General features: G+C 34.2%; 1 long non-coding RNA gene and 1 pseudogene across 3 annotated transcripts; both read right to left on the bottom strand.

Annotated features, from left to right (window-relative positions):
- Positions 1 to 1,517, bottom strand: part of LOC132680548 (E3 ubiquitin-protein ligase RNF167 pseudogene) — a 7,138-nt pseudogene extending 5,621 nt beyond the window's left edge.
- Positions 1,518 to 34,552: 33,035 nt separating this feature from the next.
- On the bottom strand, positions 34,553 to 119,977 carry LOC132681945 (uncharacterized). Of its 3 annotated transcripts, none has more exons than XR_009611344.2 (4): positions 119,652 to 119,977; positions 110,041 to 110,132; positions 93,689 to 93,773; positions 34,553 to 34,615 (listed from the first exon to the last, which is right to left on the bottom strand). It is a non-coding gene; the product is annotated as an uncharacterized LOC132681945 (long non-coding RNA). The 3 variants fall into 3 exon arrangements; XR_009611343.2 differs by lacking the exon at positions 34,553 to 34,615 and adding an exon at positions 91,536 to 93,579; XR_009611345.2 differs by lacking the exon at positions 34,553 to 34,615 and adding an exon at positions 91,536 to 93,579 and having other exon boundaries at positions 93,689 to 93,800.
- Between the last annotated feature and the right edge of the window lie 24,202 nt (positions 119,978 to 144,179).

Raw genomic sequence — 144,179 nt, forward strand, 5'->3', positions numbered from 1 at the left:
TAAAACTTGACCAATTATATCACATAAGGGAATATATAAATAGCCAATAAACTACTCAACACCATTAGTCATCAAGGGTATGCAAGTAAAAAGCAACAATATAACATCACACACCCACCAAAATGGCTAAAATGACAAAAATAAAAAATGCCAAGGTTTGAGCAACAGTTATTCTCATACACCACTATTTGTAGAGAATTTAAATTAGTAAAATCATTTTTGAATTTTGTCAAGCAGAGTGCATGTTCTAAGACACAATGATTTTACTACTTAGTGTATACTCAAAAAGAATGTATAAATATGTTCATCAAAAGCCATGCACTAGAATGATCATGTCAGTACTACTCATAACAGCCTCCAGCTGAAAACAATCTAAATGTACAACAGATGGATGGATGGATATCATCACTATAAAATTCCAGCAAATGAAGTCAAAAACACATGAGAATATGCTAGTCAATTCTTTTTATCTGAATGCACAAATATAATTAACCTTTTTGAAGTCAGGATATTGGAAACTTTTAGGATATAAGTACTAACTGGAAGGAAGCAGCACAAGGACAGTTTCTGGGTTCTGAAGAAGTTTTGTTGCTTAATTTGGGTACTTTGGGTACTAGTTATACAGTGTTTGGAGGTGGTCATCTATAGGCCTCTTTTATTTGTATACATCTTGCAGAGTATTTGAAGATTACAAGGCCTTGATCTCCCCTCACTCAAGACCATTTTTTTAGGATTGTTTATGCAACTGGCATTTCTGAGAGGTCATATTATGCCTGTCTCCACACAAAGAATACTTTTGCTCAATACTTGCCAGAAAAAACAACAGCAGTTAAGCTCGTAGCACTGTTGTGATGCAACACACTGCTCAAGCAGACTATATCTCTGGCTTTCCAGGTTAATGTGAAACTATGCTGGTACTCAGACTGTTACTTTTTCAGGAGTAATGAAGTTATTTGTCTCTGACCCAGAGGGCTTGGATCTTCTGTCAGCATCCATGTGACCACAGCAGGCTGTCTTAACTTGTGAGTAGGGTAAAGTCAATCCCCCACAGTTTTGGTGGAGAGGATGGGACACTTAATAGAGACATGGATTTCTGGGAAAATGTCAATTAAGGATTTGAGGAAATCCTTGAGAACCAGTGATAGATAATCTTGACAAAATGATATGATTATTTGGCCAAGACATAGTTCTCCAATTTGGTGCCTGTTTTAAGGAGGAAAAAATACCAGGGGATAGGCTCAAAAGCAGCTCTCCTATAGCATGAGCACTAACTGGTCTACCAACCATATTGAAAAAACTAGCAATGAGACCCTTTCGGAGCTGAAGGAAGGCTCTACAACCTGCAACTATATTTACAGAGATACACATTTACAAGCTACATGACCAGTACATTGACTAGTTCACCTGCAACATGCAAATATAAGGCATATAATGCTCAGTAAGAAGGAATGACAAGCAGGTAGTCTGCCTTTCTGGTCAGCCTCTCTTGTAGTTTCTCATGCCAACCTTAGATCCATGCTGCAATGAGAGTAAAACCTCTCAAAGTTGTCAACATGAGTCCTGACTGCTATCAGGGAGCTTTGGCTGGTTCAGAAGATTTTACTGAGAAAAGCAAACTACTATAGAAAACAAAATATTAAGCATTGACTAGTATTAGCCTCTTACTGTCTCATTTTTTTTTTTCTAATGCTGATGAGAATGACCTCTGTGTGTGAATTTTTGTCTGTGTGTATAATATATTTGTGTCTCCCAATCCTGGTGCCTCTCTTTACCTCTGAACTCTTCTCTAAGGAAAAATATGTATGCACTCTCCCTGTTTCCAATGGGGAGAGTGAAAGCCATGCATCACCACCATCAAGCATTCAGGGACTCCCAGGAAATGGATAAGGGACATAAATTTTTATGACCCTGGTGGCACCAAGTGCCCAAATTACTATCTTACCAGGTTTTTTAGGAGGAAAGGGCACCCAAATTCAACAGATGTAGCTCAGAAGGAACCCATAGTGAGGAAGGAAGGTTAAATTGTTGCTGTTTTGACCCCCTTAGCTAAGGGAATAAAACAGTTGATGTGCTACAGGCACATCCTATATATTCTCATCCTATATATTCAAAGGAGAATCTCCCATTCTCTCAGGGATGACTTACGTAGTGATAATGAGACATAAATTACACTACAACCTTCCTTCCTATCCTCTCCCAGGTAGCCTGGGAGAAATGATAATCACAGGAGGAAAAAGACAATACTTTAGAAAATTAATTGCATCCTAAATACTCAAAAAAACCATTTCCCAAAACAAAGGTGTCACCTTTCTGATGTAACCACCAAGTATACTGCTTTTGAAACAGCTGAATGCATCCCACAGGCAGGTCTGTGAATCTCCAGCCTGATATCCACATTTGGCAGTGGTCACTTCAGACTCAACAAATGACAGTGCAAGAAGGGCCCTACAAGTCTTGATTGGCAAATGGAAATTGTGTTTTCAAGAGAGCAGCTGACTTGGTCTTGGCAGCATCTCAGATTTGCATTAAAAAGTGAAAGCAACCCCTTTGGGGGGAATCCTTATCTTTCACTTCACTGCCTTAAGCAAAACTTCTGGCTCAATGAGGCTTTCCACTCACAGAGATTTCCTTAAATGCCTGGGCCTGGTTCACTGGTTGTTCATCTATGTTAAAATATGATGGTGTGCATTGTACTGCTGTGGAAAACCATCTGTGCACAATCAGCACCCGCTATGTATAACCAAGGGCCAATATGGTCTCTTTTCTGAGTTGGCAGAACTCAGAAAATTGTTCATAGCCAGGCCATTAGAAACCTTGATGAACTTTGGGACATTGTTATTATCTCCTAGGCAGTTGCCTATGGTCTAATTGTTTGGTCTGCCATTTGGGAGACTATAGACTGGCGTATGAAAGACATTTCTCTTTGAAGCCATGAACTGTAGGGAAAGAAACTTCCCTGCCACTAATAAGAAATTCTGGGTCGCAAATGTAGATGCCCATGGTAAAGATATGTTCTCTGATAGGACCATTTGGAATCAAGCCTCCCCCCATCTCCACCAAACTGATGAAATTCCTATTGGGAAAACCCCAGTAATCAAAATTACGTTTTCGTTTGGGGGCTACCATGTTTGCTACCAGAACTATACTTCTTGTGTAGAAGCCTGGCAAAAACTTTCCTGCTTCAAAGCCATAATAGATTACACACTATTGTGATCATAAGACACCTGCGCATATTTAAGGAATTCCCATCAGTATTCTTCAACAACTCCACACATCTCTCCAATATGAGGTGACCCAATATGAGGTGACTCCATATTGGGGAAGCTCCTCAGAGTGATAACCGGCTCATTACTTATGCACATTCTCTGGGAGTTTATTGCTATGATAGGGATCTTCCAATTAGAAAATGTAGTAAGAATTTTTTTCCCTGATGTTAGCTTACATCAGTGACACCACCTTGACCTTGGAAAGCATTCAGCTCAGCCTAATTCATTGCCCAGAGTGGTTATGAATGATAGAATTACCCTAGACTTCACCCTTGCAGGCCAAGGCAGAGTCAGTGCAATCAATAATAAATCCTGATGCATCTGAATTATTGCCTTGGGACAAATAGAAAGTAAAAACAAATATAAGGAGAAAGCCTCCTACTTTTCTAAGGTAGACACAATGACTTACTTGATATTTTCCCCTTCTGGTTGGGCATGGATCCCGGAGGGCTTGATTGAGGAAAATACTGTATGTTGTTGATATAGGCTGAACATTTGTGTCTTCCACAAATCCATACATGTTGAAATCCTGTCTTACATGTGATAGCATGACAAAGGGGGCCTCATAAATGAGATTAATAACCTTATGAAAGAGGTCTCAGAGATTCCCCATGCCTCTTGCCCCATATGAGGACACAAAGAGAAGATTGCAACCCAGAAGAGGGCCTTTACCTGACCGTGCCGGCACCCTGCTCTTGGAATTCCAGCCTCCAGGACTGTGAGATACAAATTCTATTGTTTCTGAGCTACAGAGTCTATGGTATTTTGTTATAGCAGCCAGAATGGGCTAAGACAGTTGCCCAATCTTAGTTATTAGAATCTTACTGATAGGAATCCTAGTTAAATGAGACAGATTGAAAGGATTTGATTTCAGCCTCAGTTTGTCACCTAAGATTGGTCAGATGTGAAAATATTTTAGAGGTTAAGACAGTGCATGACCCAGGGCGAATTGTGGGAAGCCCATCATTAATTCATTGTGCTCATATAGATCTTTCTATATAGATTTTGGGATTATAAGGCCCTAAAAGCTATTTAACCTGGGCTATTTTTTAGGATTGTTCATAGAGCTCAGATTTTGGAAAGGTGTAATACTGTCTCTTTTTTCACAAAGGTCTGGCTTTCTTCCTGCTTGTCACAACATAAATGGGTCTCTTATGTTCAGAGTTCCTTTCCTGTGGTGCAGTAGACGTATACCAGCTTCAGTTGACTCTCTATATTGCCCTATGGGACTTAGGGTTTAGGGATCCAGAACAACCATGATGGTATGATTACCTTGTTTTTGATCCAGGAATTTGATATTTTCTGTCAGCATCCATGAAACTATGGCTGACTCACTTATTAGCTATTAAATAAGGCCAATCAATTCCATTGTACCAGGTGTTTTCATAAATCATCAATCTCTATATTACAGTATCTACACATTTCTATGTATTCATATATAATAAATAATTTTAAAGATTTAAACCTATATCAATTATTTAGATAGATGACCTAGGATAAGATGAGAGAAAATTAAATATATGATATAGATTACATTTATTATAGCTTAATTAAAAAATTTTTTTTAAGATTTTCATCCTCCCAGAAAGAAGAAAAGCATTGGCAGTTATGAGATTTTATGACAGATTCTATCTCAGAAGTTTATTTTCTATCTGAATTAAATTTTACATATAGAGATAATATTTTTTTTCACAAAGTGAAGCTTTACGTTTTCACTGCTGCTTTATTAAATATATTAATTTGCCAGAAGAAAAAATATGATGAGAACAAAATAGCCTCAAATACCATTACATAGATAATACTTGTAGATAAAAACAGCAAACATACATAAACAAAACACACATGTGTGCAGACTATTCACATCAGCTATTTTCACTTAATAACTTGGAGGTATTTTCATTTCAACAGATACATTCATTATAATGGCCAACAGGCAAATTATTGTATATATAATTAATAATGTGTTACCCACTGATGGGGATATACATTAGTTCTGGGATTTACTAATACACAATGAACAAAAACATATTAAAATTTTCAGGCCTAATACTTCAGCTAAAATACTTCCTTGATAATTGAATAAGAGGTTAAATTGAAATTAGGACTCCTAAATCTTGAGGGCCGAATATAATAATTCTTTAGTGCTCTAGAAACTGTTTGAAGATCCTTTCTTCAAAGAAGAATAAAATTATTTCACTCCTTTCAAAAACACTTATTACACCTAAATATTGCCTCTTATAACAATGACAGTTTGCTATCTGTTCACATTAAAATATATCCCTCATTTATATATTTTATTTATTGCCTTATTTATTCTATTTTCCTTTCTATTATTTATTTATTACTTTTAAGCTAAATCTTCTCAAGGTGCAAATTAAAAGTGAAAAAAATATTAAGATAGCAATGAAAAAAACAAAAATAAAATTAAGAAAACAGTTTTATCAAAAAGAATAAAATATTTAGGAATGAAATTAAGAAAAAATGCACAAAACATACTCTGAAAACTAAAAACACAACTGAAAGAAATTTTTTAAAAAGCAAAATAAATGGAAAGACATCCATGTTCATACATCTGAAGACTTAATGTTGTTAAGACAGCAATACTCTCCAAATTAATCCATAGATTCAGTGTGGTCCTATCAGAATCCTGGCTAGCTTTCTGGAAGAAATTAGCAAACTGATTCAGAAATTAATATTGAAACTTAAGGAACAAAAAACAGCCAAAACAATCTTGATATAGAAGAATAAAGTTGGAGAACTCACTCTTACTGATTTTAAAACTTACTACAAAGCAACTGTAAGCAAGACAATTTGGTGCTGGAGTACAATAGATAAATAAATAAACAGAAGAGAATTGAGAGTCCAGAAATAAACATATGTACCTATGTCATTTGATTCTCAGCAAGGGTGACAAGACATTTAATTAGGAAAGAACAGCCTTTTCACAAATGATACTGAGACAGCTGGGTATCTACATGCATAGGAATGAAGATAAACTCCTACCAAACTCCATACAAAGATTAATTAAAGAATACGTTAAACATATAAATGTTAAGAGCAGTAGCTATAAAATTCATATAATAAAACATAGGCCCAAGTCTTTGCAACCTTCAATTTAGCAGTTTTTTCTAGATATGACCCCAAAAACACAAACAACAAATGAAAAAAAAATAGATATTTTGGAGTTAATCCAAAATAAAATGTCTGTGTTTCAGGAGACACTATCAAGAAACTTAAAAGAAAGCTCACAGGATAGGAAAAAATATTTGCAAATCATGTATCTGATGGGAATTGTAGCTAGATTATCAAAGAACTCAAATTTCAATAATAAAAAGACAACACAAAACATGGGAAAGAATGGCTAAAATTCAAAACACTGACAACACCAAATGCTCACAAGGATATGGAGCAATAGGAGCTCTCATTCACCGTTGATGAGAATGCACATTGAGACACCCACTTTGCAGGGCCTCTTGGCATTTTCTTAAAGTTAAACATAGTCTTACCATACAATCTGAAATGCACTCCTAGGTATGTTTCCAATGAGTTGAAAACATGTTTGCACAAAAATATATGAACAAATATTCATAATTTCAAAAATTAGAAACAGCCAAAATGCCCTTCAGTTGATTAACAGATAAATAAACTATAGTATGTCCATAAATTGGCATAAAATGACTTATCAAACCATGAATAGACATGGGGAAATACTAAATGTGTATTGGTAAGGGAAAGAAACCATTCTGAAAAGGCCACATACTGTATGATTCCAACTCTATGACACTTTGGAAAAGGCAAAACTATAGACAGTAAAAAGATAGATGGTTGCCAGAGGTCCAAAGGGAGAGAGTAAGGGATAAAGAAGTGGAGCACAGAGCACTTTTAGGGCAGTGAAACTATTCTGTAATGCTGGATACATGAAATTATGCTTTTGCCAAACTGTGTGAAGTCTAAACTACTGACTTTTAGTTAATGACCAGGAATTTTGTTTCCTTAATTATAACAAATATACGACATTAATGTAAGATATTAATAGGGAAAATTATCTGCAGGGCTAGAGGATATGTATGTGAACTTTCCGTGCTTTTTTTTCCATTTTTCTGTAAACCTAAACTGCTCTAAAAATAGTCTATTAACTTTTTTTTTAATGGGCAAAAGATATAAATAGACTTTTCTCAGAAGATGTACAAATAGTCAATAAGCATTATAAAGATGCTTGGCATCATTAGTCAATGGAGAAATAGAAGTCAAAACTACAGTGAGATTCCACTAGGTGTCCATTAGGATGGGAGAATAAAAAAGTCAAAGATCAAGTGTTACAGAGGTATGGAGAAGTCAGTACACTTATCCACTGCTGGTGGATACGTAAAATACTGCAGCCACTTTGTAAACACTCTAGCAGTTTCTCCAACGGTCAAACACCAAAGGGCACCTGGGTGGCTCAGTCAGTTGAGTATTTGACTCTTGATTTTGGTTCAGGTCATAGTCCCAGGGTTGTGGGATTGAGCCCTGCGTTGGGCTCTCCACTGAGCACAGAGCCTGCTTGAGATTCTCTTTCTTTCCCTCTGCCCCTCTCCCCTGCTTTCTCTCTCAAATAAAAAATTTTCAAAAAATTTAAAAAATCCTGAGTTACCATATTTCCCAACAATTCCACTTCTAGATATAAACCCAAGGCTCATTTAACATATCTGCATATAAAAACTTGTATATGAATGTAGCAACATTATTCATAATAGTCAAAAGGTGAAAACAACCCAAATGTCAATCAACTGACAAACAAAATGTGGTATACCCATATAGTGGAATATCATGTAGTCATAAAAAAAGGAGTGAAGTGTTGATATATAACACCATACAGATTAACCTTAAAAACATCATTACGTGAAAGATGCCAGTCGTAAAAGACCATGTGTGTTGTGATTCCATTTACAGGAAACCCACAAAATGGAACTCTATAGAGACAAAAGCAGATTAGCAGTTGCCTAAGGGGTATTTAGAGGGAGATAACAAAAGTGGGAAAGGTATCTTTCTGGGCTGATAAAAATGTTCTAAATTTGGTTGTGATGATGGTTGCACAACTCTGTGAATATAATTTAAAAAAACTGCATTGTACACTTTAAATGAGTGAATTGTATAGTGTCTCAATTATAGCTCAGGAAAGCTGTTGCAAAAAATATCTCCATACAAGATAACAGAAGATTATATTAACAATGATTAATAGCATAGATTATAGAACATGATGGTGTATGTTCATAAACCAGCTCTGCTTACTAACTCTAATCTTCCAGTATCTTAATTTTATTTGGAAAATCATGGTAGTACCAATGATTTTCTCAAGGGATTTATTTGTGCGTGTCGGGGGGGGGGGTGGGGAGACACACATGCATAAAATAATCCATTCAAAATACATAAGACAATGTCTATACATAGTTAGGTTGCATATATTTGCTTTAATGATGATACTAATCATTCAGCACAGGAGTTTCTGAGTTTTAGAAACTAAATAACTTTTATGGGGTCTCTTTTGAGAAGGTAGAAAGTGATATTAATAAATATCAAGCAAATTTTTATATTATTGTAAAAGAGGACAATGTATATTGAGCAAGAGTTTTGAAAAGCACTGGAGAAACTTGGAATTATTATTTTTTTAATTGTCTCAGTATCCTACCTTTGTTGTAAAGACATCCAAGTAAGGAAGGTATTTCTCCTGGTTTCTCTAATTGTCATTGAAAATAATTTTAGTAATATAATGCCAGCTTGCACCAGTTTTAAATTCACCAGTAAACCTTCCCTTTTCATATATGTCTCCTTTAAATCTGTTCTCCTTTGTCAGGATATGTATGTAGCACACTTGTACAACCAATAAACAATTTCAAAGAGTGTAAAGGTTGATCATAAGAAACCTAATAAAAGAGAATGAAAAAAATCACAGCAAGTTGAGCTGCTCTGTCTGGACCCAGCAGGGTATCTCAGCAAGCCCCACCTTAATTCACCATGCTGTCACCAGAAAACAATGAAACCCCAACCCCTTACTATATTCTCTTCAGCCTTGGTATCTTTGAATGCATTTTATTGCTTAGAAAAGAAAATATATCATGTCTGATATTATTGTCTTTGAATTGCCAAATTACTTATGATTAAACCATGAAAGCTATAGTCAGTCAAAAAGGTCAGGCACAAACCTCAAAAGAAGGAAAATTAGAAGTGAAGTGGAGATTTAATTCTTCAATTACTCTTTTATGCCTCTCTATTGCATTACATGTTGAATAAATGGCAAATCAATATTTGAAGGCCCCTTCTTATAAACAATGGAGACCTCATTTAAAATCATACTAGCTAACTCTTCCTGCTCACAAAATACTGATTCAATTTTTAAAATATATTTCAAAAAAAGCAAAACTAAGGTTTTTGTGTTTGTTATTTTTTTACAAATATTTAGTGAATTAGAAATTATCCTGTGAATTACAAGTATGAAAGTTAAAACACATTAACCAATTTAAAAATATTTTTATATCTCAATAAGCAATATATTTGGAGAGCTATGCAAATAAATAAAATAAAGATCATACGCATACCCCCCCAACTGTGATATGAAGCAATATGTGTCTGCTGTCTCTTCCTTTATTGCCTTACAGCTCCATGTGTCTCTCTAGCAAAGCTGCCTGCTGGGTGGTAAACAAAGTATTGCAGAGCAAGAAGATCTTCCTCAAGTAGTGGAGAGTTGTTGTTTGATAGAATTTTTTTATAATAGAAGCTGAGCCCTCCATATTTTAATAAAAAATAGCATTTGCTCTGTTATTACTAGTAGCATGTTAAACTGTTAATATGTCATTCTCTATTTAAATATTTTAATTTTATAGTGTGCATTAGTGCTGTGATGAGTTTGTGTTTTAAACAATCTGTGGATAAAAATTCATGATATATTAAAAACTATTTGCAACACACACATCGTCCATTGCTAAAGGCAATATTTTCAAGAGGTAGTGGTATATCAGGAAAACAGATAGCGAAAAATATGAACTGGTTTGAATCATTTACCATTTATTACCCAACTAAACATAATAGGATCTTTTCTTCCAGATCCAAAGTCTTGTCTCTAGATGTCATTTGTTTTTATTGTTCTTATTTGAGAAGGTAGAGACAGATAGTCACCTCAGACATTAAATCAGGAATTTCTGAATCCTTTTCTCTTGCCAACATTTCTGTACCCTCCTCTTAGAAAATCCACAAGGTACACATATAGATAGAAGGGGCTTTACTACTACTGAACTTTTATTTTGCTTCTTTCCCCTCTTTCTGTAACCCAATTTCAATGGACTATTCCAATGACAGAGAAAAACTTGAATAAGAAAATTCATTCCAGGGCTTAGGCATTGGATGGAGCAACTTCTGGGTGAAATCATCCTAGGCTCCTTTGATGCAAGCAGCATGAACAAATAAAAGAGAAAAAAATCTCAAAGAGACCACACGTCAAGTTTGAATAAAAAAGAGAAGCTGTGCCTATATTACAGTCTAATAAATATCCTTAATATTTGGTAGTTTTATTTGTCCATGTATTTGGAGATGAAATCAAAGGAAGTGAGTCACTGAGATCAACCTAGAGTTCCCCCTAGAGGTCAAGTAAGTATACTTTATCTCTTAAAAGCTATTAATAATTAGCTGGAGAATGTTAACTTGAATTATTATACCCTTCAAGAACAAAGAACTACAGAGTTTCAGACACCTCTATCCAGGCCTTTGTATTAATTTGACAAGAATGATATCAACACATTGGTCAATGAAGGCTCATATGATATCTCTTCTCTGTTATAACCAGAAGTTTCTTAAATGGAACATGACAAGACATTAATCTGATCTCAAGAGCTCATATTTCAGTAGAGAAGTCAGTTGATAAGTTTTTTTTCTGATCTGAATTTTATACTGCTATATTGTCCAATAAAATTCAAATGAAAGTTATATAATACCACAACTTGGATCCAATGAAAGTAATGTAAACCCTCACCATCAAATCAATTATTTTTACAGAAAAAATAATATCCCCAGAAAATAGTTTTCCAAACAATTCCTTGGCTCCTCCTAAACTCTTTTACTATCCAGTAGCCTCAACAAATACAGGTTTTCATGTGTCCCCTTTAGATGGCTGAATCACAATTCCTCAATCCCATTGTTAAACAGTAAGCTACTGAGACTGCATCTAACTGCTGGCCTAGATTCTAAAGGAAAATATATGCAGAGGACGTAAGCACAGACAATAAAAGTCATTACTTGTAAGGATGCTAGTAATGGTTGATGATTCCCAAGCCACTATATATTTCCCAGATTAGCTTAAATTGTGCAGAATCTTTTTCTTTATGTTAGTGGTAAGCCTAAGTGAGAGTTTTCTTTAACCTTTTCCTCCAAACTCACACTTTTACAGTTCTAATACACTCTCTCCCAAATAGATAAATACAAAAAAGAAAACTAGATAAAAGTTCTACATAAGTCTTAGCGCAAAGCTATTTTTGTTGTTATTGGCTTGTGGTGGTGATTGTTATCTTTCCCTCTGGCAAACAATTTCATTGTAAGGAAGGTTAGCTATGAAGGAACTGTGAGCTCTCTCATATAGTACTAACTTTGCAAGGAGATGTTGAGAGAGAGAGAGGGAGAGGGAGGGAGGGAGAGAGAGAGAGAGAGAAAGAGAGAGACAGAGAGACAGAGAGATTAGAAACCATATGCCAAGAAAAGGAAAATGCTTCCAGCATCAGAACCTAATAAATACCCATTTGTTGACTGATTTACATCAACCTTTCTCATCTGTGGTTAAGAGATGAACAGCGACTTGCATGGAGCTTGCTTGCAGTTAACTGGTCTTTCTCCAGTAGAGACCTAACAGTGTCGTTATCAAGTGAGCATTTGGTTGTGGATGTCTGAGGCCTTTGTAAAAGTTACTGAAAAATTATTTTTTTCCACTTCAAAAGTCTATTCATTAATTGTTAACGAATATTACTTCATACCCACTGGGTAATGAGATGGACAGTGCATCCCTCCCATGCCTGTTTAAAATTATGTTGCCCTAGAAATTTCTGAAATAAGCTTCAGTTAAACCGTAGCTGAAATTAATTCCAAATCTATAAATGCCCTTTAAAAGTACTATGTATCTGTGATTATCAGGCTAATTTCTTTAATTGAAGAAATATATAGAACTACAAGACAATTTATTCACTCTGCCTATTTATTCCTATGAGAAAATTAAAATTTTAAAATCTGTTTAAAATATATCTACCTTCAATTTTTTTTCTCATTCTGCTTGTTTTAAGCAAGATAATTACATTGGATTACATTATGGGGGCCCTCTTCAGCAGCTTGAAACATTTTCTAATATAATCAATTTTGGTGTAGCTACCTAGGGTTTTAACATTAAAAAAAAAATGTTGCTTGATGGACTTTTTGCATTTATTTGTATTTTTCTTGTAGAGAAATTCTGACTTTCAAAGTTTTTCTTTTAAAATGGACACTTCATGGGGTGCCTGGGTGGCTCACTCGATTAAGTGTCCAACTTCAGCTCAGGTCATGATCTCACACTTCATGAGTTTGAGCCCCACGTCAGGCTCTGTGCTAACAGTTCAGAGCCTGGAGCCTACTTTGGTTTCTGTGTCTCCCTCTCTCTCACTCACACTCTGTCATTCTCTCTAAAAAAATAAACACAAGAAAAATTTTTTTAGTGGACACTTCATGATGTCACCCAGAGGCAATAATGCTAACATAGCAGAGCTAGATTCTTCTTTCACTTTCGGTAGAAGGGAGAACAGAGTCATCCATACCCAAATTTCTTTTTTTTCTAGAACATCACAAGATAACAAAACAAATAAACTAAACGCTGAAATTACTTGTATACAGTTCTTATTTATGCCTTATTTATTGTGATTTGAATCTTAGCAATATGACTTCTTTTATGAACGCATTAAAATAAATGACTCCTCTAATTAAAACAAAAATACGATTCCTATAGCCAATGTACAAAGCATGCTCTTAATTTCATTTATAGCCACACTAATGTTATTACTTACCTTGCTTTTTTGAGGATTTAATCTACAAAGCAGTGATCTTAATGCTTTTCTAATGCTCTCTTTCTATAGGTACACTAGCTCCATTAGGAGGCCATCTGAACACTGTATGTGTATATATGTATATTATATACGTATGTATATTGTATATGTATATGTACGTATATTGTATATGTATATGTATGTATATGTATATTGTATATGTATATATGTATACGAATATATGTATATCTAGATTTACTTTTTTTCAAATGTATTTCAATCATCCTCTATTAACACAGCTAAGAATCAGTGTTAATCAACTCTCTAACATAACTGCATAGAACGTCTATATACTATGTACTTAGAGTTCTTAGAGACTCAAAATCTCTATCATACTTTATTTGAAAAGCACTTAAATCTCATTTTCTTTGTTTTGGGAAAAACACAGAAAATCACATGCAATTTGCTCCCTAGTTAATGTTTTTTTCCAACTTCCTCTAGAACAAACTTCTTCCTCTCTTTATATTGCTTTTCCCAATATAGCTTGGCTTATCTCAAGACTCCTACACTTCATTGTGTCTTTCTTCAAGGCTTTCAGTGCACTTAGAATCACCTTCATAAAATTGCTTTGGTATGTGTTCCTTATATTCTATTGAACTACCTCATCTGTGTACTTTACCTCTTTACTAACTTATAATCTCTTTGTGAAAAGAGAATTTGTTCTTCTTCTTATTCCCCAATATGTCCCCATGAAGGACATCAGAATGATGGAGTTACATGAGGGATTGCTTTTAATATTCCCTTAAAATTATGTATACCTTCACCCTAAGTTATGCTGCTGTAAAGTTATTCATTTCTCAAAACTTTAATATGCAACTTTCATTTAGATAATACTGTTGGGATTGATCTGGTCTCTCCTTATCAAAATTTTAAGTAAAAAAAAAGTTTAAAGCAATTATGGGTATTTTTCTAATAAGTGATAGAGTAGATGAGATTTTTAGGATAACTTATCACATGAATTCTAATTTATAAGTATTAAGAAATAATGAAATAGTATCTATAATTTTGCTAAATGAATCTATAGAAATTATGACATAATAATACATACTGTTCATTAATATTTATTAATGGTACTTAAGGGATTCTTTTAACATTTTGGAATTTTGTTTCAATAATCAAATATGTCAGATTTTCAGCTTATATTTTAAAAAATAATCAAAGCAATTAAAATATAAAGAAAACATTAAATATAGACATTTCAGATATTTGAATACTTATTTAAGTTCACATTTTTCATAAGGATAAATTATAATCCCAAGTTTACAAGAATTATCTTTCTGTTAAACATCTCCTAGAACATACATAACAAACACTACTAGGTATCCTACAAAATATGTTGCAACCAATTGAATAATGTGGAATTTTATTTTAGTAGAAAATTCACAAAAGAGAGATTCCATTTTCAACTTTGGTGTGTTTTGTTCACAAAATGTCTTCCTGTGCAAAGACATCCATCATTATCAGTAATATATTTGCCTTAATTTTTAGCATCCTCCTTAATAAACCCATCTGGATGAGGAAGTACTAAGGAAGGCACCCCTTTGCCTGCGTTACTTGATAAATTGTCTCTAAAATGTCATTGATATGTTTTCCTGTACTACTTTTAAAATGTCGATTGTCTTCTGCCTGATGTGTGTTGAATTTCATTTCAAATTAAAATGAGTTGCTTTTTAATCAGGTCCTTGAATCTATCATAGTAAACTAATGCAGAACTGTTTTCCTTACTCATATTCTCATGTTCCTTCCTGCAATTAGATAATAAATATGACCTATTCTCATGCAGTACTTTCTTGTGCTTTTAATCAAACTATTAGTTGATAATTTATAAACTCTTTTTTAAAGAATTTTTTGTTTCTGATTTTTAGATGCTAGACAGGGAATCAAACGATAAATTTAAAGTTAAGATGGAGAGTTTAATATAACAAGTAAAAAATAGCTCGCAAAGTAAAGTTAGGAGGAAATCTCTAAGAATAAACCTCTCCTAATTAAGGGTAAAACTTCACAGTAACAAAATACGTTCTCCTATGATAGCAACAGTTGCTGTGTGCTTTAATCAAGGTGAAATTGGAAGGGGATTCAGAAATGTGGAAATGATTGAGGAGTTTTCTCTATCTTCTATACAGACCTTACTTTTCAATCCTTTGGCTTTTGAAGAAAGTGTCTCTTTTTTACCATCTGGCACTAAAAGCATTAACACAATAACAGGTATCTACATCTCTACCTTATTTTGTGCTATATTTGGAAGCTAAAAAACCTTGGCTACTTAAAGGGTGATCATGGAAAAAACAGATGTATGCTCTCTGTTTCACAAAACAGAAATAAAAAGTAAGTTGACAGATAACAGTTAGCCCAAATGACTCAAAACTAGTAGTAAGGTTTGGGGAAAAAATGCTATAGGCACCCCTTTAAAATCTGCAGATGTTGTAGAAAAGTCTAAAGTTCATACTTATTTATAGAGTGAATATTTGTTGTTGTTGTGGGGTGCCTGGGTGACTCAGTCAGTTAAGTGCCTGCCTTCAGCTCAGGTCATGATCTCGAAGTTCATGGGTTTGGTTTAGAGCTCAGAGCCTAGAGACTGCTTTGGATCCTGTGTCTCCCTCTTCTCTGCCCCTCCCCACTCATGCTCTGTCTCTCTGTTTCTTTGTCAAAAATGAATAAACATTAAAAAAATTAAAAATAGATTTTTTGTTGTTATCAAAGTTCTTGATTGCAAGACATAAAAGGTCACTATGGCTATCTTAAGGAGACAAAGAATTTATTAGAACACTCAAAATAAGTCAGAGAATCAGGATAGTGAATTGGGCAGAAGCCACAGAAACAAGGTAGGATAAAGAAACAGGCAGCAGACACAACCTGGCCAACACAATACCACCCTAACTTCAGGACATCATTACTACCCGTTTGCACAAATGAAAACCTAAGACTTCCCTTTGACTTCACTTGCTCTGGGAAAATATTGCCTGGCCCTGTCTAGGTCACTTTTCTACCCTCTAGGTAAGACAGTAAAATTATTTACAAATTCCCTTGGCCTCTGTGGTGGGAAGTATAAAGCATGCACTGTGAAATAGCACAGATCAATGATGGAGTATTAGAGTAAAATGAAAATTAGAGTAAAATGTATATTTAGAAAATGTCTAGAAATTATTTTCTTACTGATGATTATATTTTAGGATGTTTACATAAAAATTAAGTTTTTGAAAATTCCTTTGACTAATCACTCTTTTAAAATCACTCCTGGAGACAGACTATGGAGGTGAGTGTCATTTATCCCAAGTGAATATACTTGGGATAACAAAGTGGATTTAGAAAACACACTTGAAGGATGAATGTAGTCAGTATTTATCATAGTGACTACAACACAATCTATCCTCGTTTTGTTCTCACTTCCAGGCCAGCAAATGGTCTCTTCTCTGTGATTCTGAAAATCCATTCATCTCAGCTCATTTCCAGAAACCAGATTTTTATTTTAGTTTTAAATTTTTTTAACGTTTTATTTATTTTTGAGACAGGGAGAGACAGAGCATGAACAGGGGAGGGTCAGAGAGAGGGAGACACAGAATCTGAAACAGGCTCCAGGCTCTGAGCTGTCAGCACAGAGCCCGACGCGGGGCTCGAACTCACAGACCGAGAGATCATGACCTGAGCCGAAGTCGGCCGCTTAACCGACTGAGCCACCCAGGTGCCCCCCAGATTTTTAATTTAAATTTACCTTGTTAGAATGAATGAATGAATGAATAAATGAATGAACAAATAAATAAAAAGACTCTAAGAATAATGTGCTAGCTGATCTTAACTGTCTCTAGTGCTAGAGAATATTGAGCTTGGCTTCTTGACCAAATTTTCAGACTCTTTCAACTCAGGGCTTAATCTGCTGTGGTTGTCAAATAATTGTTTCTCAGACATCCACCTGGATAAACACTTACTGTCCAGAATCCATTTTATTTGATTACTGCAAAAGAACTGTATCATTTTGGAAGATTGAAATAAGACAGCAGAATTGAATTGATGCAAATTTTAATTTGAGTCACTCCCTTGCTTATTTTCCCCGTACTTTTAAAGCAAAATCTCTGATTTAGAAACTAACATTGAAGAATAGATTAAAATAAGCTCCTTATGTTAGCCAGATACTGCTCTTAGTACCGTCATTTATCTTTCCTGTGACCAAGGTCAAATCACTTAACCTTGCAGTACTCCAAGGTTGCTGCAATCTGTTTTCCTAACCAATCTCTTGAGCACACTGCTTAGTACCGGTAAAAGCTATTGAGCTAGAAATGCAGTAACATTATTGCAAAGAACATGGAAGGAAAATAAGAAGCCTTAACTCCACATAGATGTTTATGTTTATGAGAGAAGAAAGAAAAGAACTGAATAACTAAAATATGGCCTTTACAACTGCAAAGACATTTGTAAAATAAAATAGTAATGATCCCCACAATAAAATGTATACAACTCTTAGATGTAAAACTTGAGTAAATAGAAAATGATAAATGGTCAAACAAACATTGCCAGTATATTCATCAGTGTTTCTGTAAAATGAAGTTTTATTATATAATTACTATGTAAACATCAATCATTAGGTGGTTAATTAACAAATAAGAATTCTAAAATATGTCAAAGTGTATTACTATATTGTTTTCCAAGTGATCTGAATAACTTTAAAATTCCATTTTATCTATTGGCTTTTATGTTACAGCTATTTGGGTTTTGTGTGTGTGTGTGTGTGTGTGCGTGCGTGTGTGTCTGTGCATGTGTGTGTAGTTGATCTAGAGATGACAAAAATTATCTTTAATTGTTCATAGACTACTTAGAGTTAATATTGTCCACAGTACATAAAATATATAAACCATGTAACTCTCTGGGTCCATTAACTAAGCCCCCTGCTATAATTCATGCTGCAGTTATCTTATGTAATATATCTACATACATGAGAAACCCCACAAGAAACTATTATACTTTTTATTTTAAATAATCCATTTTATTCTAAATAAATAAAATAAAATTGTTGTATTTTATATTTTTCCAGATACTTCTCATTTCTGATGAACTCAATTTCTTTCCACAGACCTAATACCTTGCTAGAAATCTGTTAACCACTCTCAACTTTAGTTTATCTAGAAATGTATGTATTTCTCTTTATGCTTAAAAAATGTTTTTGCTGGATATAGACTTATAGGTTGACAGCTTTTTCTCTCAGCACTTTAAGGAGTTCAGTTCAATATCTTCTTGCCTCCATAGTTTTAGATGAAAATGCATTGATGATATGAATTTGTGTTCCCCTCTATGATCTATGGTATTTTCTCTTTGCGTTTTCAAGATTTTCTTTCTTTGTTTTCAATTAAAAATTGGTTTAATTTTTGTGCCAAGGCATAGTTGATATTTTATTCATACTGCTTTGGGTTTGCTGAACTTGTTGATTCTGAAAGTTTATATCCTTCATCAAATTTTGGATGTTTTGGTTTAGATATTTTTCCTCTCCCTTTATTACTCTCCTCTTGTCTGGGACTTGGAATACACGTATATATGCTTTACCAAAGATTAGCTTCATTTCAATCATTGTTTTCTCTTTCTCTTCTTCAGCTTAGATGATTTTAGTTCATTTATTTTCAATTTCACTGGATTTATTACGTTCACTGGATCACTACTCTGAATAAATTTATTTAAGTGAGTGTTTTTTTTATTATTATTCTATGTGTATTCTTTAAGTTTTGGTATTTGTTTTATCATTTACCTTTCTATCTTCTCTATCACTGGAAGTATGTTTCTCTTATGTTATTGACCATAGCAGTGGTATCTATCTTAAAATTCATATTTGCTAATTTTAACATCTGGTCATCTTGGGGTTATTCTCTGTTAATTATTTTTCTTTTGAGGAACTTTAATACTTTTCTTTCTTTTGCTAATTTTAACATCTGGTTATCTTGGCTATTCTCTGTTAATTATTTTTATTTTGAGAAACTATAATATTTTTCTTTCTTTTTGTTATATTGAATAATTTTTATTTTATCCTGGATATTGTAAATGTTATACTGTGAAACTCCAGTTCAGCATTACTCTTCTGAAAATTATTGATTCCATTATTAAGCAGTCAACCCAGTTGAAATCAACTGCCAACCCGGTCTCTTGTGTGGCAGCTCAACCTTTATTCAGCTCCTATATGTTTAGCTACATTGATGAAAGTGTGTATGATTCAGGACATAGCCCAAAGATTTGGGCAGATTTTGCACACAGATTTTAGCATTCCCACTGACTTGGAAGATTTTCCACTAATGCTCCAATGACTGTGATTGCTCCGAATTTTGATTTTTAGTTCTTCATCAGAGGAAGATAGATTTCTCTCCGTCTGTCAGTCTCTATCTCTGTCTCTCTCCCCCCTCCCACCTATGTGCCCGTGTGTGTGTGTGTGTGTGTGTGTGTGTTTCAAAGTTTAGGCCATCCCTCATGTTGGTATCTTGGGCCTAACTTCAGGGTAAAATCTAAGAAAATAGAGATATCCAAACCTTGACAAATTTGTACCAAACGTTGTCACCAGAGTCTGCCCATTTCTGTTTACTTTTTAGTGCCTTCAGAACATCATTTATTTGTATTTTGTCCAGAGTTCATAGTTCCAATCTGGAGTAGGGTTGGGTTTGGCAGAATCTGATAAGCCTGTCTGTTTCAATTTTTCAATTAATCTGTATTAATGTTCACTGTTAAAACACACTTTGAAACCATTGACAGCATTTTGAATCATTTTTTTGAAACTTCATAATTTTGATGGTGTAAGTGCTGTTTAATGTGTACTTTCTACTTTCTAAGTTACAAATGTTTCAATGTATTTATTTGCTGCCTAAATGTACTCTTCTGAACACCGTTAGCTTTCTTTACTATTGATTTCAGTCACTAATAATATTCTATTTAAAAGTTTTTTTCAATAGCTCTTTAATGATTTTATTATAATTATTAAATTATAAGATGTATATATACATATGCATGTAAATACTTTTTTTTTTAAGTTTATTTATTTTGAGGGGGAGAGGGGCAAAGAGTGAGGAGGAGAGACTCCCAAGCAGGCTCCAGGCTCAACATTGAGCCAAATGTGAGCTCAATCCCACGACCACGAGATCATGACCTGAGTTGAAATCAAGAGTCAGACACAACCGACTAAGCTGCCCAAACACCCCAATACTTTTTATTTGAGAGTCACTTGTTTGATTTAATTTATTTATACATAAATGCATAATTTGTATTTTAAATATTAGTCTTAAATACAGTTTATTACTTAAACCCAAAATGTCCTCTTTCATTATGTTTCCAAAAAATTTAAACTTTATTTTAAATTACTTACTCTTCTAGATAAAACTCACAATTAGTTTTTTTTCTGTTCTCAAAACAAATTCCGTCATAATAATGATTGAAAAATACTATATGTATAAAAATAACTTGAAAGAATAGGCAACCTTACTGCCCACTACTTCTGATTAGAACAATTTATATCTCCTCAGTTATTTTACTCTTGCTTGGTTTAAATCATTAAATTTTAAAAGAAACCAAATACCATTTTTTCTTGTTTTGCATAAAGACAAGAATTGTGTTTTTAACTATAGCGAATAATATTTATTTTTAAATATTATTTTGAAAGCACTTATTGACATTTTGCAAGAAGTTTAATATATTTTATGTTAAAAGATTTTAATTTATTATTATAAAATGTTTGATACCCACTTTATATGTGGTACAGCAAATAATTATGAAATATTTTATTTCTAGTCTCTTTCCGTTAACTATATTAACTAATAGTGGTATCCTATTCATATGCCTGTTTTTTTAAATAATAAATTGTGGGTAACAGAAATAACTGTTCAGGAGGGATATATGATCTGATCCTAACCAGGCAGATAGTCTTAAGGGAATGTAAAGCTCTGATCAGTTGCTTGTGATGAGTCTTAAAGCAGAAAGTACATGAAGCATCACATATGGCATGGTTTTTGAAAAGCAGAATGACCTAGGCAGAAAAAAAACAGAATATATCTGCATGGTTTTTATCACTATTGTTCTATCAATTGTTGATTTTTGGTGAATACTTCAATGAGAAGTTGGGGTTAAGAAAAATCTAATAGGGGTGCCTGTGTGGCTCAGTCAGTTGAGCGTCAGACTCTTAATCTCAGCTCAGGTCATGATCCCATTGAGCCCTGCATTGGGTTTTACGCTGAGTTTAGAGCCTGCTCACAATTCTCTCTCTCCTTCTGCCCCTCTCCCTGCTTGTGTGTTCTCTCTCTCTCTCTAAAATAAAAAATAATAATAAGTTTAAAAATCCAATATAAATGACTTCTTATTCATGTAATTTTACCTACTTCAATTTAATTAACAGTGAAAATTACAAACATATATTTGCATTGGAAATATCGGTAACATATAAAAGCTTACTTATATACAGAATAAAGAAATTCATGTGGGTTTTTTTTTTTTGACAAATATAAAAAATCAAGAGCCAAAATCTGATTCTGTCCCCAAGGCTTAGTCATGAAATGTGTTGTATCTTACCATGTTACCATCAACAGTGACATCCACCTCAAAAACTCAAAAGCATCATCTTTACTGAAGGAGTCTGAGCTCTCTATAATGGACACTAGTATCCTGTTGTGGCAAGTAGAATTGTAGCAATTTCCTTTGGTGTAATGTGTCCTAGAACAAATTGCAGACCTTGTGAACATAAGGGAGGCACCCCTACTAGGCCCCTGTGAACCATCTAGCATCAGAAATATCCTGCTCTTGGGGCGCCTGGGTGCCTCAGTCGGTTGGGTATCTGACTTCAGCTCAGGTCATGATCTCACGGTTTGTGGGTCAGGTCATGATCTCACAGTTTGTGGGTTTGAGCCCCGCGTCGGGCTCTGTGCTGACAGCTCAGAGCTTGGAGCCTGCTTCAGATTTTGTGTCTCCTCTCTCTGCCCCTCCCCCACTTGTGCTCTGTCTCTTTCTGTCTCTCAAAAATAAATAAATGTAAAAAAAAATTAAAAAAACAATTTTAGAAATATCCTGCTCTTTTGCTCTGAGGCTCCAGGAGAGGTATGATCAGCTTCTGAATTGTTAGGACTAAACTCAAAAAATGTCATTGCCAGAATATATTTCATGGAAGTTGCACATAGTTTTTAAACATTTAAAAGGAGAGCAGTGCTTGCTTTTTCTCCAGCTGTGCTAGTGAGTGATTCCTTCATTCTAATTTTCATAACCACATTTGCAGACACTTAAATTTCACTGCTGAAAAAATTCTCTCGAGTATTTTTAGGGCTTTTAAATCTAAGTATTGTTATGTCTTGAGCAAACGGTCTTCAGGTGGAATAATATTCACTTTTCAAATTGTTGGTCTTTTCTTCCCCTCTAGTCTTTCCTCCCCAGAATAAAGGAATTTTATCTGATTCCAGAATCTTCCCCAATGTTGAAGTGATGGTGTGCTTCCATAGAGAGTTGTGGGGTGAATGTGTTACCAGTGTTTGACCTTCCACCATTGCTGGCACAGTCTTTGAAGTTAAAAACCATTATTGAAAATCAGAAGTTTTCCGGGCACCTGGGTGGCTCAGACGGTTAAGCATCCCACTTTGGCTCTGGTCATGATCTCATGGTTCATGGGTTTGAGCCCTGCATTGGGCTCTCTGCTGTCAGCACACAGCCTGCTTCAGATCCTCTGTCCCTGCCCCCTCTCTGCTCCTTCTCCTTCCCACTCATGTTCTCTCTCTCTCTCTCTCTCTCTCTCTCTCTCTCTCTCAAAAATAAATAAACAAAAAAGTCAGAAATTGTCATCAGCCCTGTGACCAGTTATCAGCTTTGACTCTCCCCCGCCCTACAGTTTATGTGATGCTCTGAGATTCGTCACAATTTCCTTTTCCTAGTTGATGCAACATCTCACAACGTTCATGCCATCTGTAGGGTGGGAGTTAATACCTAGGCATTCCCCTCAATTTGCAATCAGTGGTCATATATCTGAAAAATTTACATATATGAATTTTGAACAATTTGCTTTATCTTAATTCTTTTTTACAGACTTAAAAATTATTTTCGTTTTTTCTAATATAAAAATATATGCTCACTTATAAAAGAAAACAAAAGAATGAAGAAGGAAAGAAAGGTTTTCTGGATTCAGGCAAGGGCCAGGTGTGCCTATGGAGTTTACAACTTCTTCCTAAGAGTCAGTTAATGAAACATTGAGATGCTGCAGGAACAGTCCTCTTGAATCGCTTCCTACTGGGAGTGGGAGGGTGTGTGTGTGGGGGTGATGGTCATCCAAGTTTCATATTTCCGAAGTCCTCCAAAGTTGTCGGTTTTTGCTGTTATTATATTGCTCCAGGTTATCATCCCAGGGCTGAAAAGGCCTGTCCTGGTTGTCCACAAACTTCCTCCAGCTGGTTGTCCCCTAACTCCAGGCAGCTCATGACAGCAATTGGGATCCTAGATGTTTGCAGATGTCTCAGCGCCTGATGATACTTCCAGCGCAAGTGGAAGTACAGGCGGAAGGCGCCTGTGTGGCTCAGTTGGTTGAGTCCACTCCTGACCACTCAAAGATCTGAAGGCTGAGGTTCGATGGTCTTTGACAAATGCAGCCAGTTCCCAGGCACAGGTGGGGCAGGGGCTCTGTGATCTCTGGGATTGGTACAGTTGCAGTGTTTTGATCTTGTCAAAAAACAAATTTCTTCATGGTGCTTTTCCTTGTTTTGTAGGCAGTCTTTCGCAATTACGGGGCCTTCTCGGGGCTTCACTGATAACACAAGTAGATCTTCCTCCAGTTGTAGGGCAATTGTTACCCAGTGCAGGTTGCCAAACTGATGGCAGAATATTTCTTCTGTTAGTGGATTTATTGTGGTTCTGACCTTGGCAGTCCCTGTGTAGCTGCCTCGCCTCAGCTGGCTAGTCCCAGTCCTGCACTCTGTCTGGGACACCAGGGATCCTTTCTTCTTACTGGTCTTGACATAGGAAAGCCCCATCTGAGAGGCTGCCTCCACGTACAGCCCTAATTCTTTTGTTTTTGACACTGATTAAGACCCCTCTTCCATATTTTATTTTTATTTTTATTCTCCCTTGAACACTTCTGTCAGATTGTAAAGAGGAAAGAGGGGTGGGAATTAAAGCTTGTTGTTTCTTATGTTGACATCTTGCTTAAAATCCTTCAAATTCATACATTTAATAATAAATGCCCAAATAGAAAATACATATCACCTTTAACTTTAGACTATTAAAGGTACACATTTGAGACTTAATTATTCTTTGAAATATGAGGCCTAAGATAATTTTCCTTCGAATACATAAAGCGAACCTTTTATTTGGAAGGGAATCACACTCAACTGAGTTGCTGAAATAAATATGACTCTTATGGTAATTAGGTTATACTTTTGTTGTTTGTATAAATACATAAATAGTATGATAATTACGTTGCTTGGCCTTCCTTATGAGTGTTTGAGTGAACCAAGTGCTAAGTGGTTTCCCTGACGTCCTTTATCCCAGGAGAGTAGGAACTAAGCTTTTGATGGAGGAGCTGATGAAGATGTCAGCTAGTTATTATATGAATTTACAAGGTGTGTAGGTAAAATTTTCAGTGCTTAATTGGAAGAGAAAAATAAGACTTGTAGTTCTCTGCTTCTTGACATGAGCTGCCCTATCCACTTCTGTATCTCAAGAGACTCTCTGGAAGGAGGGATCTCATGGACCAGCCCCTCTAATCACTTCTGTGAGATCTTCCAGGAGATTTGGGCATAGGGCTGTGGGGGTGGTGGGGTGGTGAAGCTGTTAGGGGAGAAGGGGTAGGAGGAAGTAGCATCTTGGCTAGGAGTAGAGGTGGGTTGCTCATGCACTACCCTCTTTGAGGAAAATAGGAATATTGGGTGCCAGTATTAATTTCCAGTACTGGGATAAGCCAGCAGACTGGGAGATGGATGAGCCAACCAAGTCAACTGAGGACCATAGTACCTTCCTAGGTATCTGGACATCAGGCAGAACACAGCATATGTGCTAATCTCCTCCACAAAATCAAGGAGGCCTGGTTGGAATAAGGGAAGTAAACTTCTGCTCTGGGATGCTGTAGGGGGAGGGCCACAAAGAAAAAGTGATCCAGAGAATGGAAACTTCAAAAGTATGGAGATGGGAAAGTCCAGGAAATGAGCCATAGTCTTGAAGGTGCTGGAACAAACAGAGGGAGAGGATAAGAGGGAACCAGGGCCAGCTGACTGATGGTTGAAGCAAGAGTTTGGTTTTCTCAATCTCCAGGTGATGGGGAGTCATGGATGGGTTAAAAGCTGGAGAAGGAGGGATGGATGAGTTTAGACAAGGAGGGATGGATGAGTTTAGACAAGGATCTGAAGATTGTTTAGGAATGCCAGGCAAGTTCAGATGAAACATGGAGGCTAACAAAAGGCAGAGTGGTGGTCTGAAAGGGTAGCTCTGCTGTCAGTTTACAAGGTACTCTGGGCAAAGTGAGAATGCACAGGCCAGAGTGTCTAGTGAGCCAACCAGCTCAGTCCAGAGAGAGGAAGGGTGCAGGGGAACTCTAACACTCCCAGCTTAAGGATTTCAAATTTAACAGTCTTCTGGGTACACACCAAGGTTAACATTTTCATGTTTTTCTATCAGTTTGTTTAATAAAATATGAATGTGGGTCTTCTATGTGACTCAGTTGGTTAAGAGTCCACTCTTGATTTTGGATCAGGTCTTGATCAAGCATGGTTCATGAGATCAGGCCCTTCGTAGGGCTCTGCACTGACAGTGTAGAGCCTACTTGGGATTCTCTCCCTCCCCCTCTCTCTCTGCCTCTCCCCCATGCACACACATGCTCTCTAGCTCTCTCTCAAAATAAATAAATAAATAAATAATTTTTTTAAACTAAAATAAAAAAATAAAATCAGAATGTATTGATTATCTAAAATATGCTATATTTTACATAATACCTTTAGTAATGATTGTGTGCTAATACTTGAATTTTCCTATACTTTACATTTATTTGATGTTTCAATGATCTTATTGCTATTTTAGCATATAGGCCTTTGCTCTGCTGTTCTCTCACATGCCCGGATTTTAATTTTTATAGTTTACTTAAATAATGCCAGTTCCCTAAAACTGGGTGTAATTTAAAATTAATTGGGTATATCAACTGTGAGTAATTACATAAAGCAAAACATGCTGCTAGCTCCTCCATCCACAAATCATTACATAAATAATAGACGCACATCATGATCAGTGACCAATCACATGACTTGTTTAAGAGTCTGCCAGAAATTGGTCACTGCACATCTGTTATTCAATTCACATAAAAATAACAAAGCATGTAGTTGTATTGCCACCTTATCACCCAGGGATAAATCCAAGTGGTATTGTAAAAAAATGGATAATCGAAAGAGAGAATAGGCTGAGAATAATGGTGCAGCAAAGAAACAGAAATGATACCCCTGGGAATAAATCTGTGGGTGATTGGAAGATAAGTGGGGATTTGGGAGACTTGAGATATGGAGCCAGAGGAAATTAGTGAAGGTAAACTTTGCATAAATGAGGAAAAGTGGTTGTGATGAACACCACAGAGGAAGTAATACTAGAGAATAAATTTCATGTTAATGGAACTCTTGGAGGTGTTTTACAACATTGAAAGCACAAAAGATAAAACATGGAAAGCTGACCCAAACTTAGACGGAAGAATGGCAATTCAACATGGCATAAGAAGAAATGATTGTTTGTATCATAAAGACAATGTAATTGCACTTAATGTCCACCATGATAATAAAGCGGGATAATGTCTCCATTTTATGTTCCTTAATTTAATCACAAATGCTTATGAATTCATCACATTTGCCATGTAAGGTAACATTTATAGGTTCCAGGGACTAGGATGTGGCTATCTTTTGGAGGGGCCATTATTCAGCCTACCACAATACTAAATATACTTTTTTTTCACACTATTCAAAGAATTGTTCTACTACTTTGCCTTGAAACAATGTGAATCGATATGGAAAAAAATTGTTTTGATACTCTGTGAAGGAGCAGATGAATTCTTTTGAAGAATTATAATTGATTATTCATTAATGTCTAGAGATAGCCTATGACTTTTTTATTCTGGTTAGAACACCAACTAAAAAATCTTTATCAAAGCCCTATTATCTCTATAACCTCCATTGTCATTGAATGAAATGAATTGACTCAATCATCATTACAAAATACATTGCATCTAAAATATAAGTGAATATTGAAAGGCCAAGAGATTATTTTAAAATGTTAATAGTTACATTTTGAGGAGCATGAAACTAATATAGATGTATAGTATTAATTTTAGGTTCTTTGAAATAATATTAAATTTTCCTCCTACTATAAGAAATGCAGCCACTTCTTCATTCTGTTTTTGTGACAGACTCAAATACCTTGCATGTTTCTTTCTTTCCTAGCACTTCTTTTGTTATTTTGAAATTGTCGTCTACAGTAACATGTCTCAGTTTTCTGATTTGGAAATCCATACACCTAACCAAAGAATTGTTTCATAAACACTGTTTATATTGACATTATTAGTTTTTGCTCATTTCTGAACCGATGATGCTTGTTGTCTAAGTTCTTTTGGCAGCAACAGAGAACAAACCCAGATGCCCCATGGTTCAGACCATCACATAACCCTACTCTTACCTCTCCATGCTTCTTCTGCAAGAGTGCCAATCTCTGTTTGCATCATTGTCCCCAGGTGTGAAGCCTCTCAGGCAACATTATTCTGAGAATAACTTTTAGTCCCTTAGAAGAGTGGTGCCCTGACTCTGCAAGTTGAAGGGAAAGTATCCAAAGATACAAATGCTCCATATACATACTTTCAATCCATCTTCACGAATTTTGTTCTAAATCTAATTATCACCTTTCTTGGTACTGGTGCTTCTAAATCTTGAGACTTTAAAAGACTCAAGGGAGAAGTCATTTCCCCCTAACATTATATCCCAGTGTAAGCATTTAGTTTATAGTTTACTTCTAGTAAGCAAGTGACCCTCCCCTCCATCCATATTTTTCTTCAAATTTTATTGAATTCTTTGGGAAAATGTGGATCTGTTATCTTATTCTCTTTGTCTTGATGAGCTTAGACCAGTTTAATTTCTTTACTCTTTATCATCAACCAACTGGTGCTTTCAGGGGACAAGATTCCCACCACTATATTTAACCAGAAATTTAACTACTTTTTTTCATGTTGCAAATATTTTATTTGATTTTTAAGTGTGTCTCCATGTCTTATTCAGGTGTTTGGGGGAAAAGTTATTACTCTCAACTCAGGAAAAGCCAAGAGGGATATAGAATAAAGGTCAGAGAAATTTCAAGGAATTCAAACACAAGTACAGCTGACCTTCAAATAAACTGTAAGTCGTCACATTAATTCAGTAGTGAGGAGAGGCATCAACTAGCCCAGGGGGATTCATGGACTTTGTGAATAACTCTTGAAGTTTTTCAGTTATGGGCAACAGCACATATTGTGTAAGGAAAATTATGTGTTTGTGTGGGTGTGTGTGTGCAGGGGTATGTGAGTTTACCTATTTTGATGAAGAGATAAGAGAGGGCTTTCAGGCCACCAGACTTTAATCAGATTGTCTTTTTCATGTAATTGCTTTGAGGAATTGAAGGACTATACACTATCAACTTCTGTGATCATTTGACCTTGTGATGCCACCATCACTGTGTTTAATCTCATATTATTAAGGACAAGAATATGTTGTTTTTAACTGTATTTTCATTTAATGAATTCTCCCTGGTTTTAAAGCCATTTTATCACTAAAAATGTTTATTTGAAATGATTTTTAAGCCACATATTTAAACAATTCAGTGTTTTCTCACATAATTTTATAAATACTTTTAACATCATGTTAATAAGAATTTGCAGGGTCAACATATTCAACATAATTTTTAGGATACATTTTGAGCAATATTTCTTTTACCAATATCTGGCCCTTAATTTTATTTTTAATTATTATTTTATATTTTATTTTTTGCATTTATTTTAATTTTTTTCATTATGAATAAGTATAGAGGACAGAGTGTATCATTCTTTTTGAAACTTAAGCATCATTTACAGTTGTGTTTCAAGGTCTACTTCTCCAAATAATAAGTTTTATGGAAAAAATCATTAGCAAATAATTGTATAATCTATCCTTTCTTTTAATATTCCAAAGCATATTGCATGCTGTAGACTCTGGCAAGTCTTGCAAGAATCTTATTAGAATCTAATTGTTGAACTTATTAGAACATGATAAGAGTACTGCCTTAAATACTTATCTTTTTGTTCATGTTCATATTTTCCTTCCCTCATCCCCTTCCCTCTTCTTTTTAAAACAATCTTTTATAATCTTCAGTTTGGGGAATGCTCAACTATAGAAATTACTTCTTCTATTAATATGTTTTTATATTCCATTTTTCTAAAGAAACATTTTTTTGAATGTTTATTCAATTTTGAGAGACAGAGACATAGAGCATGAGTGGGAAGGGGCAGAAAGGGAAGGAGACACAGAATCCAAAACAGGCTCCAGGCTCTGAGCCATCAGCACAGAGCCCAACCTGGGGTTCAGGCCTATGAGCCATGAGCCATGAGATCGTGACCTGAGCTAAAATCGGATGCTTAACCACTGAGCCACCCAGGCGCCCCTTCATATTCCATTTTTCAAAAGCTCTTTACCAGATGATTTTTATTAACACTGAGATTTGTTATGGTATCACTGTACTAGACAAATGGACATGAGCTAATCCTAAGGTAACAACATGTTTTCTCTATTTTGTCATTGAGGTTATAAAGTGAATTGAAATGTGAGTCACTTATTCTGGAATGTCTTTTATGTGCTTAAATCATTATAATTATTAATAAATAAATTAGTTTCCAAAACTAAAAAAAAAAACAAAACAAAACTGTACAATATTGGCATTAAGAAGAAACTAGAGATGATATGTTTCACTCTCATTGTTCACATTCAGAACAACTCAATCATTATTGTTAATATGTACTATTTTTCTAAGTTTATTTATTCATTTTTGATAGAGAACAGGGGAGGAGCAGAGAGAGAAGGAGAGAGACAGAGGGACAGAGAGACAGAGAGAGAATCCCAAGCAGGCTCCATGCTGCCAGCACAGAGCCTGATGTGGGGCTTGAAACACAAACCATGAGATCATGATCTAAGCCAGATCAAGAGTCAGATGCTTAACTCACTAACTGATCCACCCAGGAGTCCTGTTAATGTATAATTTAAAAAATATATACTTTTAATTTATTGATTCATTTAAATCCATCCAGAGATTAGTAAGTTGAATTATTCAAATTTTTAAAAATTACAAAGTGAATGTAATATTGACCTTTCTATTTCTAGGGTATTTAAAGATTAAACATTTGAACCACTGGCTTTAAGTACCAAATTGCCAAGATAAGATACATGTTTGTTTTAGAAGATAGTTCAAGAGTGTCATATAAACTATATTACAGTTGTAGGGTATGGCAGAAATCTATTTGCCTGTACATGGGACAAGAGTTTTATAGTGGAAACACCCCTTTTATAAATATTACTGAAACTTTAGAAGCAATCATTTTCAAAAACATTAACTAGCTAAATAAATCTATGTCATATGTAGTTTGTGAAATTCTATATAACAAGAGGTAAAATATCATTCTCTTCTAAAGAAAATCTTCTATGCAATTATAAATATTCCATAAAATAAATCTCTCCCCTTAGAAGTAATCTTATTACATTTTAGTTTCATATTTTATACTAAAAACAGCAATTTTATGCTGTTAAAAATAGACCCATTTATGTTTTGTTTTTCATCTTATATTTTGGGTGTTATGGTTTTTAATAGTCTTTTTTAGCAGCCAAAATTTAACTTTTATTTTTAAATAATATATAATTCAAATCCATATCTTTGGGTACAAAAATTGCAATAAAATAAATTTTAATATATGAGGATAAATTGACTTTAAAGGAAATAGAGAATCAAAAATAGTAAGATTATATTTTTCTCTTATATATCACTAGGAATTTCACACTTACAGAAAAGAAAGCCACTTCTAAAATGTCATAGACATGTATTTACCTCCAGGCATCCAGTGTAACAAAATGAATCTATTTCCATTTGTTCTGTGACAGAAGGAAAATAGTCAACCAACTATGGAGAACATGTTTTGGAAGAATATGATGTGTGGGCTCTTTCACTTTGATAATGAATATGAGGTTTTACTCAACTTTATCTCAACTTTATATGGAAAATAATACCCAAAAATTGTATGTTGTGATTGGAATACTAAAGTAGGTTTTTTGTCATTAGATGTGTAATAGTCTAACAAGTTGTTTTATAGATGCACAAAAGCCTTAAATGTCATATCTTTTTTTAAGATTTATAAGCTATTAAATTACTACACTGTGAATTATTTACAATAGTAATTTGATTAAGATGGAGTATTGATAGAGCACATTAATATGAGGTTGATGTTTGACATAATTCATTTTAGCCTTAATTATTTTTTTCTACCTATTGCCATAATGCACATTTCTCATCTCCCCAAATGAATCAAGAATAATGAAGTCACTGCTTATGAAAACATTGTATATAAATAGCTTCAATTACTTGTGAAGAAATTTATTACAAGGGAACACAAAGTACCATTTGAAAATTTGCAGAATGTGAACAATTGAAATTGTCATTAAAAACTTGTTTGCATGTATTACACACAGATTTACTTAGAAAAAAACAATCTGTTATAATCTTTCTAAGGTATATAAAACATTAACGTTTTGTGATATCATATTATAGTTGATATATTTAATATGAACTCTTAAAAACATAATGCAATGCTATTTTAAATTTCAAGCTATGAATAATTTTACAATTATTTATTAATAGCTATATTGTGTGAGTCTATATGTGAGGGAGGGTAGGGAGGGACAGGAGAGCATAAGATTTGATTAAATTGCTTATCACTCTGCATGTTCTTATTTCATTTTAAGCTAAATCTGAAAACCCACTTAGGTTTCATGACTTCTGGTTTTTAAGTTCTATATGATCTTTATAAACTGGGAAGAAACTATTCCAACTATCTAACCTCTTCAATCTTTCTTCATTTTGGTTACTGACAAAGAATCCAAGACAAATGAGCAGTGTGGCAAGAAAGGGTATGATGCATTCTAAGACACATGCCCAGAATAATTAAATCATTATTAGTAGTTCTATGAATAAGAATAATTCTGAAAATGGTGCAAGTGAATGTTACTGGTTTAAACAAAATGCTTCATATCATTGGCAATAGGAAGTAAGAACTGGCAGTAGGAAGTAAGAATGGGTTCCTATGAGTGGGGGCTTCCCATGTAATGTCATTGTGAATAAGTGTCCCCCAGAAAAGCAAATGTTAGAGTAATGCTGAATGAACAGTGTTTGCTTTTAGGTATTGATTTTTCATAAGAAATAGAATGTATTAAATTACTAGCAGGAAAAATAGAATTAAAGGAAAATGCAAATAACAGCTGTTAAAGGTACAAAACCAATAAAGAAATAGATAGATGATAAATGATAGATAGATAGATAGATAGATAGATAGATAAATGTACATTTGCAGAAATCCAAAAGTAAAGTTTAGCATAAGTATTTCCAAATTTGAAAGATAAACTAGATGACAGAATAAAGATAATGACCTAAATATAATTAACTCTATATATAAGCTTTGTACCATAAAACAATAAAAACAATTATTTTCAAGCAGTAAGAAAATTTATCCAAAAGCCACAAAATATTAAGCCATTATAAAAATACCTTTAAGTTTTAGAAACTTAAATATTAAATACCACATTCTCATAAAAAAGGACACCAAAAGCAGAAATACAAAATAAAATTTTGAATAAAATAGACCTATTACTTGGAAATGAATAGATATAGATATGTTAGAATATGTATTTATTATATATTCAGTAATAGATATGTTTCATCATCATTTTGGGATAAGATGAAATCAAAACTTCTTTGGTATCAATTTTGGGATTGAAACAATAAAATGAAGATTACACAATGCAATTATTAGGCTTTAAACTAGTAAGATAACATTTTAATTAATGACAGTTTTGCTTCAGCACATTTTGGAGGTACTGGTGCTGGGCTTAACTCTAACACAGTAAACAACCATAAAACTTGACCAAATATGTAAGGCAAATCTTTTTTTTAAGCGTAGGAAAACAGGTAGTGTATAACTCTGAAGCTTGATAGGAGGGAGACAAATCAGGAGGGCCTTACCTTCAGTCTGGATTTCAACATTAATGCACTCAAAACTATGGCCAAAAATGTAAGTCAAGCAGAAATAGAGGTAGTTTTTCTGAGCTGAGGGCACAACCATTGGAATTCAGTTTTCAAAAGCAGCTGACATTTGCAGAATATATTACTGGAAAATAGTAGGCTATCCCAAAGTTTGGTCCCAGAAGTCTTCATGAGGATTTCCTTTATGTTTTTGACCAAGAGTTGGTCTGGCAGGTGAAGGATGAGAAGTTTGAAGTCTTGAAGAGTGTAACCACTGTGATATTGAAAGCAAAATGGCTGTATCAGTAGTTACGCATTCCTTGAACATGTTGGGAGTTCTGTCTACCCTGAGTGGAAACACCATTGAGCACCTTAGGCATTCATTTGTGACTCCAGAAATCTTATGTTTTAGTATTAAGTGTTATGCTGTAAAGTCAGGAAATATCCTAACATTAAGAGAAAATTCTAAACAGACCCAATCTAATCAACTAGGGCTAAGCAAGAAGATAGTGTCTGCTTTTATCATGCTGAGCACACTAATCATCCTCTGTTCAGTTCAATACAGATTAAACCATCTCCATAGAAACCAGCAGGAAGATATTTTGAAAGGAAGACATAATATAATCAACACAGTAAAAATGTGGATACTATCCAATGACCTGTATTTCAGTTGAGAGCACATTTTTTGGTCTTCTTAAAAAAAAAAAAAAAAAACTTAATCAGAAAAAAAATATTAATTTTAAAATTATTCAAAAAGGTAGGATATTTGACCTTATTTAATCCTTGAAACAGTTCAGTCTCATAAATTTGAATCTAACAATAGACTGCCACACTTAATATAATCGAAACAGTTGAATACATTTTGATTTCCACGTTTCTAATATGACAAGAAGTTATTTAGGTTTATTTATTTAATCAGTCATGCATTATTCTGAATTATAGATGAGTTCTAAATTATTAAAATAAAATAAGAAATCTAACCTTGTAAGCAGAATGTGGAAATTACTATGATCAAGGTCTTTTGGAATGAAGAATATTAAAAACCTGGAGATACAATCAGGGATTACACATAAGCTACTGGATATTGGAAATTGAAGTAGTTAAAATTCTGCTGCTAGTCACAGACTAAAATTTGGATTCACTACTCTCCATCATTAAATGTTCGTATAGAAAAACTATCATACATGAAACCTCCACAGTATAAAAATGATTATAGAAACACTGAACCAGAAAATTAAAATAATTTGTTTATTTAAATTGATAATAAAAAATATGTAAGTCCAGTATTTTGATAAGTGCAGTATTTTGGAATTAAATTGAAAGTGTTCCTAATGCGTTGGGTTTTTTTAATTCAAGCTTAGTTAACATACAGTGTTACATTAGTTTCAGATGTACAATATAGTCATTCAACAATTCTATACATTACTCAGTGCTCATCATGGTTAAGTGTACTTTTAATCCCCTTAATTTACTTTACCCATCTCTCCATCTGCCTCCCCTCCAGGAACCTCTGTATTTAAGAAACTTTAAGAGTTTTAAGACTTTATTCCTCATCTCTTTTTTCTATTTGTTTATTCCTTTGGTTTGTTTCTTAAATTCCAGGTAAGAGTGAAATAATATGGTTTTTTCTTTCTCTGATTAACTTATTTCACTTAGCACTGTACCATAATATTTAAGTTGTTTTTTGCTTATATATTTTAGAATATTCAATAATTCAAATGAGTGATTAATTCTCAATCTTCAGGAAAATAAAATCTAGCCTGAAATGACAAAACTTAAGGAAAATGCAAAAATTTATAATGAAAAAGGATTAAGTTATATTTTGTTTGTCAAATAGATTCCATTATTGGTATAAACATGAATTTGCAAGACAAATAGTAAATAATATGTTTGCAACACCACACACACACACACACACACACACACACACACACATACGCGTGTGCACACACACACATGCCCACAGGCAATATCCTTCCTTGCAATATTCCCTTTATCGCCTCAGAATTTACATATTGCTTATGTATCTTTCTTTGTTTTAATGAACCTGGATTCTTTAATAATTCCCTGACTTTTTCATCATAGAGTCATTTTTTATTTACCACACTTTTCATCTACCTCATATAAGGATAGTCTTCATTGATACGAGTTTTTTAAATCCCAGAAATTACCCAGGTTCTTCACTGCTTCCTGATGGTGAAATTGATACCACTGGTATCAGGCAGAAAATTAGACATGTCCTTGATGGCTATTTCTGAGCATGGCAGAATATTCCAGTGTTTATTAAAATTTTATTAATAAATAGTATAGCTGTGTTCCAGTAAACATTTATGGACATTGAAATTTGAATTTCGAAAAATGTTCACTTTGCACAAAAATAATTATTCTTCTTTGGACTTTTTCATCCATTTAAAAATTTAAAAGAAATATTTTTAGCTCAGGGATTGTACAAATAGGCAGCAAGGTAGGTATTGCAGTCTGTATGTTGTCAATCCCTGGTATAGACAGACTACCATCTTATCTTTGGAACATCAGGGAATGCTTTTGAATTTAAGAAATTCCTGCCTGGTAAGACTAACTAAGACATGCCTGGTGAGAGAGAATTACATTTTCTAGCACAGAATAGGGACTTAAAAATTAATTATTGACTAAAGGAGGACTTAGTCCAGTGAAAGAGGTAGGAGAAATAGGAAATGATTGCTCTGGAATGCAGGATCTGCTATTTAAAAAATCTACAACAAAGATGAACCATGAAGTTTTGGAGAGATCAAACCACATTTAGTGAGGCTGACCTGAAGGCCATGAAATGTAGGACAGAAAGTATGTGTATTGAGAGACTCATTTCAAAGCTTTCACCTGAGGTATCTTCCTTTGCAAAAATGCATAATAATATTCTTCTTTCAGCATTGTTTAGGTAGTTAAATGAGATAATTGATGCAGAACTGCTACATGGAAAGAAAACTTACTTTTTTATTCCTTATATATTAGCTTCTTTACCAAGACTGTACTTACTTAAATATTTCATTTTGACTTTATTAAATTTAATTGTTTATCTTGACAATCAGTGTTTTCATATTAATGTGGTTAAACTCCAAAAGTACTCTTTATCAAATTGGCCAGTTTGATTTCATCATGAAGTTTATTTTATAATTTTTACAAATCTGTGAAAGTTGTTGATAATATTGTTATAGCTCAGATAAACTAAATTAAAACTGTGTTATTTTGTTTTGTTTTGTTTTGGCTGGTAAGGACAGGAAGAGATTAAATATTGTGTTGCTATTTATAATTTATTTATAATCTATTTCTAAATTAGTTTTTTTGTTCTGTTAATTTACTCAATAAATATTTACTGAGGGCACAATCAAAAGCAGCAATTATCTCTATATTATAATTTCAAAAGACAGAAACTACTTTTCCCATAAAAAACAAATCCAAAGTATAATTAATCACCTTAACAAGAAAGGCACAATTCTCCACTGCCCTTCAAATAATCATGAATGGATTATTTATTCCATAGATGCTAAATAGATGGCCAATTGAGCACATATCACCTCCTCCCCTTTCCTGTTATGTGTATTTCGTGCTGAGCACACAGCTCAGTGAGCTCTCAGCTATTATTATAATGCTATTTTCGTCTTTAATGTTACACTTGACCTCTACATATGTGCTACTAAATAGGATGCTCTCATTAGGATGCTCTCCTCAATTTGTCACTTGGACAGTGAACTTAAATGAAAAATCTGTCCACTCTGTATAAGGAGAAATGCTTTAACAAAAGTTTCACTTTTTAAATGACGTTTAATTCATTAGATCTGAGGCAATGTTGTTAATGGATTGAGTTAGAGGATACTGCCCTATGCATTTTGATTGTCATCAAAATTGTCTACCATTCCCTCTTGGCTCCATTCCATTGACATTTGTGGTCTTTGGAATGTCATGGAAGGAAGCTCCAGGTTACTCATTTATGAAATAGCAGCATAAAGATCTATAGACCTCACAGAAAGTCAACTTTAATAATTATTAAATTTTTGTAAAATGTTAGGTAATACAATTTTAGCCTTCAGATTAGTGTTCTATACCTCCCAGCAATACACAAATTATCTTTGTGACCTTAAATCATTACTAGAAACCAGTGACAGGGTTTATGAGTCAGAGAAAAAGATTTTAAAACTTTTCTTTGGTCTATTTTCTCTTATATAGCAAGAAAAAGAATTATTAAATAAAAATCATTAGAAAGCAAATCAAAGGTAATAAAATTTTGAAACTTATCCAACATAATCAGCAACCCAACAAATATGGATTGCACACTAATTATAAAGTTCTATACTAGTTCAGCAAGAAAATATGATATTTTCTGTACTAAAACAAGTTATCTATAATTGTCAAATTATTTTTAGTGTTACAAATAACCAAGGTGAACAGATTGTTTCAAAGTTATCTGAAAAAAATGTGACGATAATCTGTTGATAATCTGTTGTAGTTTGTATCTTTGTTGTGACTCTTGATAAAGCTTTTTAAAAAATAACATTTCTAACATCTTTTTCAATGGGGAGAAAATACTCTCAGGAGTAATGACTTCTATCATGCGGATTAGGAGACATTTATAAATGGCTTGGGTGCTCTAACTATTTTTCCTGGCACTACTCAAACCCCTCCAAATCTTCCACAGGGCTCCTAGCACTTTATGAACATCTTTTAAAACCTCTGTATCTGGGGGCTTCTGGGTGGCTCAGTCGGTTAAGCATTTGACTTCAGCTCAGGTCAAGATCTCACAGTTCATGGGTTCGAGCACAGTTTGTAGGTTTGAGCACAGATTATGGGTTCAAGCCTCGCATTGGGCTCTATGCTGACAGCTCAGAACCTAAGCCTGTTTCGGATTCTGTGTCTCCCTCTCTCTGCCCCTTCCCCCCTCTTGCTCTGTCTCTCTTTGTCTCTCAAAAATAAACTTAAAATAAAAAGAACCTCTGTATCTGTGTCAAAAATAGAATACAAAAAATATTATATTAGCATAAAATGAACCCCCAACATTATCATCTGCTTACCTAGTCAGTCTTAACCTTTCACTTGTCCATCTTTTTTATCTTAAATTTTGGTATCCACAAAACTATATTCACCTTTATCAAAGTTCTACACCATTCACTCTCTTTTTCTGTTCAAACCATTCATTCTAAGCTTATTTTCGATGCTTGGATGCACCAGTGAGTTTGTAACCTTTCTTATGTTTTTTTTTTTCTTTCTAAAATACTTTATTCCACTACCTTCCTTCAATGTCCGTATATTCTTAGCATGTTAGTACCTACCAGAGACAGTTAGTGCCCTAATAATTTAGGGGGAGCTCTTTGGAAGAAGACTCATTTAAGCTGATGTGCGAAGAAGAAGCAGTAGTTAAGCGGATGAAAGAAGAGAAGGCAATGGACAGGAGGAGCACAGAGGGACAGACATGTAAAAGTCATATGGTGAGAGATGTTACTTGAGCAAAACAGGGACAGAATTGACCAGGGTGCCATATTAAGGAGTTCTATTTAACTTCGAGGATAATGCAAAACCCATGTGAAGTTGTTAAGCAGAGCAATATGTGTAATCAGATGCATGTCTGTAAATGATCGTCATTGATAATTGAAAAGAATTACTCAGAGGAAGAGGATGGCCCAAGGATGGAGAGACACCAATTTAAAAGGTCTGGTAGTAATTGAGGGTTGGAAGATAATGGCCTGTACTACTTTGCAGGAGGAAGATAACAGTAAATATTTTGATGATAAAATCAATTACCCCTAATGATTAATTAAATGTGAGACATGGAAAACAGAAGTGAGAAAGAAAGACCGTGCTTGTGGGTTAGGCCAACGTTTAGACATTTGAATAAAAGAAGGGCTTTTATGTGGTGTAGGGACAAATTCAAGAAAATATATGCAGTAGGCTTTTTTTTTAATGTTAATTTTTTTTGAGAGGAGAGAGAGTGTCTACAAGTGGCAGAGTGTCATAGGTCTGTGTCTGGAGTTGTCTCTTGTCCAGCAAAAGAGAGGACACAGGATTCAGATGCGAGAGAGGCTAATGTCCGGGGAGACAAGAGCCCCGAGTAAGGGTCTTGCTCCATTTTAATTAAGATCAGAAGGCTTATAAGCATGATGGACGTGCACAAAGAGACAATGAAACTGTGAACATTAACTCATGGGTGTGAGGGAAAGGGGCTTTTGAAGATATGCAGTGTTAGGGATTTGGGTCAATACAAAACAAAATCCTGGCTCCTGGTGGAAGGTTGTGTGCAGCAGACATGAGGCACTACTTCAGTTTACCTAAACTTGCTTAGGGGACAAGAAAGATAGAGCTTGTTACCTCAGGGTCAACAAGGCACCTTTCTTTTGCTAACTAGCTCTGCTCTGGGCAACTTCACCCTGCTGTGGTTTATAGACCAGTTTACCTGTTTACCTATTTTGGTCCTTCCTGTGAATGGAGCTTTCTGCTATTGTACTAAATTGGGGGGCATTTCCACCCTGAATACCTAATCTTGTTTACCTAATTTTGGATATTTTCATCCTGAGATTTCCTATTTCTATACCTTTGTGCTATACTGAGGATCTTTGTCCTGTTTACCTAATTTGTTTACTTAATCTTGGATGCACATCCTGTGGCTTTCTATTTCTTTATGCCTTGTTAACCCATCAGTGCAAGCTTGGGGAATTCCTAAGCTTATTCTCCACAGCACAGATAGAGGGAGAGACAGAATTCGAAGCAGGCTCCAGGCTCAGAGCTGTCAGCACAGAGCCCAACACGGGTCTCGAACCCACGAATTGTTAGATCATGACCTGAGCCAAAGTCAGACGCTTAACCAACTGAGCCACCCACGTGCCCCTACGCAATAAGCCTTTAATAAACTACAGTGTGATTCTGGTATTTATATCTAATTCTTCCTTAGCAGAAAGTCGGTGGAAAAACTTAACCAAAATATTAAGGAGAATGTTCTGATAAAACTTAGATGTTTTATCTAAGTTTTTATCTATCCATGTTCTGATAAAAGTTAGATATTATTTTTTGCTAATACCAAGTATACTTTTTCTCTGGTTTCTTTATCATCCTGTCTACCAAACTTTGAATATAGAAGTTTAATAAATTATTTTCATATATTTAATATTTTCTTTATATTTCAGAGGTGAGGGAGGTGCTTTTCTCTGTAAAGTATTTTCTAAAATGGCTATCAAAGAAGTGATGAGCTGATATCTGCATAAATGTGCAGGGTTTTTTTTTCTGTATAAGCATGTCTGAGTTCATATCTATATACTAAAGCAAACAAACACTATGAAGGTCAGGGAGGCTTATAGTCTTATGCACTAGAAATGTCCAAATGAAAAAATTTCTAGTTAAAATTCATGAGGAATACAAATCACCTTTATAATTGCTAAATAAGAAAAGCACCCCCCCTTTTTAAAGTTTATTTATTTATTTTTGAGAGACAGAGAAAGAGAGCACGTGAGGGAGGGGCAGAGAGAGAAACAGAGAATCCCAAGCAGGCTCCGCAATAGCAGTTTGAACTCATGAACTGTGAGATCACAACCTGAGCTGAAACCAAGTTGGATGCTTAACTTACTGAGCCACCCCGGTGCCCTGAAAAGGCCCTTCTTTAACATACTTAATGCATAGTTTTATACAATGAGTGACTCAGTACACTTTATTACAGCTGAGCATCATTAAAGACTGATTTTTATAGTACTTTAAATTTGCTTTTTATTAAGGTAGAGCAGAACTGTCAAATAACAATAATAGCAATGACAGTAACAATGGAAGAAGAAACAAAGGACCTTATTTTTAGTAAGGAAGGATCATTTTACCCAAAGCTATATTTGTATCACTAATGCACATTTAAAAAGAATATTGTGGGGGGCACATGGGTGGCTCAGTTGGTTAAGCGTCCGACTTCGGCTTAGGTCATGATCTCATGGTTTGTGAGTTTGAACCCCGCTTCGGGCTCTGTGCTAATAGCTCAGAGCCTGGAGCCTGCTTTGGATTCTGTGTCTCGCTCTCTCTCTGCCCCTCCCCTGCTCATGCTCTGTCTCTCTCTCTCTCTGTCTCAAAAATAAATAAAACATTTTTTAAAAATTTTAAAAAAAGAATATTGTGGTACACATTGTGTTCTCTGACTCATTAGGGTAGGAGGAAATTTAGGAATCTTGGTAAAAGGCATTACAATTCAGAACATTTATAAACAATACTATAACTTACCTTTTCTAGTTTTCCTCTTAGCTATTTTATGAAGCAAATAATCAGGACATATTAATCCTCATATATCCATTATATTCTTTTTATTTAAAAAAACCCCTCTCATTCTTAACCAATGAGACATGCAATGCTCTTTCAGTCACAACTTCTAATGCAGTTACATTTTATAGGTTTGGCCATATTTTTAAATTTAATTTTTAATTTAGATATGGCCAAGGTTCTCACCTTTGCTCTGATCCCAGCTCATTCTCTCTTTAAATCAGCAGAGGCAGGACTGACAGGAAGGGAATTAAGATGAGAAAGCAATCACCCTTGTGCTTCTCTATAATTCATTTCCCCTTCTTCACCCTGTGGCAATCACAGCAGTGGGTGAACAGAGATGCAAACAGGGAGCATAGAGTCTCCCTGGATTTTGTGTTGAGTGTGTCAAATATTTGCAGAGGAGCGGAGCAATCTCTTAATAGCTACCAGGATCCACATATAAGAAATAATAATTAACCACACTTTTAACTTCTACAAAGGTAACTCAAAATGTAATAAAACTGTGTTGAGAGATCATCTGTTTTTATCAAGAAATCCTCTCACTTTCAAAAATATCGTACAAAATGTATCATGCACAAATATTATAGTTAGAATATATTTATCACATGAAATATTATATTAAAATAAATATTGATGGGGCGCCTGGGTGGCGCAGTCGGTTAAGCGTCCGACTTCAGCCAGGTCACGATCTCGCGGTCTGTGAGTTCGAGCCCCGCGTCAGGCTCTGGGCTGATGGCTCGGAGCCTGGAGCCTGTTTCAGATTCTGTGTCTCCCTCTCTCTCTGCCCCTCCCCCATTCATGCTCTGTCTCTCTCTGTCCCAAAAATAAATAAAAAACGTTGAAAAAATAAATAAATAAATAAATAAATATTGATGGCCACACTGCCAACCTTGACAATTTGAACATAAGTAGTACTTTGGAAGTCCTCTAACCAGACATGCCTTTTTTTTTTATTACCCATCCATTTGATTTCCTTTACAATTTAAACATTTGTCTGTTGCAGTAATATATATATATATATATATATATATATATATATATATATATACATGTATTTTATATATATGACATTTTCTTGGCTTGAACAATTCATATAAAACTATGTGCTCTATTCAGTGCAATTCGTTTATTTGGCTCAATATTACATATTTATGACCTATCCAAATTGATATATGTAGTCATGGTACATTTGTTTTCAGTGATGTCTTTTACAATTTTATAAGGATATACATGATTTATTTCTCCTTTGTTCTATTGATGGACAGTTCCTGGGAAAATATTCAAAATATTTAATAATAAGTGGTACATAAAAATTGAACAGTTAAAATAGAACTGTAACTACTCTGAACAATTTACAACTTAAAAGAAACAGCCATATAAGTGCATCCCAGCAAATTCCAACTTTTGGGATAGCTTCCTTTTTCTTCTTACTAAAATAATTTCAATATGAATATATCCAAACATTTACCTTGGTGCAAGTGCACTGACTTTTTTTTGTTTTTTAAGAAACTCACCTATCAGTAAAATTGCCAAATTTTTGAATACGTGCATGTCTATTTTTATTAAATGATACCAACTTGTTCATGGTGTTGTGCCAATTTCATGTTATCAGCTGTGTATGCGAGTTCCCCATTAATCCACTAGCACTGGTTTTTGTATGCTGCTTAAGTTTTCTAGCCTGGTGGAGGTAAGATGGAAAAGAAAAAAAAAAAACCTGCCACATCAAACCTGGTGAACTGTACATAACCCAGATATCAATAAAGCTGGATCTAATAATATAATAGGATTAGTGATGAGATAGGTTTTGTTCTTCATGGAGAAAAGGGGAGCACTTAAATACCTGAAAGGCTAGTGAAGCAAAATGTAACAGGAAGTACCAGTTGTTCCCCACATCCATTCACCCCTTATTTTTAGGTGCCAAATTTTGTATGCACACGTTAACGTCCAGCTAAAGATAATAATTCTTCGTCCTCTAACAGTTGAGTGAAGCCAAGTAATTAACTTTGGGCAATGAAATGTAAATGGTAATGATGTGGATTATTTCTGGGTCATCACCTTACAGATAAAGCCACTTGTTCTTGATTCTCCATTTTTCTTTCATACTCTCTGGGAAATGGTGATAATTAGAGCAAATTTGGGAGTTTGGTTTTGATGACAGAAGTACCACCATCATCCCCTCAAAGCTGAAAATCTTGTTCTAGTATTTTACCTAGTAAAAATAAACTTGTATTTAGGTCAATATATTTGATATTGTCATAGCAGCTTAGCCTGTAGCCTGCCTAATGCACTTGAAAAAATATTTTCTCTATACATTCCTGTATTTTCAAAATAAAATCTATAATGAGGAAGAAATCTCTGTATCTTTCTAACTATGTACATAAAAACTAAAAACAAATAATTACAGCAGTTGTGTATAGTACATAAATGAATCTCTTTAACAATACAAAGTAAACAGGAATCACTAACCATGTCACAAGTCATTTCTAGCTATACACTCTAGCTAGAATATTAAAAAATATATAATGAATCAGGACTCAATGAATATTTTTATTTATTTTTGGCTAGATTGCAGTAAAATATTTTAGGTTTATATTTCTACTTATATGACCTGACTTTTGTTCATTTTCTAACATTTTTCTTTACCCATAAATTACAGATGGAGTTTACATTGAGAATTCTTTTAAATCAAAAATACTGTAATTTGCGATACATAAAGATTTGGTTAAATGAGTTACTAAGTAGCTCATGGTGAAACAAAATTTATTTGACTATTACTACTTTGAAATAAGAAAGGAAATACCAGTGACTTTTCATTAAATTAGCATGACATTTTAGTGGCCATGGAAAACATAATTCCTTAAACTGTGTTATATTGCCAATGCAGTTACCAGTAATTTGAAAATATAAAGTTCTATTTTATAACACCCTTCTCACAAACATTCAAGGTCAGGAAGAAATAAATATAATTTAATAATATCTTAATATTAAATCAATCACCGAGTTTCAAGATTCTAGTCTAAAAGCTTTGTGGATATTTCTTCCTATAGACCTGCAAGTTCCTACTTGTAGGTAGGAAGAATGCATAGTTTTATTTTTTTTAATTTTAGGTGTGGAAGAAGCACTGGACTTCAGTCCTCAATTTATAGGGATACAAATGGAATTTTTTATAAGTTATAAACACCTCATCTCCTGAAAGCTATACTTCCACATAATGGTGGGGTCAGAAGTAGGTCCAGAAACCACGCATTTGAGTTTCAACTAAAGATAATATTCTTTCATTAAATCCTTATTTCTTATTTTTGCATATGCATATCCTTATCTACTTTTGCATATGTTCTTTACATTGTTTTTTTCAGTAAGAAAATTGTTTTTTTATTAATTTCAATATCAGTGCTAACAATGTTGACTTGTAATGCGTGAAATTAAAGTTTTTTGTAATTATCATTAGCATGTGAGAAAGTTCCTAGATCTTGACGATTATATCAGTAAATGCATTGAAATGTTAGGTAAAATAGCTGACCCTGCTTTCTAGTACACAAACCTTCAAAGTACAAATTGAAATTTGGTTATGGTACATCTATGCATTTCAATAATGACACTTTGCCATGATTTTTCAATGCATTACTTAACTTTAATTTTTACATGCTGTGGTTAAAAATCATGGTAGAATAATTCATTAATTTTTCCCATTTAGATATTGCCACTGACACATTTTAAAGACAGTATTTAGCCGCTAGGCCTGGGAAAAACTCAAAGCAAGAGAAACTAAATTTCCTTTTCTCTTTGGACTAAAATTTGTATTCAGAAGGAAAATCCAACTTCTTTGAACATGCAGGTGAGGTCTAATGCAGGTTTTCTATTAACTATGGTCTCCTGGGTTTTGTATGCATTATATGTGAAGTGAACAAACTCACTGTTACGATTACCTCAGCCACCAAGGAATAAAGCTAGTGAACATGCTTTCCTTTTTTTTCTTACCTTTATAGGTATATCTCATTTCATTTTTTACTGGTTAGTGGTCTATGTGTCACTGATTGAAAAGCAATTCAGAATAAACCTAAAAGTGTAAGACTTCAAAAGAACCAGAATTAAATTCTTCTGGTGCTACAGAGAATTAACAGTAGAATTGGGGGAAAAAAGTGCTTTATTCACATTTAGAAGTATTTTAGAAGTATCATATAAATTTAGAAGTATCATATAAATAGTGTGTTTATGTAGATATTCAAATAACAACTTTTTTTTCCCCTGGGGGCTCCTGGGTGGCTCAGTTGGTTAAGCTTTGAACTCAATTTCAGCTCAGGTCATGACCTCATGGTTCATGAGTTCGAGCCCCGAGGAGGGCTGTATGCTGATATTGTGGAGCCTGCTTGGGATTTGTTCTCTCCCTCTCTCTGCCCCTCCCCAGATCTCTCTCTCAAAATCAATAAATAAACTTTAAAAAAGAAACAAACAACTTTTACCCCCTGAAGATTATCAGGAAATGCAGTTTATTGCAAATGGAACCAGAGAAATATTCTTAATGTGAAAGAGACCCTAAAAATCTATGAAATAAATGGCTGAAAGGTATGTGCAAGATGTGGGGACGGGAGAAGGGGAAGACAGATATAAGGTTTATAGATGGAGTGATGAGAAGAATCTCTTACGACGCAAATGATGACTCCACCTCTTTATAAAGATAGGCTAATTACATGAACATAAATTTTTGGAAACACTATGCATAGCATCAATATACTTGAACATTATATAAAATTACTTGCATATCTATAAATGCAGTAATGAATGAATTTCAGGATTCTAGAAGAATGTTTTGATAAAGTAATAACATACATTTCTTTATGATTACCTTAAAAAATAATAATAAAAAATAAAAAGGAGATCATGCATCCTAAATCTAATTCAAGGTAATTATGCTCTGAGCATTTGGTAGGTTTTTTTTGTCATAGTGGTAATATTTTTATTCATATTAATTATAAAATCTATACTTGACTCAGAAATCAAAGCACTCGAGCATTTGGTAGGCCTCCCTCAATAACAGGAAAGATGTGGTCTTACAGACAATGACAAAAACCTTCCAAAGTGGAGTTTGCCTTTTGTATGATCATATTGATATAGTACATTAACTATTACTAAAAGTCAGCGTAGCTGCATGGTAAAATAGTGCTTTTTTAGTTAATCAACTTTATTTTAGTAAACAGTTGTAGATTGACAGCAAATAGAGCAGAAAATCCAGAGAGCTCCCACATACACTACTCCCTCTTTACCCACTCCCATAAAACCCCCACTATTGACATTTCACATCATAATGGTACATTTGTTATAATTGAATGAAGGTTGAAAAATGATTATCACCCAAAGGCCGTAGTTTACATCAGGGTTCACTTTTGGTGCTATATATTCTATGTGCTTGAACAAATGTATAGTTACATATGCCCACCATTGTAGTATCATACAGAATATTTTCACCGCCCTAAACCTGTTCATCCCACCTTCTCCATAACCTCTGGCCACCACTGATCATTTTATTTTTTCCATAGTTTTGCCTTTCCCAGAATGCCATATTGGTGGCATTAAACAGGATATAGCCTTTTCAGATTGGCTTCTTTCTGTTAGTAATATGCATATAAGGTTTCTCCATGTCTTGATGGCTTGATAGCTCATTTATTTTTATCTTTGAATAATATTCCTCTGTCTAGATCCAACAAAATTTATTTATCCATTAACCTAGGACATCTTGGCGTTCCCAAGATTTGGCATACAAATAAAGCCTCCACTCTAAGTAAGATATTTTCTTCGCCTGGTTTCTTTCAAGACTTTTTCCTTATATTTTATGAAATGTTAATATGATGTAATTAGGTAGTGTTTATATGAAATGCGAATATAACTAGGTAGTGTTTTAGCGTCCATCTCCCTTCGTGTTCTCTGAGTTTCCCAGATCTATGGCTTGGTGTTTGACATTAATTGGGGACATTCTCAGTCATTACTGCTTCAGATACTGCTTCTTTTCTTTTCTTTCTTTCTTCTCCTTTTGGCATCCCCATTACACCACTGTAGTACCACAGTTTGAGAGTGTTCTATTCTGTTGTTTATTTTTACAGTCTTTTCTCTTTGCTTTTCAGTTTTGGAAGTTTCTCCTGTCATATCCTCAAGCTCACAGATTCCTTCCTCAGTTGTGTCCAGCCCATCAAAAGCATTTTTCTTTTCTGTTACTTTGTTTTATATCTCTAGCATTTATTTTTGTCTTGTTTTTCTTAGAATTTCTATTTATTTGCTCACAATGCCCATCTGTTCTTGCATGTTGTCCACTTTTACCATTAAAGCCCTTTATATTAATCAGAGGTTTTAAAAAACTCCTATATTCCTGCCATATCTGACTTCGCTTTTGTTGCTTGTTAAGTCTCTGTAAACTGTGTTTTTGCCTTTTAGTATCTTTAAAACTTTGTTACAAGGTGGGTATGAGGTACTGCATAAAAGGAACTGCAGTAAACAAGTCTTCGGTGATGTGTGGGCAGCGTGTGGGGAGATGGGCAGTGTCCTGTAATTAGTCTCTGACTTCTGGAAAGCCTTTGCCCCTACACTGTGTAAGTTGTGACTGTGTGCACCAGTCTTTCCAACTTTGAGGGGCAGTATCTTGCCCCCTGACTTCATTTCTCTGCCATATCCAAGACTAGTTATTGATTTTTCAGTTTGTTCAGCTTTTTACTTGTCGTTAGGATGAACTAGCAACTTCTAAGCTCCTTATATTCTGGACTGCAAACCTGGTTGTTGTTGTTGTTGTTGTTGTTGTTGTTGTTAAGTATGAAATTACATTACAACATCTTCCTTCTCTACCTACACCCTTAATACCAACCATGAATTCACACAGCAAAACATGACAGGGTTATTGTTATTTATATATTCTTTTCAGCCTTTTAAATAATCTCAGGATATTATATTTTTTATTGCTATATGACTGAAATCCATAGTAGTAAATAATTATTAGCTTTTATACTAAATTTTGAGACATGTTATGCAGTCAATTTATCAAGTTTTATTCAGAATGTAATTATCATCATTAAGTGAGAATATTTCTTCCACTCTGATACTTACAAATGATATATTTGGTGCTATTTCTGTCAGTCATCATATATTTTTAAAGAATTGTTTGGGGGTGCCTGGGTGGGTCAGTCGGTTAAGCGTCCAACTTCGGCTCAGGTCATGATCTCATGGCTTGTGAGTTCGAGCCCGCATTTGGCTCTGTGCTGACAGCTCGGAGCCTGGAGCCTGCTTCCGATTCTGTGCCTCCCTCAGTCTCTGCCCCTCCCCCGCTCGCACTCTGTCTCTTTCTCTCTCTCAAAAATAAATAAAATGTTAAAAAGAAGTTTAAAGAATTGTTTGGTTCCCATTGCATTCTTTTTGTTGTGATATGCCTAGTTATGTTTGCTTTTGTCTCTGTTAATTTGAAATACATGAGCTCATCTAAAAAATGCATTTGCAAATATATTTCAGTATGTATATACAGAGAACTTTTTTCCAGTTGAAAAATTATGGAGTAGCAGCCAGTGGTGGTAGGAGAAGTGTTTGGGTTATTTTTTTTTTTTTTTTTTTTTTTAATTTTTTTTTTTTCAACGTTTTTTATTTTTATTTATTTTTGGGACAGAGAGAGACAGAGCATGAACGGGGGAGGGGCAGAGAGAGAGGGAGACACAGAATCGGAAACAGGCTCCAGGCTCCGAGCCATCAGCCCAGAGCCCGACGCGGGGCTCGAACTCACAGACCGCGAGATCGTGACCTGGCTGAAATCGGACGCTTAACCGACTACGCCACCCAGGCGCCCCTTGGGTTATTTTGATCAATGTTTGAAAGGTCCCTGAAGAGGGATGAGAACAGCATGATGAAGCATCGACCCACTGGGTATTTGGAGGATCTTCTCCAGGCTGGGCTGTGGGCCAGTTATGAGAGTATTGTGCTAGGCCCTTTCAAAATGATTCTAAAATACAGGTCTGTCCTGCCACTTGGAGAGGCTGGCTCTGGTATGTCAAGCAAGGACACTGCCAGCATACCATCATTTTTTTTTAACCTTTAAATATCCTTGAATCACCAAAAATAGCCATGAACTTTAGCAGCTAAAATATGCTTAGCAGTATCCCTGGTGAAATGGCTCCTATCTCTCTCGTGTTTCCCCATCTGTTCATGCTCTAAAATTGGGGCATTTTAGGACAGAGAAATCTAAAAGGCTCTCTGCTACTCATTATTAAGTTTAGGGGTCAGTCTTTAATATCCTATTGATTTAAGTTTATACAAATTTATAGTACATTATATGTTTTCAGTACTGGTGCAGATTTTTTGTTTGTACATTTATTTGGTAAAAGTTTAACTCCATTCTAATAAAAATATTAATAAAGCTCCCATGGGTAAATGAATAGATAAACCTAGACGAGAAAATATTGAAAGAAATTTTACCACTTAAATATTTGGATATACCCTATAAAGCCCTGTAATGTTATTTACAAATATATTCCAATGACTAATTTTAGCCATTTTCATTGATCCTATAGCATAAATTTATTTCATAAATGCTGAATTTTTATTCACCTGTAAACTAAACTAATATCTATTGGCTTCAGCAAAAGCATTGCTATGATATAATTACTGTGACATCCAATATGTTAAAATGTCTTTTTTTTTTAACGTTATTTACTTATTTTGAGCGAGAGAGAACACACAAGTAGGGGAAGGGCAGAGAGAGAGGGAGAGAGAGGATCCCCAAGCAGGGTCCATGCTGACAGGATGGAGCCAGAGTCAGGGCTTGATCTCACCAACTGTGAGTTCACAACTTGAACCAAAATCAAGAATTGGAAACTTAACCGACTGAGCCACCCGGACGCCCCTAGGATGTCTTTTTGTAGCTCTTTTCCCATAAGTACAACTTAGATTATGTGAAAATTATTGGATCTAATCTTTACCAAGTAAGATTTTGTTTGGCAAGCCACAGGATGCTTCATCAAGAATGGTTTAAACAGGTAGGGGAAAATAATTCTTTAAATATCAAGATAAATGGAAGTAGGGAATCAGGTACACCATCATAAAGAATCCTAAATCTACTTATTTTCATGTTCTGTTTACCTTAACACTTAACTTTTATCTTCATGATTTAAAAGTGGCTGCTATGCCTCAGGGAATCTCACTTAAGTTCCAGGCAATTAGTAGAGTGAGGAAGCAGGGTGAAGAGTTTAATGTAGAAAGTCCATGATTTTACAGTCTACAAAACACCTTTCCGAATTTTTATCTCTATAGAATCAACAAGAAAAAGGTTGATAATCTACAAAATTATAATTTCATGATTTCTCCTGAAGTTGGCTATGTTTTAATATACTTATTAACAGTGCCTAGATTTTTATTAAATGAACAAACGTATGAATAATCTAATGGTAAAAGGATAAGAAGTTGTTAAAATGAGTAAAAGTTTTGGTGGCAGAATTGACCTGTACCTTGGTGGAAGAGTCTTATTATTTCAAAAATACTGTTCAGATTAACTGTGTATTCATGTTCAAAAGGTAGATTTGGAGTATGCACACAGTGAGTTTCTCACTTACATTTGGGGGTATTATAGCATGTGACTCCATCAAAATTTTTGAGGAATTAAGAGTGGTAGGCTCATCTTTGCTCTTGGATGTAATTGATATTTTCTAGATTGATAACTTGTGACAAAGTGAAATACAACCAGAGGTGAGAAAGTATCAGCTACTAACAAATAATCTGGACTTCCGTTTTTTTCTGACTTACTAATAGAACAGCTTTTGTATAAGTTGTTTTCACACTTGGAAGTTTAGTTTTCTCATTGAAATTAAAAATCAAGGATCATAATAAATTTTTAAATTTATTCATTTACTTATTTATATATGTGGATAAAACAGATAAACATATGGGGGGAAAAAGAGAAGCAAACCAGGAAACAGATTCTTAACTATAAATAAGGGTTACTGGAAGGAAGGTGGGCAGGCAGATGAGTTAAAAATAGGTGATGGGTATTAAGGAGGACACTTGTGGTGAGCATTGTGTGTTGTATGTGATGAACCACTAACTTCTACACCTGAATATTATAGTGTTTGTTAACTAACTGGAATTTAAATAAAGAATGAATGAATGAATGAATGAATAAATAAATAATATATCAGACAGATGTCAATGAAAAACCTAGAATATAGGCACTGAACAAATATTAGTTTTACAGTAACACAATTCCGTTTGACATCATTTATAGAAAAACAAAGAAATCAATTAATTTATTTTCAATTTCAATTAATATATTCACTGAAAAAATCTATATACCCGTACTTGGAATTTTGTGAGAGCCATACAAATGCATCTCATTTATTTTGCTAACTGAAATCTCAAACTGCCTACGTGTATATTCAGTAGTAAATTGTAAAATTTCAGTTAAATATTTGAAATATACAGAATGAACAATGTTGTAAGATAAAAGTAGCCTAAATGCAATTGCCTTATTGATATGATAAATTTACTAGAGTTCAAATAAACATCTGTTGCCTACACTCACAAATGTGTTCAACCATTCATGCTTCAAATGCCTATCATATTTTTAATTGAGCATTATCTATAATTCAATTATAGTTTGTCTTTTAGTCTGTATGAATGTGATACTGAGAGAAAGGTTTATTAATAACTATACTTTGGGGGAAAATAATTTAAATTTGATAAAAATTGTAATAATAAGGGCATTTAGTTTGATAATGGCTAGATAATCTCATCTAAATTCTTGTAGTCCACAAATTTCTAAGGGCATAAATTAAAGTAATATTTCTGATTTATATATCCACAACAACAAAGAGATATAAAATGGACCAAAAGCACATCAAATTTGTCAAGGAAGAAGAAGTAAAGTAAGAAGTTGGAACAGTGGTAACTGCTGGGTTAAGGGAGGAGAAAGCTGCTAACTAACAATATTCGTGGAGGAAGATATGGCCAAAAGAGGAGTTACTCTACTCAGTACGTTGAAAGGCTGAGATCACTGCAGTGTTAGGTGAGCTAAGGGCAGAAGTTAGATGCAGGACTGAAAAAACAGTCATTAATGTAAAGCATTCCTAGAGAGAAAGTATATTGACTCGCAACCCCATTCTCCACACAAAATCTGTATAGAGAGGCATATAGGAATAAAAAATTAATTTTCTTACAGGGCCCTGAGCAATTTTTTTCAAAATGCTTATATTTAGTATCTTTCCCACGTGAAGCCTCACTTTTATGTGATGAATCAAAAGTAAAGCCTATCAGTTTAAAAGCCCCGTTTATAAGCACAGAACACTGAAATATCTGTTCGTTGTTGTTATATCCCTTAAAATTAACTGAAAACCACAAATTATGCCATTATTTTTGGCTTACTGTAAACTATTGACATTTTATAATAAAAATGCCCCATCCCTTCTTTTAATATATTTAATGGAATATAAAAACCATAGTGATTTTATCACTCATTTAAAACAATACATGAATAAACTATTTTTAAGAAATTAATTATAGGGGCGCCTGGGTGGCGCAGTCGGTTAAGCGTCCGACTTCAGCCAGGTCACGATCTCACGGTCCGTGAGTTCGAGCCCCGCGTCAGGCTCTGGGCTGATGGCTCAGAGCCTGGAGCCTGTTTCCGATTCTGTGTCTCCCTCTCTCTCTGTCCCTCCCCCGTTCATGCTCTGTCTCTCTCTGTCCCAAAAATAAATAAACGTTGAAAAAAAAAAAATTAAAAAAAAAAAAAAAGAAATTAATTATAAACCAATAACTATATTTACAACATCATAGATATTACAGTAAGGTAATATAAAAACTGATCTAAAGGAAAATCATATGCTTCTAGGAATGAAAGACGCTCAAAAGGGCCTGCATAAAGATATGGGCATTTGTGCACAAATGTACAACTCTACTGGTGTTGAAAAGAATCAAGAATGTGCTACAACCATGAAAGAACATCTACGTAATAAAAATTAACATGTGGAAAGAAGTATTAAAATAACATACATTCAAAAATAATAATCTTATTATTAATTAATGAACCTGATAGAGAACAAATGTGAATAGCAAAGACACACAAAATCCTAAGTAAAAAATAAGAAAAATATCCAAAATGAGTGGAGGAAAAGATAGGAGGAGAAAATGTTTATAGTCTTAGGGCACATTTCCACGTTGATAGAAGTTACCCGTACTACTAATTAGAAGACAGTAAGACCCAGACCTAGACAAACTGCAAAAGTTCAGAGCCTAAGGGTAAGAGAAAATTTTACACTTCTTTAAAGAGGACAAAAGAGTATTATATTATTACCAAACACATCTTGAGCAGCACAGGATAATATAATATGATATATTCATTTCAAATTTCTGAGGGAAAAAAATTCAATTTAATGTTAAATTCTATACCCAGACCAATGCTCAATCAAATCTGTTGCTAGATTGCTTATAGATATGTTAAAATTCAATAACTTAAGATATTATATGAGGATCACTTAAAATCTATATAATGTCTATTTAAATCTGTTATATATTTTACATTTATATTATATATAACAGATATAATATTATGTAAAATGTGATATATATTCCATTATATATATATATATTATATCAGGATCATCTATATATTATATATATACATATATATATATCTTACATATATATGTAAACAAACAGGAAAAATGCACAAGGGAAGGAACAGAAAATAAGAATACCTACAATCAAGAGAGTGGATTCAACTCAGAAGAATAAGAAAGAAAGTCCAAAATACATTGTTGTGCAATATCCAAGGAAAATTATCAGTAGAGGTTTAAGCAGATTTATACAAGACATCAAAAACATTACAACTGATGAAAAAATGATGGAATTTGATAATCTCTTATTTTTAAAAAAAAATTAATCAGAACATAAAAATTATTATTCATGGGATTTGAAATTTTACTTGTTTACATTGTCTTCTATATCCCTGGTTAACAAGAATTTAGTATTATTTTTTATTTTCAACATTAATCTTAATTTGACGTTTTCTATATGCATTTTTGAGATTTTGATTGATTTTGTAGGAGGTGTCATAAAAGTAAATGTGCAAAACAATAATTTGTGTTTGGAATCAGCAGAAATGATAAATATAGAAATCCTAATTTCCTCTCATAGTATAAATGAGACAAAAGTCAAAAATATTTATTTAAATCCTCTTAATAATTGTATAATTATTTCATAACTGCAAGGCCTTTTAAAATTTATTTCAGTTTGCAATAAAAAAGTAACTAAAGTTTAACAATTTATTTTTTTCTATTCATTTTTTTTCCTGTGAAATTGAAATTATATTTAAAACCATCTATTAATATCACGTGTATGGGACAGTTCTGGCTCCTCTTGTATTTATAGTGCGAATCATGATGCTCACCTACAGGCACTCACATAAGTAATGGACATGTTTTTTTAAGTACATTAATTCTATTTACTCATAAAATATTAAAATATGAAATGAAAGATTTAAACTAACACTGCCTAGTTATTTTTATGTGCTCGGTATTACATATGGTTGTTTTTTAGGTAATGTTATGTAAACTTCAGAATAAATACTTTTTTTCACTTCTGGGTTAAATCTTAGACATCTAATAAAGAACAAAATGCAGCAATTTCCAGGCTTCGTGGCATTTACATTTTATACAAAAACTGGTAGGGTAACTCTCATTTGCTCCCATTTTACCCACTAGGAAACTGTATTTCACAATTGGTTTGGACACTTCTGTAACCAGATGTCAGCAGAGATATATCTCCTTTTGAGCTTCAAGTGAAATTTCCTGCAATCTTATGCCATGTTCAATAAGATAGAGGTAATCTGAGTTTTCAAATTCCCACCTGGCTATGAACTTCTGCTTCTGCTGCAAGAGTCAATGAACTGCTCACACCACCAGGCTTTGATTTCTGTACAGATTCCAGATTATAATGAGCTTAAATAACATTGATGTGGTTGTCAATCCTTTCCTTTAATTCCATAAAGAACAAACAAAACAGCAGTTATAATAATCACAAAATCCAAAGAAATGCAAATAATTAGAATTGAATATTTTTAAAAAATACAGTTAAATAATATTAAGGTATTTCTGACAATGTGAGTTCTTATCTCTTCTCGACTTTAGTCACTCTGCTTTCTCCAGCCTTCACATTCATGGACATGTTGAGTGCAGAGCATTTTAACTTGCTGTATCCTACCAAGTCATTTCCCCAACACCTCCAACTATATCTGAGGCAGTTACTTGCATAAGCAACTTTTTACCAAATCATAAGTTTCCAAGCAAACATGTACTTGCATAAAATCAAATATCTGGTCAGTGATGAAACCAATATTCACATGCCTCCAAAAGCATAGACTTGTCACGAAATTTGTGCCTTAAGTATATTATTAATAGCAATAAATAATGAAGTAGAGCATAATGGGATGATCTTTTTGAGCATAGTTATGAGGCAGGAACAGTGTAGCATATAAGCATTCTACCTATGATAATAGTTAAAATTCACTGCAATTACTATGGGCCAGGTACTGTGATAAGAGATGCATTCAGGGTGTCCTGACCTCCTTAAAACATCCATAAGAAAACATTAAATAAATATTGTTATCTTCCAGGACCAAGAGCTACAGGATTGGCCCACTGTGACAGATGTACTAAGTTGTGGTGTCATCTCCACCACGTCTGTCTGATTGCAGGGTTTATTGTGTCAACTACTATTCTACACTACCGGCACCTCACGTAAAATGTACAATGGCATTGCAGATTTTGCAGAGGCAGATAACAGGGTGCTGAGACATCAAATAACTTTCCCATGTGACAAAACTGGTAATGATGAAATTTCTAAACATAACCTTTTCGTGTAACTCTGAACCCTTGCTCATTCTACCGCTCCATGGTACTGTTTAGATCAATGCCATTTCAGCTTTTAGCAACCAGGGTTCGTCACATCTACAAGTCCTAATTAGATTTTGTCAGCCTCTTTTCTCTGGATGAGGCCATTGTAGTGTGAAGCCAAAAACCCCAGTGATCTGTAAATGACATTAACTTAGGCTTATAATGTAGCCCAAGCATGCTATTTAAAAATTTGTCTTTTTTCAACTTTAAAATGTGAACTATCAAATGATATTATGTTAAGTTTGAAAATAATGGTCTTTAATGGCATTATCTGATGGACAAAATTTTACAATAAAGAAAATCTTTTTTTGTTTTTAATTTAAGGAAATTTTCACACTTTAACTTAATATATCATTTCCTCTTTTTGGGGGTTCATTATTTTATAATATATTTGGCGTTTCAACAAGCTTATTTTCTGAAGACAGCATGTATAATGTGCTAGAGTTTAATGTCGTTAGTAATAGACCTCTGGTTTCAAGTTGATTTTTAGATTTTATTTTCTTACCATAAAATAGTAAAGTTTCTCATGTTAAATGTTACATTATTGATCATTTCACTGACATTGTATTGATTCAATGTGGATGCCAGACCCAGGGCTCTAACCAAAAAATTGACTTTGTTTTTCTTTTTTTAAGCATTATAATGTATACCTTAAAATTTATTTTTCATATGTAATTAAGCATTAATATTTTGAATGGGCTACCTTACGAAATGGATTATTTTAATAACCTTTTATAATTCTTTACAAACTTAATCCATTCTTGAAACTTCAAAATACGAAGATTATAGGGAATTTTCCCTACCAAAACATATTAACAAAGTATCATCTAAGTTCATAAATATGTTAAAGAACATAAGCCATTTTTATAGTTAGGGTATATAATATATATCATTATGCATTATCAGATGATCATATTTTTTTGAAATCCATACATACAAAAATACATTTCATTCAATATGACAGCCTTCATTCCAAAAGAACAAATGCTTCATTTACCTCCAAAAGGAAAACAATATCAAAATACTTTTAAAATTGCCAACACTCAATGTGTTCTAAATTATTTAATCATAGAAGCAGTTTGGGGCGCCTGGGTGGCTCGGTCGGTTAGGCGTCTGACTTCGGCTCAGGTCATGATCTCACAGTCCGTGAGTTCGAGCCCCGCATCGGGCTCTGTGCTGACAGCTCAGAGCCTGGAGCCTGTTTCAGATTCTGTGTCTCCCTCTCTCTCTGCTCCTCCCCTGTTCATGCTCTGTCTCTCTCTGTCTCAAAAATAAATAAACGTTAAAAAAAAAAAAATTTAATCATAGAAGCAGTTTAAAATAGGACCGTTATAAAGCTATAAATCTAAGACACTACTCTGTAATTAAACATCTGTTTTTGGTTTGTTTGTTTCTTTGTTTTTTTTTTTTTAATTCCACATATAAGTGAAATTATATGGTATTTGTCTTTCTCTCATTTATTTCATTTAGCTTAATACCCTCAAATTTCATTTATATTGTCACAAATATATACATACATGTATATTTTTGAAATGACGTATGGAAAATTTATACTCAGGTAGAGACTGATATCCTAAAGCAATCACAAATGATCTTGGTGAAAAAAAACGTTTACATCTCCTACTATGATTGTGGATTTGTTTGTCTCCTTAAATTTACATACTATTAAAATTAACTAGTTTGATACTATGCTGTTAATTTACCAGTATATGCAATATCAACACATGATAATTATGTATATAATTTAAAATAAATGTGATATATATATCATATTTTCTTTATCTATTTATCTGTCAATGGACTCTTAAGTGTTCCCATGTTTTGGCTATTGTAAATAATGCTTCAATGAACATTGGGTATAGATACCTTTTTGAGATAGTGATTTGTTTTCTTTGGATATGTACCCAGTAGTGGAATTTCTGAATCACAAGGTGGTTCTATTTTTAAGTTTTTGGGGAATCTCCATAGAGATTTTCCTCTATTAAAAAAATAGATTTTTTCCTATTGAATTGTATGATTCTGAGTTCTTTTGTATTTTGTATATGAACCCTTTATCACATATGAGATTTGCAAGTATTTTCTTTAATTCTGTAGGTTGATTTTTTCGTTTTGTAGGTGGTTTTCTTTGCTGTGCAGAAGCTTTTAAGTTTGCTGTAGTACCCCTTGTTTATGTTTGCTTCTGTTTCCTTTGCTCATGGGTATCAAATCCAAAAAATAATTACCAAGACAAATGTCAAAGAGCTTACCATTAAATTTCTTTCTGGGAGTTTTATGGTTTCAAAACTTATGTTCAAATCTTTAGTTCAATTGGAGTTTATTTTTTATGTTACTTTTTTTGAAATGATGTGGGACAATTTGTATTCAGGCAGACACTAATATCCTAGAAGCAGTCCCAAAGATCTCGTGAAAAAAGTTTCAATCTCCTACTATGTTTGTGGATTTCTTTGTGTTTCTTTAAATTTGTTTAGTTTTATTAATTCAACTAGTTTGCAACTATATTGTTAATATAGTAGTATATGCAGTTTCAAGCTTATAATTTCCTGTTGAGTTGGTCTTATCATTGTAGGCTATCAGTATGTAGTGACTCAATTTATCCTTAATAATTCCTTTTCCTGTAATATTGTATACTAGTTTCTTTTTGGTTTTATGGTTTGTATAACTATTTCTCTTTATTACTTTCATTCTTCCTGTTTCTTTTTTATTTCAGTTTTGCCACTAAAGAAATACTAAAATACAATTAACCAATAATAGAATTGTTACGAATTTAAGCTGAAAATATCTACATTTGGAGGCAAGTTTTGTTTTTGTATTCAATATGATTGTCATTATATATTGGCTTTATCTGTATCTCTTTTTTTTTGTTCTTTCTATTGATCAAGCTTTTACTTTCTTCCACCAAAAAAAAAAAAAAATCTATGTACTTCCTACCTTTCTCAATGTGGGCTCTTCTCTCCCTCTAGTTGTGGAGTTTGTTCCATCAGTCCTCAGGTCAATTTCCTGAGTATTCAGAATAATTTGATAGTTATCTACTTGTGTTTGAGGGATGAGACAAGTCTAGGGCCATCCTACTACACCACCATGTTAGATATCTCTCTGACTTTTACTTTCTTAATTTCATTTTTTCTCCTTTCCTATCTTGCATTGAATTTATCAATTTTAATCCATGTTTTCTCTTTAAAATTGAAGACCATATATATTCTGTTTTTATCTTTGAGCAATTTTACTCATATGCCTTAAAATGTATAATTGCATTAACAGTGTTTGAAGAGCATCCATTTTCCATTCTCTCAAAATTACATAAGACACTCAAAAGGAAGCCTACAACCTACATTTTTACCACTTTTGTTGGTCTCAGTGGATTTATCTCCAAATAAATTTGTTTTACAATAATTTTGTTAGTAAAGATTTTTGATGGGTAATATTTTGGTCTCTGAAATTTTTTTCTTATCTTAACATATTATATTTCATTAGAGAAATGTAAATTGACTGTCCTTAGAAAATTGATAAATGGGGGGCACCTGGGTGGCTCAGTCGGTTAAGCCTCCAACTTCAGCTCAGGTCACGATCTCCCGGTTCGTGAGTTCGAGCCCTGCATCTGGCTCTGCGCTGACGGCTCAGAGCCCAGAGCCTGCATCCGATTCCAGGTCTCCCCCTCTCTCTCTGCCCCGCCCCTGTTTGCTCTCTCTCTCTCAAAACTAAACATTAAAAAAAAATTTAAAAAAAAAGAAAATTTATAAATGGGATATAAACTGGCATTAATTATAACAATAAAATCATAATGGTAACTTAGGACTAAAGTAATAATTATTATTTTAAATAGGATCCTATGGGTGGGGAGCATTAATATTCTGCTAAGAACTTGAGTAATTTGTGGTATTCCTTGAATAGTTTTTGTAGATTTATTCTAGACTTCTTTGTGTTCTGGCCTCTATTAATAATTGTGATAATTCTGCAGACACAATTCTAATTGTTTTCTTTCTGCACATAATCATTGGTTCTTTTTAAGACTTTCTCTTTATTTGGCGTGTTAGAGGGTCAACTATGTGCCTAAGATTAGTTTTTTATTTATTTTGTTCTCACCTCAACATTTTTCAGTTTTAGGATTTATCTTTCTTTATGTCTCATGAGTTTTAGGCAATGCCATCTCAACTAGAAAACCTTTAGATTACCTTTTTAAATTTTTCTTAATTGTCCATTCTGTTGCTTATAGACTGCACATGTGTATTATATCCTTTTTGTCTAAGAACCTCTCTGATATTTTCATTTCTTTGTATCATTGTGATGCTTTCCGAGAACTTTCCTCAGATGTTTCTGCCAGTCCATTCATTCTGTGTTGAACTATATCTAATCTGATTTTTAATTAATCTATTAACATTTTAATTACAATAAAATAGTTCATTTCTAGTATGGTCATTTGTCCTTTTTCAAATCAGTCTATGCTTGTTTCATAGTGCCCTGGGCTTCTAAATTTTTTTCTCATTCATTATTTCATCATTTTAATTCTTTAAAACACATTTATTTTATATTCTACTTTTGAGTTTTTATTCTATCTTAAATTCTAAGAATATTAACCATATTAGTTTGGTCCAAATAGATTTGGTGATAATAGATTATTCCCTTTGCTGATTTTACTTTTAGTTATAAGCTCAATTATAGGGGAAACTTTATTTTTCTTTGTATTCTGTGTTTTGGATATATTCCCAAAGAAAGATTTAAATATCTTTGGTTTCCCAAGAGTTCCCACTGTCTCATATATATATATATATATATATATATATATATATATATGTGTGTGTGTGTGTGTGTGTGTGTGTGTATGAATTATATAAGAATTATATATATAATATATAAGAATTATATATATATATAATTCTTATAAATTATCATCTTGGACTCCTTAAATTATCCTATGATTAGCACAGCCTTGGATTTTGATTTTCCAAAGAGTTGGGTATTTTTTTTCCTACTTAAATGCCAAGACAGATATAAGCCTACAAACAACAAACCTGGTATGGCAGGAATATTTTATTAGTTTATTTTAATGCAGTAGTTCTCACCCAGAGAAAAATCTACCCCCCCTCACCCTACTCACACAGACATTTGTCAATATCTGGAGACATGTTTCACTGTCTCCAAAAATGAGGTGAGACTGTACTACAGGAAACTAGTAGATAGAGGTCAGCGGTACTGCTAAACATCCTATCATATAAAGGGTAGTCTCAACAACAAATAATTATCCAGCCTAAATGTCAACAGTGCCAAGGTCAAGAAATTCATACCATTAATTTATATTGCAATTAAAATCTAAATTTTGTTTTACTGAAGGGCAAGAAACAAAATATCCTTTTTATTCTTTTAGGTTTTTCTGTTTCTTCTTCAAACTTTGTTGCAGAAAATATACTGCTGTGTAAAGGGAAAATCATAATCCCCTTTCTTAAAAACTAATGAGATTTGTTTTTCCTCTTCTAGTAAGTTTCTTCTAAGTGTAATTGATTTTCTTTCTCACTAAAACATGTTTAGGAAAACATTCATTTTTCTAAAGTACATTGAGTAGAAATGACTCCTTTCATAAATTATGTTATAATTCAGTATTTTGCATAGTGCTAGCCTGAAAACCAATACATCTTCTAATTACCATGAATAAACTTGCTATTTTTAGAATATGCAGACATGTGAAAACCTTGAAAATCTAATCACCTCCACCATGTATAGGCAAATTTCTAATAGATTATGATTTTACTTTTCTTTTAGAAACATAGATTATTAAAATAATATCATTCAAAAGTTATCTAGTTCTGTATCTTGGCTCAGTGGTAATATACACAATGCATTAAATTCTTGGAAAAATAACATCCTGCTTGATTATTTTTATTCTTTACCAAACAGATTTGTAGTAGCTTTAATTCTTATTCAATGATTTATCTTTTTAAAAATTAATATAATGTTTATCATCTCTAAATGGCAACTGTCAATGGAAATAATCAAGTATCTTTTAGAATAAGGTCAACCCCTCTGAGTAACATTGCAATATATCACGATGATATAAGTTTCTCCATTATACGCAAATGTGGAGGACAAGATGACTTTGCAACCTCGATTGCCTGGGAACACTGCCAAAAATTGAATTTTGTGCTACATTAATGTAATGGAAAAAGACTCAGTCTTGAATTGCACTTATGTTCTCTTGGATTAAAAAAAAAAAAAAAACTGGCTATAACCTTGACTAGTCATTACATAGAAAACCACATTTCTGAAGGTAAGGCAAGTTAAAATGGTACACATACTATTTTAGGTATTATAACAAATATTGTGGCAATAATATTAGTGATAAACAGGTATTATAATAAATTCATTATTAATACATAAACACATACACCAAATCTATATTAAGGTCTTACTATATGTTGTACACTCTTCTAGGTGCACATCTAAGAAAATCAAGAACCGATGAGGTCACTCCCTCATGGAATTTATTATTTATTTGGGACAGGCATACAAGAAACCATTAATTAAATTGATACAAAATTATCAAGTCATGGCAAATACTATGATGAAAATTGGATACTGCATTATGAGAGTAAGTTCTATATGAAGAATATTCAAAGGAGGTGATGTTATGGTTTGAACTGTGTCCTCCAAAAGAAGCACTAATGCCTGCACTCTGAATGTGACCTCTTTTGAAAAGAGGGTCTCTGTAGATGTAATCAAGTTAAGATGAGATCATTAGAGTGGGCTCTAACCCAATATAACTGATTTTATTATAAAAAGAAAAATTTAGACACAGAGGCACAAAGAAAATACCATATGGAGACAAAGGCAGAGACTGTAGTGCTGCATCTACAAAGTGAGAAATGCCATAGATCTCTGGCCATCCCCTGATGCTAAGAGCAAGGCATGGCATGAATTCTTTATCAGAGCCCTTGGAAGGAATAAATTCTGCCAATATCTTAATTTTGGACTTCTAGACTCTGGAACTGTGAGACAATGAATAGTTGCTATTTTAAGGTACCCTGTTTCTGGTACTTTGTTGTGGCAGTCCTGGGGAACTAATATACGGGTATCTATGTTGAGACCTAACTTATGGTGTGAGTCAACTGTATGAAGAATTAGGAAAGATAATTCTGAGCAGAAGGATTAGATATTGCAAAGACTTAAAGCACAAACAAGATGCTTATCCATAAGAAAAAAAAGATGATATCTATGGCTGTAGTGTGAAAATAATAAGGCAGAAATGGAGTTGTAGGAAGTGATATAGAATAGGAGGTGAACAACAAATCATGTTTTCCAGGTAAAGAGTTCATATTTTATTATAAGCAAATGAGAAAAGTTATTTGAAGATTTTAATAATAATTAGATATAATCAGAAAGGAAATTTGTATTTCAAAAAGAACATTCTAGAAAATAGAGAATGGATGAAAGAATGGAAAAGAGAGAAACAGGCAAAGCAGTGAGGCATCAGTGCAATAATAGTGTGGTGTAAACCATAAATTTTGGTAATTTCTGTTTAGCTGGTAATTACTGTATATGGAGAAGAATAAAAGATTTGTGATATGTTGATAGGAATCACTGATGGAGAAGCATGGAATGAAAAATATAAAGAATCAAAGATAACTCCATGGTTTTTGGTTTGAGATCCTAGGTAGTTGATATCAATTCTTGATATCAGTGTCATAGACAATGAGTCTGGAGTTCTCTCTTGTCCAGCAAGAGAGCAGACAGAGAATTGAATACAAGAGAGGCTAATGTCTGGGAGGAGACAAGAGCCCAGAACAGGGAGGTTTGTTTCCATATTTATTGAGCTATCAAGATCTTACACACGGGTGGAACATGAAGAAGACAATCAGATAGTAATCATTAACTTGTGTGTGTAAGAAGCAATTTATTGTAATAAATTCATTATTAATAAAAGGGCAAGTGGTGTTTGTGATCAAAATATATTGGTGCCAAAAGGAAAGTATTCCCTGCAGGTGATATAGCAAGTTAGTCATGATCCCATTGTAGTATCTTACTAACTAACCTTGAGTTATTTCACCCTGTGGTGGCAGCTTTCAGCCCTAAGCTTTTTAAACCTATTTCCCCACAACTCAGGAAGGAACTATTTCAGGTGGCACAAGTTTAATTGTAACATTCAGGGAAAGATGTATTATTTACAAAAATTAAAATGTTAAATTGACAGGTTAGATATGTGAGTTTTGAATTCAAGGGACATGTTGAGTCTGAAGGTATGCATTTAGGAGTAATCAGCAAAAACTTTGTATTTAAAGCTGCAGACCTGGATATAGAATAGCATATTAGAGGGATATATATTCCTGTGAACTACTCCTAGGGACTGCAATATTTCAAAACTTGGTGGAATATGGAACACACAAAGGGTATTGATAAACAATAACCTTGAAATAGAAAAAAATCGCAGATTTGATGTAGAGAGGAGCAGAGAACCTGAATTAGGACTCAGGAAAAGGTTAGATACTAAGTTCTAGCATAAAAGAATGGGTAGAAGCTAGCTACTGAAATGAATTAAAGACAGTTCTAGGCAAAAAAAAAATGAACATATCCAAATTTCTGAGGGTAAAGAAGCACACAATACATTAATAAATGAGGAAAAAACCAACAACTTCCTGTATGGTTTGGGGAAAGAGATGAAGAATAGGCTAAGGATGTATTTGACACCAGATCAGTTTAGCAAAACCCCTATTAAGCATGTCAGACTTCATCCTAATGGGCATGACAAGCCTTCACATTAGGCCTGGAAAATGTCTAAATCACATGAAAATATCATTTTATCTGTGGAGTTAAGCATGGATTTGAGAGCAATATCAGTAAGTGCTACTATGCCTCATTGAAACTTCTTTAGTCATTAGCTGAATAATAGCAACCTCAAATGTGACCTACAATGTAGATTACCATATGGCTCAGTTACCTATAGCAATCTTGGTTTACTTTGTGTTTTGACATAATTGTTAGATGCATACACTTTCATATACTGGTAAGTGTTCAACAACTGCCAGGAAGGGGTGAGGTCTTGATTCATAGCATTAGCTGATTTTCATGGTGAAAATGCTATCACCGGGGTAGCATTTCGAACTAACAGCTTTTAACATCTGGCTGACAATTTTTTTTCAATAATCAGCTCATCCAAGCCAGTAAAAGGCAGTTCCAATGTACCATTGGTTCTATTTTGTTTTTAATAATAGCTTATATATATTAGCTGTAGTCCTTCACATTCAAATGAGCATCAGTTTTGATTATAAATTATTTACCTTGCCTAAAATGGAAGGATGTTTTGGGAATAAATCAGTATAAATATGCCAAACTAATGTTAACTTGTATCATGGTTTGTAAATGGAATAAAATTATATTACACAAAGCAATAAAGTGTGATATAAAGAATTCAATGTTAATAATCCTCTTAGAATAAAAAAAATTAACTGGACCTATAATTTTAGTTGGTATATAGTACTTTATTAAATAATGACTTACATAGACTCCATAACAGTAATTGTTATTTTTGGAAGATATTTTCTACTTATATAAAAAAGTATTAAAGAACAATCTTTATGAACATCTCCTAATGTTTACTTTGGAATACTTTAAAACAGATCTGTAACCTTTGTATAAAGATTTTCGTTGACAAGTTGAATAGCTTCTATCAGTATATATTAATGAATTGCTTAGTAAACCTTGAAAAAATAGCAATGCCTCCCAAAAAGAAGTTTTAATTTGAGCTCAGTGACTCCTTTAATTAGCAGGCAACATATAAGAGATAAATAATTTAGAATTGTTTCTAAGAAAAATAATTCAAATTGTATGAAATAGGCTGCAACAACATCACCAAGTAATTGACCTAAATGAATAAGTTGGCTTCACCTAATACAATTTCTTATGTGTCAAATACCCCTTTGGTCTTATATATGTTTTCAAAAGATATTATTATGAATTTTCAACGTTAAAAATATAAAATATCCGTAGTACTGGCTAACCAGGTGCAATTCCTAAAATCTGTTTTAATCAAGATATCTGTCAAATAAAGATGCAAATTAGGAGTGATTTACAAAAACAATAATGGTTTTCAAAATTCTAAAGCAATTCATACTAAGATGTCATCGCAAATTCTGTTAAGGATGTTTATGTGAAAAACATCTTTCCTGAAAAATCAGAATAAAGCCTGTTGTGTGTGTAGCACCCATCATTTTCTGCAATTCATCCAGGATCTGAGTTATAAATGGTTCTTGCAAATGTCAGCCGAAATTCTCCATATTAAGGAGAGTGTTCAAGGGTATCCTATGGGGGAAGGAGAATTTAGTTTTAATGAGTCAATCTCTCTTTCTGTTTGGTGTACTTTAGCTTCTCTGTTCTGAGTCTTAATGGTTATTGCTGGAATGGTCTCACTTGGCACATTTCACTGAGATGGATTGCTATTTGCTCACAAGAAAAGTTTTGTAACGGACTAATTATGTAACTCATTGCAATATTTTTCTCATCTCAAAATACCAAAATCTGGATACAGATTTCTGTGTTTTTTGGTTGTTTGTTTTTTATAATTTGTATTGATTTATGTTAAGTAAATACAAGATGCAACAAAATTGTCACTAAGACAAATGCCCTTTTACACATCAAGAGAAAATATCCATGTACCATCGAACAGTCTATTAGAAGATATAAAAACAAAAGCAATAAACCCACCTCATTACTTCACTAATATTAACAAATCTGCCTTATTGTTAAAAATGTCTTCATTACAAAAAATATGTGTTGGCTATCTATAATGTATCATCTTAAGCCTTTTTAAAAATATATAGTAATATGACCGAATATAATCAAGGAGTTTATAATCCTGTGGAGGACAAGATTTTAAAAACGAGTATTAAAAACCAGTTTGGAAATACTGTCTTCAATATAAAAAGTAGTTCAGAAGAGTTGCCCCCTATAGTGTAAGCGCTGACAGGTTGGTTTTTCTTTTTTTTTGTAATGCAAGTGCCTGACTTAAATATTGATTGCTGAAGCAACAACTTCAAAGATGTCTCTTGTATAAACTAGTTGTCAGCCACACAACTAGACTCCTTAGACAACTGACTATTTGGGGCACTTTTTTTTTCCTTTCTGTTCTTTAAATTCTCACTCTTACATTGTAAATTCCTCAATTAAGATTCAGCCTGGGGGAACCCTATACCCCCATCTTGAGCCCAATAAAGTAGAACCCAGGCCCACATGTGCTCAATCTCTCTTTCTCAATTGCTCTTAATCTCTCTTCCTCTTCCTCTGTCTCCTTCTCCCTTTCTCCTTACTCCTCCTCCTCCTCCCTCTCTCCCTGTCCCTTCCTTTCCCCCTTCTCCATAACTTCACTGTGTGGACCTAAGACTTGTAAATAATAAACATTTTTTTCCCAAACTTTCAAAGTTATTTCTGAGGTCATCTTGCAACTGTAAGAACCACGAGGGCTGGCTCAGCCACAGCACTGGTTATCACCTCCCTAAAAGAGAGAGAAAAAAAAGTAGTTTATGTCTCTTTAAATATAGCGGTTACATTTTTTCAAACTATTGTAAAATGTATGCTTTGGGTAATGGAATTATTTGCATTATTATTTTTTTTTTTTAATTTTTTTTTTCAACGTTTTTTTTTTTAATTTATTTTTGGGACAGAGAGAGACAGAGCATGAACCGGGGAGGGGCAGAGAGAGAGGGAGACACAGAATCGGAAACAGGCTCCAGGCTCCGAGCCATCAGCCCAGAGCCTGACGCGGGGCTCGAACTCACGGACCGCGAGATCGTGACCTGGCTGAAGTCGGACGCTTAACCGACTGCGCCACCCAGGCGCCCCTATTTGCATTATTTTAATTTCCTGTTCCCTGTTGAGGAAACAGACAGACTGAAAATGTTTCATTGGGAAAATTTTGCTAGCAAAAGTAAGTCAAAGACATTTGCCTTCCCTCACCTGTCTCACACTCTCCATGCCACCTGCTTCCAAAACCACACTTCCACCCATTTTCTGGCTTCACTGAAACAGATCTGCAGTCCAAATCTAAATATAGTTGCTACTCCTTAAGAAGACTACACTTTCAAATAGTTCAAAGTTACTATTACCAAACAGATAGGTTCTTTCCCTACTCAGTACTGTTCACCAAATAGCCAAATAACAAAACATTTGTATTTGATGGAAGCAGGTAATTTATTCAATGGGCCAGAGAATAGAATAAGGGAATTCATGCTGTAAAGGCACCCCCTTCTCCATAGATGTGTTGGGGCATAGATGATATGACGGGACAAACACAAGATGGTTGATGTCAGCCAGATTCTGGGCAAGGGGCAGAAATTTCCAGGAACTTAGGCCGCATCCTTTTTTATTGCTATTTTGGTCAGGGGTTTCCTGTCATGGCACTCTTAGGAAGACCCTGGTCTCTGTCTCTATATATATTTGTCTCTCAAAATAAAGATTTTAGTATGTTAACATCGTATAATGAAGGAATAATGTGAACTTTGGCCTATTTTGTCCGCCATCTTGGGCCTATCTGGTTTGATCTGGTTTCTTGCGGTTTCTTGTGGTCTGGATTTTCTGGGCAGGAACACCTGTGGGGGAGATACTAGAACAAAAAACATCTTTTAGAAAAATTCTCTGGTGGGCTCTTTGGACTCAGTCTAGTAACAATACTCCATTGCTATGACTCAAAATTGCTAACCTCATAGCATGCATTAGTTCTCCTAAATAACTAATTGCTGGGCTACTCTCATACTATGCTTTTTGAGAATCAGGTATTACTTCTATTTACCTATCCATCTTTTATCTGCAGAGCTCTGAAATTTGCAGACAGCTTATTTGTTAACTGAAACAGTAAAATTGATCATACTAAATGCTCCTATTTACAGAGACAAATAAACAATTGATACTTTATCAAATTCTGTTTGAATTACATTTCAAATGACATGTTTTAACATTTTATTAAAATATTTTGTTATTAATATTTTATATAAAGATATATGATATGGGAATATTAAAATATAACTGGATTTTGTGGAAAATAAGAGCAATAAATTCAGGTGATCATTTCAATAAGTTTCTCCTCAATATTCTAAATAAGCTTGTTCTGTTGAAAATTTGATCCATGTAAATTTGTGTCTAGAGTGGTTTTTAAAACCCAACTATTGGGACGCCTGGGTGTCTCAGTTGGTTAAGCGTCTGACTCTTGATTTCGGCTCAGATCATGAACTCATGGTTAATGAGAGTGAGCCCCACATTGGGCTCTGCACTGACAGTGTGGAGCCTGCTAGGGATTCTCTCTCTTCCTCCCATTCTGCCCCTCCCTGGTCTCTGTCTCTATATATATTTGTCTCTCAAAATAAATAAATAAACATTTATTTTTTTTAAAAACCCCATTATAAGGGTTTATGTTTCAAAGCATGTTTCATTGGTGAAGATTCCACACATATCACTATTGACTTTATTCATACTACAAAAATCTAATAACTAATCATAATGTCATATGAAAGGAGAAAGTATTCTAGCCAACAACAAAGACGGAGATAAAAGTAAGATAGATAAGTAGCTCCAACGTCATCAGACAGGTTTAAACTTGCCAGTTATTCAGGCAAATTGCTATGTGTGTTTGTGTAATGACTAAAACCTGGCATGTTCTTTCTTTTCAAGCCGAGGAAATATAAGTAAAGTATAAGAGTTTTAGTCCTTGGATTTTATGACATCTTTTCAAGTAGACAGGAGCATTTCTTAAATGTATTATTTGCCACTCATTAGCTGTGTCCAGCTGTGTTTGGAGTTGGCAAGTAAGTGAACTCCAGATTATTGAAATATTATACATTGCTTTTATCCACACAAGACTAAAGCTACATTGGTTATTTTATTTTTCTCATTCCTAGACAGCTATTGTTAAACATGTGTGTTGTTCTTTGCTTCAAAGATTTGTATGTTCTCAAAGAAAAGACTTATTCTTAAGATCTATTTGATCAGTAGTTTAATTCATTCAGTGTTTAGTACAAGTCAGGGATGAGAAACAGAAAAACAGAGAGAGTGACTAAGAGAAAAATAAGAAGGAAAGGAGGGAGACAGGGAAGAGAATAGTAGTATTGGGCTGTAGTGGTTGAGAAATAGGTCAGGTCACCAATTCAGAAAGAATTAGCTTAGGAATTTTATCATGCAATCATTTAGCTTTTGACATTGGCCAAGTTACTTAATGCTCTGAAACTCTGATTTTCTTTTACAAAATTGGTATAATACATTTTCCTACTTCACAAATTTCTTGTGTGTGTGATAATCAAATGGATTAATCCATGTGAAGCGCTAACCACAGTCCCTGTCACAGAGCATGCAGTTGATAAATGTTAGCTATTATTATTATATATCATTGTGGAATACAGAACGGATGCAGTGATGATATGCTTTCAATGTGTAAAACCGTTACTGCTCCAAAGATGAAAAGAAACAAAAGTAAAGTACTTGTAGATGGAAGTTAATCTATAATTTCTAGTTTTTAGCAATATATGTGTGTGGGAGTTCCTATTATGTGCTAGGCACTCTGTTAGGCAGGTAGACATTGGGATACAAAGAGGAATTACAATTCAGTTTGGGGGAGAGAGAGAAAGCATTGAATATACTAAAGTACTGTGATCAAGATATGAAAAAGATATTATAGAAGCATTCTTTTATAAGAATGACTAGAGATAACACTGGCATTGGAGGCGATTTTTCTGAGAGGATCTCTGAAGACTGAAACAGTTGTTTGTACACACTTCTGTAGGAATATATGGAATATTAGAGCAGAGAGAAGTCAAAGGATTCCAAACAATGTGATCATATTTGCAAAGACCTTGATATGTGTCAGAACATAGCATTTTGACCACTGTAAGGAATTAACCACTAGGTTCATGGTAGAATTTTAAAAAATGTGAGAACCAGATAAATTATTTTACTTCCAATAAAACATTTCTGGTAAATCATCTGTATATTGCAGAGAAAGTTCTTTTCTATGACATAAAATGCCTGTATACACCCTGTAATTTTGGGCATTACATCACTTTAGAACACTCCATTTTACTGGTGTAGATCTAGATTTTCTGATGAATCTTAATGGAGTATATTATATAGTAAATAGTTTATTACTTCCCAAATGTCATGTCAGTAGGCCTTTATTATGAAATTATATTAAATTTTGTAAACTTCAACATAGCATTCTTTAAACAGGATGAAACTTAGTAAAGTGTGGCTTACTACTTAACCATGCATACTATTTGCAATATTTTGATTGAAATCATGTCATATTAAACATATATTTTTTTCCTGGATGACTTATCCTGGCTAGAGTTAGAATAGGGCTTATTGATGTAAATATAATTGATTGGACTCCAAATTGTAGATAGATCCAAGTAAAAAGTGCTGTCCTGTTATCCACCTTCTACACAATGTACAGCTGCATCCGTACTAGTGATGATGTTGCTGTCTTCCATTTTCTCTCAAGTGCACACATTATTGAAAAAAAAATTACTTTAAGATTTTATGGCATTTCTTATGGGTAACTGATCCTTTATAGGTAGCCTTTCTCCATTGTAGTAAACATGTGTTGATCAATATCCGTTACTATTAAAATGGTTACTCCATGACAAAATAAATACTGATTTCACAAAGAAAAATAACACAAAATGCAAAACAGAATCATTTTGTTGGAGTCTAATAGGGCCATATTTTCTTTTTTCCCAATTAGGAGATTTCTGCAACAAAATTTCTTCAGAAGCAACAAATTCTTCTATGGTTAATAAATATTTCTCAGCACGTGTGCAGGGAATTCTGAGACAATGACTAACATTAATAAAAAAATAATCAATTATTCATGATGGGAAGGAATAACTACTGGGCAACTTAAGTATTAAAAAGTCATTCTGATCTAAGGTAAATTTAATGGAATGAAAATCCAATACTTGGTTTATTTGACTGACGAAAATCAAAGGAAGTAGCCAATGCTACAAATTAGGGAGAATTTTCATACTGAAGGTGTGGCAAACCAACAAATACATTGTGTTCATGTACATTAGTTACCTATCAAATAACATCTGTGAAGTCTCTTTCCTAAGTAAATTTCGCATTTTTTCCCCAGACTGAAGCCACAAATGAACAGAAAGTTCACATTAACCTTAAGCACTGCTTTAAAATATAAATAGAGCCAGAAAGAAATCAGTGAAGCATGTTTCAACTTTCTTTTCCTATTGCAATTTTATGAACCTCTGGCTTCTCATTTATTTTTATCTTGTTGTCTTCTGTGTATCTATCCAAACCACTTCAAATATTTTTATTTTCCACTTAGGGTTAAAATATCAAGACATAGTGTTATATATGTTTGAAGCTTTAGTAAAAATATAAATTCAATAAATACTTATTTTGCATTTAAAATAACTTAGGTTTGCAAAATAAATAAATAAAAGAAGGAAATATATGAGATAAGCCCCACACCTACCCCATAGATAATTTCTACATAGAGATCAATTCTCAAACTTGTCTCAGGATGGTGAAGCCTAAGGAGAACACAGAGGTTCTACTGAAAGGAGAAGACAGACAGTGGAGTTCAAGGATACTGTTGGCAGGTGGCACTTACAGACAATGCATCAGAAGGAGGGAACTGTATGAGACTGGGGTTCCCCAAGGATCTTTGAGCAAGCACTGCTTTCCTCATTTTCAGGGTGAAACTTCGCAAGGCTAAACAGAAAGCAGCTGCTACAGAATGAAGCAGGCACATGGAGCTGCAGACTTTGACACTGTGATCCATGTAAGAGAGACTTCGATAATAACTCAACATTCTTTTGAGACAAGAGACTGGTCACATCTTAAAACCAACGACCACATCACATGGTAAGGACTTCTCTAAACCTGACCCCCAAAACAAAGACTAATTTGAAGCCTCAAAATGGTCAAGAAAAGCTGCCATAGATTAACTCCTTTTTAGAACAAAAGTAAACTTTTTAAAGAAAGACAACATAGTTCAAATCCAGGTATTAGAAATAACAAAGAACTTGGTGCTACAGTTCAGAGGTAGAGCATTTGATTATAGAAATAGTAAAGGGCTTGAAAAAACTATCATAAATGTATTTAAGGACTTAATAGTAGCAGATGGTACTAAAAAATAAAGATGAGGACTCATAGGGGAAAAATAAAAGTGATACAAAGAGCCAAATGAAGAAGTCTGTAAGTCAAATGTACAGGGAAATGAAATGAAAATTTTATTGGATGTGTTTATTAGGAGATTGGATACTGAAGAAAAAAAAACAGTGAACATGAACAATTTAGCAATAGAAACTATTCAAATGGAAACTCAAAGGGAAAAACAAGTCATAAAATGCTAGAATTTTCATGAGTTATAGAAAAATATCAGGGATTATGAGAAAGTTTCTAGTGCTATAGTAAGTATCAGGAATCTTTACAGAGACAATGGGGCTAAAAATTGAAGAAGTAGTGGTTTTAAATTTAACAGATTCATTCAAAATGCAATGATGCATATTACAACCTTTAAAGCAAACACTAAAAGTATAATAATTATAATGAAAAAAATTTAAAAATGGTGGAAGCAAGTGATATCTTTAAAAAGCAGGTAAAATTTTTCCATATCCTTGAGAACCAAGAAGTGAGTTGTTGGGTCACATGGTAGTTCATTTTCAATTTTTTAAAAATGTTTATTTATTTCTGAGAGAGTAAGGATGTGCACATGTACACGGGGCGAGGGACAGAGAAAGAGGGAGAGAGAGAATCCAAGCTGGCTCCATGCTTTAATCCCAGAGCAAACACAGTGCTTGATCCCATGAACTGTGAGATAGTGACCTGAGCCAAAATCAAGAGTCAGATGCTTGACCCACTGACCCGCCCAGTGCCCCAATATGGTACTTCTATTTTTAATTTTTAAAGGAATATCCATCCTGCTTCTCATAGTGACTATGCCAGTTTTACATTCCTGGCAACAATATACAAGAGTTGTTTTTTTTCTCCACATCTTTGACAGTACTTGCTATCTTTTGTCTTTTTGATAATAGTTACCTAAGGTATGAGGTAATATATCATTGTGGTTTTGATTTATATTTTCCTGATGATTAGTGATGTTGAGCACTTTTTCATGTACCTGTTCCCTATTTGTATGTCTTCTTTGGAAAAAATGTCTATTCAAGGCCTTACCCATTTTTTATTGGGTTATTTGCTTTTTTGCTATTGAGTTATAGGAGTTTCTTATGTATTTTGGATATTAACCTCTTATCAGATTTATGGTTTGAAAATGTTTTCTCCCATTCCATTGATTGTCTTTTCATTCTGTTGATTATTTCCTTTGCTGTACAGAAGATTTTTGATTTGAGGTAGTCTTGCCTATATATTTTTGCTTTTCTTGCCCGTGCTTTTGATGCCATGTCCAAAAAATCATTGCCAATACTAAAATGAAGAAGTTTTCCCCTATGTTCCCTTCCAGGAATTTTATAGTTTCAGGTCTTTATTTAGGTTCTATATCATTTTTTACTTGATTTTTGTGTGTTAGGTAAGATAAAGGTCCCATTTCATTCTTTTGCAAGTAGGTATTCAGTTTCCCAACACAATTTGTTAAAGGCACTATCATTTCTGCATTGTATATTCTTGGCCCTCTTGTTGAAGATCAGTTGACTGTTTATGTGTGGCTTTATTTATGGGCTCTCTATTGTGTTCTATTGATCTAAATGTCTGCAGATACCATAGTGTCATGATTACTATAGCTTTGGAATATATTTCGAAATCAGGAAGTATGATGCCTGCAGCTTTGTTCTTCTTTCTATAATAATGGTTCTATAATAATTTAAAATATTTTTTTCTATTTCTGTGAAAAAATGCCATTAGGATTTTGATAGGGATAGCACATGTTCCCCCATCTTAAAAAAAAAAAAAAAGTTAAGCTGAAAAGTAAAAGATGGAAAAGAGAAAATGCAGTTTTAAAAAAACACCTAAAACAATCTGAAAATAAATATAAAAATGGTGTATGTAAACACAAACATATCACTAATTACATTTACAAATGAACTACATAATCCAGTAAAGGGAAGTAATTATCATACTTAAAGGAGATTTAAAAAAGAGTACAATTGTATGCCAACTACAAGAAACACAGCACACACACACACACACACACTCACAGATAGGTTGAAAGTAAAAGAAAGGAAAATACACCATGAAATCTTAATCAAAGGAAGATTTTTGTGGCTCTTTTTAATTTAAGAAACAATAGGTTTCACCACAAGGTAGAAATAGTAACATTTCATAATGATAAATGAGCCATTTGAACAGGAAGACATAAAAATCATAAACGCATATGTGCCCAATTAGAGAGCCTCAATATACATGAAGCAAAATCAGACAGTACTACAAAGAAAAAGAGCCAAACCCGCAATTGTATTTATCATTCATCTCTGGATTTTACCATTCATCCCTGGGAAATTGAAATAAAATACAAAACCTAAGAAGGATGCTATCTGAATGACACTATCCATCATTTTGACTTAATTTTCATGTTCAAAACACTATACCCAAAACTATTATTTATAAAGTTTGTAAATTGAACATGATGTTTCACCAAGATAATTCACAAACTGGACCATAAAACTAATCTCAATGAAATTGAAAATATTGAAATATTACAGAGCACTTTTTTTACCATGACAAAAATGATTAGGAATCAATACAAATATGTATAAGCTACAATGTTTATATTTACAATAAAGTTACAATAAATACGTGTGTATGTGTGTGTGTGTGTGTGTGTGTGTATCTTTTGTATTTGTATTTGTATATCTTTTTGTATATATAATTATTTGTATATCCTTTATGTATATATAAATTCCCTTTCCTTTGAAACTCCCTTCCAAAATGTTTCACTCTTGTATAAATATATATAGGAAGGATATATTCTTTATAATTAAAGCCGACATATGCCTGGTAGAAATAAGGAGCCTAATTTTGATATACAGTTCACCTGTGAACAACACAGGCATGAACTGCATGGGTCCACTTATGCACAGATGTTTTTTAACAAATACACTATGGTACTGTAAAGGTATTTTTCCTTCCTTATGATTTGAATAACAATTCATTTTCTCTAGCTTACATTATTGTAAAAATATAGTATATAACACATATTATGTACAAAATATGTGTTAACTAAGTGTCTGTGTTGTCAGAAAGGCTTCTGGTCAACAGTAGGCTATTACCAGTTAAGTTTTGGGAGAGTCAAAAGTTATACCCACATTTTAACTATGTGGAGGGTCAGCACCCCTAGCCCTCACATTGTTCAAGGGTTATCTGTAACAAAATATAGGTTTTAAACACATATTTAATTTTTTAAAATGCCGTCATATATGGACAGTTCCAGTGTTAATAAGCAGGCTTCAATGCTTCAGCCAGTGGTTTTCAGACAGAACTCTGGACCAGACACAGCACTTCACCTGGGGACCGATTAGAAATGCAAATACTTGGTACTGATCCTAGAAATACTGGATTAGAAACTCAGGGTTTAGACCTAGCACATGGTATCTTATCCAGCTCTCCAGATGACTGTGGTACACACATAAGTTTGAAAAATGTTGGTCTTAAGGCATCTCAGTTATGTCCTGTCAGAGTCACATGCTCAAAGTTGTCATGGGTGGTAAAAGGTGATTTTGCCACATTACCATTTCCTAAGCAATCTTTTAAAAAGCAGACAAATGAAAAGGCAAATTCAAATATATACACCTCTCCAAACTCATCAAGTTGTTTACATTAAATATGTACGGTTTTTTGATTGTCAGTCATACCTCAATAAAGTAGTCTCTTATTTTTATATATTTATTTTAAGCCAACAAACAAATAAAACAAAGACAGTTACTGTTGAAAATGTCTCACATTTCCAGTTTGGTAATCTTAAGTAACCGAAGTGCAATAGACATTAGCTTCTCAGAAAAATCCTCCAAAAATTTGAATTGTTCAGAAATCAAAAATACAATTTGAAAAACACTTCAAGTCTGCATCCCTATGGAGCTACTTGATCATTTGCTTAAAATTTAAAAACCAAATAATTCCACTAACATATTAATTTCTCAAGCAGTGCCTTTGGTGGTGTTTGAACATTTTTGAACATTTGACTCAACTGAATAGTTAATTCAGTCTGGATCTTCAAACCAGTTTTATAGAAGCATCTTGGCATATGACACAGCAGCTATGAGAGGAAGAATGCCAACATTTTCAAATGCCCTCATTAAAATCCTAAGCTTTTTGAATTATTCTTTTTTTCTTTTTGTTTCACAAATTTATGAAGTTTAATTCAAACTCTGAATTTCTGAAGTACAAACATCCATACTAATTAAAATTCAGTCACAATAGACAAGCTTAATTGGGACCAAAAAGCTCCTGAGAAAATTACAGTAGTTTATTTCAAGTCTGAGTGTTTCAAGGACTTCTTTGTTATGCCAAGATCCAGTTATGAAGATTTCTCTTGTCCTTTCACAATTTCCTCACAACAAATTTTACTTTCTACGTAGTTTCATAAATGAGTAACTGGAATACCACATCTAGTTCTCAAAGCTTAGTAACGATGAGCAAAATTGCTTTCGTTTATGTTGTGCTATGTAGATGGTACAATAGAAATAAAAGAAAGCCATGTGTTAATTATAATCATAGTGTAAGGATCATCTTACACATATAGGGATATTAGAGGCAAAGGTTTTTGACAGTTTTATCCTGTCAGCACAGTCGTTGTAGTACTTTTACAATATTCACTATAAACTAACTTGGCAATCATGCCTCTTTCATGTGTAAATTGGCAATCAGTTGAGACTAAAATCAAAATTATAGATTTTAAATTGTTTGTAAGTTTCTAATTTTACTACAAATTAGGAGCATGAAAATCTGAACCCTTTAAAATAATGATACTTATTTATATGTCAATTTTTTATGATGGCTAGGTCATAATAATAAATACCCCGACATGATAAATATCCCAAACATGGTAGACATTTATTTCTTAGTTGTGTAACAGTCCCGTGTGGTTTTCCTGATTAGTATGTAGCTCTCCTTTATGGTGTGAGTCAAAAGTCCAAGTCTTTTAAATCATTTGACTCTCTCATCCTCCAGGTCTAGCAGGAATCCAGCTAGAATAAAGAGAGACAGTCTGGGAAGGAAAATACTTACTAAGCTTTGTCTTGAAATAGAAACCATCATTTATTGTAACACTGTCTAGAAGGCAGTCATATGGGTCTATATAAATCAAGGGAGGTTGGGAAATGTAGAATAGGTGTATGCTGAAGAAGAAAAAAAATGAGGTTTTGGTAAACTAGTAGCAGCCTTTGCTGCATTCATTTATAATTTGATATTAATACCTTTCAATAGCTTAATTTATAGAGGCAAACTAAAATGGTAGTATCATAGTTCAAATTTCACCCACAGCAAAAGTATCTGAATGATTTAAGTGATGACAAAAGATAAAAAGTTAAAAGAAATTTTACAAAAACATACCGAAATCATAAACCTAAATCATAGGATTGTGTGTCTATGTTTCTGTATGTATTAACACATGATGTCCATGATACTTAGCTGTGGTGGATAAGGAAAAATATTGCTATGTATCTGTACTTGAATGTAATTTGGATATTGTCTTTAATAAGATATGGCTATCTGCTTCCACTGTTTCAATTATCAGTAAAATACAGACACAAAGTATATTCAAAAGAAGCATAAGTTTGAAACATTCCAAATAGGCAACCTTGGTTAAGCTGCTTACTAAATTTGTGGCTTACTAATTGTGTGACTTTGGGCAAGTTTTTAATCCCTTTCAGATCGAGTCTCAGTTTTAAAAGGGCAAACTTTCTGCTTTGAAGATTTTGAGGATTACATGAAATAATGCATGACAACTATCTGACTCACAGAAGGCAATCCATACATAGTAACTACTATTTTTATGCCTCTCAAATCTTCAGTCCTATCTCTCTCTTTTGAACTTGTGGTCTATTTTCCAACTTCTTACTAGATACTTCTATTCTTTTTAAGTTTATTTATTTATTTATTTGGAGAGAGAGAGAGAGAGAGAGAGAGAGAGAGAGAGAGAGAGATGCAAATGGGGGAAGGGCAGAGAGAGAGAGGGAGAGAGAAATCTCAAGCAGGCTCTTACTGTCAGTGAAGAGCCCAACGCAGCGCTCAATCTCACCAATCGAGAGATCATGACCTGAGTCAAAATCAAGAGTTTAACCTCTTAACCAACTGAGCCACCCAGGAGCCCCAAGATACTCCTATTTTTATTTTCCTACTTTATTTCCCCACAAGCTAAAAGCATTGCTGTCTACTAACTTTCATCCAGATCCAGGGGAACATATTTAGGATGCATCTCCACCTCTATCATATTGTCCCTAGTACAGCCTCCTTTTATCTCATGTGTAATATTGAGTAACAAAATAGTGTCTGTCCTTGCTCTATTGTTCCTACTTTTCTTTAAGAAAAACCCTATTTTCTTTTTTTAATTTTTTTACTGTTTATTTTTAAGAGAGAGAGAGAGAGAGCATGAGTGGGGGAGGGAAAGAGAGAGGGGGAGACACAGAATCTAGAGCAGACTCCAGTCTCTGAGCTGTCAGCACAGAGCCCGACACAGGGCTGGAACTCATGAACCATGAGATTATGACCTGAGCCAAAATCGGACACTCAACCAACTAAGCTACCCAGGCACCCCCCAAAAAAGCTATTTTCTAATCCTTCAAGGTCATCTTGCAGCTTAAGTGAATTCTCAAATCTTTACCATGATTTTTAAGACCCTTCATAAATGTACCCTATCAAAACCTTTTCAACTTTATTTCCTGTCATTCCTTTCGCCTGACCTATACATGTTATCTTTTTTTTCCTATCCATGTTATCTTAAACTCTAGCTACACATTTTCCTGAAAAAAAATTCTTCTCTTTTTTAAAAAAAAGTTTATTTATGTATTCTGAGAGAGACAGAGAGAGCAAGCACGATTGGGGGAGGGGCAGAGAAAGAGGGAGAGAGAAAATCCAAGCAGGCTCCACATTATCAGAGCAAAGCTCCATGTGGGGCTCAAACTCCTAAACCACATGAATTGAGCCGAGATCAAGAGTCAGACACTTAACTGACTGAGCCACCTGGGTGCCCCCAAACCATTCTTTGCTTTAGTCTGTGCATCCATCCATCCTGAAACATCTGCTTAGAATGCATTTCCTTAGTTTCTCTGTCTTCCTATGTTATGTAACTACTCTAAGGCTCCTTTAAGACTAAGTTTAATTTTAATTCAGCAGCTTAATTTTTTGGGACACCTCATGCATATATATTCCTTCTAGAAAAGGTCAGAATTAGCCCCCATACTTGAGAATAACTTTAAAAAAATATTTTTAACATTTATTTACTTTTGAGAGACAGAGCATGAACAGGGGAGAGGCAGAGAGAGAAGACACAGAATCCGAAGCAGGCTCCAGGCTCTGAGCTGTCAGCACAGGGCCCAACGCAGGGCTCGAGCCCACAAACTGTGAAATCATGAACAGACTGAACCACCCAGGCACCCTGAGAATAACTTTCAGGTAAAGGGCATGTTATCTCTTCCTTTTACTTCCAACTACTATTTTCAAATGCTTTCAATTCAGTCTCTCACAAGACAGATCACACATTAGACTAAGTGTAGGCATCTCTCTAATAAAGCCTTTGCTAAATGGGAGAAAGTCCCAGGTTGGAGCCCATATTTAGCATTATGAATCAACCAGATCTGGGACTTTGGTTATTATGCTATTAAACTTTTACTATTAAATAGACCAAAACACCCTATTAGCTTTTGAAATTTGCATTTCCCAGTGTGAACAATCTCTCTCTCTCTCTCTCTCTCTCTCTCTCTCTCTCTCTCTGTCTCTCTCTCTCTCCCTCTCTCGTGTGTGTGTGTGTGTGTGTGTGTGTGTGTGTGTGTCCTAGAGTTGCTGAAAGGTTTTTTCCTATTCTTTCATTGCTACCTTGTAATATCTCTGAGATGATGTCTTTTTTTTCAGTTGTTTTTCTTTTGTTCAGTTTGTTCTTATCTCATATCTTTTTTTTTTACTTGTACATTACGGTCAGGAGTTGTTTTTTTTTTAATTTTTTTTAACGTTTATTCATTTTTGAGAGATAGAGAGACAGAGCATGAGTGGGGAAGGGGCAGAGAGAGGGAGACACAGAATCCGAAGCAAGCTCCAGGCTCTGAGCTGTCAGCACAGAGCCCAACACAGGGCTTGAACTCACGAACTATGAGATCATAACCTGAGCCGAAGTCGGACGTTCAACCGACTGAGCCACCCAGGTGTCCCTACAGTCAGGAGTTTTTATATCAAATTAGGTGAGTTTCTTTCATATATCTAGTTTCATATTTAATTTTATTCATTAAAGGCAGAAAGGATGTGTCATTTACCTCTCTTTGACAGGTCCTCTCCATCCCTGTCCCCTGCCAGCAGGAAGTTCTATTTTTTCATAACTAAAATTATTGACTGGCACTTTTTTAATTCTTACAGTAGTTTTGCATGAATATAAATTGTTTTTTATTGTTCATAAAAAGTTTTGCAGGCTTTTTTATGCCAGCAGTAACATATTGGGTGGAGTGAGGTGAAGAGTTGGGATGGTGAATTTATTTTCTTTAAGAGCCTTCCATTTTGGAGTTGCAGTGAAGTTCAGCTCTTTGATAAATGGTACTTTTTTGGGTGTGTGTGTGTGTGTGTGTGTGTGTGCGCTGGTGGGTGGGGAGCTGGTCATTGTGCCTTCTGCTTGTGATTCAGTGATACTGTCTTGTTTTCAAAGGTTTATGAACTTGAACAGCATGATTACTTCTCCCTTTTCACCACCAAACCCCTCTCTTTTTCCTCCTTGTTTCTGGATGTGCTTCTGTATATTGTTTCCTCTGGAGTTGTGTACTTTTCACACCCTTTCTTTTTGATGCACCAGATCAGATCCATTCTCAGCGTCCTTACCTAGGGCAGGATACTGCCTCTGGGGGTAGTTTTATTTACATTTCACCACTCTTAGGGGTTCCTTTATACAACCTTCTCTTTTGTAGACTTCTTAAAATTTGCTGCTCTTCATAAATGGGCTCCACACTTGCGTCTGCTATTTTCAAGTATTGGTTTCCCCAGTTACATGTAAATTGAATTTTAGTGTTCTCTGTTTTTTGATTATCTTGTAGGATGTGTGAAGCAGTTTGATATAAAGTTGTCAACATTTTCTTACACATACATACAAGTCTTGAGCCAATGTATCTTTAAGTAGTTGAAAGTCATGAGAATTAAATATATGACCCTGACCAAATATTTTTAATTAATCGGTCCCGTAATAAAAGACACCTCAGTGAAGACTAGGAAGAAATACAAAGAGTAAAATCTATTCTGGGAGTAAAGATAAGAACTTAGATTGTTGTAAATAAATTCTTAGTGGTTATTCAGGGAGGTAAAGATTTCATATGAGGAAATTATAGTAAATCTGAGAGCAATGAAAAAAGAACGGAACGGCTCATTTTTAATGATACATTTATTCACTTAATACTACAAAGAAATCATTATTTTGTCCTTTTAAAGTATATTTTTTAAAAAATTACATACAAGATAACAAAGGTTGTCATTTACAGATTTTCAATTACTTTAAGCCATAAATTTAGTTACTTGGAGGTTAACAATTCTACCTTGAATTGTATTCTTGTCTCTTAAATTAAAAAGGTAACACATTTTATATTATATGCATCTAAGAAGTGCTATAATGATTCCTCTTATTTTTCTTTTCTCCTTCTATCCTTTTCTTCTTTCTCCCCCAAATCTTTAATTTTTGAATCATATTTGCATCTCTCCCACTGAAAACACAAAAACCAATTATTTTAGAAATGGGAAAAATGATTTTGCATTAATATGGGGTTGCTACTAAAGGCATTCTCATAATCTTTGTTTTTATACTTATCCTGTCTGAAAGGAAAAAAAGTGGATTTAGTAAACATAAAAACCTGGAAAATATAGCTTATTGAATGTGACTATTACCTAGATATACTGATTATGTGCTTAATTCACACTTCAAGGAGCATATTAAGGACGATGATTTTGGAAAGCTTGCTCTTTAGGAGTTCTATACTTAAAGATTCAGCAAGCTCCATAGAAACATAACATCTATCTTTCCATGCTACACTAAAACCAAGAAATTGAGAAAAAACAGAAATTGAAGGTCATCTTTTTATATTTCAAACAATAGTCTGAAATTCACTTTACCAAGTATCAGAAGTGCTTATATTTCACAACAATGTGCTTTGGACAATCATTGCAGGAGAGATGTATTTGTTCATATTTTCAATTGGCAGACTGTATTTAACAAACATTGATTGAGTGCAAATCACTGGACCAGGTGACAGAAGTGTATGTATGTGTTGGTGGGAGTGATGATAAGTATATAACTAATAGAGAAAAAGTAAAATGTCTTTTTCCATTTAGCAGGGGGGAAAAAGACAAATAACACAGAATGTGGTGTCATTGGTTGGGCAGTTTGCCAGTGTCTGGATAGATTGGATGATTTTTATATCAACATTCCATTAGTTTTATGGAAATTGTTGTTCTTAAGATGTTTTTCTAAGCAATGAGCATGATTAGACAATTAATTATAGTGGTGTAAAAACTTCAATTCTTCTAAAGAAATATTAATTAAATCTCTAATCCCAAGAAATTTTCTTCTGATCAAATTAGAAAACAAAACAAAACAAGACCAAAGAAAGCCATGCTATGTCTGAGCAGGAGTATGAAGAAACAATTTTTTACATATTTTAGTGATGCATAAGAAATTTGGGAAGCCTCAAAAAAATTTGTGATGTATTGTAAGGAAGAAAAATATTTTTATAATCTAAGTTATAATGCTCATCATTATATGGATATCTGCATCTGTCAAGAGACAATATCTTAATATATAGAAAAATCTATATGCATAAAATGCGACTTTTGATGTCCAAAAAATATTTCAGTAATTTAAGGTGTACTCAATGCTATATGATGCAGACATTTAAAAATGAATTTAAGTATCAGTCCTATAATAGGAAATATATAAATTGACATAGGAAAATATGGGAACTATACCAAATGCTACCATTGGCAAAGAAAGCTTTATGAGTCTTGTTTATAAAATTTCTGTACTTTCTATATTTCAAAATTGTGATCATATTACAGATGAGGTTGAAATTTCAATTTTTTTTTCAACTCTGGGAGCATAGCCTTGGGTATGATCAACATTGGCTCCCACCATTGCACCACGTACATTTCCATGTGAACAGTCACATTTCCTTGTGAATATGTTTTCATTGTGAACATCCGTGTGGGAATAGAGGTGCCGACCATCCCAGTCACCATTGCACGTTTTCCCTGTGAACCTCTCATGTGTGGTTCTTTTGCAGATTAGCCTGGTCATTCTGATAATTTTCTATTGCTTCTTTATTTCTATAAATGCTTTAAACATGGAAGTTATATAATCACAACATAATTTCATTGTCAAAATTTCTTGGGAGTATTGAAGATTCAGTTTCTAATTTTTTTTTACTCGGGTGGCTTTTCTCTGCAGTTGTTTTACAACGGTTTTATGTTTGGGTCATTTTTTTGACTCATATAAATTTTTTTTTGACTCATATAAATTACTGAAGGACTTGAGCAAAGGATCTTTTTCTTCAAAAGTTTTGCTTTACTTCTGTAAGACACTACTTGCTATCAATCTAGAACGGCTTTTTGCATGAATAATTGGTGTGCTGCTACTAAATACTAGGGGAGTCTTATTTTCCTCTTCTTCCTTCCTTCCTCAATCCTGTCTTCCTTTACTCTCTACTTTTTTCCTTTCTTGTCTTTCTTTTTACTTTCTTTTATCATCAATATATTTAGTTGCTGTGTTTTTTGTTTTTGTTTTTGTTTTGCTTGCAGTTGATTTTCTTTGCCTAACCCATGTTCTCCATGAAATTCTAGCTTTAGCTGGAGGACATATTTCCAAGCGCATATGTTGTGCAGGTCTAGTGCCTTGCCTTCTGAATCCTGGCCAGCTTTTCACACACAAAGCTCTGTATTCTCCATATCACCATGCGCACTTAACATACCCTGGGCTTTAGTGCTAGCTTTTCACTGTGGAATCATCCATACTCCTTTTCACCTTGTGATTTATCAAAAATACCTGTGAATGCAAATTGATTTTACTTATGTTTATTATATTCCCCATCGAAACCTTTATTTCTACTGAAGGTTTTCAGACTTTCTAATATGCTATTTTGTAGGAAGTGGGATCCAAAGTTTTCATTAATATATAACTTTTGTATTGCTTGACTTTCTCAAGGAAGTATATTTTTGTATTCTGAGAAAGTATTGTCTTCTATTTTTTTAGGTTTATTTATTAATTTTGAAAGAGAGAGAGAGAGAGAGAGAGAGAGGCAGAGAATCCCATGCAGGCTCTACACTGTCAGTGCAGAGCCTAAGGAGGGGCTCAGACTCACAAACCATGAGATCATGGCCAGAGCCGAAGTCAGATGCTTACTAACTGAGCCACCCAGGTGCTCTTGAAAAAATGGTATCTTCTACGTACTAATCTATAGAATAAAATACACATTTTCTAATGTGACATACAGGTTTTTGTTGTTGTTTTCATTATAAATACTATATTTTTTAGAAGAGTTTAATATTTATAATTTACCTTATACCTCCTGCTTCCCAGGTTACTTAGGCTCTGGTACTACCCAACAGGTCAGACTCCGGTTAACTAGTTTCTCCTGAGGGCAGACCTTGTTAAACACCGAGAGCTCTTTTGTATTTCAAAATGGTTCCTTTTCTCCTCTACATACAGGAAGCAGGGGGTACTTTTCTATCTGGTTGAGCTCCTGGAGGTCAATCTCACAGTACTGTGGGAGTCTTCTTAAGACTGTGTCCCCCTGGAGTTTTCAACTCTGAGTTGTCCTCACTGTCCTCCTCTAGCAGGAGGACAGTTACAGCTCTGGTTTTCTCCTGTGCTGGTTCCTGCAGTGGTTTCCACTCCTGAGTCTGCTCTGGTAAGATGAAACCCCCGGATTCTCTTGTCTGTTTCTCCAATCTTGGGGGCAGCAGTTTGCCCTGTATCTTCCCATATGAAGCTTTTCAAGCAGTGGCCCATGACTGATTATCCTTTCTTATCTCCCTCACTTTAAATTCTCCCCATTCCCCTTTCATCCTGAATGTCAGCAATATTGGACTACAATTTATTTTAAAATGCCCTAAGTGCTTTCGGAACACAGCTTGAAAATGACCCCTTCATAATATCTTTTCTGAATTGCTAAGATGCTGAGGCAACATATTCTGAGTTCTATGGGGAAATTTTTATTTTTCATTAATTATTTTTGGAAGAGCACAGTAACTTATATTATTCATTATATTATGCGTTTACCTAGTCATTAAAATAGTGTCTTCCTATCTGTATTTATGTATAGCTATGTATCTTTATATCTTTGTATATTTGGGAAGTTAGATTTATAGAAAGACAACAGCACCAAGAAAGTCAGGATAGTTGTATGAGCAGCAACTGAAGATAATCTTGTTAGTGCAATTGAATATTATATTTAACTTGGAGATTTACTGGAGTCCTGCATAAGGCAGAAAATAATAAATAGAAAAATTCCTGTTAGCTTCTTATAGTTAATCCTATAAGTCTTTTTAGAGGAAAAAATTGGACTAATACTAGTATTAAGAGGAACGTATCATATGAATCCTTTTCTCAGGGTCATTGTATCTGACAATAGACTACATCCTTAACAGTGAAGCTAAAGCTATTTTTTTTTTTTTATTGAGGTAAAGTTGAGATGTATAAGTTTCAGGTGTACAACATGATTCAGTATTTTTAAATTATTATTTTTTTAATGTTTATTTATTTTTGAGAGAGAGAGAGAGAGAGCATGAGCAGGAGAGGGGCAGAGAGAGAGGGTGACACAGAATCTGAAGCAGGCTCTAGGTTCTGATCTGTCACCACAGAGACCAACATGGGGCTTGAACCCATGAACTGTAAGATTACCTGAGCCAAAGTCAGATGCTTACCTGACTGAGCCACCCAGGCACCCCCACATCATTCAATATTTGTATACCCTGAAAATCATCACCAATAAGTGTAGTTACCATCTAGCATCAAAGTTATAAAAACATTTTTCTTGTGGGAAGAAGAGCTTTTAAGATTTACTCTCTTAGCTAGTTTTAAATATGTAATATAATATTATTGACCATAGTCACCAGGCTGTACATTACATCCCCATGACTTATTTATTTTATAATCGAAAGTCTATACCTCTTGATCCCCTTGACTCATTTTGCAAAAGCACCCCAAACCCCTCACCCCAGCCCCAGCAACCACCACTCTGTTCTCTGCATCTTTGAATATGATTTTGGTTTTGTCTTATTAGTTTGTTTTGTTTTTTAGAGTCCACATATAAGTGAAATCATATGGTACTTGTCTTTCTCTGCCTGACATATTTCCTTAGCATAATATCCTCAAGGTCCATGTGTGTTCACAAATGGCAAGATTTCATTCTTTTTGCGGCTGAGTAGTATTCCACTGTATATATTTACCACATCTTCTTTATCCATTCATCTATCAGAGGACACTTAAGTTGTTTCCGTGTCTTGGATATTATAAATAATGTTGCAATGAGCATATGAGTGCATATATCTTTTCAAATTAGTGTTTTTGTTTTCTTTGGATAAATACTCAGAAGCAGAATTGCTAGATCATATGACAGTTCTCCTGTAAATGTTTTTCAGGAACCTCCATACTGTTTTCCACAGTGACTGCAACAATTTATATTCCACTAACACTGTATGAGCTTTCCATTTTCTCCACATCCTTGCCCATACTTGTTATTTCTTTTCTTTTTGATAATAGCCATTTTAACAGCTGTGAGGTGATATCTCATTGTGGTTTTGATTTGCATTTCCCTAATGATTAGTGATGTTGAGCATCTTTTCACTTGCCTGTTGGCCATCTGTATGTCTTCTTTGAAAAACTATCTTTCAGATCCTCTGCTCAATTTTCATTTGGATTGTTTGTATTTTGTTGGTGACTTATATGAGTTCTTTGTGTATTTGGGATATTAGCCCCTTATCAGATACATGATTGGGCTTCAGATAAGCTCCTTTCTGGAGGGTACCCGTGAGCAATAGTGAAACCAAGGGAGACAACAAAGATGACAGCCTTCATCTGTGTTCTCTGAGAACACCTCCATAGCCTCTAGATGCTCCAAAGAGTAAATAGGCCTTTTTTTTCTGGAAAGACTAGGGATATGTTTCAGTCTGCAAGCTATGCAGTGCCCTGGGGATAGTAGCCTGCCAAGAACAGTCTCTCTGTTTCAGTCCCTTAGGACCCAGAAATGCACCCCCAACCTGACCACCAGAGCCATGTGATCAATAGGTGTCCCCTGTTGTGGACTGCAAGCATCTGCCAAAGCAGTGGGAGAACACAGGGCCAGGATGCACCAGCTGACTTTAGTGAGGAAGCGAAGATATTTCTATTTTAAATGTGCAGCAATTAAAAAAAAATTCTATATCAGATCATGATAGGTTTGGATTTTTTAGAAGAGTTTTAAACTTTCTCTAGAAAACAGGTATGTCCTTGGTAATCAAATTTAAACTATAAAGAAAATAGCTTAAAACCTACAACAATGAATTTTTACCACAGTCCACTGACTACCAAATATAATCTTGAAAATGGAGCTTTTGGCGGGGACTCAAAAGCAGTTAGCTCAACATCATGTCCCCTGGCAAATGAGCCATGTATGGTTTCTAGTCCAAACAAGAAGATAGAAAAGCTGTCATTCTATTTTTTGAATTGAAGAAATTGATTGTATTTCACTTCAGATTGCCCACCATGTGATAGAGTTTGTCTATAGAAGTAGCTTACACGGGGGTCAAATTTCATTATATCAGTCAGTTTTGCATTGTACAGAAGGCTGAGATAAACAATTTATCCCCAGAGTTCTGTCCCATGACTCATGGGAAATATTTCTGAATAGATAAATTATATTATCAATTGTCAGCTGATATTATCAACTGACTTCTTAATCATCAAGATTATCATTATGATGACTCCTGATTTTCTACACAGTGGTGGATGTGCACACATGTTTGTGAATAAATCCTATATCCCCTTTAAAAATAGACTGCACAATAATTGAATGTGTTAGACCAACACGTTATTTGTTAGTACCTCTGTAATTTTAAATAAATGTTGTCTTATATAAGAACATCAACTTGAGAAATATATCAAGGTATTTCATTGCTAAGAGGAGCTGTGTCTTGTAAGTGAGTGATATTATAGCTCTTAAATTAAGCTGGTTTCTTAAAGTAAGAAAACATTTGTGTAATCCCCAAGTTTCCTGTACTGTGTGAATTAAATTGTGTCCTGGATTTTTTGTAGGTTTTTAAATTTATTTTGAGAGAGAGAGAGAGAGAGAGCAAGAACAGGAACAGAGGAGGGGAAGAGAGAGAGGGAGAGAGAGAATCCCAACCAGGCTCGATGCTCAGTGCAGAGCCCGACATGGGGCTCTATCCCATGACCGTGAGGTCATGACCTGAGCCCAAATTAAGAGTCAAATGCTTAATCAACTGAGTCACATAGTCACCCCTGTGTCCTAGAAATTTTTATGTATTCCCTTATTTTCAGAATTTCATCTTATTTTTGGTTTTATTATGGTTGTGTTTTTCTTCTAATTTTTATTGACTAGGCATTCTTACTTGCTAGATTCAGACTGAAGATTTTTTTTCCTTCTGACTTGATCAAACTTCAAAATCTATAAATTATTCTAATTGCAGAAGACCTCAGATCAACTTTCAAAGAACCAAAAAACTAAATAAAACAGTTTTCACTAAACTTTTTTATTTTAACAAATGTGTGTTACTTGCCCTTTTTTCTCATGATAGAAATTGCAAGAATTGCAGTGTGTTTTTCCCCATGCCAAACAAAGTATTGTTAGTCATATGGTGGTGAAGCCATGATATAGATCCAAATCCACAACAACAAATAAATAGTAAATATTATTGCTTTATAATGCAACATGTAAGCTTTGAATATACAGAGTCTCCCTGGCATCTGATAGTAAGAGATAATAGATGTGCCAAGTATATAGCCTTCTGGAATGTAGGAATGGCTGATGAAGAGGGCAGTTGAATGAAGATAGAAACAAACCTTCTTCAGTGAATTATTTTTTCAAAAAATGTTAAGTGTTCTGTGTTTTTCTTTTTCTTTCAATCATTACCAGCACAAGTGAATTTTCATATGTTAACAGCACTTACATTCATTTTATGTACCCCAACTGGAACAGAGATGGGCCACTTAATCAGTGCTATCAGAGGCATACAAATGTCTTCATTTTTGGAGACTGTGTGTTTAAAACTGTCTCTAGTGCATAGCTGCTTCCTTTATTTCTATCAGTGTTCTTTTTACTAAGAAAATATGTTGAATTATTCAACATCTGAAAAATCAGAAGCAATTTGCTTCATGATTTGAGCTAACTATCAATTGAGCTTTTCTAAGTCAGTAAACCAATGAAAATAATTTCATCACTTGGGATAATTTAGAACCAGTAAAAAAAAAAAAAAAAAAAAAAAAAAAGAACCAGTACAAATTATCAACAGCAACAGAACACCTAATTTCTAATATGACACTATTTTATAGTCAAAAGAAACCATGCGTTCTCTATCCTACAAATTCAAAGTTTCAGGGAAAGAAATAACTTGCAAGGATCCAATCAATATGGAAGGGTATATACAACATTTATTACTAAATTTTTAAAATGTGGTGACTCTCATCTGAGTATTATACTTAATTATAATACTTAACATTTTACATGGTAATTAAAAAATTAGTCATAATGTTTTTTTGCAAAAACCTATTGATATCAAATGTACAAAGAATTCCCAAATATAAGTTAACTCTAAAAACTTATGTTAGTCTTCATCCAAGAATTCATGAACATTTCATAAACTGCTGGAAGGAATTTCAATATGATCAAGATCAAAGTATTTGATAAAGCTTAAAAGTCCCTTGAGCTGACTGATACGTGCACTTTAATATATGAACTGATTCATTTGCAATGCTTTAATACAGTTTTTTAATAAATGAAATTAAAACGTATGTCAATTGTGAAGTGATGCTGATTGGCAACTCTTGTGCTTGATTAGATAGCTGTAGGGCATTCGAACTGAATCGCTAGATTTCAGTCTCCCTGCTTTGCAAGTCATTACATGCAGACTTGAATAATGTTGATCATAGTGCTATTCCTATATCATATTTAAAATAAATATTTTAAGAAAAAGTCCTTTCACTTCCTTTGAATTTTTTTTCAAAATTCTTATTAATTGCTGATTAATGTTTAATATACTCCTAAATCACATCTTGTACTGAAGGGAAAAAAACAAAATTATTTTTTCTGGCCCATATGAAAGTTTTATATGAAAGAAATATATTGTGTTTTTTGTATTTCCAAATGCCCTAGCCTTTAAATTCATTTGATTCAGATATTTTATTTACAAACATTTTTATTCTCAAATTGTTTACCAGTGCAATTTTTCACTTTTATTTATCTATTGTAAACATGCTTTGATAATTAGTGTTTTTATGAATACCTTACAAAATATTTTATTTAAAAGGCATGGCATAGCTCATGCCAATTAAACCTTTTAGAATTGGGTCATTCTGAGGTTATTCAATATTTCAAGTAACTCAAATGTAATAGCTTAATGAACCTCCTTATTATCTTCAAAGGCTTAAAAACCAATATAGCTTTAAAATATGTAATCTGCTCTGAGCAAGACTGCATGTAATTTTCCTTAAAATTACATTTTTTAATGGATTTAGGTAGCAGAATACATTGCTTAATGGCTGGCTTCAGTAGGGTATTCCAAAGAGTCTTAAAAATCTGGACATTTATTATAATTATTTATTTATGAATTGCTGAGTGTATTCTTTGGTTAACATTACATTAATTGAATCTATGTTTTGTAGTGGTTTTAGAGCTTAGTAATACTGCATTGTATGTCTCATTGATCTCCCTTATAAATATTAAAGCAAATGAACTCTTTCCAGTTTGTTAACATAAATAATGTATCTCTGCAGCCTGGAAACTTACTGGAAATTTCTTGCATTTTAAGTAAGGCATTTCTAAACTTGAATACTCAGAGAAAGACAGAGGCCCATTTTCTGATTCAATGTCTTAACCCAATAAATAACCACTAATGAACTTAGTAACTTTGAAAAATGAAAATAATGAGTTTTTTTACTTACATGTCTACTTTTATCACAACAATTTGAACTTAAATTTGCATATGCAATTTTAATATCAGTTTTAGAAAGGGCATAACAGAAATTCATTGACTTTAGACTACTCCCATTGCATATGTGGCTAATGAACATTCAGAAATTCTAATTTGGTGACTTTGAGGAAACACAGAAGTATTCATCAATATGCATAGCAGTCCATTAAATTAACCTTGTGAAGATACAGGATGCTAATGTGCTCAGTGGCAAAATGAGCAATCATTCTTTCAATCTGAATTATAAAAGCCAAAGGTCATACTATAAGGCAGGTTTTCCTTGATAAATTTCTGGTTGAAAGGTAGTGTGATGTATATAATCCCAATCATTCCTTAGATAAAATGTCCCAATGGTAAAGAACTTTGAATCCTAGTATTATATGACCTTTAGTAAACAATTTAAATGTTCCAGATTTGTCTTTTGGAAAATGGAACACATTTAATGTCTCCTTAGATCTTCTTAGGATTCTGAAGAATTCTAATTTTAGACACTGGAAGCTCATTCAAGATGAGGCAATTAGAAATAAAGTAAAATTAAAGAAAAAAACAACAATGAAGGAAGTAAAGCTGTTAAGAAAAGAAGAGAGATTAGTGAAATGAAACATTGGAAAAGGTAAATGACAAGGGAAGAAACACACTTTCCCCTTTGTGAAGAAGCAATCCAAAGCAAGCAGACCTGTATGAGGTGTTTGCTGGGACTCCATGGCCCAGAGGCAGCAGCACAAAGGACGAGGTCTGAAGCACACTGGTCACCACCGCCTCTGTCAGAAACATCACAAAATTGAACACTTGAAGTCAGGATAGAAAGCCAGAGGGAAAAAAATATGCTGGTTATGTATATATGTGACAAAGCCAAACAAATAACTATCCTTCTTAACCATTCAGAAAAAAAAAAAAAAAAAAACCCACATCCCAAAAAGGTAAAAGATAAAAATTGAATTTCACATTATACATAAATTGACCCTATATATTTATAGTATAGTTGATGTTATACTTTATGTAGAATGCTACCTCCATTTTATTTCACTAAACCAAACTGAAATAGCCACCACCCACACCATGACTTCATGAGGTTGAATTTTGAATGCTCTATTTCCTTGTAAAATCAGACTTTTTAATGATGTCTTCATCTCCAACTTTTATTCTAACAGATCCATTTACATTACTTCCTAAATGTGATTAGATTCTCTAGAATTTGGAAGAATTTAAGTTCATAATTACATATTAGATAAATTGAAGGATGTTGACTAAGCATCTTTAAAATTTTGTTTTTAAGTTTATTATATTTATTTGGAGAGAACAGGGAGAGAGAGCAAGAGAGCAGGGGAGTGGCAGAGAGAGGGAGAGAGAGAATCCTGTCAGTGTGGAGCCCTACCCCCAGGTCTCGAACTCACTAACCCTGAAATCATGACCTGAGCTGAAACCAAGAGTCGACGCTTAACCAATGAGCCACCCAGGTGCCCTTAAATATCTTTGTAAAAAATAAAAACATGATGGAACTAAGTATGTGTAAGTTGCTTAGTTGAACCAGGTAAATGTCTCTTCCTCAGTAGTAAAATCACCTTTCATTAGAATGAGTTTATATTTGGATAATCCCCCATAAGATCTTTCATGTTGATAGGGTAAAAATTCAGGGAAATATTACTACAATAAAAATGCAAGATATCACTTTTGAAAATTTCTGTAAGTCAGACACTAGTTTTTGTTTGTTTCTTTATTTTCCATACACATATAACCTGTTTTTTGTTTGTTTTGTTTTAAGACTGTCAATGTGACCTAGTCCAACAACAGACGTAGCTACTCTGGGAAAGTGTCTATAATTCGGGCATTTAACTGGGTAAGGTAACTTCAGTTAGGATTCCTTGAAAGTCAGATTTATGTATATGGTAGATAAATTGATGTTTATTGCTTAACTATCTTATACTGATTGATTTTTGATACATAATATCTCTAGGAAGATAATCCCAACAAACTGTAATCTTTAAGGTACTATAACTTTATTTATGCCAGTAGTAAAACTATTTACTTTATGGAGAAATATTATAATATCAGAAACAAACCATAATTATCAGACATGATGAACATGGTAGGATGATGTACAAAATTTTTAGAAAGAAGAAAGCATAGAATCTTTATACTTGAATTAGCACTTTCTTTCCAAAACCTTTTTGCCTTATGCCTACTTCTCAAATCTTCTTATATAGCTTCTGCTCCATGTTAATTTAGCTACCCTGTGCTCATTTGCATCTTTTACTTTTCAAGCACAGATTTAAATCTATATCTATATATCGCATATGAAAGTACTTAAGTCTAAGATGGGAAGAGGTTAAAACCTTGACTTTTACAAGTCAAGTGATCCAATTTTGACTCAGGAAGCAATGAAGACTCTTAAAATATTTGATTTTTTTAAAAAGACATCTTCAATAAATATTCAGTTGTAATCAGCCACCCTTCTAATTTGTTAAGTCAGAAAACCATTACAGTTTCCCCTTTAAAGTCATTCTTTTTTTTCACATATTTACCTAATTACCATTTACAAAGCACATAACATTCTTATAAGTCTGATTCACATTTGAAAGAGATGAAGTGGTTATAACTTCACAATAAAAATCAGTCCTGATAATTACAGTATTCAGCCTGGATACATGGGTATTCATGCATAGCTGGTGAATAATTGTGGACATTTCGAGAGTTTATAGAATTTACAAAGACTTACTAATGCAAAAAAAAAAATCAGGAAATACGAAGCCACGCTATTTGAATGATGTTATCTGCATAATCTTTCAAATTCATATCGTTTCTGAACAAGCATCACAACTTTGAGGATATATGTATGCTTTAGTTTATCTTCCTTCAGGCACAGACTGTACATCAAAGCAAGAAAAGAATTGATAATCATTCACATTCTGTTCAGTCAGTAAAGAGCTTTACCAAATGATACGTAGGAAAAAAAAGATTGAATTCTTATATAAAATGAGCAGTCATTAACAACAACAGTATTAAACAATTCATCAATATTTATGACTCTTCTCCGTATAGTTTGATTAATAGTCTTTAAGAAACCTCATTATTTAAATGATTTGTGAAGGGTGAGGTTATTTTAAAGTCAATAATTTTTTTCTCAAATGTATATAAACTCTCAGGCTGGAAGCTACATAGTTTGTGGCAAATATAAAAACATTGCTGGGAATGCTCAAGTCAATGAAACATTTATTAAGTTCTGGGTATATTTGAGTCATTGCTTTAGGCCAGGGTGGGGTTGGGAGGAAGTGGAAGCATGCAGAATCTGAAAGAAGGGGCAACATAGTCCCCACAAAGAGAAATGTGAAACACGTTTTTAAAAAAATAGGATATGCCAACAAAAAAGAAAATACTCTAAAGAAGCAAAGCAACATGTAAAATTTCTGAAGTTCAGATGTAACTGTAAAGTATTACAAGCACCTATTATTTTAGAGTACTACTGTTCTGAGAAACCTGTAAATTGTGTTGAAGGACAGGTAAATTATAGCCTATAACAAAGGACCGGGTACTACCATAGGAGAGATGAACCAAGATGTTAATTGTCTCTATTATGACTTTCTATAACTTTGCAATATGTATCAGGGATTTTGAAATGTCAAGTCAAAATTTAACTGCCTAAACAAATAATTTTAAGAAGACAGAATTGTGAAATATTGCAATGTAAAAGATGGTTCTATGTTAGTAAAACAAACTGCAAAACTATGCGTTATACAAATCTATTTTCTTCTTTGAGAAGTGTGGTACGTAAAATAGTGTCCAAATGCCTGTGATTTCACATTTCTGTTATAAAAATGCCTTGAAATACAACATCTGTAAATATTTACTTACCTGACAGAATGTAATATTTTAAGAAAAGTTTGCATACTATTTCATTTGAATCTCAGGTAGCTATAATTTTGTAAATTGTGGGGTTTATTATGGATTCGACTTAGGCTACAATCGCTTTGCTCAGAATTATTTTACTATATGGTCCCATGTTAGTGTTGATGACAGGCTAAATTTCTGTGAGGGTGTGAAGGCAGGAGTGAAATAGGAGCCATGTTTTTATACTGTAAAAATTGAAGGAGGATGACAGTCTCCGTGATAGCTTGTACATGTCACCAACGTGTTTGGTCATCTTGTTGGCATTAGTCTAATGTGTTTGGTCATCAGCTGGAACTGCAGCTTCTCTAGTTCCCAACTGATTTACTCCTTCATCTTCTCTGATCTTGGGCCAGGATAAAGAATGGCAAATACTCACCAACTAGCCCCTAAATTGTGTAAGACCTAAACACTGTGATAAATCCTTCATACGATTTCATTCACAGTGGTTTTGTGGTTTCACAAGACCCTAATTTTAGGGTTTCACAGACCCTAACTTTAGAAAAATAAGTAAACTAAAAGATTTTACAGGAACAGAATCTTAATCATGGGTTCTTTGAATTGGGTCTGGGTTATCTGGATGTGGTTCTCTCCCTGATTATATTTAAAAACATGAATGACAGGGGCACCTGGGTGACTCAGTCGGTTACGCGCTGGACTTGGGCTCAGGTCATGATCTCGCAGTTTGTGAGTTCGAGCCCCGCATCAGTTTCTCTGCTGACAGCTCAGGGCCTGGAGCCTGCTTTGGATTCCATGCCTCCGTCTCTCTCTCTGCCCCTCTCTCGCTTGTGTTTTGTCTCTCTCTCTTTCTCTCTCTGTCTCAAAAATAAATAAACACTTAAAAAATTCTTTAAAAAGCTTAATGACTGTTTCCAGTGGTAAAACGTCCATTGGTAGTCTATGGCATGAAGTGTCAAAGCAGTTACTTAAATTATCACCTGTAGACACTTGTATTAAGTATCTATTGGACAGGCACCTGGGTGGCTCAGTTGGTTAAGCATGAGTTCAGCCCAGGTCATGATCTTGCAGTCCATGGGTTCAAGCCCTGCATTGGGTTCTGTGCTGACAGCTCAGAGCCTGGAGCCTGCTTCAGATTCTGCTCTCCCTGTCTCTGCCCCTCCCCCCGCTCTGTCTCTCACTCTCTCAAAAATAAATATTTTTAAAAAAATGTATCTATAGGAGACAAAACTTTGGAGGATCAGTAAGTTGCTGTCATGGAACAGTTTCATGAAAATAAGGAGTATAATGCGGTTTTTTTTTTGATATTTCTGGATTTTACTAGGTGTCATACATAAAATTCTAAGATAGTTTAAAAGATTCCTGTCCTTTAGTGTTCATGATTTGTATAATACCACCCCCTTGGATGGATGCAGAAGTTGTGAATATAATAGAATATCATTCTTATGATTAATTTACTAATCAGTTGGGCTTTAAATAATCAAAAGGAGTTTACACTATGTGGGCTTGGCCTAGTTGGCTGAGTTCTTTTTTATTTTATTTATTTATTTATTTACTTACTTACTTATTTATTTATTTATTTTTTGAATGAGAGGGTGGGGAGGGGTAGAGAGAGAGAGGAAATGAGAGGGAATCCCAAGCAGGCTCCACACTATGAGCATGGAATCCCATGTGGGACTTAAACTCACGAACCATAAGTTCATGACCTGAGCTGAAATCAAGGGTCAGACACTTAACTGAGTGAGCCACCCAGGCACCCCAAATTTGCTGAGTTCTTAAAACAAGGTGAAATAAACAATTTGTCTGCTGACTTTGAAGGAGCAAACTGCAATGCAGTGGAAAGAATCCCAGGGCAAAAAACTGCTAATAGTCTCTAGTAGCTAAGGATAGCCACTGGTGGACCACAGGAAAGAAAGCAGGGAGCTCAGTCCTACAACCAAAGAGAATTTGGCTTTGCCAGCAATCCAAATAAGCTTAGAAGAGGACCCTGAGTTACAGATAGGAAAGGAGGCCCAATGGAAAACTTATTTCAACCTGGTGAGATCCTGAGCAGAGAAACCAGTTAATCTTTGTCCAGATTCCTGATTGACAGAAACCTTGACATAACAAATCTGTGTTGCTTTAAGATACTACTTGTGTGGCTATTTGGGAGAGGGGGGGAATAATAGAAAATTAATAGGGGTGCCTGAATGGCTCAATCGGTTAAGCATCTGACTCTTGATTTTATCTCAGTTCATGATATCACAGTTTGTGAGTTCAAGCCCCATGTCGAGCTCTGTGCTGATGGCTCAGAGCCTGCTTCGGATCCTCTCTCTCCTTCTGTCTCTGCCCCTCCCCTGCTCATGCACCCTCTAAATAAATAAATAAATAAATAAATAAATAAATAAACAAACTTAAATTTTAAAAAATTACAAAGTAAAGAGATTTTGTTACCTAGAAGTGAGGTACTACTGTAACAAATACCTAAACATGTGAGACAGCCTTTGGAATCAGGCAGTGGGCAGAGGCCAGAAAAATTTTGGGGAGTATAATAAAGAAAAGTTAAATTTCCTTGAACAGACTGCTAGTAAAATACGGGCTTCCAGGATGCTGCCAGTGAGAGCTGAAAGGATGCAAGGAACATGTAATTGTAAACTGAAGGAGAAAGCATCCTTGTTAGGGACAAAAAAGTCAATGTTTAGGGAGTAATGGGGCCTTGAAAATTGTAATGGGAATATGTTTTTATACTTAAGCCAGGGGCTTTGAATCCCTAAATTTTTGCTAAGCCTCCTTTACCAGTCGAAACACTATTTTCTCCCTATCTGAGGAGGTGGTCTACTTTTGCCTGAAAAAAACTTTTATAGCCTCCCTTGTGGTACTATTATTGTTTAAAGGACTTCTGATCTTACTCCAGGCCTAACTACCCACAAGTCATTACTTCTAGATCTATAACTGGACTTAAATTCCAACAAGGCCAGAGAATGATGTACAAAGTGTGACTCATGAGAAAGTCTGATATACAAAAGGATTACCAAGATTTTGCAAATGTATATAGACAGAAGCGTAGGGAACATGGGTTGAAATCTATTCTCAAAGTGTTAAATCAAATTTGAGAATATGTTAGATCAGGCTGAATTTAGACTTCCAAAATAGATATTACACATCCAATTCATCTCAATATCATATCAATGTTCAAGAAATTTGAGCATGCAATAGCTTGGCTAACTGGCTGGAGAGTACCATTAATATTTTTCTTGTTTTGGACCCAATTCTGCACTGTACTAAATGAAGGAGAAATACCAGAACTTCTTTAGTTTGCTGTAGATGAAGATATCCAAATGCTGGAGTAGACTGGAATGCTTGAATGGATTTATCATATAAAATTTGCTAAGTACGTCCCACAGAGCTTACAAAGGACAGTCCTTGCTAAATCTAGAAAGTACATTCATGAGTGGAACCCTTCTGTGCTTGAGTAGTTCTGTGACGGGCTATTCTTTGTAAACCAGAAATGATAGTGGGAACTATTGCCACAGAACTGAGTCCTCCAAGCTCAATGAGGATAATCAGGCCTTGATCAAGTTGTGACTCTTAATGGTCAAAAACAAGGAATGCATTTTTACCATTATGGGTGACAAAGTCAATCCAAAAACCCTAATAATCTGATGGGCAGAAATTTTTAGAATTGACTGCTTGAACATTGTATCTCTAAACTGAAACATATGGGTAGTCTACTAAATTCATATGAGTAACTAAGTCTAAGTTTGGTTAACAAAAGTATTTAAATCACCATAATAGATAACTGCAGTCTCTAAATGAATTCTAATATTGAAGTGACTTCATAGACCTATAGTCTCCTGATTGAAGTAGAGGCCAAGTCCTTCCATAAAGCCAAAAAATAAATACTTAAAATTTCTTCCTCCCTTCCTTCAAATAACCTGTGACCATTTACTGGTGTAACTGAGCATTGGCAAAGAGAAAATAATCAGACTTTTAAGAGATTTCTGGACTCTGTCTCTGAAGTGACCTTAATCCTGGACACCTGAAATGCCATTGTGTTCCGCCAGTCAGATTTGAGGCTTATGAAGGTTAAGTGAGCAATGGCATTTGGGCATGTTCCCATTTCACAGAGGGACTGCTGGATCTCTGAACACATCCTGATGTTATTTTCCATAATTTGGAACAGTCACACTTAGCAACTGGCAGAATTTCCACATTGATTCCCTGGGCTCTTGTAACAAGAAAGGTCAAATAGAGACCACTAGAACTGGTTATATCTACCAAAACGGTAATTCCAAATCAATCATAAGGATGTTGCCAAGGTTAGTGCCACTCTAGAAAACTTGAACATTACAGGGGTGATGATTCATGCTACATTCTCCTTCAAGTTGTCTATATGGATCATACACAATCCAGACGGATCTTGGAGAATAATGGCAGAGTATTATCATCTCAATCACTTATTGACTCCAATTGCAGCTGCTGTTACAGATGAAGTTTCATAGCTGGAATAAATTAACATATCCCTCAGCTAGCACTTGGTATGCAGCTATTGATCTGGAAAACGTTTTTTTTTTCCTGTATTTGTTGGTAAAAACCATCAGAAGTGCTTTTCTTTCAACTGAACATACCAGAAATACATCTTTTCTGCCCTACCTTATAGCTATGTAACTTCTAATCCTACAGTATAGTCTAACCTGGAGCAACCTTGCTCACCTCTCCATGCCACTGGACTGCTGTTATACTGATTTATTACATTGATGATATCAATGATATTGATGCTAACTGGACTTGGTTATTAGGGTGTCACAACTATTCTGTACATCTAGTTAAAACAAATATATCACAAAGCATGGAAGATAAATTCCCCTAAAATTCACAGGTCTGGAAAATGTTGAGAGATCACTTCCAAGTTGAATGACAACCTGCTTCCTCCAGCCTCTTCTCTCTCTTTCCCATTTACTATACCCTTTTTCCACAAGGATGATTTTAATCACATTATTATCTAGGTACTTATGTACTTATTCTATAAGAAAACTTATTCAACTTCTTGTTAATTACTCTTTCTTTACAAGTTAAACAAAAATTTCCCCTGTTATCCCTTTTTCTTCTTTCAGTGGAACAGAATTTAAAATACTTATAAGAACATCTGCTTTAAACAAGACTGTATTTCAGCATTTCCTCCTTATCCTCTTGGAATCTTTACAAAAGCATAAGAATGTATTTTTGAATTTTTGAAGAACTCAGAAATCTCATTTTTAGAGAATCTTGGAGATAAATATAATCCCAAACTCAAAAATACATATTGGGGCTGCCAAAAGCAGCTGAGGCTGAGCAGAAGTTATCTGGAGAGAAGTGAAGACAAGAAGCACAGCAAATGATGAGGACTCTCCTTGACACAGCTCAAAGAACTACAAGAAAAAAAATCTACAGTTCAAATGCTCATTCTGAAGCCAAAAGCAGTAACAGAGGTACTGGTTTGATGCAAAGAAACAAAGAACATATAGTTACACAAAGAATTGCAAAGATGGGCCATATTTTGGGGGACCAGCCTGTCTCTATAGCAACAAATAGTTTCCCAATCGTGAGCACACAGCTGCCTGGAATAAAGAAGTCATATTGCAAGGCCACATGAATAAGTGTTGACTAACAAGATATAAGCTGAACTGCCTGGAAATTTGAAAAGATGACTCAAAAGTTCCTCTTGTCCCCTTTCTCTCCTGCTTCCTCCTCTTTAAGATTCTGATGTAATGCCAAAGTGATTGAGTAGATAAGAAGAGCTTCATAAGAAATAAATAAGCTTTACTCCTGTTTAAACCAATATTATTTGGATTTTCTTTAGAATGGCAGCTAAACCTTATCAGAAAAATTATAAATATACACGGGTTCATATGACGGCATTTCCAAGAGAAAATAAAAAGTAACAATTCTGACCATTTATCACTTAACCTGGAAATTTTTTATGTGAAAGAACCAGTAAAAGTGTATAGGTTAAGCATAGATATCATAAGCAGCAGCTAAGGCAGGTCCCAAACTGTGTTGGCTTTAGAAGACTGTCATTGTCTCATGAAGTTCCACCCTCTTTTGTTTTTGAATGTTTATTTATTTTGAGAGAGAGAGAGAGAGCGAGCGAGCACATGTGCACATGTGCTAGTGGGGGATGGGCAGAGAACGAGGGAGACAGAGAATCCCAGGCAGGCTCTGGGGATGTCAGCACGGACCCCAATGTGAGTCTTGATCTCACAGACTGTGAGATCGTGACATGAGTTGAAACCCAGAATCAGATGCTAAACCAACTGAGTCACCCTGGTGCCCCTAGTTCCACCCTCTTCTTAAAATTGCAACAAGACCTCTAGATTTCACAAAAAGAGAAACTCAAAATGTAGGATCATTATGAAGAAGTCACACAGACATCTATATTTTTCATCCAATGACTTAAAAAAATTCTTCATCTGTGTCAATTTTAGTTTCTGTAGAATTGGAAGGTTGTCCCTGGTAGTGACTGTGGGTCACCTCTCCATCAGTTCAATCATATTGATGTGATTTGAAGTGGGGGTTAGAACCAACAGTTAAGAATTCTTGAGCCATTTTTGGTGCAAAAGGTGTTTTTTGTTAAAATATGGGGGATAGGACCTGTGGGCAGAAAAGAACATTATGAGGAGCAACTGATCATATACTTTGAAGTTGGGAAGGGTAGAGACAAAGGAAGTTTCCAAAAGAATTTTCATATGTTAAAGATTTATGGGATCCTTGGAGGCCTAACTATTGTCAAGCTAAGGTTGTTTTTTTTTTTTTCTTCAACAAGGCATTAACATTAAGATTGGGAGTTCTTGGAGGAATGTCATACTCTGCCTGTCTCAAGTATTTGTTAATAGCCTGCAAGTTATAAGGAAATTTAATTTTATCTACATTTTTTTTGCCTTTGCATTTTCTGCATCAATGTGATAATCTTGTTCTTCAAATAACTAGCAATGAAGAAATGGGCAATGAAATCCAGTATTTTTTGGCATTTTTACATTGTATCTGAGGATTATTAGCAACCAAAAATAAATATAGTAAATAATTAAAGTGAAGTTGGTTTATATAATAGAATGTTATGCATACATGCATAACTCAGAACAAATTATTGAGCAACAAAAAGTAAAATGCACTTGTGTAAAATATAAACAGACATATTCATGAAACAATATCATACAATTACAGATAAGCATACACATGCACATCTATTACACACATTAAAGTGAAAGCCTACAGTGGATAGTGTGCCTGAAGAAAACATTGGTAAAGATAGAGCTAAAGAAAAATGCTAACAGGAGAAAGGGACCTTGTTTAGGTTATTGGTTCCCATTTACTATAGGTATGGTTATTTTTTGGCTTTGAATTATAGAACTAGAAATGCGTGTTTGTGTGTGTGTGTGTGTGTGTGTGTGTGTGTGTGTGTGTGTGATATTTTGTTTTCCTTTGTTATTTTATAGAGACATCTGACCAATATCACTGAAGACTGAGAAACAGGGTCGTTTCTCTGATTATAAAGTCAGATTTGATGAGGAGATAAGGCAAGTTGAGGGCAAAGTACAGGCTAACAGCACCTCCCCCCCCACTCCAGGTGGAATATGTGTGATATTCCTTGGACATTCCTGGCTACCCAAGAGCAAAGGAAAGGAGTTTAAGTGCTTGCCATGGTGGTGTGGGAAACAAAGGCAAAGGAAAAATTTAATTATGTTACTACTTACAGCTCATCGACAAGTCCTTGAAACAGGCAGAGTGACCTTCCTGTAGGAGCTCAGCTTCCTCCAATGATCACACTTTGCTAGGGGCAAAAGGCAATCTTGGCTTAACATTATCCTGAACCCCCAAGGATCCTTTCTGTGAGTCTCCTTAAACATATAAAAATTCCTTTGCAAACCTCCTTTTTTTCAACTCCCCTAACATATATGCTGATAATCATATTCCAAGCTTATGGCCCCCTGATATACATCTGAAGGGTCTCATGACTGAGGTTTTACTAAATGGTAATAAATGGTAATTTTCCTAACAGCAGCTAGCCCCTCAGAGCCCTGGAAATCTTGCTTCCAAAATTCCTTAGAGACTTACTTGGTAATTCCTTATACCCAACTTGAGGGTATATAATCAGTCACTCTGCACAACCCCAGTGTAGCTCTTTCAGCCCACAGGTCCTGTACCCAAGCTTTAACAAAATCACCTTTTTTTGCACCAAAGATGTCTTCAAGAATTCTTCCTTGGCTGTTGGCTCCAAACCCCACCGTCACCCCAAAACCCCATCAAGATTTATGTATCTATGCATGTTCAATGGCAGATGCCAGCCCTGTGTGCGTAAGTATATACATGTGAGAGCACACATGTGTATTTTGCATGAAAGAGAACACACTGAAGATTTTAAACAGTATCTACAGCATCTAAGCCCTAGTTTTAGAAGGCTGGCATGTATTCTAAATTCTTTACATTGCTAGAATAAATTTTCCTTTTCTATGATCCCAGATCTTTTTAAAGCCTAGTTTTTGTCCAAGTTATATATGATATTTCAATTTCTGGTCTTCAAATATGGATGCTGTTCCTCTCCTATGTATTATAACCACCTCAGACTATCATTATTATTATTATTATTATTATTATTATTATTATTATTACCACACATTTAATTATCTTTCTCAGGAAAACTGAGTTGACATTTCACTAATTTAACAAATGTTACACATAATTCTAGGAGTATCACGTTACTGGTAGGGCTCCCAATTTCTACATTTGAAGTTTATGCTACAAATTGTAAATGAGTCTGAGAATTTACTTAAATTTCAGCCTGTCGTGACACCAAATGTTAAAAAGAGATTCTATGCATTGCATAGAAGGTTGGATAAAATTGCCACAAGAAGAAATTGAGGCAGGTTCTCAGTTAAAACCCTAAATCAGCTGAACAGTTACATTGAACTCTTAGATGAACATTTCTTAGGAATTTAGAGAAGATGCATAACAAAAGCATCTGGAATACAGAAATGCTTGCTGCACATCAGTGCTGGTGTCACAACTAGTGCAACACAGCCGGCTGAGGCGCCAGCACGGAATGCACAATGAAGTCTGAGGCATCGAGCTGCAGGCAAAGCAGGTATGAGCGGAAGTAGGATCACTTCCATGTAACCAGGGACCACTTCCCTAACAACTTTAGCGGTGGGTGATTTAGAAAATGCATAACAAAAGCATGAAGAAAGAACTGTAAGAAAAAAAAACCCATTAGCAATGTAATTGAGCAGCAAATTTGCATTCTTGTCCTGTACGCTGCAAGGCTACATAGTAACCTTATTGATGGTGTTTAAATTGTGCTTAAATTACAATTGCAAATAAATGAGTGATTTATTGGATTTGGGTTAAAAGTGTGTTGTAATCAGAGAAAAGCAAGAAATGTCTTTCAATATTCTCTAATAAACCTGTTTGAAGAATACAAAAGCAGTAAGTTCACCCTCTTCCTTAAATGGTTTAAACAGTGGAAGAAGCAAGTCACGTGCTTACTGTAAAACACATGTTTGATTGGGTCTTTTATCATACTCTCAAATGTCATTTTCCTGAACCCTTTCCTTTTTGATCTTTGGCAAGGAAAGGATATATAATATTTTACTAAAAATATGAAACATATACTTCAGCAACAATTAAACACCGAGAAGGTATAAATATGCTTTAACTCTTCTACAGATTTACTTTTATAGATCAGGTAATGAGCTGATACGATCTCTAACACACCAATTTCTTTATCCCCAAAACATTTTAAATAATTTTATAGTGCAGGTACAGGGCATAGGATCAATCATGTGATGGGCTTATTGTTTTCATTTATGGTTTGTATAACTTGTTACAAGTACATTGTTGTATTTTCTTTATATTCTGATGTCTCAAAATGATGCATTAAAATTGCAGCTTGTTTTTGTTTTCCACTTTTAAAAAACATTTTCCTCTTATCTTCCATTCCAAAGGAAGAATCTGGCCTTTTGTACATCTTTGCCTAAGAAGGTTTTACAAGATAGGTAGGGGAAGCTACCTCAAACAAGTCTCATTTTTGTATGTATGTGAAAGCTCCGGCTTATTTATGAGACTTTGCTAAGTATTCCACTGGAGAAATGCCTTATATTTTGCAAGCCATTTCACTGTTAATAAATTAACTCAAAACAACTCATTATGCTCGTCAAGTTACATGTTATCACAAAACATGTTCCTGTTAAATATTTGCAAAATTTTTAGCAAATTTTACTGCATGGGTTGTTTTCAACATCTCTGAATATTTTTGAAGTTTTGGTTCAGTTTTAATTTTAATGTGTGTGTGTGTGTGTGTGTGTGTGTGTGTGTGTTTAGATCTCAGACCATTGATTCAGCCAATTAGCTTTGGTTTTGAATGCCAATGTGTATGCATTCCTATTTCAGACACTGAACATCTCATTTCTTTTCAATATACACCAGCTATACATTTGATAAGGTCAAGTTCTATTTCTGGATTAGGATCAAAAGTGTGTTGAAATTAAGAAAATTTCATGATTTACAAATGTATTGGCATCCACCCTTTGTAAACGCTTGTAAGTCAAAACTCACAAGAAAACGCATTCCCGAATGTCATAAGCCCGAACCCTGCAAGAACCCAGGGTATCCTGTACTTTACTCATAGAGGAAGTGGTAGGACAGGACTATAGTAGGCAAAGAGAAAACAATTTAAACTGAAAATTAAACTGTAACCGTGAACTGCTAGTTATAATTCATGAGGGAGACTCAAATGCTGTGAAAGCCATAATGTTTTTTTTAATGTTTATTTATTTTTGAGCGAGAGAGGGCACATGCGGGAAAGGGGCAGAGAAAGGGAGACAGAGAATCCCAAGAAGGCTCTGCACTGTCAGCACAGAGACTGACATAGGGCTCTAACTCATGAAACTGAGATCATGACCTGAGCCAAAACCAGGAGTCAGATGCTTCACCTACTGAGCTACCCAGGCATCCCTATAACGTTCGTATAGAACTTGTGAATTTTTCAAATCCTTAGAAAACATCGTATTTGCTAAATAGGTAAGTTTTTCAATTTAATGACCTGGCTACTTTGTAAATTGTCTTTCAGCCATTTGATTTTTATTACATATTTTCACCAGATTTTTGGCCATCTATCATGTTGGCCTTTTCCCCTGAGTAAATGGTTTATATTAGGAAGGAATAAACCTTCTGATTGCCTAGGGAGGCTGGATACTGGGCCAATTTCCATTCTTTCAGGAAGAGCACAGAAGCTGCAAAGTCACCATTGACTTTCAAGGCAGCAGTCAGTAACCCAGGGGAGGAGAGAAATGCAGGACTTCTTAGAATTTTGGCAGATTAAAAACAAAAACAAAAACAAACAAAAAGAAAACCTAGGACTTCTATAAGAATCTGAAAAGGTAATATGACAAAATGCTAATAACTGAAATGATATTTCTCTGTCAAACCAGATTAATAGAGATTTGGAATTAGTTATACATTTTTTCAAGTTCTGTAGACCAAAGTACATTTATTCCACTTCTCTTCCTATGGTTGGAACTATATTTTACAACTGATTTTTACAGATGAGAATAAAATAAAATAGCAGCAATTCTAAGTGATAGCTCACCAATACTTTGTTAACTTGCCCTAGATAAAAGGAAAGGTTCAATAGAAAGAAATGTTGCATCTTATTACTTATAATTATAGCTTGGTTAGTTTGAGTTTAATTTTACAAGGATATTTCTAATTATTTGTTGGTGATTATCTCACCATGTATTATGAAAAGAGGTGAAATTTTTGATATTTATATGCTAAAAGTTTTTTAGTAGAACTGCAAAAATAATGATCTACAGATTATAAAGGACACGCTTTTAAAAACATTTTAATTCCGGGGTTCCTGGGTGGCTCAGCCGGTTAAGTGGCTGACTTCGGCTCAGGTCATGATCTCGCGGTCCGTGAGTTCGAGCCCCGCGGCGGGCTCTGTGCTGACAGCTCAGAGCCTGGAGCCTGTTTCAGATTCTGTGTCTCCCTCTCTCTGACCCTCCCCTGTTCATGCTCTGTCTCTCCCTGTCTCAAAAATAAATAAAACGTTAAAAAAATATTTTAATTCCTGGGGTTAGTAACCTTTAAGTGTAGAGACGCAGTAAAGCACTGTAATGGATAGGTATCGGTGACGATGAGTAACTATGCTGAATACAGCAACGTTTGAGTGTAGATACTGGGAGTAGATAGTACTCAGATAGCAGGAGAGGAAAACAAGCTACAACAGGACTAAGGCCTGGTCATGAAGTACAACTGTAGCATTTATCATATACCAGTTCCTTCATATTGCACCGATGCCTTAAACCCCATATGAGTATTTTGACATAAACAGGGTGTAAGTATTAGCAGATTCCCAGAGCAGTCATCTGGTCAAAAGGACTTACTAGTATTCTATTTATTTTAAAGTAATGTATCTATCCTAAGAGATACTGTTCAAGCTTTTGGGGTCAGAAATGCAAAAAAAAAAAAAAAAAAAAAAAAAAAGGAGAGGCAGACAATCATTTCCATGTTTTTCCTCTGTCCACAACATGAAATTGCTGTGATTGACTGTTAATATGCTATATGGCCATATGCTATATGGCCATAATCATGATGAACAATTTTTTCGTGACCTTAAATTTCTGATACAGGATGTCAAATCCAACCTCTTTAACTTTTTGATGCCAGCCAATGATTGAGCCCTGTGAAAACAGGTCCCACATCTATTTTTCTTGATATTATATCCCATTTTCTCAGCTACTTTCTGATAAGCAGATCAAGAGGTACCCAATGAATATTAAAATTCATTCAGTCAAAAGATGTATACTTATTCCTACTACAGATGAGGCTTCCTTACAAACTCACTAAGCGAAAGTTTTGACATGTTTTAGTATTTTTGCCTACATGATAAGTAAGCAATGGAATTTCAGGATTCTGTACTTCCATTAACACATGGTTCTCATAGGGTTTTTTTACTTACTAGATTTTTTTGTTTTATATTACAGTGTCTTTACTAGATGACACTTCTATTTATATTGGAGTTATGGGTACTGTTTCTTCTGCTTGAAGATGTTTATTTATGACATTTGAAATCTGCCCCCTTGTTTCCTTCTACTTTTTACCATCAAGATTCCAAGGGATAAGTCATTCCAACCCACTCTCTCTCTCCAGAATGGGCACCTTCTGAAGACTCACCTCTGTTTCCACACATAGTTATCCATTTCCTTTCAGTTGTATGGGAGGTAGTGCTATAATCCTAAAAGCTTCAGTCCTGTTCCATTATTCCCCTGTTTAGAAAGAGATATTGAGATGTTTAGAAAAACGGGTACAAAATTTTGGGAAAGTAATATTAAGGTAATAATAAAAAGGAGGTATTAACAAAATATCACTAAAATTTGTTGTTAAGTGCCTTAAAGGACACAGCTAAAAAGACATTTTCAAATGCGTTGGCATTCCTATTTTTGCTAGTCTCAGGTAGCCACAGATAGCTATAAGGTAGCAGTATTTATTTCTAGCCTAAATGGATTTAGAAATGCCCCAAATACAAGTAGTTATCATTACAGATTTCATGCCCATCAGAGAAACTCCCCACCACTGGTAAGTTTGTGGTCTATCCAGGTTGCTGCTAAGAAGCTTAGTGAGTGTTACAAGTTAAGAGGAGAAACAAAACATAGTAAGTAGTACAGGAAATAGCTATTGTCATAATATATGTTTTCTAGCAATAAGAAATAAATACATAAATTCCAAAAGACTGGTAAGACTGTCCATGTAATATCATGTTTAGTTTGAAATCTTTAATTACCTGTTAAGTATAAAGAAACCAGAGATAGCTTAGAAAAGACGGTCAACAGTGAGGAGGAATAAATAAACAACTTATTAAAAGAAGGTAAATTCACTCCAAATATAAAATTTTATTAGTCGCTTTCCAAAGTAATAACTTAAAATCATGGCTTAGTTTCCAAATAAATTAAGATTGAAAATCTGAATGGTTGAGCAATATGGGATGAGGGATAATTAAGTAAATGAAATGAAAATAATTAATGACATACTGAGAGATAATGAGAAAAAGCCTAAAGATATTATAAAATTGTCTTCATTAGTTTTACTTTTTTTGTTTTAAAAATGCATGCATTTGTAAGACTATACCCATGAATATTGCATATAAAAATATTGATTAGGAGATAATTCCTCAGATATAAACAAAATAGCCGATTATTAGATATAATGCTATAAAGCAACTGCAATGAATTATAACATTGTAACTAGTTATTCTTCTCCAACTCTATAAGCTCCAAAAATACCAACACTCCTCCAAGTTACATTTTTTAAAACTTTTTTCATGGTTTATTATCTTTGAGAGAGAGAAAGAGAGAGCGTGAGTAGGGAAGGGGCATAGAGAGAGGGAGACACAGAATAGGAAGCCGGCTCCAGGCTCAGAGCTCTCAGCACAGAGCCTGATGCGGGGCTCGAACTCACAGACCACAAGATCATGACCTGAACTGTAGTCAGCTGCCCAACTGACTGAGCCACCCAGGTGCCCCTACATTTACAAAGCATGACAAACATAAACATAAAAGGTATGGAAGGGGAAACATATGGAAATGCATTTGATAGGCTTTTTGGAGATATGCACAAGCCCTTAATAGTAAGTTTTATCAATGTAGAAAAACCTACATAAGACAATACTCAAATTATAAGCACAGATTAATGTATTTCAAGTAAGTTTTGATGCCTGCAAAATAGTTCAGTTTTATTTAAAACAATATTAACTATAAAATGCTCTTCCATGACTATTTACTTTAAAAGCAGTGTCTTTATTGTGTAGATGAGGCAGTTGTATGTTTCTTATGTAGAGTTTATCAATTTTACCCATTTAAGAAAGCTAAAGAAAAGGGTTTTTTTAATTTTATATTTAATATAATTCAAAATACCCAATTCATAAGAATAAAATAATACATTTTACAATCTACAATGAGTTTATACACATTGAACTTACCTTTTAAAACACTGATGCAAATGTTATTTAGGCTTTGAAAGCCAAAGATAAAATAGGTCAAAATAACTTATCAAAACAACGTTTTGTTGAGACAGTTTTCCTAAATCAATGGTTATCAGCCAAAGCAATTTGCAGCCTCTATAGGATTCATTTAACAGGGTCAGGAGACATTTTTAGTTGTCAACAAACTGGGAGAGAGGAGCTGGGGAAGCTATTGGAATCTAGTGGGCAGGGGCCAGAGATGCTACTAACCATTCCTATAATGTATGAACAGACAGACCCTCACAATAGTTATCCAGACCAAAATGTCAACAGTCCTAGCAATAAGAAACCCTGCTTCTGAGCAGGTTTGAGACTACTAGATATTTAGAAAATAGGAAATCGACGTTTTTTTTCTCCCCAAGCAGTGTAAAATCCACGTATAATAGAATAATCCATACTTCCCTTAATAGACTTTGTCTTCTTTGCCTCATTAATCATCAGTCATATTCCAACAATTGTTGAAGACATAGCATTTAAAAATTAAGTAAAATTTAAAAGGTCTTACTAATACAACATAATTGAAACTGAATACAATTTCTAAAAATTTGCCATATTCCCATATACAAAATTACACAGACATACACATTAGGAAAAATACATCTAACATTTGCATAACTCCTTAAAATTCACTTTATTATTCCAAGTGGCCTCATTATACCCCCGAATTCAATTGCCTCCAATACATTGGTTGTGTTTAACAGTAATCTCATTTCTTGAGCTTCAGAGGTGTTCAAGATCTGTTGGTCCCCTTTTCATAGACGCTGTTAGTAACCTGCCCAGCATAGAGTAAATATGCAGTCAATTCTATTGACTAGACCATAAATAGTATGAGAATATGATAAGCCTGCCTAGTTCACCAATGTATTTAAATACTTTACATAATATTCATCACATATAGAATCTCAATCAATATTTATTGAATGAATGAATGAATGAATGAATGAAATAGGTAAGTTTTTAATTTATTTTTCAATTGTATAGAATATTTCTGCTTTTATTACAGAATCCAAAAGATTTAAAATCTTTATATTTTGTATATTTGGCAAGCAAATACCATTTTAGGGGTAGCACAGTTGAAGTAATTGACCAAAAATATTCATAAAACTTTGATTCTTGAGTCACACAATGTAAAAGCCTAGTAACAGGTTAATGAGCTGTTGAATAGCCTGTGATAAATAGTGAGAGGTTGAAGGGAAACCCATTAACATGTCAAAACTGCTGAGATGGAGTCCTTGTTTTGAACATTTCTTTTTCTTTGGGAAAAAAAAATATTGACATCTCTCAATCTCCATTTGTGCTTTGTTCAGGAGAAAACTAGATTTTTAATTTTGCATCTGTTTGTTTATTAAATGGAACTATGTTCAAACTGCATTTAAAAGCTGCACCAAAGCTTAGAGTCTTCCAGAATCTGTTCACAAGGGTAAGGACAAATGTACATAAAAGACCTCTGGTTTTCACTGACATCACATCTTGTCATCTTAACCGTATTACTAGTAAGTAATATTGGATATTTAATTTTGCTTAGAACTGAAATATGGAGAATACATAAAATATACATTTAATATTCAAGGAAATAAGAAATAATTCAATCAATAATAGAAACAAAAATACAAATTTAATTTTACCTTGAAATGTCATTTTCATGTTCCCTTAGCAATTCGAAGTTACAATGAGGACCTAACTGAAGACAGCATAGACAAGGAATTTATTCTTGTCTCATTCAGTTCCTTGACAGATAAGCTTGTATTTAGATATTAATTCATTGCTTTATAGTAAGCTGATAATAATAGGTGCTTTCCCTTTCATATTATGTTAGTGCAAAATGAGTATTATAATTTATGTGAATGTCTTTTGAAAACCACAGATGTGAAATTCCCAATGTGTATTTTACCATTCTCTTTAAACATGTAAAGATTTTTTATGATACATGTACCATATGTTTGCTGAAATCTCCTTTAAAATATCTGGTTCTGTGATTCCACATTTTCCCACTAACAGTGATAAATTAGGACAGAAGAACTATGCTTCTGTGCATCTACTTTATAAATGCAGTATTTTTAATCACTTTTTCTAACAGTACAATATTTCAGACTATGTGAGAAGACTTTAAAATTATCTATAATTCCATTAAATATTGTAGTCGTGTCCTTCCTTATACATGTAATGGGATGAAAATTATTTTATCAGCTGGTGCATTTTGGAAACATAGTGTCTTTATTTAGAAGAATCATTTGATATGCAACTTGAAAGCACTGAGTTCAAGTTTGTGAAAGAAATAACCTAGACATAGAGAAATATCTTTGTGTAAGGAAAAAAATACCCAGAAACTTAAGGATTTTAGATAGCTAAGGAGCAAGGCATAAGTACAGTTAAATGTAAGTTGGATTAGAGGTTTACTACTGTAAATGTTTTTCATAATTATAAGCAATAAGGTTCTAAGTTTGAGTGTCCCAACCTTTCTTTCACAATCCATCCTTACCTATCCACAAGAAGATACAATATCTACAAACATCTAGAAAGGTAAAATGTCCCTACTCATAATTATAAATTATTTTACTTTGTTTTCTTTTGTTTCAAATTTATTTATTTATTTTGAGAGAGATAGAGCACGAGCACGGCATGTGCCGAGAGAGAGAGAGAGGTAGACAGACAATCCCAAGCAGGCTCTGCACTTAGGACCTTGAGCTGAGATCAATATTCAGAAGCTTCACCGACTGAACCACCTAGGCACCCATATAAAATATTTTATGTATTAAAATATATGTTGACCCAGTGTGAAGTCCTCACCTTTATCAAGTTGCTAGGTTCATCAAGCAGCAGAATATAAAACTTAGAGAATATACTTAACCTGTTCCCTTCAGCTTTAAATTAATTTCTATCCCTAAATCCCTGTAAAACCAAACCAAACCAAACCAAACACAAAAGACTAGCAAACAGATTTTCTCAGAATTTCTTTTTGTTTGTTTTCTTATTTTATCTGATTTGTTGCAATGAACGTAGAGTTGGCACTGGGGCTAATGGGGAAGAATTGTATTGGGGCTAATGGGGAAGAATTTGGTGACATATGATTAATTTTCACTTACCAAGTCAGGTGCTGAAAAACATTTTAAGGATTGAATTTACCTCCAGAATTATGAATGTCAGTGAAATGTGAGAAATTTTTTAGCTTTTCAATGCCATTCTTTAAAGGAATAAGTCCCTTACTAATCTGGAATGTCTGACATTTTTTTTTCAATGAATAATTAAATGTACTCATTGAAATGCAATTCAGATACTCACTGCTCTGCTCAAGACTTTTGATGCTTCCTATTTTCATCCAAATATATTCCAGTGTCTTTATGTAGAACATAAGAACTTCTAGTATCTTGTAGTGTCCCTGACCTCATGTCCTACTTCTCTATCCCTCTCTCAATGGGCTGCACATAAACTAGTCAGAGTCCAGCCAGGATTTTTACTTGTTCCCCTTGTTTGGGACATGCCTATTCCAGATAATGCCATGGACACTATAAAGGAACAATTGAAAACTTTGACTATAAGTTTGACCATCAATATGCATTTCATTTATCAAATATATCTTAAAGTTTGGGAAGGTTTCATTAAAAATAACTAATTTAATTGCAGTTAGTCAGTGAAAGGTTTATTTTATTTTCTAGGAGAAAATAGATATTTTAAATATTTTACCATGAATCTGTTGATTTCTTAGGAAGGTGTGTTTCAATATATATTTCGAATAAATCCTCAGAAATATGGAGAGGCATCTAAAAAAATGTTTTAACAGTTCTCAAAAATTATTTTTACATTTCCTACAGCCAGAGAATGTACAATTTTTTTAAAGTTACCAAATAAAATGAAAAGCTAAAGGAATATTCTAAGGTAAATATCAACAGCAGTTACTGATTTTTTAGAAGAGATATATTTTGAATTTCCCCCACAAGACCACTTCTCTCGTTTGACTACTTCTCAGTCAATTCATACTTTCTATACTTTTAAAATGCATATTAGTTTTAGCTTACTATGCTAATATTAAAAAGATATAATATTTGTAATTACATGTTTTTTTATATCTCACTTATTAATTCCTTGAAAAATAGTGGGTAATTCAATTAGACATCCAGCAACACTTTGCAACAAATAAATTGAAAAATACATTTTTGGTCATTCAAGTGTATTGACCCATTCAAGTGTATTAGCAATATGAAAATAGTTGGATAAATTACTAGTATTTCTTTATTTTTGTGGGTTTACAAGGCTTTACACACTATTTATTCTTCACAGAAATCAACTGTGCTTGCAAATACTTTGTTAGTCTTAAATTTCTTTCCCATTAAATGCCAAAAACTGGATATGTTTATTGATATACTAAAGGAAAGAATGCACTATCTCAAGAATGATTTTTAGTAGCAAGAATCACATATTTCCTATTATATAGAAAAAAGATTGAGACAATATACAGATTTGAAAGTAGGTTATTTCTTATGTATAGTCTATAACAGGTTATGTATAGAGTATAACAGGTAGGCTAACTGAGAAAACATAAGTAATAAGCAATACTTTGTTCTGGAAAGAGTTTGTATATGAAATGTGCTACCAATTTGTCAATATTTTAAAAATAAATAATTTGACCAAATGTTTTATCCAACATAACAGTCTGAAAGTTGTGAAGTAGACAGATTATTTCTAATTTCTTTACAGGTGTTTTATAGATATCATTATGCTAGAAAACAATTGAGCAGTATAGATATGAATTTTCAGTATATGTATTTTGAGCCAAAGACGTAACTGTGGGATTATTAAATCTTTCTAATTTGGAAATGTTTTTGCATTACAGAATCACTATAAGTCTTTCACTTGAATTCGGTTATAATCAGTAAGCCATAATGACTAGGAACTTCCAGTTGGTTCAGGGGAAAAATAGCAGTCCATGGTAGCAAAGACACCTGTATCTCAATGTCAGATCTGCCATTTAATAGCAGAAAACTAGGCATGTTGATTAACCTCTAGGTGCTTTACTTTTCATTGTTAAGTAGGGCATGATAACTCCTGCCTCACAGGATTGTTATGGTTTATGTAAAAACATGTCACAAGGTACATGAATATTAAGATAAAGCTACATGTCTTTGTATTAATCATGTTAATCAGATAAAGAAATGGTACAAGTTCAAAAATAGTACCAAAAGCAGAAGAAAAAGTCATTTTATGACAAAATATTAAAGATAAATTCAAATAAATCACAGTTGTTATGCAGTATAGGTTTTACAAATCTTAAAAGATAATTGTCATAAATAGAAGGTATTGTCACACTAGGGCGTTCCGGCTAAATATAGAATTCTAGTCACAAGGGCTTCCAACCAGTCTCACTGCTTCTATCCTTGGCCTTCTATTGTTTATTCTTAACAAAACAATAATAATGTTCCTTTCAAGACAATTAGACATGTTCCTTGACTCCAAACCATCTAGTGGCTTCACAATTTACGCAAAATGAAAGATGTCATTTCATAAGCTACCTTGCACTGCTTCATGTCATTCTGGGCCACTTCTCCAATCTGATATTACACCTGTCTCTGTCTCACTCATTTCATTTCAGACACACAAATTACCCTGTGTTTATGAAACAATCAAGGGATAGTTCTGCCACAGAGCCTTTTACCATACTGTTCCCTCTGCCCCAAAAAGCTCTTCCCTGGCTATCCAGATAATTCATTCCCATACTTCAAGTCTCTGCTGACATGGACCTTTATCGGTTGACCTCCAGTTGTCATTTTTCTCTTCTCTTCATTTCACATATCGCTATCAAAATTCATTCATTCATGTTTATTGTCTCTTGCCTCACCCACACTAGAAAGTAACTGTGAAAGCAAATGCTAAATAATTTTTAATTCTCAGTAATTGTTACATAGAATGTCTCAGAATATATTTACTGTATGAATAAATATGCTTTAATTTTTAATTTAGGATTATCCATGCGCTTCTTTTTAACCCCTTCATGCTTGGAACAACTTATTACTATTTCCATATACAGTTTTATGTTATGTTCTTTTTAAACCTCTAAAACAATAATAGCTATTAAATCTTTCAATTCTACTTTTAAATATTTTGTATTTTAAATACAGAAGTCTTACTTATTTCATAACTTAAATTATGGATCCAACATAAAGTTTATGAACAGTTCAGAAGGTCGTGTTTTACAACTGAGATCCATAAAGTTTTTCTTATATATACATATATACTCTGACAGAGAATAATTCTATCCTTCAGTTCTTAGAATATTTACAATCAAACAACTTTGCTTTAAATTGTGGTTAGTGCAGTTTCTCAATGAATCCATTATATAGTTTGAATATAAGTGTAATAAAAAATGCATATGTTTAATAAAAGTAGAGCAGTAAACCACCTCTATTTCAAGTAATCAACATTTCATTAATAAATATAACCCATGTACTAATATTTCTTATGCATTAAAAATAGTACTGATACGTTTCAGTAAACATCTAATAAAATCAACATAAATTATAAGAGTTTCTATAAGATTTATCATTCCTCCACTCTTTCTTCACACAGTTTACTTATACCAATGTTCTCCTGGGTGCCAGGACTCTGCTATGCACTGAAAGTGATGTGTGAAGGTGGCACATATACAATAAGGGTGAAAATGTTTTCTGCCCTTACCTTCAAAATAATAACAGTCTCTTAGAGAAGACAGAAAGAGAAATAAGTAGTTTCAAAATTATGATAATTATCAAAACCGGGGGGAAATTTTTCAAAGTGCTAACAGGATTAAGCAACAGTCCCCCCCGCCCCCAACCCCAAATCGGGGAAATACAACTAAAGGAAACATACACCTTCAGTGGGTATGGAAGGTATTCGCCATGCAGAAACTTAGATCTGAAGGTCATAGAAACAATACTGGGCAAAGAAAATGCTCAAAGGAAGTTAATAAAATATCCATATTTTAGTGATATTTAATATGAAGTTTAAATGTATTCAATATTCAAGAGTCAAAACAAATAAACAATTTAAATGCATTTTCCCCTCCCTTTTCCAGACTCTTATTTTCAAGGCTTTTAAACCCAAAGGATAAAAAAGGAAATAAAATGGCTGTACAATATTCACTTGCTTATTTTAGTTTGTATATAATTATTCTGATGCACACATATGTGAGGCTAATATTTGCCAAATTGGCAAACTTTCCTTTCTTCTTTATAATTTCATTGCTAAAAATTCACCAAATTTTTTATAAATGAAATAAACATTTCAGATTTATCCTCATAAGTGAAGAATATTTTTTCACTTGAAACAATTAGGATTTACTTCTATAGATCACATTGAGTCTGGCAGGAAAGCCATTGCTACAGCTGCACTCACTTCAGTGAATTACTTTTTAATTACCAACAATTCTTTTCATTTGGCTTGGATGACCAGACAAGCATCTGGGAATTTAAAAAAAAAAAAAAAAAAAAAAAAAAAAAGTCTCTCTAACATAAGATCTTTTCTTAGCTGTACAAATCCCATTTTTGTTTTTGTTATTTTTAACCAAAATAGGGCCATAATTTTTTCTTTCAATACTACTAAATAAATTTAGGCAGGATTCCATAGCAACACTCAGTACAGAAAAATCTAAATAAATAAGGTCAGGCAAAGCCTAGTAATTAAATCAGCAGGGCTGAGATCTCTCCCTAGTGGAATTTTAAATCTAAATGCCAATTGGCCCAACAGTCTTAGAAGAGTACTTTTGCATCTGAGTTATTTCTGTCATAGAGGGCTGGGTTACCTTTCAGGGTTGTAACATTTCCACTGGCTCCAGCTTCTTCCTGAAAGCTGAGGAATAACTTCCTTGGATCATCCATGAGGCTGGAAACATCGCTCCTTTTTTGCAACCAAGCTGGCCAACTGGAGCGAAGAAGAAATTCAAAACAGTGTTTTTCCATCTCAAAATTAAGAAAAAAGAAGGCCAATCCCACAGGGAGGTTTTAACATCTTCAGATATTCAGCTTGTAGAGAGCCTCACACAGTGTCTGTTGGTTAGTTCCCAAATAACAGCCTGTTAAGGGAGCTTACACTTCTTGTCTGTTACAAGACGAGGGCCATTATGTTCAGCATCTGCCAGTGCTTCTCCCTTCTTTATGTATCTTCAGACTGTATTTTAAAACAGAAACTTTCTAAAAGAAACCACGTCTTTCTCTTCAATGTTTAAAAAAACTGTATTTGGCAAATCAGGTCCTAATTCAACATATAATATTTTCATCAGCTTAGTAATTAAGAAGGCAAAATACCATTTAATGTTTCAAAACCAGATAAAGTTATTTACCATTCCATAATTAGTTATTGAATGTTGACATTAAAAATAACCTTAGCAGCATTTAATTCTCTGTACCGTTCACTCCTTCTAACACTCCTTTTTTGGGTGCCTGGGTGGCTCAGTCAGTGAAGCTTCTGACTCTTGATTTTGGCCCAGGTCATGATCTCATAGTCATGAAATCGATCCCCCATCAGGCTGGGTGCTGGGTATGGAGCCTGCTTAAGATTCTCCCTCTCCCTCAGCCACCCCATCCCCCCTCTCTCTCAAACACACACACACACACACACCAAAGAAACAAAAACATTCCTTTTTGCTTCTAAGAATTCATATCTATCTTAAGCAACCTTTACAGACTGACTTCTCTCACTTAGTAATGTGCATTTACGTTTCTTCCATGTCTTTTCAGGGCATAATAGCTCATTTCTTTTTAATGCTGAATAATATCCCATTGTCTGGATGTTCCACAATTTATGTATCCATTCACCTACTAAAATATACCTTGGTTACTTCCAAGTTTTAACAATTACAGATAAAGCTGTTATAAACATCCATGTGCAGGGTTTTTTGTAGACATTTTTTTTAACCTCTTTGTATAAATACCAAGGAGCATGATGTCTGGATCTTATGGTAAGAATATGTTTGATGTTGTGAGAAACTGCCAAATATCTTCCCGAGTGGGTGTGCCATTTTGCATTCCCACCACCTATACATGAGTGTTCCTACTTCTCTGCATCCCTCACCAGTATTTAGTGTTGTCAGTGTCCCCAATTTTGGCCAAAGGAATAGATGTGTAGTAGTAGCTCACTCTGATTTGAATTTGCATTTCTCTTATATAATGTGCAATATCTTTACATATGCATATTTGTCATAGGTACCTGTTCTTTGATGAGGAGTCTGTTAAGGTTTGGTCCATTTTTTAATGAAGTTGTTTGTTTTCTTCTTGTGTAGTTTTAAGAGTTCTTTACATATTTTGGATAATAGTCCTTTATCAGATACGTCTTTTACAAATATTTTCTCCCAGTCTGTGGCTAATGTTCTCACTCTCTTGATATTATCTTTCACAGAGCAGAAGTTTTTAAATTTGATGAAGTATAGCTTATCAATTATTTGTTTCATGGATCATATCTTTGATGCTGTGACTAAAAAGTCATAGATATACCCAAAGTTATCAAGATTTCTTCTCTATTATCTCTTATGATCTTCATAGTTTTGCATTTTACTTTTAGGTCTTTAATCCATTTTGAGTTAATTTTTGTAAAGGTGAAAGGTCTGTGTCCAGATTTATTTTTTTTATTTATAATATTATATATTTATTTATTTTATATATATATGTTTATATATATCATATATAAATATTATATAAATATATATATAATATTTATATATGATATATATTATATATATATCATATATATATATTGCATGTGAATGGTGAGTTCATCACCATTTATCAAAATGACGATTTTTGCTTTGTTGTATTCCCATTACTCTTTTGTCAGTGATTAGTTGACTATATTTGTGTAGAACTATTTCTGGGCTCTTTATTATGTTCCAATGATCCATTTGACTATTTTTTCACCAATACCATACTCACTTGATTACTGTAGCTTTATAATAAGACTTGAAGTCGGGTAATGTCTGTTCTCAAATTTGTCCTTCTTCAATATTGTATGGGCTATTCTGGGTCTCTTGCCTTTCTGTATGATCAGTTTGTTGATATCCACAAAATAACTTGCTGGGATTTTGAGTAGGATTACATTAAATCCATAGATCAAGTTGGGAAGAATGGACATTTTGACAATATTGAGTTTTCCTATCCATGAACAGGCTATATTTCTCCATGTATTTAGTTCTTCCTTGAAGTCAGAGTTTGATAGTTGTCCACATATAAATCTTGTACATATTTTGTTAGATTTATATCTAAATATTTCATTTTTAGGTATTAATGTAAATAATATCACCTTTGTAATATCAAAGTCCACTTGTTCTTTGCTTATATATAGGAAAGCAATTAAGTTTTGTATATTAATCTTGTATTCTGCAAACTGGTTATTATCCCTTATCAGTTCCAAGAGTTTTGTTGTCTCTTCTTTTGGATTTTCTACATAGATTATCAGGTCATCTGTGAACAAAGACTGTTGTTATTTTTCCATTCTCAATCTGTATATCTTTTATTTCCTGTTTTTGTCATTTACATTAGCTAGAAGTTCCAGTAGGATGTTGAAAAAGAGTAATGAGAAGGAACTCCTTGCCTTGTTGGAAAGTTTTGAATTTCTCACCATTAAGTATGATGTTGGTTATAAGTTTTTTTAGGATATTCTTTATCAAATTGAACAAATTCTCCATTCCTACTTTACTGTTTTTTATTATGAATGTGTTTTAGATTTTGTCAAATGCTCTTTTTCTGCATGTATTGGTATGGTTATGTGATTTTCTTTTTTAGCTTATTGATATGATGGATTGAATTAAATGATTTCCAAATGTTGAACCAGCCTTATATATGTAGGATAAATCCCACTTGATTGTGGCATACAATTCTCTTTGTATATTGTTGGAGTGAATTAGCTAATATTTTGTCAAGTAAAATAAAAGTTTAAGAAGCATATGACTATCATTTTATTTCCCTCTATCAATTATTGCTGCCATTACAATATCTGTGTGCTTCGAATAACATCCTTACCTTCTATAACAAGTGCAAGGCCAAGTTCCAGAAAAGGATTTAAAAAATTATTCTGTTCCTACTATCTACAAAGAGACTGCTTGCATCTACATTGGTATAAGGGAACAATTAACAACGGGCTTAGAAATGTTTCTTCAAATGATAATGCCACTTAAGCCTTTATCATAATAATTTCTTTAGTGCAAATTTAGTACCAAAAAGTATTATGACAAAGCAAAGGAAATGATTCATGTCATTTACTGTAGTATGAGTATGTGAGATCCCATGTATTTACTGAGTGAGAAAAATACATATTCTATGCTTGACAATTAACAATATATTATTTTATTTTTAGAAACTTTGAGTTGCAGACTAAAAGCGCAATGTGCTAGCAGTTTTAAGAATGTTATACTGTGTGAAGGGTAATAGTCTATGACATACCTGTGGAATGTACTGTCAGTTTCATATCAATTATATGAAAAGTAAAACTGTTTACAAATCAAATGATCCTTTGAGTTCAAGCTCTCAAACTGTGAATACCAAGGGAGATTTCTTGGCATGCAGACTTCTTCCACTTGTTCTAAGATGAAACAGAAGTGTGAACCAAAAAAGATGTGATTTTTAGTGTTACACAGAAAGCATGTACTTAAAAACTTTGCATGATAAAAATATCAATATGCCCAATTAGGTGTTGAATACTTTAAATATTTCCCTTTAGCGGTCTGAGATTTTTGTCTGAATTTCTTTACCAAAAAAAAAAAAAAAAAAAAAAAAAAGAAGAAAAATCAGTTGCTTAATTTACAAATTCATAATAGACAAATATAACAGAAGAATTAGTCGATGATATAAGGAATCCAAGTTAAATAAAATGCTGTTGGGTTTAATCTTGTTTAGCTTTATTAAAATTAACCTGATTGATTGGAATCTTTGAATTTCTATGCAATGCATTTCAGTTAAGCCATAAAAGCAGGTTTAAGGAAGTAGCTCAATAGAACCATAGTAGCTGAGTTTATTCACTTTTCTCATGTATATTATTTATAAGTAAGGATAACATAGGAAGTGGTAAAAATGAGGTATATGCCACTTTAAGTTATTAATGTAAGACCTGAAACATTCAGCACTGCGCACCTTTTCTTGACCTGTTCTTGTTCTCCCCTTAGATTTAATAAAGGAGTTACCTTGTTAGTAAAATTGATTGAAATGGAGGTGATACTTGATTCAGTTGGATTCAGAGTAGATTAATACTGAAAGTAATATTTTTCACTGGCAAAGGAAACTAATGATAAAACTTCTAGGTTTGGTGTCTTTCTTGATAGAAAGAAACACAACAAAAGAGGAACTGATCTAAACGGAAAAAAAGTATTTAGGAAAAAGTCATGGCAGTACACAAATCATGGTTTCTCAAAAGTTTCTAAAATAATTTCTAGGGGTGCCTGAGTGGTTCAATCGGTTAAGCATCCAACTTTGGTTCAGGTCATGTTCTCATGGTTCGTGGGTTTGAGCCCCGTGTCGGGCTCTGTGCTGACAACTCAGAGCCTAGAGCCTGCTTCATATTGTGTCTCCCTCTCTCTCTGTCCCTCCCCTACTCGCGTTCTGCCTCTTTCTCTCTCTCTTTCAGAATAAATAAACATTAAAAAACTTTTTTTAAGTCAATGTTTAAAAATAAAATAAAATAATTTCTAAAATGTTCCTTGGAGCCTGAGATTTAGTATATTTCTCTTATTTTTTAAGCTATGTTAAGAAGGATTTCTATCACTTGCAACCAAGAATACAAATACATTAAGTTTAAACAAGACCAAACAGACTTTAATTTTGAGATACATTTTTTACTATCAAAATAGCAAAAGTAAGTGACTCCCTTTAAAAATAAATTAAAAAATATTAATGCTCTTAATAAATAAAAACAAATCTTGAAACAAAAATAAGTGACTGCTTTTAAATATAGATTTTAAAAATATTAATTTATTTAAAATATAAATTTTAAAAATATTAATTATCTTAATATATAATAAAAATCTTCAGGAACCAAATTTACAAAGTAAAAGCACAATCAATACCAGACCATTATTAAGCCACAAAATTATTTTAAAAGTTAAGATAGCTTAATTTCATGAAAACAGTTTACTTTTTCTTTCAGTTTGGATGTCTTAAAGAAGCTATCCCCAAATATTTGTTTTAAAAACCTATGATTAACAGCATTTTACCACTGGGAATCATCCTTAGATAAACATTTTAATTATTAATTGCATGATTTGGGCAACATTTAGAAATAAATAGTTATTCTGGAAGCATTTGGAAATAAACTGTTCAGCCATGAAAGATTTTGTTTTTAAATGATGATAAAGTGAAAGAAGTACCCAGCTGTTAATTATTTCTTGTGATAGAGTACAAGTTTCAAAGACTTATAATTAACTTTCTTGTGCATTTTTAGGATACTTCAGAATGCTCTAATTGATATGATATTCAATTTGGGAACTGAGACATTACCCAACTAACTATCCTGGAATAAATTTGTTAACATACTAATGGGTTTTGTGGGGTTTCCCACAAGGCCAACAATCTTCCCTCATTTTTTTGGTGACATAGCCCCCACATTTACTTTAAGTTACTATTTATTTCCAACTCTCTTTCCATTTTTTTCAGGTATAATCAATTTTACCTGTGGCTCTAGGGACAGGAATATGACCCAGCATTGGCAACTCAGAACAACTGACCAGGAAATTGGTTACATAATGTAACTAGTGGCTATGAGACAAGATCTCTGGACTTTTCTTTGTCTATGCATATAGAGAGGCAGACTCTACTTTCATGTGGACTTGTTTTCTGGAGGGCACCATCCATCAGGAACTGCCATGGTGTCACTGCATGCTGGCACTGCATTGTAATACCTTATCTGACCAAGATGCCAGCCATAAAGCCAACAGAGGGTCCTGGGACTCATTGGAGCACTTAGGTCCAGTTTCACTAAACACTGGACTTTGAGCAACGTAACTTCTAAGTTCCATTTTACTTAAAGACGTTTATATTGGGTTTTCCTTCCTATTGTATTTATTTTCATTTTTTACTATTTTAAAAAATATATTTATTTTGAAAATTAGAGAGCAAGTAGGGGAGGGGCAGAGAGAGAGAGAGGGAGAGAGTTCTAAGCAGTCTCCATGTTGCCAGTGTAGAGCCTGATGTGGGGCTCAATCCCACGAACCGGGAGATCATGACCACAGCCTGAGACCAAGAGTCAGACACTTTAATTGACTGAGCTACCCAGGCGCCCCTCCTTTCAATTGTGTTTAAAAAGTAATTAACTGGAAAACTGAGACTCCAAAAACAATGTAGAATCTAAGTGACAAACTTCCAGGATCATGAGTTCAATTACCACTTGGGATATTGGTCTCTCTCACAACTACCTCTCCTTTTTTATTTTCTTTCCTTTTGTTAATTCCTATTTCCAAAGCAATATAGTATTAGCCCTCAAAACCATATGTATATACAATAGTCTACCTCCTTGATAGTGCTAGCTATATCACAAGAGGAAATATGACCAAAGCTGACCCAAATATATTCAGATTTAAGAAAAAACTATAATATTGGGAGATCTCAGAGTATCCTCTGTTGGCAATATAGCTTAAAAAACAGATGAGTAGGAAGTGAGGAACTGTGTGGAAATGTAGTCTTATAATAAATTTATCTCACCCTCTTTTAATATATGTCCACTGACTCCATTTGCTTCTTAATACCATATTGTCCTGCCAAGTGTATTACCCAACTTAAAGGCAATTTCCATTTCTTTTGAGGCTATGTTGGAGGCAGAAATCATAAAATGTGGAGGGTCTGTTTGTTATTCCACACATGATGACACATAGCTTCCAAGTTTATTTTCTCTGTTTTCCTGCCTTATTCTGTTCCATTGCTTTCTTATCTTAGACTCCCATTCCCTGCTGTGTTTATTCTATGATCTTCCAGCAGCATCAGAGGGAGCTGGAATAAAAATAAAATTTTTATAGTGTTGTAATTAGAGTAACAGGTAGAGAGATCAGTGAATACATGGCTCAGTGCTAAATTCTTGCAGATGTTTCTGACTGAATTCTTGCCAACTGAATTTGAAAGCAATGTATGTATGACTGTTTCAGAGAACCACAGACAATCAGCTCTCCCGTTCTGCACTTTTGGGTCCAAGTTACTTACAAGCAACATAGTAAAATAACTTACATCTCTCCAGTTTGTTGAGCTAGAGAACACATATTCAAGCAGGGTGACTTTTTCAAATCTCATTTTTGAAACTTCGTCAAAAGCATGATTATGTTATTATTATAAGCAAAATTACCCTTTAAAACATAATTATCTGAGTTTCAAACATCTGTTGATAATTAGTTCTCTTATTCATACAAACTTATTTTTAGTCCAGAATTGTCCCAGGCGTTGTGGATTGTGAGATTATTTAGGGATTTAGATAAAAGTATAGATATCCTTAGACTCATCCCAACATTAACACACAAGGATCTAGGGTAGATGTATAAGTCTTCTTAGCAATTCTTATACTCGAGTAGATTTGTGAAACAATGATTTGGTCTTAGTGTCCACTTTATCTTTTACAACTAATCAGTAATCAAGAGTATCTGTGTCCTTTGATTAATCTGTTCCTCAGTTACTTCAAGCTCTCACTTCTGCCTGTGTCCTTTGTATAAATTATTGTTCCTAGAAATGTATTCCTTTCCCCTTATTTTTGTTTCCTGAATACAGAATGTGCAGTATTATTGTGAAATTACTTTTTGTTTGCATATGCTACATAGTACGGGAAAAAAGTTGGCTTTGACACATATTTTGTCATTTACTTCAGTTTCTCAGCAACTCACATGCTTTTTTCTTTACATCAGCTTGTGTTCCTGTTTGTTATTGGAAGTCTATCTAGATCTAGCTTCTCAAAGAATCATCCAAAAGACTAGAGAACAAGGAAATTGTCAGGAAAAAGGAAAAGTAGGCAATGTGAAATGAATTTCACAAAAATGGACTTTTCTGGATGTTCTCACTTCATTGGCTCCCGACATCACCTCTAATCTCCACACCACTACTGTGATTGGCCACTGATTTTTAAGCTATGCTCACAATATTTACAGCTCCAGGTAAGAGCACTGAAGCGGGCTGTATGCTCACTTCCAGCTCTCCAGTAGCTGAAAAGAGAAAATGGGGAGCCCTTCTTTTTTCCATAGTGTAGGTAGAAAAGAATTCAGAATAGCATAGTAGTAGACTAACTTAAAATAGGTAGTGTATTCATATCCTGAGTAACAAAAATAAGACAAATAACTATAATAGTGCAAAACTTAATTGCTCAAGATCCATATAAATCCTTCTTCCCATATATAAACTTCCAAACGAAAAAATTGCTCTCAAGAAGCATCTATCTCCTTTCAATGCAAAATTTATGCATATGTGACTATGTGACCCAAAGGGAAGCAAACTCAATATTATCACATAGAATGATAAGTGTCCAGGTAACTCGGCATTGTCCATTTCTTTTCTAGTTCTGATTTGATGCTGTCTATATATTATCTCACACACAGATTAAGTTGTATAGCAATATGCTTGTGTTTAACCACAAGTGATATGATCTATATATAGTTTGGTGGAAGAAACTACTAAAAAAGTATGTAGATAGATTTAGATATCTCTGAAAAGAAAAGCAATTAAATTAATTTTAAGAAAAGATAATTCCTCACTTCTGCAGCTCGTTACTGATTCATAGTTGGAATTCCTGATCATTCTCCATTAAATATACAACACCCCCTTTGAATCCAATCTGGAAGTCAACCGGTTCTAAGACTTTTTTTTATAACATAAACATTTACCTCTGAAAGATCTGAGCCCATGGTGGTACCGCTTATGTACTGTTACAGTAATCTTTCATTGACATTCATCATTATATTTTTAAAAAATGGTGAAGTATTCCCATAATAAATTGGCTCCATCCCATCCAAACTTTCCCATGTATCTAATCTGTGGAAATCACTAAAACCAATATCAAAATTCCCATTTTCTTCAAATGGCATCAGAAGCGTCAAAAAGTAATTTGTTGTCACGTTATCTAATTCAATGGAGTCATAAATCCACTAGTGGAAGCCTGTCTTTGAAGTACTAAAATCTCTAAATTGCACAAGATGACAGTCATGAACATAATAAACAAGTATTTTTTGAATGGATACTATGGGAAGTGATACTATGTGATACTATGTGAATGAGTAACTATTGGAGGTGTTATGCCCTACTTGTATTTATTAACATTCAGATCTGTGCAGAATACATTCTATACATTGCATGATGTTGTTTACAGCTGATCCCTGATTGGCAAAGCTAATGATTTCTGTAGACTCTAACCCAATTCCTTCCTTACGATGCTCTAAAAAGAACTCCTCAGTCAAAAGCAATGCTCTATAAAATACTATAGTGGTTTGTCATCATTTAGTCAGTGTATGGACTTGTTACTAACAAAGACATGAAGGCAGATAAAGTATTTTGAAAACCTGAATGAGTACCTCTTTGAGAATAAATTGCTACTTTCTCTAAGGTGAAAGGCGTGAATAAAATTGACCTGATTCAAGGCTTCTCTTATTTAGCATATTATACAATATTAGGCTCTTGAGGTTGCTTATTTCCACTAGCAATATTAATTATTCAGTGGCAGCCATAACTGAAATAACCTTAGTTATGGAAAGTCCATGCCACTGATTTTCTGTATAACCTCCTATTTGCAAAACTGTCTCTTTGTGAGGTCTTTGTGGAAGCACTGCAGTGGCAGGTGAAGGAGGCTCGCTTACATATTTAGCTTAAGTAAACTTGTCCAGCTGATAATTAAAATCTCCTCTGGCATAGTGGGCTTTGAATAAGAATTCGTATGTGATGCAAATATTTTTCACACTCTGAGCCATTATACAAATTCTCTCTGCAAGAATCCTCATTGTTTCTAATTGTTCAACTTGCTTCTTTCATTTCCTTGATTATCCAACAATAACTACCCTTGCTATGAACTATGGGATATTCTTATCTCATGCCTTATCTATTTCCAAACAAAGTGGATGACAAGATGTACTACTCTAAGGAATAGCTCTTGAAAATATGCATCCGTGGGTCCCATTGCCTTCAGAAGCACTCCTGAATAAGCTATACTGTCAACACAGCTCATTTCTGGCTATTTTATTGGTATGTAAGGTGGAGTCATCAATAAAATGTTACTTTACACTTCCTCTGTCAGATGACCAAGGAAAATTCCTTATGAGAAAGGTATGAGTTGAAGACAAGTTACCTGGTAGAAATAACCATGATGGGAAGGTTAATGACATAGTCTGATCATGTAACTTATTTGTGCGTATCAAGAAATTACATATATAGTTATCCCTTGAACAACGTGGGGTCAGGGGTACCAACGCCCCACACAGTCAAAAACACATGTATAACTTTTAACTCCTCAAAACTTTAACTACTGAAAGCTACTGTTGCTATTGGTTACTGTTGACTAACCAACAACATAAACGGCCAATTAACAAGTATTTTGTTTATATGTGTATTCTAAACTACATTCTTGCAATAAAGTAAGCTAGAGAAAATAAAATGTTATTAAGAAAATCATAAAGAAGAGGGGACACCTCGGTGATTCTGTCGGTTAAGCATCCAACTTCCGGCTCAGGTCATGATCTCAGTCTGTGAGTTCGAGCCCCACGTCATGCTCTGTGCTAACACCTCAGAGCCTGGAGCCTGTTTCGGATTCTGTGTCTCCCTCTCTCTGCTCCTCCCCCACTCGTGTTCTGTCTCTCTTGCTCTCAAAAACGAATAAAACATAAAAAATTTTTAAAGAAAATCATAAGGAAGAGAAAATATTTTTTCAGTATTGTAAAACAAATCTCTGTGTAAGTGGACTCAGGCAGTTCAAACCTGCGTTTTTTGAAGTTCAACTTTATATCTCAAGTTTTTGTATAGGACGATAATTACCCAAAATTATGTCAGTTCAAAAAAATAATTCACAAAGAACATTAAGGGTCATATGACAATGTGATAAGCATTCTCGATTTCAGTTTGTGTACCTTTCATGGCCTTATTAACAACCTGAAAGCTATTTCTGAAAATGATCATGGATACATGCAAAAGATGGCATAGTCTTGCTTCTAAACTAAGAAGTCTCCACTGTGGTTTCCAATTGTGGTTTGTTATAGCCTCTGTCCATCACTCTGAAATGTCATAAATGCTTGAGTGGTACTCAGTTTGCTGGGTCAAAGAGCCAGTTGACAGATTCACTTTTTTTTCTTTTTAAGTTCATTTATTTATTTTGATAAAGACAAAGACAGCACGAGTGGGGAAAGGACAGAGAAAGAGGGAAAGAGAGAAAATCCCAAGTAGACTCCACATTGCCAAGTTGCAGAGCCGCACGTGGGGCTTGATGCAGGACTTGAACCCACGAACTGGGAGATCATGACCTGAGCCAAAACCAAGAGTCAGACACTCAACCAAATAATCCACCTAGGCACCCCACAACAGATTCACTTTTAACTAGAGAAGTTTACCTTGCTATTGGTCTCAAGCTTGCCTGTCTTTCAGATCACAAAGTAAAAAGATTGAGTCAAACCTCTATGTCTCTTTTGTAGTGGTAGTGAGCAAAGGTGTGGCAATTTATTCTATGTTGTGGAAGAATCATATAACCTTCCCTGAAATGAAAGTCGTACATATTTTGTGGAGTACCTTTTCCACTCTTTGACAAATGTATTACCATGTCATTTAAATTATTTATTAATTTGAATGCTTCAGTCCTATCAGCATGATGCAATCAATATCATGGGTCCATGTGTTGATGTCCTTTGGAAAGAGGAGACACTATAGATCCCTGCAGACTAAGAAATGGCACCGAGTTTGAGAAATGACTGACCCCTGAGGAAAGATGTTGAAATAAATTGGTGTACCTACTAGGTTAAAGGGACTGATTATGATATTTCATGTTTATGATGATAAAGGGAACACTGCCATATCAACAATGCGACATGAGTTGATAGCAAATGGATTGATTTGCTCCAGAAAGATCTCTAGAACAGAAGCTACAATTATGGGTTAATGTACTATCATTGTCAAAGACTTCTTAGATTTTAGTATAGACTAAAGTTATTTATTTGGTTTATATAACAATTACCATCCTCACTAAAAGGCTCTAAATTCCTATGATTCAGACAAGGATATGTAATTGCTTTTGGGAAACAATTTTGGTAGTGAGAAGGAAGAAACTGCTCCAGGGACTTAACTTACTATAAAATCCTTTACCCCTCAGAAAAGAGATTCAATGTAATGATAAGGTCATCATAACAATTCCATAATGTTATCATTTACAGTTTTCACCTAAAGCTTGCTTGTATAATGAGATAGGTTCAAGACTTTAATAAGTCAAATGTGTATTCATTCCAAGTAAATTTCTTTTTATATAACTTGCCTTTTATAAGTCTTTATTGACAATTGACAACTTTGTTATTCTGGATGGATCCCTAGGGAATAGTGTTAACTCAGAAACATTCTTTTCTGATCTCTGAAATATATTAGTTTTCCTCTCTCTTAGTACTTGGTTTTCTTGGTAAAATACCATGATAATTTTGCAGAGTTTGAGAAGAGATTTGTAGTATGATCTTGCTGTTGTATTTTAAGGTCTTGCCTTAAATATATGCGACATTTATATCCATATGGTATTTATATTTTTATATATACAATATTTCATAATTAATGTAAAGCTGCATAAACCTACATTTCCTGCACATGCTAGGATGCAGACATGACTGAATATCACTCTAGGACAGTTAGGGCAGAACCAAAAGAAATGTAAGTGATTGACACACTGCTCTACTGGGAAATATTACATTTTTAGGGAAGAATAAGATGAGATAAATAAATTGGATTAAAAAAGGTTGAAGAATTTCTGCTTCTGGTAATGATGGGCTAGATGGTGTGAAATAACTCTTCACTGAAAACAACTACTTATTGAACCAAGAAAAAAAGGCATTAGAGAAGAACAAGGCAGTGAGAAATTGTGAAATCAGTCGGGGAGAGCAGAGAAGAATAAATGGATGAAATAGACATTTGGGACCTTTTCTCTTTTAGAAAAAGCACAATGATTTGGAAGCGGTAGCTGAGAGGCTAGGAAGCTGAGCAAAGCTTTCCACAGACTCGTGGACTTAAAAGGACAAGTGTGGAGTTGAAGTTCATCTGGAAAAAAATCCATAGAATTTGGAATGGGCCCTCAAACATCTACCACAAAGGAATAAACATGAACTGGAAAGAAACAAGACTTCACTAAAGCTAGAGTTACTTTCAGATACTCTCAATTTTGTAACACTGCCAGAAGCAAAGAAAATTCTCTGTGGATAAAATGTACATAATCCAGAGCTTCAAATTATCTTAATAAGGTACAATATAATATGGCAAGAACTTGATCAGAATTAATCAGGTATATGAGGAACAGAATGTGAATGAAAACCAAGAGAAACAACTGGCTGAAAGCATTGACCCATAAAGAGTATGGATAATGGAGGTACCAATCACAGACTTTAAGCAATGATTAGGATGCTTAAGAAACTAATAGACAAAAACAAAAACAAAAAACAAAAAATGAGAACACAAGTGTAATTAGAGCCAAGAATTACAATAAGTGAAATTAAAAACTCAGTAGATGCATTGAATATCAGATTAGATACTGGTGAAAAGAGTGTTATTAAACTAGAAGGTGAGCCAAAAAATAACTTTCTGAAACAAAGATATATGTCAAAAATCGTGAAACGTATGAGATGATGCAAATTAACAAATTAGTGTGCCTCAACTTCACGGATGCTATCAGCAAACACGAGATTCTTCACTCCAAAATAATGAACTTTATTAGAGTGCAGGGCAGGCAGCATGAGCTTTATGTTCATATCCAATTTACTCCCCATTTTCCACAAATTCCATGGGGATGGTGCTGAAGTGGGCCCAGGTAGATGCTACACAGACACGGAATTTGTTTCATGGCTGAGGAACCCCTAGCTTAGAAAACCCCTACTCCTATAACAAAGCTGCAAGCAAACCTGTTGAACTTTTGCTCTAGAGAGAGACACTATTTTTATTAATAAAGAAATAAAGGAAACCATTGTTCTTTCTACCAGAGTGGAAGATGTTGTATCTTCTGATGTTGTTTGCTAGGCAAACCCCGTTGAAGATAGTGTGAAATAAAATCTTCCCCCCAAACATGTAGAAATACTATGGTGGATTGTCTACAACGATACATACCCCTCATGTCTGCATCATCATGTCTTCTGAAAATTATTTCCATGAATATTCCACTCCACTGTTCACTCAGATTAATCTGAAAGACATAGACTGGCATTTAATATGGCTCCCATCAACAGGCTTATAAATAGCAGGATAAATTCTGGAAAGAAACAAGTCTTTGGAATCCAGTACTATTATAGTCATGCCACCCAGTACTATTTATAATAATAGTTCTGTTTATAATACTACTCAAACTGGAAACCCAGTGATCATCATAGCAGAAAAGATAGTAACTTATGAGGATTTACACATAAAATACTTGTGAAATTGATTGTACAAGTTGTAGCTATGTGCACCAATAGAAATGAACCTAAGAAAATAATTTTTACATTTACAAAGGTGGGTAAAAAAGAGTACACATATGTGACTCAATTTACATAATGTTCAAAGCAGACAAAATTAATACATGGAGTTAGAAGTTAACATAATTTGTGAAGAAACATCAGAGGGAATAGGGGTTTAGTGCAGTTTTTCTTAACTTACATACTGGTTACATAGAGTTGTTAAGTGCATGAGTATTTCATTGAGTTGTAGATCTAGGATTTGTGCACTTCAGTACAAGTCCCCCAAATAACAAAAAATGTGCTATATCAACCAAATATACTATATTAACCAAATAAAGAGAGAGAAGAAACAATTATAACAACTAAACAATACAGACAGTGTACCTTAACCAATACAGATGAGACAGTTGATAATACTCAATATTTATTTGTGATTAAAATACTTAGAAATTTTAGAGTAGAAATTCTGTATTCAAATAAAAAGTATTTACATAAAATATACAGTAAACATTACACTTAATCAGAAATGCTTAACTCACTTTTCTTGAGATCAGAAATGAGAAATGATCATTAATTTCCACTGCGTTCATTCAATATTGTATTGAAGGTCCTAGCCAATAGATAAGACAAAAATATTAAACAGAATAAGAACTGAAAATAAGGAAATACAGCTTTAATAATTTACAGATGACACATTTGTGTATATGCCATATCAAAAGAGTCTGCAAATAAATTATCACTTAATAAGTAAATTTAGCAATGTACTTGGATGTGAAATCAACATACGAAAATCAATATGTAAATGCAATATGAAAAATCAGTTGTATTTATATGAAATTAAATCAATTATACGGAGTAAAATATAACAGAATAAAATTAAAAGTCATTAAATATCTAAGAATTAATCGAAAATATATGTAAAGAATCTTTATTTCTTCTATATTGAAGAGGATGCCAGCAAATGAAGGCATATAATATATTTTCTTGAATTGGAGGACTTCAAATAATTAAAGGATACATTTTCCTAAATTGATCTATTTATGTATAAATTCATGTAAATCCAATCAAACCCTTGGAAGTTTTCCCTCACTTTTTTTTGATAAATTAACAAGTTGATTCTAAAATATATATGAAAATTCAAGTGACCAAGAACAGTAAAAAGATGTAAAGATGACCAAAAAGGGATATTCACTCTGCCAGATGAGTTGTTAAACACAACATTAGTAAAGTACAGTAAAACCTTGGATTGTGAGTAACTTGTTCTGTTAGTGTTCCACAAGATGAGCAAATATTTCTAATAAATTTTAACTTGATAAAAGAGCAATGTCTTGAAATACGAGTAGTATGTGACACCGAACATCAGTGAACAACCTGAGCCAATGGTTCTTCTCTCTCTCTCACTGAAGGATGGTGGGTGATCGTCTCCCATGCTGGGATGCTTGGCCTCAGGCCATGGTGTTTGGCAGAAATCAGTGATTTTTCAGAACTTTGGAAGGTGCCCACATATGGCACTAGTGCATATTTTGTCACTTCAAAGCACCTATGGGCAGTCCTTTGCTTTTCCGTATAAGAGTAAGGTTAGGAATTATTTGCTTTATTCTAGGTAGGGTTGCCTATAGATATAAGCCCTTTCCTGTCTGCCTTATTGCCAGTTACATTAAATATAGTATATGACAAGAGTTTATAATATTGTACTGTAGTCATCATCTGTGTGAGTGTATGCTATGGCCTCCATGCGGAAAAGATTCTAATGAGCCAACATATAGCAGTGATTCTGTCAGTGGTAGTGAAAATTGCCCTACACAATAACTCCTAACACTAACTCCTCTCTCTTGTCTCCCTCACAACAGCCACAAAAGTTTTCAAAGGTCAATGCAGGCTAATATGTTTCTTTTTCTTTATATTTTGTATTTTCTTTATTATTTTGTATTATATTACAGTATTGTAATCATGTTTATAGGAATATTTTTGGGTTGTGGAAAGAATCATCTGAGTTTCCATTATTTCTTATGGGGAAATTCACTTTGATGTACGAGTGCTTTGGATTACAAGTATATTGCTGGAACAAATTATGCTTGCAAACCAGGGTTTTACTGTGCTTTTTTTTATTCCCTACAAGGTAAGCAAGAAAGTTCATGGATCGGGATAGTGAGTTAAAAAAATAGACTCATTTCATTTAACACAAAGGTAGTATTGCAGTGCTGAGGAAAGATTACTTTAAATGATGCTGGATCTACTAGACAGCTGTATATAAAATGATTAAAATTTAAAGCCTACCTCATTCCATTCACTTAAATTATTTCCTTTTTTGTTGTTATATCTAAATGTGAAAGATGGGGCGCCTGGGTGGCTCAGTCGGTTGAGCGTCCGACTTCAGCTCAGGTCACGATCTCGCGGTCCGTGAGTTCGAGCCCCGTGTCAGGCTCTGGGCTGATGGCTCCGAGCCTGGAGCCTGCTTCCGATTCTGTGTCTCCCTCTCTCTCTGCTCCTCCCCCGTTCATGCTCTGTCTCTCTCTCTATCTCAAAAATAAATAAACGTTAAAAAAAATTAAAAAAAAAAATAAATAAATGTGAAAGAGAGGTAATAAAACTTTCATATCAGAGTATATATTCATAAACTTAGAGTAGGAAAAAAAAATTTTTAAGTTTATTTATTTTGAGAGGGAGACAGAGCAGGGGAGGGGAAGAGAGAGAGGGAAAGAGAGAGAATCCCAAGCAGACCCCACACTGTAAGTATGGAGCCAGATGCAGGGCTCTAACTCACAAACCATGAGATCATGACCTGAGCTGAAAACAAGAGTCAGATACTTAACTGACTGAGCCACCCAGGCACCCCTACTAGGAAAAACTTAGAAAATTAGAAAAATTAAGAAAAATTAATGAAGCAGCAGAAAGAGAAATCCAGGAATCAATCCCATTTACAATTGTACCCAAAACAAGATACCTAGGAATAAATCTAACCAAGGAGGTAAAAGATATGTATTCTGAAAACTATAAAACATTTATGAAAGAAATTAAAGATGACACAAAGAAATGGGAAAACATTCCATGCTCATAGATTGGAAGAGCAAATATTGTCAAAAAATGTCTATACTACCCAAAAGCAATCTACACATTTAATGCAATCCCCATCAAAATAACACAAGCATTTTTCAAAGACCTAGAAAAAACAATCCTGAAATTTGTATGGAACCACAAAAGACCTTGAATAGCTAAAGCAATCTTGAAAAAGAAAAACTGGAAGCACCATAGTTCTGGACTTCATACCATATTACAAAGCTGTGGTCATCACGATAGTATGGTATGGGCACAAAAGCAGACACATAGATCAATGTAGAAGAATAGAAAACCCAGAAATAGACCCACAACTATATGGTCAACTAATCTTCATAAAGCAGGAAAGACTATCCAATGGAAAAAAAAACAGTCTCTTCAACAAATGGTGTTAGGAAAACTGGATAGCAACATGCAGAAGAATGAAACGGGACCACTTTCTTACACCATACACAAAAATAAATTCAAAATGAATGAATGGCCTAAATGTAAGACAGGAAACCATAATGGTCCTAGAGGAGAACGCAATCCAGTAACCCCTTTGACCTCATCCATAGCAACTTACTAGACACATCTCTGAAGGCAAGGGAAACAAAAGCAAAAATGAACTATTGGAACTTCATCAAGATAAAAAGCTTCCACACAGTGAAGGAAATAATCAACAAAACTAAAAGGCAGCTTATAGAATGGGAGATAATTATAAATGGCATATCTGATAAAGGGTTAGTAACCAAAATCTATAAAGAGCTTATCAAAATCAACACCCAAAAAACAAATAATCGAGTGAAGAAATGGGCAGAAGATATGAATAGACATTTTTCCAAAGAAAACATCCATATTGGCCAACAAATACATGAAAAGGTGCTGAACATCACTCATCATCAGGGAAATACAAATCAAAACCACAGTGAAATTTCATCTCACACCTGTTAAGAATGGCTAAAATCAATACAGGAAACAACAGATGTCAATGAGGATGTGGAAAAAGGAGAACCCTCTTACCCTGTTGGTGGGCATGCAAACTGGTGCAGCTGCTGTGGAAAACAGTATGGAGTTTCTTCAGAAAGTTAAAAATAGAACTACCCTATGACCCAGCAATTGTACTACTAGATATTTACCCAAAGCATACATAAATATTGATTTGAAGGGGCACATGCACCCTGATATTTATAGTAGCATTATCAATAATAGTCAAATTATGGAAGGAGCCCAAATGTCGATTGATTGATGAATGGATAAAGAAGAGGTGATATATGTATACAATAGAATGTTACTCAGCCATCAAAAATAATGAAATCTTGACATTTGTAACAATGTGGGTGGAACTAGGGTGTATTTCGCTAAGTGAAATAAGTCAGTCAGAGAAAGACAAATACCATATTGTTTCATTCACATATGGAATTTAAGAAACAAAACAGATTAACATAGGGGAAAGGAAAAACAAAGAGAGAAGGCAAACCATAAGAGACTCTGGACTAGAGAGAACAAACAGGATTGATGAAGGGAGGTGAACAGGGGATGGGCTAAATGGGTGATGGGAATTAAGGAGGGCCCTTGTTGTGATGAGCATGAAAATGATGAATCACTAAATTCTACTCCTGAAACCAATATTACACTGTATGTTAACTAAGTAGAATTTAACTAAAAATTTGAAAAAAAATGTGCAGAGGGAACACCCATTGAAGTATGTCAAAAATGCAATAGAGTGGACTGTGTCAGTCTAGTTTGGCATATACAGAGACAGTATAACTTTCTAGAAGGGTCTGCTGGTATTTTTCAGATACAAATCCTGGCAAACTCAAGTGAGCAAAATAGGCCTGGATTGATTGTATTTTCAGTATTGCTGACTTATAGTAATTTGTTACTTTATCAATAAAGCAGATGGAAATTTATATTTAAAAAAAGAGAAGTTGAGTGTAGGGTATACAGGAACTCTGTACTATCTTTGTAACTTTTCTGTGAGTCTAAAATGATTCCCAAATCAAAGTTTATTAAAAATATAGGGACACCTGGGTGGCTAAGCCTTGACCTCAGCTCAGGTCATGATCTCACGGGCATGAGATCAAGCCCCTGCTTCGGTTTCACTCTCTCTCCATCTCTCTCTGCCCATCCGCTGCTTGCATGTGTGCATGCATGTGCTTCCTCTCTCAAAATAAATAAACTTAAAAAAAGTATATAAAACAAAAAACAAAACAGAAACATTAAGAAAAATATTGACAAATGGCTACATTAAAATTAACAACTTCATTTCATTAAAAGATAGAAACAAATTAAAAAGCAAGACAAAGAGGGGAGAAGCTATTTGCAACAAATATAACTGATGAGATGCTTTTATCGTGAATATAGCATGAATTCATTCAAATTAATGATAAAATGACAGAAAAACCACTATAAAATATTAATAAGGGCTTCAGATAAAGATCTAGAAACATGGAAGGTGATCATTTTTCAAGGACCTGCAAACTAAAAGAGACTGTATCACCAACCTCAGCAACACTGATACCAGCAGCTTCTACATAAAGTAGACCAAAGGCTTGGCTCTCCAAATAAATATATTTTCAGAGCAGTCATCAGTAGAACCAATGCTCCTGAAATAGGATTTGTCTGCAAAGCTCCTGTTTCCATCGACAGTAACCTAACAATTTACTCGAGACAGAGTAGTTAAAAAAAAAAAAAAAAAGTTGTCATGGAGTATTAAGGGAACTACAAAACACTTTGGAAAGGTCCAGAAAAGGTCCAGAACATTCCCAGAGCAACAAGGAAAAATGTGATTAGAGCATGATTTTCCTATGAACAGGAGGTGGTGGCACTGATGGAATCCCGTGAATATCCGATCATAGTTATGATGACCCTCTATTACATTAACTGTGGTATGGCAACAAAAGTGTCTTCACATACAAATAGATATCAATCAAATCATACCGACTATAATTCAGAGGAAATCAATAAGTGATAATCCATTATGAAAACTGTCGCTATTGCTTTTGTTTGTAAGTTTTGCTTTCATTTAGCCAACTTATTCTAATTTTGAAATGAGCCGTTGGGAAAATCGGCACTCCTCAGGATAAACCAAACTTATATTATGAAGCTTACTTATTTGCTTACTATGATTGTTTTCTGCAAAGACCTTTGGCTGTTTAATGAACTAAGTCATGATGACTGAATCCCCCAAAGTTTTTAATCACCTTATTTTGACTACCCTTCAGAAAAGTCTGTTAAATTTGGAAAAGCAGCTGTTTATTTAAAATAAACTAAATTAACATAGCTTTAGGAAGGCATAGCTTTAGGGAAAAAGGCATAGCTTTAGGAAAAGAAATATTTTTGCTTTCCAATAAGTGAAGCAAAAGTTATTTTCTAGGAGTATCCGGTTTCATGTTAATTTAAAGATGCTAATGTAGTCTATACTAAACATAAAGACCATTTCAAACATATGAGAATAAATATTTTAAGAAGTCAAAGGACAAGAATAATTTAAAAGTTAAAAATGTGGTTTGGAATACTTGGAATAAGGTGTAATTACAGAATCAAACATCTCAAATCAACTTATGCATTTGGAACGGGGGCAGAAAGAGATCATACAGACTAAAAAATCATGAAATTGAAGAAACTTCTCAAAATCATTTTGGAAATTGAACGTGGGACTAATTTTATGTAGAACCCAATGCCCAAAAACTGGATCCCTAAAAGAAGTGGGTCCAAGAGATAACTTGCAGTTTCCATCTTATGTTTTACCATAAGCCAGAGATAACCTAAAAATATCTCAGCCCAGATTTGTTGTGTAATGTGTATTATCCTGCCAATGAAACAGCACCCTTGTCCTGAATTTGAGTTTCTTCCTCAAAACTGTTAGGTCCTAATTTACCCCTCCTTTAGTCTATTTCCTATTCTTTCTTGTTAGATGACAATTTCTCCGTCATGGAATTTCTGATTTGTGGTTCATCAACTCCCCCAAGTGATGTTTCTACCCAGTTTCTAAGTCTTAGGGCTCCAAAAGCAACATGTGAATACTAAATAAGATAGGAAAGAAATCAAAACAACTACCAGAATTAAAAATACTTTGGAATCCAGTGGAGAGTGCTTTGCAAGTATAAAGAAGTCACATGTTCTGTCATTTCTAATAAAATACATACTTAAAACTTATGACACCATTGAAAACTTATTTCTGGAAACCAATTTTAAAGTTTTCATACATTTTAATCAATATGACTGAAAGAAATGTTGAAACAAAGTTTCTGCCAATCTGAATAAATTAAGGTTGAGGTAATTGAATAAATAATTAGTTAATATTGAAATGGATTTTCTGCCAATGTGAGTAAATCTACAAATCATCATAAAGAATTTCAGCCATCCCACATTAATCTCATAAACGTGTCCAATTGACTGATTTAACTGTTATTTTTGTTGCCATCATTTCTAGTATGTTTGATTTTAATAGAAAACAAATTAAATGGCTCATTGAAATATATATTTATCAGGTGAGAATGAGGTTGTATATTTCCCTCCAACTGAGAGAAATAATGAATACCACCCAAATGAAAACAAAGGCTATTCATGCAGAACTTGCCATGACAGATAAGAAGCCATCCACCATCACATCCACCATCACATCACAGACACATGTCTGTGTTTGGCACAGACTCAAAGGCAGGCAGAAGTGTAGGACTGCTTTATAGTGGGGAAAAAAAGAAGGATTTCAGGTATGCCATGTCTGGTGGTTATTGGCATGGGGAAGCCAATATTATCGGTATATTGTTTCCCAGTATTATTGGCTTCCTAATATTATTCCCCATATTATTATTCCTTGTGTTATTCCAGGAGATGTCCTAGCTCGAAGTGAGGCATCCTATGTAATTGGTTAGGAGAGTGTTTGTCTTTCTGTGGTGAGCACTTCTTGGTTGGAAGTGGGAGTGAGAAGGGGAACAAAAATTAGGAAAGCTGGCAGTTAGGGATGAAGTTCTGAACCACTTGGGCCAACTGCCACAGTGCTACAGAGGTTGTGGTTTAGCTTCCTGGGCTGTAGAGTATGGGCCAGTTGTGTGGCTCAGAGTGCTGTTTTCATATATGAAGTGGCCATCAACCATTTGTATAGTTGGTCTCTCAGAAACAAGTCTAATTCAATGAATCTCAAATTTTCTTCCATTAGATGTTTTTGTTTAAAATTATTTTAATGTTTATTTATTTTTGAGGGGGGGGGGGAGTGTGCAGAACGTGAGTGGGGTAAGGGCAGAGAGAGGGAGACACAGAATCCAAAGCAGGCTCCAGGCCCCGAGCTGTCAGCACAGAGCCCGATATGGGGCTCAAACTCACAGACCGTGAAATCATGACCTGAGTCGAAGTTGGACGCTTAACCGACTGAGCCACCCAGGCACCCCATCTTTTATTAGGTATTTTAATCCTACCAATATATGTAGATATATTTTCAAGATATTTAACCTACATTATTGGATAAATTTATGTAGAAAGAGACATTGAACTTTGAAATATATTGAAGAGTTCATAGAAAGTTGTAATTATTTTATACCTAAAATATAAAGGGAGGCATATGCCCTTTGCTACAAATATCAAGATGAAATGTTTTTGACAGCAGATGGATAAATCATCTTGGTAGATCTTTATGTAGAAACTGGTTTCCAGAGAAACAAGTGCCTGTGAAAGCAGCGTTTCCCCATTCTTATTATATATCGTACAAATAAGGCTTCAGGAATCCCCTTCAGTTCCTTCCTTGCCCAGTGGCAATTTTGGTGGCATTTTCCAAATTTAAACATACTCAGGCCCAATTACTCAGAAAACAGAGAAGGCTGTTTGGTCTTAAAATAAGTCTTCTAGGATAGAGTATTTAATCTGTGCATCTCCAGCTCAGATCTGGCCATTGAGAATCATGAATAAGATCCTCACAGAGGGTGGCAGATCCAGAGGGCACAGAATAATAGTCAATGAAGATTTGTGAAAGGGCTTACTCATATCATGAGTCAATGTCTTACCTACAGGGTGGAGGACTAGGGGCACAAAGTTCCACATAGGTGTGTTTGTACTTGCCCTTTAAGGAGGAGTCTCTTCTCCATTTTTAATTTGCTGAATTTTGGTAGTTGACTTTCTCAAATGGTTTTCCAGCATCTATTAAACTGATCATACATTTTTCTTCTTTATAAAAATCAGTTAGAAAGTGTTTCTTCCTCCTCAACTTTTGAAAATTGTGTGGGATTGGTATTCTGGGCTCTTATTTAAAGTAAAGCTTTTGAAAACGAATTCAGTCTTCCAATAGATATTGAACTAGAAAAATGTTTTATAGTGATCTTGGGTCAATTCTGAGAAGTTATATTTTTATGATATCTGTTCATTTAGTATAAACTGTTGAATTTATTGCCATAATTCTCTCTCTCTCTCCCTGTCTCTCTCTCTCTCTCTCTCTCACTACTTACTTAAGTATATGTATACAAACTTAAGTGATATGGAAAAAATAAGTGATATGGAATATCATAATTTTCCATATTAAAAAATATCATTTATTTTTAAGTGATATGGAAAAAAATAAGCAGAGAAATCAATAATATGATTTTGCCTATAAACAGGCAAATCGTAGGAAAGCTAACAAATCCAAAAGTTGGTTCTTTGAAGTTATCAACAATATATATAATATAATATATATAACAATATAATGTATATATTCCTCTCCATATATAATAAATATAA

Source organism: Panthera onca, chromosome A1, assembly GCF_046562875.1.
Source record: "Panthera onca isolate mPanOnc1 chromosome A1, mPanOnc1 haplotype 2, whole genome shotgun sequence".
NCBI classification, from domain to species: domain Eukaryota; kingdom Metazoa; phylum Chordata; class Mammalia; order Carnivora; family Felidae; genus Panthera; species Panthera onca.